This window comes from Fringilla coelebs, assembly GCF_963513975.1.
Source record: "Fringilla coelebs genome assembly, chromosome: 3".
Lineage (NCBI taxonomy): Eukaryota > Metazoa > Chordata > Aves > Passeriformes > Fringillidae > Fringilla > Fringilla coelebs.
In genome coordinates, this window is record NC_140030.1 from 52,414,500 (window position 1) to 52,541,963 (window position 127,464).

General features: G+C 40.3%; 1 protein-coding gene across 1 annotated transcript; it reads left to right on the forward strand.

The window, feature by feature from the left end:
* Window positions 1–50,866: 50,866 nt before the first annotated feature.
* Window positions 50,867–115,123, forward strand: RNF217 (ring finger protein 217). Its single transcript, XM_084203349.1, has 6 exons — window positions 50,867–51,754; window positions 82,676–82,909; window positions 89,483–89,647; window positions 96,839–97,040; window positions 103,352–103,423; window positions 105,513–115,123. The coding sequence occupies exons 1-6, from the start codon at window positions 51,119–51,121 to the stop codon at window positions 105,584–105,586; spliced, it is 1,383 nt and encodes a 460-aa protein (XP_084059475.1). The 5' UTR covers window positions 50,867–51,118; the 3' UTR covers window positions 105,587–115,123.
* Window positions 115,124–127,464: the final 12,341 nt, after the last annotated feature.

Below are 127,464 nucleotides of genomic sequence, written 5' to 3' on the forward strand. Positions count from 1 at the left end.
CCTGTACAAGCCAGTGCCCTTTGCTGTGTCTGCATGGATGTACAGTGTCACAAGCAGCAACTCTGGACAATGACAGAGGAACAGGCATTCACCAGTGAAAACAAGATACAGGACATGTTCAGCAACTATACCTACATCGATTCAGTGAGATTTATATAGATATAGATAGATATATATATATGTAAGTGTGTGAAGGTGTGTGTATGTCTATGTATATAAAATACACAGGACTAAATATTTTTGGGGGCTGCATCACCCAGGAAGATTCTGATGCAGTGGACCAAGGATTCCCATCTCAGATACTCCTGGGAATTTCGTGCATGAAACATGAATGTCCCCTAGGCCTGATCCTGGAAAGCATTCATTGCTGATTTGGATCTCAAATTTAAATTTTCATTCTTGAGTACCTGAAAATATGAGTTCCTGCTGGGTAGAGATGCTTTTCACCCTCTGGAAACCCCATGCAACTTCCAAGTGACAGGCTGAAATTTCCCATAACTTGCAAAACTAAAAAAGTTTCTACATTTACGTAGTATTAAATATAGCAGATGTACAGTATTAAACACAATGAAGAGGTTTAAATGGGATGAAAATGTCATAACAGGTTATTTTATCTTTCCCTGTATACCAGTTAATCAAAAGGATATTTCTATAAAAATCATTTTTTAACATGAAAAGAAACCAGTTTAGGCACCTAAGCAGCAATCCAATTTTCAGAAGACAATTTTTCATACCTTTCAGTGATTTCCCATGGAACAGCGGCTACTGGTAGTTAGCAATTTTAGGAGTCAGACAATTTAATGAAGTGTTTACACGTAGCTTATAGGCCTGATTTTAAATTAGAAAATTTTGGCCTTAATTTCTCTGTGTCTTAGTCTTCCCATCCATAATACGGGAATAATATGTGCCTCACAGGCTTTTTGTGAGGTCTGAATTGTTAATGTTTGTAAAATGCTTAGGAAATAGGAAGCACATCTAACTACTATGGATTGCAATATAAATGTGTATTCGTATATTACATATAGAGTAGATACACACACTCACATACACACAGTATATATATATATATATATATATATATATACACACATGCATACCTATGTGAAGTTGGTATTCATAACCCTGCTTAAGTTGCAGCTAGAGCACCACCATTAAAAAAAATAGGACTGTTGACTACTCAACTAAATGATTAGTGGACAGATCTCTTCTGGAAGCAGTTTAGAGCACAGTAATGTGAGAATATCTGGATGGCATTTTTGATTTGTACAGCTGTATCCTCCTCAAAATCCAGTAAAGAATGTTATTTTTCTAGGCTGGGCTTTTGTTATAAACTAAAATATTCAGAAGGCAAGAGATACAATCCAAATGTGTCTTTTTTTCTTTTCTTTTTGGCATTTGTTAATTCTGAATGTATTTTTAACAAAAGTGATTTTTTTGACTTACTAGTGTAATTTGCATTTTAAAAAAAATAAATGGAAAAAATATAGGTTTCCAAGCTATTCATGGCCCCCTGCTGCTATTCAGAATGTACAGGAAACTCAGAATTACTCTTCCCAGCTGAGCAACAATGCAGGATAAAGAATCCTATTACATTTACATGATGACAATCCCGATCTGTGCAGTGCATGGATGTGACAGCACTGAATAAAAATTGCCGGGTCATGACACCATTTTAACGCTGTCATATGTACCAGGTACTTTCATTATCACTGACACTAAAAGGTTTCTTTTACAAGGCTGACTGTAACACACTCTTTACTTAGAAAACAGGGCTGGTTTTGCCCACTCATCAGGAATTTTAAGCTCATGATAGGTATAGAGTTGCCAATAGTGTTAAGTATTGCAAAAATAATACTTGTTAAGAAGGAGCTGTGTAACGTGGATATTTCCTCTGCTTTCTTATTCTTTTATATGCTATTTATTTTCCCTACACTGAAATGATGGAATCCTGTCTTAGGCAAAATGTTTATAGAGCTCACATATACTGACAGCTTGCCTGAGGTCATTTAATAAAGATGGAGCAGAATGATATACATTTTGAGATACTCGGTCATGCTCTCTTAGGAGGACTCCTTAGAAAGAGAGTTCTTTCATTAGGACTTTTTAGGTCTTCTAAGTAGCACAAGTGATACTTTTCAGTCAGGTAAGGAGAAATGGTTTGTGCTCCACTTGCTTAATCTAAGTACTGTTTACAATACTCCACTGCTGCGCAGCATTTTGACAAAGTCTGGCACAGTGATGTATTGATAGCTGGATGTCTCCAGATAGGAATGGCCATTAGCTCAGTGTCTGAAGCCTTTCATCACTTGCATGCTCACCTTCCATTTGAGCACATTGATAGCAGACAAAGCAAAACTCCACACTCCATTAATCACTCCACCTTGCAATATTTTCATTTCCAGTCCTCTGTTTTATTTTCAAAGTCACATACTAAGAGGAGGATGGAAAGCCCCATTAATAGTCTATGTGTATGTATTGCTTGCTGACTGTCTACTGATGAGTAGCTGAGATGAAAGTGATGGACTTCGTGAGTTTGTTTTCTAGCTATTCCAAATCTGGCTTCTTCCCAGTACATGTGGATTGACAGCAGACACTAAAGGTAAGCCAGGTGTTGTTGAAGAACCAGCACACAGCAATACTGCAGACAGCACTGTGTCCACTGCTCCTTGGAGAAAGATGAAGACAGTTATTAAGCTAATTGGTCTGCTTCAAGCTATGTGCAGTATTAAATGCATGAAAGAAACTGCCCTTTAGACTGCAATCACTCATTCACATACAGAAGTGGCACAGCACAGTATCAATCAGTAAAAGGGATTTTCCTCCTGTAGTCACCAATATGCTTCATCTCCTGACATGGATTGGAGAAATCAGCTCTGTTTGATCTCATGTCCTGACAAGTCCCTCTGTTCAGACCTTCAACATGAGAAGCAATTACAGCTAGTTAAAGTTGAGACCTCGGCATAGCTGAGTGGTTTAGGAAGGTGCTGTACCAAATGTGAAGTTCTAAGTAGCACCATACATACATTTGTTGCACATCTCTCTCCATATGTACAAAAGAAGGGTCTTTTAAAAATGCACTTTTCCTTTATCTCTCAGAAACCAATTGAAACAGATAATGTCTTTTACAAGTGTCTTCCAAAATCCTGCCAAGATCACAAAAGACATTTTTTAATAAAAAATCCAATAAAACCACCAATTTTTCTGCTCTCTGTTGAGTAGAAGACAGTTCTTGGGACTTCCAAATGCCTTGGGATTATTATTTTGGATAGATAGAAGCACTATGAAACATGAGAATTAAAAAATAAATAATGTTTGTGGTCATCTCTGATTCAAAATTAAATCTCTACAAAAGCCATGCTTCTCCATCCATCAATGGAAAAAGTCTTTATTGCCATCTAGTACCTTATCATTTCCCCAGCTTTGTCTTTGTCCTGATGAGAAATAGGTTATGGGGAGCTTAAGGTGAAGAAGCATGTTCACATCCAGCATGTGCTCTCCAACAGCCCCCAGTTCTGCCACACAGATGTTTCACACCCAGTTAATTTCTCTCTCTCTGTCACCATCTTCTTGTGCCATTCTCACTGTCTCTCTTCCTGAACACAACCCCAAATACCCCCTCAAAATTACATACTGCTCTTTGTCACGCCCATTGCTTCCAACTCACACAAAGGTGGCGATGGCAGTCGAGGAGAAGTGTCACTGAGGATGTGTGCAAAACAACAAGAAGAGGAAGCACAAGGTTATGTACCCCCAGACAGGGAGACATTTAACAGAATGGTAAAGGTTGGCAGCATTACAGAAGCCATGAGACACAGCAAGCCCTGGTAGGAATCATTAGCACATGTGCAATTCCATTTACTGAAGTTATAGCTCACTGAGTACACAGAAAGTCATAAATATCCAGAGCTACAACAGGCACAGGTGAATCAGAAAAAATTAATAAAAAATGTTTGTGAACACATTTACTGAATTAGATTCACGTTTCCTCTTCTTCAAGAATTTTCTCAGGATTGCCTTTTTCCCCCTTGCAAACATTTAGATAGTTGATTTCTATGCATGCAGGTGAATATTTTGTTCCTAGGAGAGCATGCAAGTATGTGCAATTGCTTTAATTTGCATAGGATTCTCCATATTGATGCATCTGTGTGCATTTGTGCTAAATGTTGGCTCAGTTCACTCAGTCACATGTACATGCACACGTACACACACCTGCTATGTGGCTATATTTTATGGTGGAGATACATAACCACACACAGTCTCTCACCTTTTCTGCTTAGCTTTTCCTATCCCTCCTCTCAAGACATTCAAAGTCCTAAGTGTTTATTTTCTAGACAGGTATTTGATCCACAAAAAATTATTATTTCTGATAATTGCTGGATGCACAAGCATGATGCAATCAATGAATAGAGTAAATAAGACAACCCTTTCTACAAAGGGTTTATGTGATAAATAAAGATAATGACAACATTTCAATTAGGAAAAAAAAAGAAAAATATGATCTCACAGACCCACCCTGCTGTTAAATTTCAGTTAGTCGAAGAAATGGGTAAAAAAAAAATTCAGAAAAAAGAGAAGGTGATATGGTTATTTACAGCATTACGTATAAGAATTAAGTAAAAGAATCAGCCAATTATATCTTACAAGGATATCCAATTAATTTATGGTAGCTCCATATGGACATATTATATCTTATCTTACATTTTAAAGGCATTTAAAACAGTAGCTATGGAAGAACAAACATCAAAGGAATTGCATATTGATGTAATCACAAAAGGTTGATGGATTGATTCAATTAATCAGTGACTCATTTCTAAGAGTTCTGCAGGGATTTATTTACCAAACACTTACATTGTTTATTTTGCTCTCTGGACGGTTTGTATACTGTCATTTTTCTTCATTATTCTTCTTGTTTCATTCATCAATTTCTGACAAATGTTTTCATGCTGATATGTGGCATGTTAGGCATGTAAATTGTCCACACTTACTGATTTAAAGCAGTACACTCCAAACTCTCAGGAGCTGAGAACTTTTGTTTATTTCCCTCAGGTGCTGAGAAACACTAGCCATCTATAATTAATACAAAGATGTGTTTTCCATTTAATCTTTGCTTTTAGTGTCTGCACAACATGGCAAAGATGTAAGTTCTTGTCTAGCTTAACCTCCTGCTTAAACTTTAGACAGAAACTTACTAGGAGAAACATTTTGAACATTCTTGACAGTAAATAGAATAACTGTTCCTTCTTTGATTTTTCCTTATATGTTGTAGTTCAAATCCAGGAAAACAATGCAAGAATGTTTTAAGGAGGTCAGCAGTTTCACAATGCTTTCCATAAGTTTAGATAAGTTTTTACAAGAGCAAGAAGTGATAGGACAAGGGGGAATGGCTTTAAAACTGAAAGAGGGCAGCTCAGGTTAGATATCAGGAAAAAATGCATTCCTTTGAGGATGGTGAGGCACTGGAACAAGTTGCCTGGAGAAGTGATGGATTCCCCATTCCTGAAAGTGTTCAAGACCAGGTTGAATAGTGAGCGAATTGGCACATACAGGAAACCAAAGGCAACCATCAAACCACAGCTGCAATGCAAAGACTGCATTTATTTCATTGCCCTGCTTACAATGCCAAGCAGCAGAGACACACAGGGACACGGGCTCCATCCTCCTTAGTTCCTCCCAGCAGGTAGCAGCAATCCGCTCTAGTGAAAAGCCTCCCTGTTCATGGCAGGGGTTTTGGAACTGGATGATCTTTAAGGTCCCTTCAAACTCAAATCATTCCATGATTCTATGATCTTCTGTTTTAATACTGTCCCAGTATGTGCTTCAAAGTCAATACATAGAAATGGACAAATTAGGACAAGTCACAGATTTCAAAATGGCAGATACTGGGCACAACAGAAGTCTGTGAAAGATGAAGAACTGAAACCAAAAGGAAACCATTATTTGAAAGTGTTGAGTCTCATTTGGGCAAATATTTTTATTTTAGACTCTCAGGAACACTGAACAGTTTTTGTTTTTTTTTTTTAATTGACATATTCATTGCAGGCATACATGCAGCATGGGTGTGATTTTCAGACATCTTCAGCAGCGGTCAAATTCTTACTTCACTTTTAGGTGAACAACTTCTCAGGAAAAGTGAACAATCACAGACCCAGTGACAAGAGCCCTGGCAGTCTGCATCATGTGACAGCCTTCCCCAGTGGATTTCAAAAACTCCACCCTACCTCTTGAACCTACTATAACAGACAGATGGAGACAGACACCTCTCAGTGATAGCAGGTGGCACACAGAAACACAGGACATTCCTCTGAACATCACCAAACTCTTTCTTACTGTCAGAGTCACCGAGCACCAGCACAGATTGCCCAGGGTGCTTGTGGGGTCTCCATTCTTGGAGGCTGTCAAATCTTGACTGGGCTTGGTCCTGGGCCCCATTCTGTAGGTGGCCTTGCATGAGTAGGGTTGTTGGACCCAACAGTCACCAGATTCACCTTCCAGCCTCAACCAATCTCTGATTCTGTGATTCGCCTCTCATTCAAGCTATATTTTTTCCCCTGTTGGAAATACTCCTAGCGTCTCAAAAGGATACAAAAATCTTCCTTTTTGGTCTGAGGTAGTCTCAGAATTAACCTTTGGAGTGAAAATAACAGGTCTGCACATTAAGAGAGAAAAAAACCCCATCAGTTTCTAAAACGCATTGATTATTATTTTTCCCTTGAGTCTCCTGTAGTTGGCCAGTTGGATGAAATCCCAGCTCCATTAAGGCCAGTGGGAATCTTGCTGATTGTTTCAATGCGATTTCAAGATCTCATACTTTGTGATTAAGATGCCTGAATATTTGCTTTCCTTGAAAAACAAAAACCCACCACCATTATCTTGAATAATTTTTAAATGCTCTACAAAAATTGCTCTTTTTTTCCCTTTTCATGCCCAGCATTTGTGAAATACATGGTCTGGTGATATAAAAATTTTATCTGTACTCATTTGTGCTGACCCATATAACTTGCTCATTGCCACATTTGTGCCAGTAAAATCTTTCCATCATTCCCACTCCTCTGTGTATTTCATTTCATGTGAATGAATATCACCCAGGGTATTAACACCCTGGGAGGCTTTCTGCAAAACATGAGCATTAGGGAGAAATCAAAAGACATTTGCATTGCTATTTGGCCAATGTGATAGTAGGAATCTGCTATATAACCTCTTTTCCCTTTATAAACACAAGTTAAATATTGGTTGGAACCCAGAATTCTCAGTGTAAGTATTTCACATTCTTCTAGCTTCTTGCTCAGTTGCACAGAGCTCTTCAGACTTGATAAGATTTCCACTGAGCAAACTAATTCAGCAGCAGGGAAATTTTTGCACATAAACAGAAAGATAAAGCACCGCCTTAAAAGATGGTCTAATAATATCTAGTGCTTCTAGAAATCCAATACTTTTGCCAAAGGCATTTCTCAGTCTAGAGTTTCTCCTGTGCAAAAACTCTTCTTGTTCATTAACTTACAGCCTGAAATGAAGCTCCTGACAAAACTCTGTCTGGGTGAGACTCCCACCCTGACAGCCACTGATGCGTACAACCCATATTCTGCTCTGTGAAAGAATATAGATGAGAAGCTAGCACTGCTCCTTCAGGCTTGTCCTTCTCACACCTGAGCACTTGAGACTGTTGCCCCCCAACAGTCTCAGTTGTCACAGGCACGTGGAGTTTTTGAGCTGAACCACTGCTGAATGCCAATTAAAATTAAGCAGGGTCTCCACATCCTTAGTGGAAAAGCATCCAGTGCGCCAGTGGGGCTGTGCCACCGAGCAGGGACAGATCTAGGCAAAAATGGAGTAGAGAACCCTTCAAGCAGGGGCAACCAGGAAGGGCAGCAACATCTATGTCCCTGCTCCCAGCTTCTGCCAGAGCCCCAAAATCTCCCACTCCCGGTGTTGGCTCCATCACCAGTGGAATACCAGAGCTGGCCAATGGTATCATCCAAGAGGTCCCATCCTCCTGGCACCAGTAGCAAGAGCAAGTCTGAATCTGTAGGAATCACTTCCAAAGTCTCTGTTTTTACTCAAGTCATATCTTTCTTGTAAGAGAAGAAATCAGACTTTTGTATTTTGAGGTGGCAAATTAGACTTTTTATATTTGAGATGGCAAAGCCCTGCCTTGCTTCACTTTGCACTTGGTAAAGAGTAAGTTCAATTAGAAGAGGTCATTTTGGCAAGCAGGGACAATGCTCCAATTTTTTTTTTTGCATTAGGAAAGCTATAGTTCACATATACTTCTGAAAAATAAACTATAGGTAAAAAAAGATAATTCACTGTTTGAACTTGAACATATTCAAGCCTTCTTTATCAATGTGAAGACACCCTGAGTCATGTGCATGGTTATTTAGTGTCATTACTTTTATGAATGCTTATTGATTATATTAAAATTCATACATATTGCATGCAGAAAAATCAAAGGAAATAGCAGGAAAAATTGGCATGAAAGTATTCTACAACACCAGCAGACTGTTAAGTTAACCATCAGGATCAATCTCAAAAACTATCCCCAAGCTCAGGCCTATAAACCACTTACACTACAGAAAAAGCTCCTCAGTCCTGGAAGTCATACAGTTATGGCCAGAAGCTCTGTTAATCTCAGGCTGTTAAATTATACTTAAATGAGTGACTGGTCACTGTCCCAGATCATCTCACAGTCCTATAGCCTTTACTCTCATTTGCACTCATAAGGGCCCCAGCTTTGTGAAATGGAAGTTCATAGCTCAATCTTTGTCCCTGAATTATTTGCTTTTCATTTGTAAAGTCCATAACAGAACCTGGAAAAAGAGACCAGGCAGATTCCTAGAAGGACTTGCAGGCATGTATAACAAAAAGACTTTCAGAGGAAATACTGATGGCAAAAGGCTCCTCAGGCTGGGCCTTCTCAAAACATTTTGGGGCTGCTTGCAGTTGTAAAGAACTGGAGCCCAAGACATTCCATCAGCCAATTCATTTCTGAGGAGAGTTTGTGAGGAGAGTTACCCTCAAATCAGACCCCCAGTTTCACTGAAAGTCAGCAGATCTTAAACTCTTCTTGGTTATTTAAGGCTTCTTGGGCCTTTTTGAATGTTCACTAATGTTTATTTTTATTTTCAAATTCCTCTGAAGTGCAATAAAAGGACCTTTGAAAATCAGTGCCTTGTGATTAGACTTTGTGGACAGGTACATTTTGCTCATCAGGCTAAATAAATTCAGTAATTTGATTCAGCCCTTGAGTTTCAGGTCTCCACATGTATTACAGTCTGCTAATTTCCCTGTGATTTTTCACAGCTTTTAGAACAAAGAAATATAAATTTCATCCACATCTGCTCCGATACTGAGTTCCTGATATAACGGATGCATGTCAGTAATAACAAAAATAGCTGATCTGTGAAAGCCCACGCTCTGTGACAGTTTGTACAATAATTTTTTACCCTCAAACTCCATCACTTCAGAATCCCTTCCTCTCCCATCTGTCCTAAACAAGTGGGAGAGGCTTTTTGCTAGAAAATGTACTTTTTTAAGTACCTCTCTGGAGGAGAGCATAACAACTCTGCCTTAAGAAAAATGCTGTTAGTCCTTCCCGTGTGTCAGAATGGAAGCTGCTACTAATTATAACTAAGATCCTGTCAGTTGTCTGAATTCACTGGCAATTCTCATAAGATCCTGAAGAAAGTGAGTAAACACATTAACAGGAATGTGCCAGCAGCAAGTCACCATAATTCCCTTCCCAGCTCTCTAAAACCTACTGCGGGCTCACGGCGGCAGCAGCAGCTCTGTGCCGCAGCCCACGGAACACCTGGGGCCAGTGCAGGCAGCCTGACCCAGGCTAGCAGCTGTCTCCAAACAGCCACATCCATAGCAGGAGAGCAATGCAAGAGCTGAAAATCTTCTTGACAGGTCTGGAATATACTGGAGATTTGGACAACAGTGGGGAAAATCTGTCACTCAGGCTCTTTTACCTGAGGAGCTAAGGGGGAAGAAAAGCCCTTAAGTAAAAAAGGGTGTGCATTAAAATGTGGCACCATCCTCCCTGGTAGTTTGGGCATACTGGGTTATGCCATGTTCTTTGTTGAATCCAAAGGAACAGCAATCTTTCTGCTGAAAGACCAGATGCTGTTAATATTTCCATAGAGCCAAGTCTTCCCCAGGGACCATTCCCGCAACCCTCGGCATGCAGGACACATGTACAAACCAGAAAGGACTGGTTCTCGTTAAATAATAACCACCTTTGCTACTGGGACCCTCTTGTGCCTCTCTGGAATGCAAATAGCCCTTCACAGGAGCAACTGTAAAACACACCCATCTGAAGATTCCTGCTCTTGCTAAAGGAGTGCAAAGGCGGCTTAGGGAAAACAAGAACCCGATCCAATTCTCGGTAGAAGAGCAGGTTAAGTATCCCCCTTCTTTGGGGTTTTTTATTATTATTCATAAGTAACAACAGGTGCAGTAGCTGATTTCTTTTTTCCAAAATACACAGCAATGCCTTTTTGGAGAGGGTTTGAAAGATGGGATTTTTCAAGCCAAATGCAACCATGGAACCACTGCTGTCACTGCTGGGTGACAGAGCAGAGCAGCTCCCTTACCCTTTCTGTGGTTTGATACAATTCACATTCCTTCACAGAGGGCAAGAGAAGAGGAGGAGAGGGAGAAGAATAGACAAGATTACTAGACACTGAAGAATGCAGTATATTCAGTAAAACCTTAATGAGATAATCCCATGGTAACCGTCAGGTTTTGGCTTTTGTGCACAGCTATCTGCAGAAATGCTACCAGCACATGGTTTGTTTGCTGCTGACACTTTCTGTTAAAGAGGGAAAAATCAGTGAGGAGGACTGGATTACCCACAGGCTTGGCAATAGGACGTAAATCTAGGGGCATGATGTGTGCATGGTACTCTGGTGGCCTGGAGAAGATGGTTTCAAGGTATCTGGTAGTAGGTGTTGCAGCTGTAGCATGGTATGGGGAGTTAAAATTTAAAATAGGGAGCCTAAACTGATTTTACAAAAATAGGATTTTTTTTCTTTCTCAAAGAAGACCTGACAGCTTTTGCAGAGTCAAAATTTAAATAAGCAACTTCAGAATCCTTCAACATTTTTTTACAGCATTTACAGCATTTTTTTTCCCCAAGGAGCAGGTACCATTTAATATCAGGTACCAAGTCATTTAATATCTGTCTGAGTGAAAATTCTAGACTCTTTTCTCTTTTATTTCTCATCCTGAACAGCCTAACTTCATTTTAACTTCCATCCAGATTAGTGTCAGGCTTTAGTCTTAACTGCTCTGAATGTAATGAAAATCAACAGTGTTGCATAGGAACAAATTACTCACCCATGCAATGACAGACTCAGAACAAAGGTCCTCTTCCTATTTCTCTTGGCTGTGACAGCTGACAGTGCTGTCCTACTGCACTGGCATCTGGAACAAGTGATCTAGGATCAGATTAGCCTGAAAAAAGTTCGACAGGATTTCAAATTAATGAAAACTTAAGAAACCTTCTTTTAATAGGAACGCAGGCTTGGCACATGCTGATAGTGACCAAGAAGCATTACTTAAGGGTTACTCACAGTTCTTCTCTTGAAAAAGTAGTGTTACAGATATGAAATGTCTGGCATTGCTGCAATACAACTGCACTCTGGCACATGAGGTCTGCAGATGCCAGCCCTGACATTGCTGTAGGTGAACTCCATTGGCACATATTAGTTGGAGAGTCTTAATGCAGCACAGGGGACTTTGGGGCATTCTCTCCCTGAGGAATTTACAGTCTTCACACATCCATGGTGGGTCTGCAGGTCTGAGTCACACCAGTGAGTCATGCTGTCAGCTGGTAATCCAGTATCAGAGTCAGTACAGCACTCAGCTTCCAGGCCATCCATGCCTGTCCCCACTGCTTGATCCCTGCGTTTGGCTGAGAGCAGGGGCTATTTCTAGCCACCAGCTTGGTAGCCCTTGTTACCTGCTTGGATTGGTCAGCAGAGAAATGTCCTAGCTACAATCAGCATCTTCCAGGAGCCTTTCAAAACCTCAAGAGGAAAATGGTTAATATTTATGAGGCCAGCCTGAAATAACTTCTGAAATGGAAGAAAACTTCACGAGGAGACATTTTCCCTAAACTGACGGAAAAAAGTCAGGGAACTACTTATTGGCTTTGAAACTCAGTACAAAGAAATGAAATGATAGCACACCTTAAAACTGCTTAATGTGCTGACTGAGTCTGGGCTGTGTTGTTTGGTTTGCTCAGCTGGCAAAGCTGACATGACAGTTTCACACTCATCAGAATTAGGGCCTAATTCCTTAGGCAGATCACCTCTCTTGGGTGTTGTCTTTCCAAATAAGACTGTAAGCTGATGTAAAAAAATCTGCCACCGTGCCTTTTTATTTGCAAATGATCCCTTGGACTGGAAGTGAACTGTTCTTTCATCCCATCATTTGCAATTTTGATACTTAATCTAAAATAGTGATAGCAGCCCTGAAGTTTCTTGTCAGTGAAAGGCTGTTTGTCACAATATTGGCCTCTGATATGTAAAGGTATTTCAGAAACCAAATGAGAAACAGCCCTGGACAACCTGCTCAGCGTCCCTGCTCAGCCATACGTTGGAACAGCCCACCTCCAGAGATGCCTTCCGACCTCAGGCATTCTGTAACTCAGGCAAATGTGGCTTCTTGCTGAGCTGCAGCAGCCATCCTTGTCAGCCAGTGAACAGAACTTTTCACATAAGGCAAGCACGGCCCTTCTTACAAACTCAGTGTCTCTATACTTCTCTGTTACATAAGACTAAGCGTACAAAATTGAAAAACATGCTGTTCCAGAATCACAGCTTGTAGAATACTTAAATCAGCATGCGGCTCAGTACCTGCCTTGAATGCATAAATGGCAATGGGAAACAATTCAAGATGTAGGACAGTAAGGTGTCTGGAATAGGGAGTACCCCAAATGCTGCCTGTGAGAGTTGGAGAACCTTATCACAGTGAATCTCTAGATGTTGAGCTCCTGTGTAGGATGAATTCTCCTAAACACCCTGAGGAGGGGGTTGGTGCTGTTTTACTTCTTTCTTATGAAGGGTACCACAGGAATCCTTAGACAGGAAGGCAAGTACTGGGAACGAGACGTATGCATGGCAGAGGAAGAGCCCCAAAGAGTGAGGGATCACCTTTAGATCAGGTGGAGACACAGGTGAGAATATTTCATATCAAGAAAAATACCGGTCAGTTTTTACAAGATCGAACCACAAGTTAGTTCCCCCAGATGCAGGTGGGCACAGCTTCCATTTGAGTCTGTGTAACAATGCAGTTCACTCCTTCCATGGGGAATACAAGCCCAGGCATGGGACAAGCATTTAGGAAGTTTGCTGTGTAGAATAAATGTCTTATGTTGTGAGTGAATGCATCTTTGGGGGTCTCTGACTGGAAGCTCTGTATATATGTTTCCATGGGGAAGATGAAGCTCAAGGAAACCACAGGATCTGAATCAGGATAAGGATGCTAGGAATTAATATGGTTAAGCCAAGGGGGGGAGACACCTCAGCAGATGCTGAGTCCCCTAATTTTTAAGTCTGGATTTTTCCCACACCTGTATCATGGTCTGTTCTACACATTCTTGTATATAGCCTCTAGGTTAAACAAGGCTGTGACCTGTGTTTCTTGTTTTCTCCCAGAGGTAGATGGTTTGATGGGAATCACCTTCCCCACACATCACAGCCTGTGTGGTCAACACCCATCATACTCATAGAGACACAAGTGGGTCTTAAGCCTCTGTGATTTCACACAGGGGGGAGCGCCTCCTTTGGCTCAGAAACATCCAGCCTATGGTGTTCAGTTATCTCACTGGAGTGGCACTGTTTCTTAAAATCCTCTTTTGGAAGGAATTTTGTATACTGGCACTTTTATCACCAGTAGTATTCCTACTTTTTTCCCTCTGTTCACTCAGCTGTTTTATTTCACCCTGGTGTGAGGTTTTAGGAAAGAAAACACAAGCTTTTCACAGGGGTTACAGCTTTGCACTTTCTGCTTGCCTGTGAAGACGAAATGTTTGACTCCAGAAGTTTGGTTTAGCAGCTTAATAAAACAAAAGAGGTAGCCCTCTTGACCACCTTAAACAGTATCAGAATCTGCTGGCAGAGTTGTGTGCCCTTCAGCCAGCCCCAGGGAGGGTGAGCCGAGCCAGTGGCTGCCTCTGCCTTTCTTGGTCTGTGTGTGCCTGCATGTAAACCAAACAGCAGCGCTTGGAAATTTTTCAAATATACCCTGTGGTTCATTGTGTGAAGTGAGGTTGTTATTGCTGCTTTAGCTCATTAACATCGCCTTTGTGTCACCCAGTCCAGAGATCATCAGTATATTGTCTAGTGGAGCTGCCTCAAACACATTTTTGTCATAATAATCAGGCAAAGGATATCCTCTAAATCAGATATCCATTGCTCCTGGGCTCTCTAAAGTACATCATCTGTTAGTATAAGAGCCTCTGCTTCTGCCTCTAGCAGTTTTCATAATGGAAGTATCTATTAATTCACTAATGCAGATCAACTTATTCAAATGTTTCAGATGCTGTTATACACATATTATTGCCATATGAAAAAAAAAATCTACAAATCATCAGCAGTCCTAACCATGTCTTGTCTTTCATGCACATTTGAAACTGGTGATGTCTGATCCTCAGACTTTCCATAACATCATTGTCTGATCCATAAATCTTTGTAGATGCCTGGAAGGACCTTTCTTCAGTGTCACTGCTTTCTTTACATTCATTTTCAAGCTTAACTTTGTTTTTTCACACTCCTGAGGTCCTGATAGGACAGGAGAACTTGGTTTTGGACAAGCCATCCTGACCTATTCCTTTATAAGATTCATCATATTAATGTTCTCTATTTTTCTTTAGCATTTCTGCAGCTGGTTTTTGGGGGTTTGGTTGGGTTTTTTTTTTTTTTTTTTTATGTTTTTTGGTTTTTGGTTTGGTGGGGGTTTTTTTTGCGTTTTTTTTTGTTTTGGTTTGGGTTTTTTTGCAGACACCAGCTCATGTTGCAACAGGAATTTCTCTTCTGGGCTTGTGCTTCACTTTGAAGTCATGCCTTTGTAGGTTTATGATCATGTGCAAAGTCTAGATGGTTCAGAAGCTTAAGATTTGTCAAAAATATCCCCTAAGGTTTGTAATCTATTTCAGCTATACTTCTCAGTATGTACTGACATCCAGTGACAGTGGTAAATTCTTTTCTATTTGAGTATAATTTTCCTGTGATAGTTCTATGCTCTCAATCCTTATGCCCCCAAAGTCTCCTGTAAAATACCATTTTGTCCATTATTTATGGCTTATCTACCTTTTCAGTGTTGTGACCTGAATTTCTAGGAAAATACCCTGGAACACATCCAGTGAGTTTCTTGCTGCCATTTTTTGTAGCTTAAAAATGATGCAGCCTCTGTGTTCTCAAAGTTCTCATCAGATTTTCCCAATAAGATGTGCTTTCTATTTTGGGCTTCCTAATAAGGATTTGTATAAATCTGTTAATGGGTAAGCCATCATGTTTATTATGGATTCTAATTTTCAAGCAAGAAGTTAGAGATTTGAGAATGCTTTATTGTCTTCATGTTCTTTGAACAGGTCCAGAGATATTTTTTCCTAAGTTTTGTCCAAAGTAACTCACACAACACCTACTTTTATTCTGCTGTGATTCAGTTTTAGATGGCACTCCATCATATGAGTCGGGCCATTAGGTTTTGGTTGAGTGTCTCTATATACTAGCTTGTCAACAGCAAGGACTTCTATTCCACTTAATATTTCACTGTACCTTTTCTGAACTTGTGAGCGTAGGAGAAGGTATATTCTAGAAGAGTTGTCTTCCAGACAGACAAAAGTGTGCGCTTCAATTCCTGCTTCAGATTGTCCAATCCGACCTGGTGTCCCAAAGCAGACTTTGATTGCTGAAGTGGGCACGTAAGTGATGTCCTTTAGGCTGGTTAGACTGTAGCTGGGCTGTAAGGAAGAAGAAAGGAGAAGTGAGACATTTGCCCCGAGGATAAGGCCCTGTATAATCACAGAATCTAGCAGGAAAAGGGAGAAGTCTGGGGGTGCACAGTAGCTCAGGCTCAGCAGAGACCCTTAGTTCTGATACTTGATTTTGGTAGCTACAGAAGGCTCGTATTCCTTTATCTCACACCAGTGTTGGATATCCCAGCTGCTGAGGTTCCCCCTTTTTCCCTTATGCTCAGCCATATGCTGCTGCTGTCCCCTGTCACACGGCATTTAGAAGTATCTGAATCCCTGCAGTCTCGGAGGCATCAGGCACCCCTTAAAAACATCAAGAAAAGGTTCCTAAATCTTTTCTGCTGGAAGGCAAATTCTCAGGCATCCCATAGACTCTAAAATTGTTATCATTCTTCCTGAAGCTAAGACAAATATTCTTAGGAATGGCTCTGTTGTCACAGCTATCACACAGGCATCAAGACTTGTCCGAATGCTTACATCTAAACCTGCATTTCCCAGTAGGCCTTTATGACATTATCAACCTTGCTGACAAAAGCTATATGGACGTTGTGGCTTAGATTCAACATTCTGAGTTGTTCTGCCCATTCTGGCAGGGCAGTTCAGGTAACAACCATGAGGCTTATGTACATTTTCTCATACTGCATTGCAGCAAAAGTGAAAGTGGCTGCACTGTTGCTAAATCTTCCATCCCCTCCTGCAAGGACCTGAACTGTGTTTTTCTCTCAGCCTATTCTGTGCAGAAGTCCTTGCTCTTGCTATATTCATTAATATCCTTATCCAACACCAGACACTACATGCTTCCTGTGATTGTGCTCTGCCATATGCTTTCCTTCAACTGTTTTTTGTACCTTGCTGTTGTTTCCATACTCTTTCTTTTTCTTTCTTTCTTTCTTTCTTTCTTTCTTTCTTTCTTTCTTTCTTTCTTTCTTTCTTTCTTTCTTTCTTTCTTTCTTTCTTTCTTTCTTTCTTTCTTTCTTTCTTTCTCTTTCTCTTCTTCCTTCCTTCTTCTTCCTTCCTTCCTTCCTTCCTTCCTTCCTTCCTTCCTTCCTTCCTTCCTTCCTTCCTTCCTTCCTTCCTTCCTTCCTTCCTTCCTTCCTTCCTTCCTTCCTTCCTTCCTTCCTTCCTTCCTTCCTTCCTTCCTTCCTTCCTTCCTTCCTTCCTTCCTTCCTTCCTTCCTTCCTTCCTTCCTTCCTTCTTCCTTCCTTCCTTCCTTCCTTCCTTCCTTCCTTCCTTCCTTCCTTCCTTCCTTCCTTCCTTCCTTCCTTCCTTCCTTCCTTCCTTCCTTTTTATTTATTTCTGGCCATATGGTTTTCCATCACATATATATCATGAATGATTCTTTTGACCCAGGAAGTAATTTTTGGCTGCTTTCCTGTCTTTGTTCACCCTTATTGTGTCCTCCCCTGTCTGAAATTGCTCTCATTTTTCTCTTAGAGGTCTCATCTGACTACTGCAGCTGCTGTCATTTTGTTCCTTCTATTTATATTTCTCGATTTAAATTCATCTGATGCCCAAGAACCATTTATTTTGCATATTTCTTTGTGTCTGTCTCTAAAATTGTTCGATTAAGTCCCTTTGCATCACTTTCAGATTGTTTCCTATTTCCTATAGAAAACATCACCTTGCCTGTGTCTGAGAAACATTTTGTCTCTTTTCCCACAGTTCAATTCTGCTCATCTTGATGAACTCTAATTAGACTTTTCTCTAAGTAGCACCTCTCTACTTTCTTCCATACTAACCTTCAAGCTTTGCATGGACAGCTGCAAACTTAGCATCAAGTAATTTATTTTCTTCTACCAAATCCTGAAATACTTTTGTCCTAATCCTGAAGGACTAGTCATGCATCACTAATTAGCTTCTTCTTCCTATTTTAGGGAAAAGAATTCTCCTTGGCTGTACTGCATTTCATTTGTGCCAAGTTTAGTGTTTGCACTCTTTCAAAATATTCCTGTAAGGAAGCAGTATGGTTTGAATTGGCAAATTATGAAAAAATAAAAACAACCTACTTGTGTGCACATGACATTTCCAAAACAACACAATTTAGTGAAATGAAGATGTCATTTAAGCAGCATTAAGTAAGTCAGTTCTCTTTTAACAGGACTCATGGTTCCTTAAAAATTTCAGTTGTTAAAATAAGTGTAAATGCAGCTGAAACTTAATCTCAAAACCAGTTGTCCCCAGTAAACTTATCACAGCTACACTGACAATCTATCACTAGTGATTAAGGAGCAGCTTTTTTTTCCAGAGAGATGGATGAGACAAATTCCAAATCCTCTCAATGTAGCTTATTTAGGAAACATGAAAATGTGAGCTGAGCAACTTCATTTTTGAGTATATGATGCTTGCTGCTAAGATGATGTAATAGCAGGAAAATAGCTTAGATTTCCCTGTAGCTGTAGTAGTACAGCCTGTACAGCTGATTTCCAGGTTGTCAACTTTAATGAAGTTGAAAACATGCTGACAATTCAGCAATGTTTTCTTTTCAGCTGTGCAAATGCTGCGGCAACAGATTACAGCAGGATTGTAAGTACTTAATACGAGCATTACAAAAGAAAGTAATAATTGGGATGAGAGATAAAAAGACAAAAAACGTGGAAATAAATTAATGTAATGAAAAAAATAACTTTCATTACTCTAAGATTTATAAGTACAATAACAGAAAAAGTAGCCTATGATGTATTCCTCTTAGTGTTTTATGTACCAGTTTTAAAGCTATCTTTCTGCATTTTTTTAATTAGGAAATAAAAAGAAGCCAAGAAATGAACTTCTGCTAATTGTAACTGTTAAACAGAATGACATACCAAACATTTCACTGAATGCATTTTGGATAAATGCCATTATTCTGAGTTCCAGCATAGCCCATAGTATGCTAATTTTGTGGGAATGATGTATGCCTTGGAGATCTACAAGTCTGTCTTGAGGTCAGAAATTATCATCAACCAAGCACAAATCTCAGCACTAATTTGCTGTAGAAATTTTAAAACAAAATTTACTTAAATCTGTTTCTGTTTCATGGAGGTATTTTCATCTCAGAAGGCTGAATAAAGTTCAGAGCAGGATTCAAAGAATAACATCTACACACAGATTTTGGAAATAGCTTCAGAAATTGAATTTGTGTTTGTTTGTGCATGTGTATGTATGTTCTGGGAGAGAGTTAATTCATGAAAGTACTGCAGATGACCTGCCTATCAAGAGCACAACTCATGTCTCACCTCAGTGCTGTCAATATCATTCAAATGTACAGATCTTTTGAAGGTTGGCAAAATGAAAAAATTTATCCTGAGCATGGATATAGATCCAGTGTCTCTCTTCTAGCTCCTGGAATAATAAGTAAAGTAGATTTTGTCTATAGGAAGCTTAGGATATCTACACCAGTTTATCCACACCTGCTTTCTTGGTCCCTTGATGATGCCACTGACCAGGTAGCAAGGACAGATACCTTCTCTCAGACCTTCCTAGACTACCTCTACCATTGCAAATCTGATTTGAAGATTGAAAGCATGTTTGTAGAGTTGTTCTACAAAGAACATGTGGCATTATTTTCCACATGCAAAAGACATCTTTCATTCCAATGCCACCACGCCATCAGCCTCTGGAGGAGCAGCTCCCCTAATCTCTGCTCTCCCATAATGTCTGCAGCAGCCCATGGTCCGGAGCTGAGCTCCAGTGAGGAACATCTACAACCTCCATTGCGCCCACTGTCACCTCACAATCATCCTTAATCACCCAGTCTCCCTTCTTCCCTTGGTGAAAGGGAAGATTCTTTGGGCAAGAGTACAGAGGCAAGTTCAGACTTAGTCTGCTGGATTTACAGCGCAACGCCACATTTACTCTGGCCTGTGCATCTGCAAGTTACACTACAATTGGAAGAACATAATTGTTCTTTTAGGAGTAATCTAAGAGCCTTCTTACAAATGCATCATGTTCAGATATTCTGAAACTAGTACCTCCTGATTTTCTGCCCTTTAACACATTTTCAAACAATGGCTCGTCACTATTTTATACACTATTATTCTACAGCTTATAGATCCTTTGGAGAACTTGGTTTTTAAAGGGCTTAGGCATACCTCAGTAGGAAAGAGCTGCCATGTCATGCTGCAGCTCAGGTTAAGTAACACAAATCAGTCAGGTCTCTGACCAAGCAGACCTCTGTCATACTCCTTGGCTCTGCATGAGTTCTGAATTTTTAGTGCATTTTGAAGGTATTCACAAAAAAACTCTGTCCATGCGGCAAACTGAACAAAGACTATACAGTTGTGATCTACTTGTACTTGTCCCTTCTCATGAAAACTTCTGAATTTATTTGAAATAAACTGGCCAGTGGGAAGAGATCACAGGTCTACTTGGTTCCTGCCAAGTAGATAGGCGGGGTTTGGGTTGGGGGCATTTCTAGATAGCTGAGCAGGCTCGAAAAGAAATGGAGGGAGTAGCTAATGCCACCCTTCAATTTGGCATCTGCAGTGAAGACAGACACTAAGAGAGCAATGATCAACTCCCTGGGTGTCTGAGACACTAGACATTATGCAGTGCCTGAAAGATACAGCTGGAGACTATGGCAGATCTCTGTATCTGGACACTGTATTGTGATAAACACAAGAGTGGTAAGCACTCGTTGCAAAATCCATTATGAAAGTTTTTTATATTTCCAAAGTTTGCACATTTATTTCAATAAAATATTATTGAGGACATTGTTTCCCAGTGATGATTTGATTCTTCATTGTTTCCCAGTGATGATTTGATTCCTCATTGTTTCCCAGTGATGATTTGATTCCTCACAGCAATAGCATGACAAAATGCTTACAGAAGCCCTCAGATCAGTACAGTTTTGCTGTCTGCCATCATCCATTGTTCTCTTTCAGCTGTAGTGTTTCTGTGTTCCTCTGTTCCAGTGAACATGCATCTTTAATTGCACCCAGCCACTTCCTCAGTGTCTTATTCTGAATTCTACTCTGTTGTTTGCCTAACCTGATCCAACAAAGGATAATAGAAAAAAGAAAAAGAAAAAAACTAAACAAATGTACATACTCCCTGTGGGTACCTCCTTTATTTTTTCTGAGATTTGAGGTCAGGTTGTTATTATTGTTTGTCGTTTTCCTTTGTCTTCCTAGGTATTTACATTTATTCCCAGTACCTACATATCTCAACAGTATTTATACTATCAATGTTACCCATTGCTGCATGGAAGATAAAAAACTCCCCTGGTGCTTCAATTTGTGAAGCACAGAAGTTGTTTTCCAGCCCAAATCAACAGTTCAGGCTGTGTATCAACCTCATGTTTTAGGGACTCTGTTCCAGTCCTGAGTTTCAGCCAAGAGACAATTACAACCTTTGCTTCTCACTTTAGATTATTCACTAAATTGTTAAATTATATCAGTCTGCAGAATCACCACGAGCCTTTGGGTCTGAATGAGGTACATCCATATTTACTATCACCCTTTGATTATGGCATTGCACTCAGCTTTCAATCTGCATGACAAGTTTCCCTTTTCAACTCAATTTGAATTAATTTTGAGATTACAATTTGGTGCGACACTGTAATTAAAGGTGTGAGTGCAATCCAAACACAGACATCTACAGATTTTCCTTCACTCATGAATGTCGAAATTCTATTTTTAAAAGCAGTTAATGACTGTGTCAGAGTGTATTCCTTCCAAACTAAGGTTGCTTGTAGCTTATCTCTTTTTTATAAAAGAAGAAGGGAGGAGCCAGACCCAGCAAGTATGAGCAAAAGACATTGAGAGTGCCTTGCAAAATAGTCTAATCGGACCTTTGTGTATTGGGCACAAATAAAAGGATCTGCTCCTGTTGGTGTTCGTGTACCTTCTTTGGGGGTTTTGATATATTTAATCTTGACTCCATCAAAGAATCTTAATCCTGGTCCCAAACGTTCCTTTTACAAGAGCTAAAAGTACCTTATCAGCTCTCCCCTTGCTTTTCTCTAACAATCAGTTACAAAGGGAAGGAGACATGCAGCAGAGGGATTAACTACTTTGACCTGAGGGGAAAAGCTGAAGCATTACAGGTGAGATTGTAATACCTGTCTCTTCTCAAAAGAGATATCATGTCTGCTCACCTTCCTGATTGCATGTGATAGCTTCACATTATTCACAGGATCAGTAATTCCTGGGATTCTCCCACTGTCACCTTTTCCTTTCCCCACCTCATTCTTCATAAGGTATATTCCCATACACACTATTAAACTAGAAAATGTATCCTGTCAATAGCCTCAATCAAGGTTTCCTTTTCAGCTCAGAATAGTGCTAAAGAGCTTGATCTGAAATTATGGTTATAAACATAATCAAGGCAAATCATGATTGGATTCGAGTTTTCACAGAGAAAATTGACATTGCAGGCCATATTTAAAATTTTAATTAAAGAATCTTAATGTCTACTATTACTGAGGCTCTTTGTCAGATCTACCAGCTTCTTGTTGTATCATTCATTCTTTATAACTAAGAAAATTTTGAAAGAGTGGTAGAATCTGTGAAAATGTGATCTTAAGACATAAAAAGTGCATAGCACTGAGTACAGAAACAGTCTACTCTGATCAAAAATGCCATAAACAGCCGTGGTTCTTGCTAACAGCTGAGTGCCATCTACTGCCGAGACAGTAGAAGCTGAAGGCATTTCTTGCAAAATGAATACTTGCAATGACCTTCAGCTGGCCAGCACAGGAGAGAGAAACCACTGCAGAGCCTCTGTGGCACTTCTGCTGAGCTTGGGCTTTATGTCTGTCCCTCTTCCTGCACTCTGAAGATTTCTTGGGAGATGCAAGAGGCAGGAGCTGTCATTGTGCTCAATGAATGCCTTTGTTTAGGCACATTCTCCACTCGATCTCTGGTAGCAGTTCTCCCTTATACTCAGTGTCAGTAGGGAATGGAGGGGCTCCCCAGGATCCATGTCAGATGGCAGGAGGCTTTCCTCACCGCACACTGGAAAGACCTGTAGCCATTTAGCTGTGCCTAATTTCTCTCCCAATATTCTCACAGCCAGAAAAGACACTTATGGGTATGAATCAGTTCCTGAAAACAGGAACTGATTTAAACCTCTGCATGTGAGCTGGCTTTCAGTGGAATTTACGGGTTCAGTACTTTTATTGAAATGCTCAAGTGCAAGAGTCAAGGAATACAACCAGAATGTCCTACTGGCCTCCAGTTTTTCTTCCAGGAGGGCATGGGCCTCTGCAGCTATGTTATATTTGCCAAACCATTGAGGGCATCTCAAGTGACATGAGATTCCTCTGATCAGACAGCTGAATCAAGGCACTAGATAATATCATGCATGGAGATTTTGGTTGACTTTTTTCCCCAAACAAGACACCTGTCTTTGTTCTGTTCAATGACATCCAAAATAACTCTAACAGTGAAAGTCTAGGCACCAAGCTCATGTGATACTGAATTGAGATGCCTTCTTCAGGAGCTGAGCCATAGCTCACATGTCTGAATACCATCCAGTCACTCAATGTAATGCCACCTGTTCAACACTTCCATTTAATTCTTTCCTTGACACCTCAATGTGATTGCTGACCTGTCTCTGATAAGAAACAATGAAAACCTGCAAGAAATTGTTAAAGTTTCCCATCTGAAAGATTTTATTTACCTAGTAACAAGAAAGAAAATAAAAGGTTTGCAAAAATAAACATAAAGGCTGTGGAATTTCTGGTTTACATTTGTAAAACGGGGTTAGGAGCTACTCAATTCAAACCTCTTCTATTCTGTCTCCATCACGTTGCAGGACCAGTTTACTGTTGCTGGAGGTAGTCATTGGCATCAGAAGGCTATAGACAGGTAAGCAGTCATGGTTTGATCTAAGTGAAGAGGTCAAGGAACTTGTCAGGATTTTAAATTATAAATTTCAGAGCAAAGAGACAGTTTTGCTATTATTTAAGGCAGCATTCAGGGACTCAATGCTTTGGAAAGTGTCAGTTGTAAACTGGGAGTGAATGTGCATGACTCTGTTGCTCTAATGTCTGTGCTTTTGTGCATAGCTTTTCTTTCTGAAGCAAAGCTATTGCTCCCAGAGTGTTGTAGGCATGTCAAATAAGTGAGACCTCTCAGGTAACCACAGAGGCACAGGAGGCAGCAGTTCAGGGCAGGATCTGAGAGAGCAGTGCAAGTCTCCTGTGAGAGAAAGATAGTGATAGACATTGAACAGGGAATGCAGTCTGAGAGACCAAGAAAGATCAGAAGAACAGCTTAACCTTCCCACTGCAGTATCTAAATCCATGTAGAAAATCAGCATGGAAGCAGGAGAAACAAGGCAAGGGCACAGTCGGCTAAAACTCTGCAAGAGCTAAACCAAGCATCCTCAGAGCAGGAACAGCGGAGCAGATGAACTCTCCTCGTCCTTCAACAACCCAAGTGATAAAAAAAAAACCTGGTCAGATTGTGTTGCTGCCAAAACATGCTGTCCATGAACCTTTTCTCTCACATAGCTAGACCTTTTCTGCTAATTGAAAACCGTAATCTATTCATGGCTTCTTTATTCCCACACAACCTGATTGTGTGCAGTGATAAAATACAAATGATACTTCTTTTCTGAGCTTTTACCCCTGCTTCTGTCTTTGAATCACATTAGAGACTCTCAGCAGGTATGAGAGTCCTGTTGAGACAGACACCCCACTGGGACCATACATAACAAAACCCAAGGTATAGTGTTGTGCTGCACACAACATTATATATTTTCTCAGGCCAGGGTCAAAATGAGCAGTTGCCAAAGAAGAATTAATCCTGCTAATGAGGCTTTCATTCCAGGAAAATAAGTGAAAGTGATTCCTCATATCCCCCTTCCCCTATAATAGCTACTTTTGTGTAATGATGGGAGTAGGGTAAAATGTTGTTAGTGATTCAGAAAAACAAAGTAATAAAAGGACTTGAGTAGCTTGGAGGGTAGAGAATACATTGAACTTTGAAAAATACTTAATGCATCCATAAATTAGCTAAGAAAATGTGCAGAGTCTAGTGGACTCTCATTAGGAGCACTAAGAAGAAGACAGTAATGACTCGTAAGAAAATAAAAAAAAAAAAGAGGGATAAAAATACATATTTGGTCTACCCTTCCTCCTCTCCCAATCTCATAAATATCAGGAGGAGGTACTAGAATTTTTACCCTCCACAAAAACCCTGCAGTACTTATTTGGCAAATGAAATAGTCTTTAAGATGTTGCTAATGCTACATTCCATTGTTATGCAATTTTTGAATATGATGATTTTTAATTAATTCCATTAAATAAAAAAATTATCGTGTATAAAAATATAATTTTCTTTATATACCTCAATTAGTAGTTAAAATGGTTAGAAACATTTAAATGATACTGCAAATTTTGAGTTTACAATGTTTTTTCTCCCAATAAGGGATATTTAAAAGTAATATTTTAACAACTCCAGCCTCCCAAAGTCCCATGCCTTCACTAAAACTGAAATTTGTCTCCTATCTACTTTTTCTTGAAAATGAGAAGAAAACATTGGGGAAAGAAGGGAAGGAAAACCATAAGAAATATTATAGGAATTGATATTGACAGAGGAATCTCTGAGTTCCTATCCTTCCTCTCAGCCTCCCCTACTCATGTCATTCATACCTGTATGTTACACAGAATGAAGGCAGTGAGCAGCCCTTGGAGCCAAGAAGGGAAAACATCGAGTTATCCCAGCTATTCAGCTACAAGAGTGGTGTCTTTATTTTCTGATTCCTGTGAAGCACTTTTTATTTCATGGGAAACAGAGTAATTTCAGCAGGAAGTATTTAGATTGTTATCACCATTATGCTACCACTCCACAACCTGGGCCAGATGTTGATAGATGAGATGGGAAATTAAAAACTCCATTCCCGGAAACCCAAGAGTTCATGTCAAGTTTTTGCTTAAAAACTATTCGTTTAAATCACGTTTTCCAAAACAATTTTTTACTCCAAATACTAACCAGAACATCTCAGAGCTCCAGACAGGATTCTCAGGGTGCATGGTACAGAATAGGGCTGGGTCCTGGCAGGGAGCAGTAGGAGGATCCCTGTCTGGCAGCCTTGTGGCTGGCAGACTGACCAGCTACTCAGCAAAACTGAGTTTGGGGACACTTCCACTGTGGCAAGCGGGCAGCAGAAGTGTCAGGTCACCTATCACAGCAACAGCTTCCAGTCACAGCAGCTTGCTCTTGGCAGCCAGCACTGGCTATGAGGATCAAATTAGCTTTCATTTCAAATCAACCATTCAATTTGATCGTCACCATTGGCACTCAGGACAATGCATGGGTCAGCAGCAGTGATAAACCAGTTACCAGCAAGAGGCAGTACATGACAGCTTCTTCCTGACCTCTACATCAGGGCTTCCTGAAAGGTCCCTTTGCAGCTTTTCATATAGATCCACATGTGCTAATCATGGAGTCACTGTTGGGGCGTCCTACACTCAGGCTTGATGCAGGTTAAGACCTCCCTCATTCAAAGCATGACATTCCCTTCTTTGCAGTCACATGTGATGTTGCAGCCTCAGCAGAATGGCACTGCTCTACTCCAGGAACCAAAAAAAAGAAGGGAAATTGTGACAGCAGGGGTAGACAAGGTGCTGATTCTGGTTGGAGTTCATTTTCTTCATAGTGGCTACTATGGGGCCATGGTGTGGACTTGCGCTGGAAACAGTGTTAATAACACTGTTTTAATGGTCTAGTTACTGCTGAGCAGGGCTTTCCCAGAGATAAGGCCTTTTCTGCTCCTCACCCCATCCCACCATGAAGGAGGTGGACAAGATGGGAAGGGCCACAGCCAGGATAGCTGACACCAGCTGACCAAAGGGATATTCCACACCATCTGGAATCATGCTCAGCAAAAAGCTAGTGGGAAGGTTGGGCAGGGGGTCACTCCTGGGAACTTGGTGGGCATTAGTCGGTTGGTGGTGAGAAATTGTTTTTGTTTGCACGACTTATCTTTCTTTGGTTTTATTTTACTTTCTTTTTCATTATTAACCTCATTTTAGCTAAACTCACAGATTTTCTCCCTTTTATCTTTTCTTTATCCCCCACCTTGCTGTGGGCTGGGGCAGGGGAGTGCATGAGCAGCTGTGTGGTGACTGAAATTAAACCATGACAGTTCTTCTGGTGCCCAACATAAGACTCAAAGAGTTTGAGATAATAGCAGATCACCAGAGTGTATTAGAAAGGATTTCTATCTATTAGCAATTGCAGGTCACAACATTGATTCATATGTTCTCAATATTAGTTTATCAGATTTGTGCCATGCAATTTTTTGCTGTAGATATTAAAGCTTGGAGTTGGCTTTTTCAGTTTGCTGTGCTCTGTAGTGAGTAGTGATATTTTGACTGGGAGGTTTCTTTTATTAAAACACTGACCTTGAGTTTAATCTGTTACTTTGGGCCCTGTAATGAAGTCATTACTGTACTTTGGGTACCATCTCCTGGAGACAATGAACAATTATATTTCTTCCTCTATGAGGCTTTTGTGAAGGAAATACAGAGTGGCACCTTCCCTACCTTCTTCTGTGGTGTTTTCTCCTTCATTACAACAAATTTCCAGTGTCTTGAACACCACTGGATAGTTAAAATAGTTCTGCTGGTATTTCCTGGGAATATTGCTTTGGTTTTGTCTAAGATTAATGAGCAGTTTAGGAGTATGACTCAGTCTCCATGAGAGTATGATCACGGGGTGTGGAGCATGTGGAAGAATATGGGCAGGTATCTAGAGAATTTCTCACCCCCAATGGTCTGGAACTTCACTCCCAAACAATGACAGGATGCTGATGAATTGATAGAATTTTGAAAAACAACTGTTGTGGCTATTCCATAGTGGCACAATTGATGACACTGTGCTGGGCCCTGGCCAGGATCTGCAAAACTCTGCTTGATATCTGCAGCATCCTCAGGAAAAAGAAAGGAAAAACAAACAAACAAAGAAACAAACATTATAGCAAGCAGTTGGCAGTGACAATTTGTTTATGGGTATTAAAAATGTCTTTATAACTATCGAGACAGTACTGATGCTTACAGCTCAGGTGAAGACAGGTCTCAACATAGTATCTTTGATAATTTGTGTGAAAATTTCCTTCAAACTTGGTCAAATTATAAGACCATCACAAACTCACAAGTACAGCAAAGACTGTTTTTAACCAAACAATTTGAATATTCTACCTGCAGCAGTTATGTCATATCTTCTTGTGGCTTCTCCCTACTTACCATATTTTATATGCTATGTCCTCAGAACGGAAAACTTTTTTTCCATTTTGGGCTATGGCAACGGAATTATATTTTCTTTGCAGTTTCTTTGCAGTCCCTCTGCAAGGATTTTATGATACATAAGAAAAGATAAAAGACGTTATTTCACCTCTATTTTCCATATACTTTCTTTTACATTTGTTCTTCCACTCTTTTATTTCCTCAGAGTTCAGTGTAAGGGATGGTGCTGCGAGGGGTAGTGGCACCCTTGCTATGAGGAGTGTATGTAACAATAGGTTGGAAGTCTATCAGCCTGTTTTGGGCTGAGTCATACTGAGCAGTCCTAAGCAAAGCTGATGCTACCAAGCTAAGAGTTAAAGCAGTGCTGTAGTAGTAGCAAATACTGTTAGTTCTAACAGTTGTCTGCAAGCTGAGACAGCTCCAGACCTGAGAAGGCACATGGCACCAGCCCTGGTGTATCTATCTGTGTGTCACACACACGTATCTCATAAAAGCAACGGGACAATCAGTAGTGTAGCACACTGGAATGAAACGTGCACGTAAGAAAAGCCTCATCCAGGGAACAGAAGACTCCACTGGTTATTGGCTGGCCAGGAGTTTGCCATGGTTGTGCTGCTTATTGCACTGCCTGGGTGAAGGAAGCCACAGTGTCCATATGTGACAGAGAGGGCAGAGGTGGCTTTTGAGGAAGAGACATCAGTACAGTAAATGCAACCATTTCAGTTTCAGTTTTTACCTAAAGAATGATAGCTTCATTATTAAATCCCTGGTTTAATATCTAGTTCTACTAGGAAAGTTCTGAATAACCTTGGAGCGAAACTGAGGAATTAAACCCTGATCTCAGCTATTTTAATATTGCCACCACAGCATAGACATTCAGCTCTTCTCCAAGCAGACTTTCAAGGTGTTCAGAAGCCCCAGGGTGAATGCTGGCATTTGGTAGACAGACAAATAAGCATAAACAGGTTCTAATAAACTTCCTTTGAAAATTAAGTACTTAACTTGCTCAGGCATTTTGGAATAACACAGCAGGTGATGATCTATATCGTTGTAAGTATACATTCACTACTAGCTGTAAACTGTTCAAACTAGAAATACTGAGGATACTTTTAAGTCCCTGCACAAATATGCAAGAAACAAATGTTATAGGGCTGACCAAATTACTGAATTTGTTGCACTGATGATAAATGCACAGGAGAGGGGGCTGTAGGACTAGACTGATTTTCACTAAAGGAGACTTGCAAAGCTGAACACAGGATGATGACTGAAGGATTATAGAAATGATGAGAAAATAGCTTTAATGTCAGTTCTTTTTTTAAATGTCTCTAAATATTTTTGTAGCTAGCCCTATAGCCCTCCAACATCAATGGATGCTCTTAATCTTACCTGTATATTCCAACTGCAGAAATATGTCTGACAAAGATTCTTGACTGCTTTGTGTAACATAAACACCTTAGTGTTAGTCCATGCAGAAGAGGAAGAGGTGGAAAACAGGCTCCTGGAACTAATGAGATAGGTCAGCTTGAAAACTGGGAATTGGAGAGCAATCGGGATAATTTTACGTTTGTTCAGTAGAAGCATGGACTTTAGAGGTATATAAAGAAAAATAGACTTCCTGCCTTAGTATGTCCTTGTCCCTTTATTGTGTGCACAAGGTCTTTTCCAGGTTTCTTCTCTTTAGACTTTTTACAACTTTATTTGCAAGTGGGATAACAGTAGTTGGCTGCATTCCTCAGAAGTTATAACTTTTTTAACTTTATCCCCATCTTTGCATTATCCCCAGACTTTGCACCATTAGATAATTTTCTGAAAGATATTCTAAAAACTGAACCAAAAAGATTACTTCAGCAGATGTAAACACAAGAATCCACCATAAAGTCTTCCTTGAGTATAAAAGAAAGTTCTCAACAATGTTTACCTGGAGTACTTATCATGTCTTTACAGTTTTCCAAAACCATAACATACGTGCTGATATTTTGTTTCCCACATGCAGGGTACTTCATCTAGCTCAGACAGCTTGTTTTCTTAAACTGAGCTTTGGGAGCTATGTCTTCTGCAGTGCACAACTTAGAGACAAATGCAGCTATGGCAGAGCATTTCAGATATCTGATGCCATTACCAGAGTTAAACCCCATACTATAGATCCCTTTTGTCAATACTTATGATGTGTTTGGACCAGCCCACTCCAAGCAAAGACACTCTGTCTTTTAAATCAGAAAAGAAAGGAATGTATATGTCTTTTTCCCCAGGAAACCAACCCCACTGAATTGTATTTTTTTTTTTTGCAGGTTTTATCACTTTATCTTATATGGCAATGAGAAACTGGTGCTTTAGATTGAAGCAGCTGGCCAACAGCTAATTCATGGAAGTATTTTAGATTTTTGTTCTACCTCAGAGGGAATACTTGATGGGTTTTTTTACTTTTTTTCTTAGAGAACAGTAATGACTTATGGTTGCTTTTTAGCTGACCAATACATTTTTCAGCCTGTGCATACTTATAACACACAATGCATAATTGTGAGAGTGTGAATAATGAATATTTAGCACCAGTGAAATTCTGTGCAAGGCAAGGTAAACCTGGACTTCCTGCAGAGACCCACAGAAGTGAAGAAAAGTGAGCTCCTCCTACCCAATCCCTAAAAATGGACTTAGATGAGAGGGAATGACTTGCTTTTCTGTTGCAAGGTACTTTCTCCATTGCTTGAAAGAAGGTCAGAACCAGACCAGACGCCTCTCTTTTAGGTGACCAATGCTAGAAGAAATTAAATCCCTGGTCAAGGCTAAATTAAACCTTGTTTGGATTGAAAAATTCCCTACATATTGTTCCAGTAACCTAGGTACATTTTGGCTCTTATTTTCTTCCCAGGCCCCATTATGAAATGAGACAAGCTATGCCCCTGAAAGCCTGACTAAAGCAGATGTCACAGTTATTTTCATTAAAAAATACAGTGGAAGGAGGAACTATATCCAGGTTTTACACAGTAGGTGACTTATTAGATAGCTCACTCAGGATGTGGGAGATCCACATCAAAGCAATTCAGCAGAAAAGCAGGCAGGCAAAGCTGCCACCCCTGACAGTGTGATGACTGTGAGTACAGCTCTCTTATGCTGCAGTTTCAATGAGGCCGAGTGATCACAGAGCAAGATCGAGACAATTGACCACAGCACAATAGGATACACACACAAAGATACAGACCTTTTATCATTTTTTGGTCTTGGACATAACTGAGGACTTTGGTGCCATCATGAGCTGTGTCTTTCTACATCATGGTAAGTAAATTTTAGGTAAGTGATTCTTCCCTGTCAGCATTCCTCAGTTTGCAAAGTGGTTTTACAAGTATGGCACCATCCTGGCTACACTTACACCACTTGAAAGAGCAAACTTCAGACAAATGAAGACATGACAAGCTGTGGCTCTTGCCACATTTCATCCTCACTTCCTAAGACAGCCAGCAGCACTGCTCATCCCAGGGGGCTCCTAAAGGCACATCCTAGCTGTCCTGAGCCTGAGCTGGACAGGTCTCTGTCTGAAGGGAAGTCTTCATAATCTATGACTGGCTATTGTATGTACCAACATTTTTATTGTCAGTTACTCATCTTGGGTTCCCTATTCTTTATTTTAATGAAGTCCCTATCAAAAAGTCCCAATGTCTACTGTGCACAAAAACATGTTTGCAAAAAAATCTAAATAGCCTTGCAGTATCCAAAAATGGTGCAGAAATCTCTGCCACCTCATCTGTGAGATCCCTAACAGATAGTAGCAAGTTAAGTGAGGCATGAGCTCCTGTATCAGGCCAGCTGGTAGTGCTACAGCAAACAAGGGAGCACAGAAGCCTTTCTTCCCACCTCAGAGGACAGCTCCTGATTCAGGGTAAAGAAAGGCCTGCGTGTCCCAGTCAGAGGCATCTGTCCCTTCCCGGGGCACAGGCTGTGTGCCCAAGGCCACAGCACCTGCGCACCAGCACTGCCCGATGGCTTTTGCTGATGTGTCAGCCAGCCTAACTACAGCCATTATTTCTTCTTCAAATATTGCTGCATCTACACCCTTAAACCATCACAATTACATCAGTGTTTCCATTTGTATAGAATAAAACCTTAAATCATTCCACTGACAGGGATTTGTTCTCTGTCTTGGGCATCTTTTGTCTCTCAGTGAAGGCAACCCTGTTTCTTGCCTGCATCTGTATCCAATGGATGCTAAGAGAGCATCATGAGAAATTAGAAAGTTTCCTTTTGGAAACACCTGGGTTTGTTCTCCTCCCCCTGCAAATAGCAGCTGCTGAAAATTTTAAAGGTCTGTTTAACCATCAGCATTTTTACATAATTCCTGCATTAGGGAGAGGAGGATAGTAGGGAGGTAGGAAGGCAGGAAGGAACAGTAAGCACTATGCTACATATGCTCATGGTTTATTTTGTGTAATGTATGCTGTGTAAGAGTCCATCTAGCCCATTGTGCTCTTGCCAAAAGTAGCCATAAAAAAATGCTCAGCAAAGAGTAAGAACAGAACAAGTATATGCAATGTACACATTTAAAGCTCTTCCAGATATCAATTATTTCCAGCTTGGGGACTTTCAGGGCTAGATATACTTTCTTTGCAATCTTCTATCAACTTGCTCCAGCTCCTCTTTTAACATCTACCTCCTTTGATTGAGAAGCTGGGTTCATGTCTCACAGTGGAAAGAATCACCTTCATACTTTACACATACCTAGTCTGAATTTCATCTGCCTTTCTGCTGCCAGCTCAGCTGCCCCTATGAATTCTTCCTGCAACCCACAATTAGTCCTACTTCCTTAAACAAATTAGGGTCATCTTCAGTCTTTGACATTGTCTTAATTATGGTTGTTTATGAATATGTTAAACAGAACAGATATCTGGATGGATCTGAACTACATTGGTCAAGTCTTTTTGCCTTAAGGACTGGAAATTTATGTTTCCTACTCCTAAACAAGATTTCAACATCTTCATTTCTATGGTTGCTACTTAATTACTGTATTTTAGACATCTGGTCTGCTGCTAAACCAGATTATATATGGTGGTCAAAGTAAAAGCAAATAGTCTGCAAGCAGGTTTGGAAGCATGAGAGCAAGATGTGATGACAAGGTTAATATGATTTCCTAGGCTGTCTCTCCCACTGCTTTCTGCAGAAGAGTAACTTTTGCAACTTCTGACTGCATCTAACCAGAGTCAGAGAAAGAACATTCTACCTTGATTACTGGGGGGAAAAACCCCATGGGGCACCTGTCTGTCCACCTACTGAGGTGCTCTGCACACTCTCTAGGTTTAAGGAGACGTAGAAAGCCCAGGTCTGTTGAAGGATCCATAAAGCAACACAGCCGGACCAGCACTCGCACTGCTCACACATGTTCTGAGCTGCTGACACTCTCAGTGCACCCAGCAGAGTCCCAGCTCTCTGCCACATGCAGCTGCAGGAGGATAGCTGTGCAAAGATGCCCTGCTGAGCCAACATGCTCTTCTCACCAGGGACAGGCTATGGCCAGAATCAAAATGTGCCTGCCCCCCCCACTCTGGCAGTGACCTTCCTGGATAGCGTGGTTGCAATGGCTGGACTCTCCCGTGGCTTCTTGCCTCACACTTACAGCATCTCCCCTCCATTCTCCATCCAGAGCTCTTCTCTATTACTGGTGATTATCAGCTGACAAAATCTCTCGGGCAGCCAGTTTTAGCAGAACTGGAAAAGCTCTAGATAATAACATCATGCCTCACTGGCTGGCATCCCACAAGTGAGTGTGTCTGATTCTAATCTTGCTCCCAGGCAGCTCCTTGTTTTCCTTTCCTTCCCACCCCCAGTCTGAAAGAAAACAAAAGTCATTGAAACTTATTCTAGGCCAGCTGGTCACTGTAAACAGACCCCAGCTCTGCTCATAGTCCAGATGCATGAATACTTACACATGGACAAGCCTAACCTCCTTGTATTTTCTCTGGATAGAAAATACTGTGTTCTATCTGCCCCACTGCTCCACTCTACTGCAACCAGGGATAAGTGCCACCTACTACCAAATGCTCTCTCCTCATCCTCAGCACTTTCCTCTTCCTCCGTTGGACTTTGGCACAGATCCTAGTCATGATAAAGTCCTCCTTTTCTGGGCCAACCACTGGACTGGAGAAGGGAGTCCTCTCAAGAAGTCTTCCGAAGTGCAAGGACGTAAAGAAGATACATAGAGAATATGGGGGTTGCAGGGGAGCATTTGGAATATGCTCAGTTGGAAGGGACCTATCAGGATCATCAAGTCCAACTCCTGGTCCTGCACAGGACACCCCAAGAACCATACCATATGCTTGAGATCATTGTTCATGCACTTCTTGAATTCTGTCAGACTTAGTGCTGTGATTTCCCTGGAGGGTCTGTTCCAGTGCAAAACTTTTTCCTGATATCCAATCTAAGCCTCCCCTAACTCATGCCATTTCCTCAAGTCCTGTCACTGGTCATGAGAGTGAAGAGATTGGCACTTGCCCGTCTGCTTCCCCTCATGAGAAAGCTGAAGCCATAATGAGGTCACCCCTCAGTCTGCTGTTCTCCAGGCTGAACAGACAAAGTTCAGTCTTCATAAGGCTTCCCCTCAAGGCCCTTCACCATCCTCATGGCCCTCCTTTGGACACTCTCTAATAGCTTAATGTCTTTTTTATGTTGTGGCACCCAAAACTGGCCCCAGCACACGAGGTGAGGCCACCCCAGTGCAGAGCAGAGCAGGACAATCCCCTCCCTTGCCCAGCTGCAATGCTGTGCCTGATGCACCCCAGGAAAAGTTTGGCCCCTGGCTTCCAGGGCACTGCTGACTCGTGTTCAACTTGCCATCGACTGTTGAGGATTTTCTGCAGGTTGAGGAGTTTTTACAAGACAATGGCCATATTCAGCCAATGCACAACCCAGCCTGCTTGTAATAGTGGACAATGGACATGTTCACAAGCAATGGATAATGGACATATTCAGAAATGGCATCAGTATATCCTTGAGAAAGATACAAGAAGGAGTCATCAAGACTCAGCAAGTTTGTCAGCAAGCTTGAGAAAGTGAGAAAAAAGAGAAGCCATGGGTGGGCCAGAAGACCCCAGCAAGACGGGTGAAAAATTAATGATCCAATCAGCATTCTGTTTTAGACGTGTGAACAGCTAGGATTATTAACCAATCATATATTAGCTAGGGACACATGGACAGTAGAAACTTATTATAAATATAGTCCTTTTAGGGATAATATATTTGGCTTCACTTGACCATATTGGTTATGGTGTGATGTCCCTGAACCTCTGCACCCCACAATCGACCAGGACCAATAGGCCCCTTTCCATGGGGCTGCTCTGCAGCCTCTCATTCCCCAGTCTATAAACATACCCCGGGTTGCCCTGTGCACAATCCAGCACTAGCCCTTGTCAAACTTCATGCAGTTGGTGACTGTCCATCTCTAATTTGTTGGGATCTCTCCAAAAAGCCACCCTGCCCTTGAGGGGGTCAACAGCTCCTTCCAATTTCAAATTGTGTCATCAGCAAACTTACTTCGCTTTTTTTTTTTACTTCCATAACCACTGCTGAAACAGAGAGCAGAACCCTTGCCTTGGTATCCCTCTAAACACTCTGTGCAACTGAGGGTTTAAAACTCCTTCTGGAGCAGAATAAAGACACAGCAGGTTGAGGAGGTCCTTAAGGAGGCGTAAGCAGTGCTGGTTTTGTTAGCAGACCCTGTGGTGCTGCTGGAGGCAGCTGAGGGGGGCAGATGCCAAGGCAGAGCTCACCCACACCTTGGGGTGGCTGGGTGAGTTGGAGCAGAGGATCGCACTGTCCCTGCAGCTGAATGAGGCTTCTTTGGGGGCCCAACCCCATAAACAGTGCTAAGCCTAAGGCCTGCTCTATTTTCTTGTGAAATTACCTGCTTCAGGCTATTCAAGAGTTACTCAGGAGCTCTTTTGTCAAAAGCAGCTGCTATGACTTCTGCACGGCTCTGGGGCACAGAGCCTGCAGGGAGGCTCCTCTCTGCAGCACTGGGGACATCTTCACCTCAGCCTCTGTGGGAGAAAAGAAAAAGTTCATCTTGGGAACTGAGTAACAACAACAGGGAGAGAGTGAGTGGCTGTGTAGTGCTTAGTTGCTGGCTGGGGTTAAACCAGGCAGTCTCTTATCAGAAATAGTGCACAGCATTTGTCCCCTGACAGGCTTCTTGAGAAGAGGACTTGTGCTCAGAATCCCAGCCATCCTATGCTTACCCTCCCCATAAACCCAAGGGAGGTGTTCACTGCCATGTTCCTGGCTCTGGTCAGTTCTGCTGGCCCAGGAAATTACATACTTTTAGGTGTGGTACAAGGGGGTCTCACTGGGAAACAAGAGAAGGACACCACGGTTCTCTGATCCTGGTTTTGATGGGGACAGCTTGGCATGCAAAGCAAGCACTCACCATGTGGGAGCACAAACAAGTCCTGAGAAAAATCCTGAGACCCCAAGTTGCTTCTACCAGTGCCACGACAAGCGGGTACTGAGAGAGGACAAGCAGAGCCAGTTCTGTAAGTGGCACACTCAGGTATGGGCTGCTTTCAGTGCAGACAAGTGTCTCCTGGTGCCAACAGGGATATTTTTAACCAGGTAGCCACAACAGCACTGCGATTCCAACTGGATGTTTTAAGGCAGCATAACGATTGTAGGACAGACATGGATGCTTGTGCCCAGACAGACATGTGACATGGATTACTCCATTTGCCTAAATTCATTAAACAATTTGGGATTTATTGAGAGTGATTACATTCAAAGTCTTGGCAAAACTTTGAATTACAAAGCTATTTTTTATTAATTTTTAAATAAAATGGTAGCATAGCTTAGCAAAAATTATCTGGGGCATTGGAACTAGTGTTGTTCAGATATTTGTACTACTGGTACAAATTGAAACATGGCATAACTACCTCTTGGACTCAATTGATAAGTTAAGCTCTTTCAAATGCTTAAGTAATATAATAAAGAACTGTACTATTATATCTCTTCCTTTCCAGGTTTTAAGACAACAAATCAGGACATATCTACTGGCTAGCAAAGAAAAATGAAATTAAACTATGTTCTTTCCTTCCTTTCTTTCCTTCCAGTGATGTAGCAATAAATTAAAAAATAATTTAAAAGACACACTAGTTATTTGGTAAATAAAAACTTAGGCAAACATTCTTATCTGATAGATAGCAAGAAAGAAATAATTTCTCTATTGTTCTGCAGAGTAGATAAAATCCATTTACCCATGTTTCTCCTTGACAACCCCATGGGTCTCCATCTTGGCCTTATATTCAAAATATATTCAGGCATATTTACTATCAACCTTTTTTTTTTTCTTATTCTATGGGTAGAACTACACCATTCCTGAGTTAAAGATCTTCACTGAATTTCACAGGGAATGGAAAAACTGACAGAATACACAGATTATTCACTGCTAAGTCTCTTCCAAATAATTTTGCAAGTGTTCAACAATTCTGTCATCAAATGAACACAGAAGACAAATGTTTTGAAGTATCAGTCACTCGGGGCTCCACTGATGTTAACATTTCTGGAAAGTCATTTGGCTAGCTCTGTTAAACTGGTTGTCTTCTTTGTCCCTGAATGGAGCTTCTCCTTTAAATAAAACAGTAAACAATAATCATCATTACAGTTCTGTATAAAATCTTCTAAAATGAAATATTAAGGTTTTACTCTCTTGTATACTTTTGGGGATGTTTTGCTGGATGTACAAAGTGGGAAATTCCCCAGAGGGCAGAAAACATATCAGGGCTAAAGGAATCCTGAGGATAAAGGACTGAAAATCATCCACCTAACTTCATTGTAAAATGCACTTAAAAAATGGAAACCACCCCCTCTTTCCAGATCTGTAGAAACTCAGGGAAAACCCTTTTTAATTTTACCTGCAGCAGGAAAAATAAGGTGCAGTACTTATTGCCTGTGTCACATGAGCAGGAATTCAGGAGTGGGTTTACCAGGGAGGCTCGAGACCGTCCACTATACAGGCACACAGCAGAGCCTGTGGTGCCGATGGAATATCATCCATTACATAGTAGAGGGAGCTGGTAGAGCCTTGCCCTGCTTCCCCTTTAGATCCTGGCTCTCTCTGCCCCTCCCTGTACCAGGGAGGCTGGTGCCTGCCAAAAGGAATGACCTGGAGGCTGACTCTTCAAAGCAGGAAGATGGAGAAGTCCCCAGTTAAAAAAAATATCGAAGCGAATATAGAGTTGAAGAAAATGTTGAAGTTCCATTGAAAGCAAAAGGAAAGGAATGAGGAAGATTTTTAAACCCCATTAGCTTCAATAAGACTTAAATATGTGATTAAAGGTAAGTGCATACTTTTATGAATAAGAATTCTTTAATGACCCTTAAATCTACAGCTGTCTCATTGACATTATCTAGAGTGGAACCAGAAATTGTTTCTGGTAATCTGAGGCTAAATTACTTGAAAATGAAATTCTATGATGAGCAAGGCACAATGATTCATCTTAGAAATCTACAGTTCCCTTTCTTTCTGTCAGTCAACTTTAAACCTAAACCTTCACCTCACATACACAAAATTCTTACGGGTTTTTATTATTGCCCATCTTTATTATTTTATTTGTAGTTTCTATTTTCTTCTTAAAACTAGACAGGAGCTATCTAACAACTATGCTTCCCCAGATCAAGACTTCATAAAACCCTCTTAAAAATTGATGGCCTCATAAAGTAGCAGTCAAACATGCTGAAGCTGCATTTGAGCAAATCTGTACAAGAAATCCTACTTCCCTTTCAAACATCAGCAGCACACGCTGTCAGCTCCCATCCCACTGCAGGTAGGTGGTGTATCCTGCAGTGCCCCTTGCCCAGAGCAGGGCCAGGGCAGACACTGCTGTCCCACAGCACTGCTGAGCCAGCTGAGGGCCACATGTGGGGCAGGTGCCACACAGACAAGGCGGCTGCTCAGCCCTGGTTCCGTGCCCCTGGGGCATGTGAAAAGCCTCTCCAAATCACAGGCCCAATAGCTGAGGCACTTTTGGTCTTTATGAGCAGCCCAGGTGAACTTTTTCATAGTGCCACCTTCTCATTTGTCTCAAGCCTTTTAGGGATGATCACCATTCCCTACACTCTTGTTGAAAGAAAATTGCAAGGGGGAAAACCCTGATCTTATAAAAGTTGAAACTTGATATTTCATCATTATACTGGTGTTTTATGCCCTTTAAAAATCTAAGGCAGCACTAGAACTGTATCTTTTGTCTTTTTAAATTGTCTCATCATCTCCAGGGTTCCTTCACCTTCTGAGATAGAGATCTGTTAATAAAAAATTGCAACAGGAATTTCAATTTATTGAGTGTTTTGTTGTGATTTTTTTCCCAATAAAGTAGGGAAAACCCAAAGAATATTTATACATTTAATATTTCTTGCCTTCTTCCTTGTACTCCACTTCTAAATTTTTTTACATTGCACTCTGAAGAAGAGAGGTGAAAGAGCTGGACTTCAGAATGAGAGGTCTTTATATTTTTGCTCTTCCTAATCTGAGTAGTGCAATGCTTTTATTATTTTTATGGAAAATACTGCTTTTTCTCCTAAAGTGTTAGTTATATTCTACAGCTTTCTAATCCAAGAGTTGTATACTTCTGTACTGTGGGAGTCTGACTTGGTTGTTGCCTGGCAGTGTTGTCCTAGTAGTTCTTCCCTTAAACACAAGATGTCAGGTTTTCAACCCAAATATCTCTAAGCAAGTGAAAACTGTTCTTGGCATTGGATAAATTCCAATATCACTGGAAAGAAGAAAAACACTAAAAAAAAATAAGCAATGGCTGCACAGTTACTTTAACTGGTATGACAAGACCATTTGTTCCTTGTGTATCTAAATTAGTGCCATGCTGGAGATGCCAGACTAGGAAATGATCCAGACTTGGATCTTATATTCCATATTATGAGACTGGCAAAAGGCAAAATATAGTATCATCATTTGATCTTGGTAAATTTTATTTGATCACTGAAGGCCTACTCTTCTATGTCCTTCTGAAAGACAGGAGACAGACCAAAATAAGAATTATGGGGTAGGAATAAAACATTAAAGTCTTCCTGTTTAGAAAATCTCCTCTTTGAAATCAGATATTTTTTAAAATAGTCTATGGTCTGTTGAACAAAAGTAGCAGTCGTTCTAGGCATGAAGCAGGGAACATCTGGGTCCAGATCCAAATGTTCCCAAAGCTTTTTTTTTTTAAGTTCCATTAAAGCTTTTAATGGACAGTACTGTGGATCAAAACTAATGCTACCACAGGAAAGTGTTTTTGTTCTTAATCTCTGATCAGATCCAGCACACACACAGGACGTGGCTGCCAGCTAAAGGTATGGTCAGCCCTTGAAGGAGCATGTTCCTGGTCTGAAATGGCAGAATGACACTCACATCCATCATGCTCTCTTAACAATCACTCTTTAGCCTTTAGTGCCTCATGCATCTAATAAAATTGCTTTTTTGCATATGCTCCATGCTAATTTTACACCAGGTTCTACATTCATAAAAGGTTAATTTTCTAGTCAGTTGATGCATTTCACTGTTGTTTTGATTGCAGGTCTCAAAGTCAGTATGAAATGGAATTCAGCTTTGGTGAAGTTAGCCTAGGTGAAGGAAAGTTCTCACACCAAGTTTTCTTATATTGTTTATAATATAATCCAGAAAATACTAACTCTAGAACTCCATATGTAATAAATGCATTTTAAAATAAAAACCCTTAATGTAAAAACCCTTGATTTCCTCTAGGATACAGCTAAAGCTGTTTGAATGCTTCAGGATTTGAAACTGCAATATCCTCCTGTACATAGTGAAGCCTTTTTTCCCCTAACCCAGAAGAGACCAGAATTAAAGGACTTACAGTGGTCCCTTACTTTGAGCAGAGCTTTAGAGACAATTAGTGGAGGAACAATAAAAATTCAATTACTAAAAGCAAAATCTGCAAAGCAATAATCCATAGCAGATAACACCAAAATCACTTAACATATGGCAAGATATCAGGGAGGAGAATAATGTCCTGGAAACATCCATGTACAAAAATGGAGGAAGCAAACTGAGAAAACAGAGATCTGTGCTGATAAAGTCACAGAAGTGGCTTTTCAGGAAGTAAACCTGTAGAGGAGTGGAGGCAGGACGTAAAAAAAAAAAAAAAAAAAAACCAAAAAACTTAAAAAAAAAAAAAAAAAAAAACAAAAAAAAACCAAACCACCAGAAAAAACCCAAAACCAAAACAAACCAAAAAAACCTGGCAACCTACTTGTTTCCCCTCCTGAATTCTCTGCAACAGGATTTCCTCATCACATCATGTGGAGCCATGTAAATATGCCCCCTTTGGCTACGTGACAGGAATCATTTCCTCCACCCTGCTTGCAGGGAAGGAAAGCAAAAAAGAAAGGTCAGGATCTTGGGGATTTGTATTAGCAGAAAGCACTTAGTCAGGAAAAGGATAAAGATTACAGGGGAAGTAGTGCAATTCATCTGTAATCCTTTTCTGTTGCACACGCTTTATATATTAATAATAAAAAATATGTGGAAAAAATTAGGCTTTACTAATCTGCACTTTCAATTCTTCATTGGTATTTTATGAAGGTATAAAGATTTCAAAATGTCCTAGAAGAAACTCATCAGCTGAAATTTTACTAGCATCCACAAATGTGAAAGCAAACATTTTTCCCTGGTATAACTCTCCGGGAAAAAAGATTGTACTGCAAGTGAAGTTATTAACAAGGAAAAAGCTTCCTTCATTGTTTGTTTGCAGGAATTGTTGTGTTTGTTCCCAGTCAGCCTTCTGTGTGTTCCAGTGCTCCAGCAGGACTGGGACCCTAACTCATGCTTAACACATCTGCACAGAAAAAGCCCAGACTCCTGCAGCAGCACTATGCCTAAACACTCAGGTGACAATACACAGCTGCTTTTACCAGCTCTGATCAATGTGCAGGAGTTTTGCTATTAACAAACAGATTCATAAAAATTAATAAAAAGGACTTTTCTAGTAGATTTTAGTCTCATTTTCTACTTATTCAGTATATGCAGAGTACAGTTAATATATCTTTGATGGAAAGATAATTTCTAGAAAAGCATCTATTCTTGAAGACTTTAGGCACTATAAAGTCTGTTACAAACTAGATTTGTATGTTGAAACAGTAGTTTATTTTTAATTATATTAAGACCTTTTATTGAAACAAGACTAACACAGTCAAGTCAAACTCCTTTGTAAAACTGTGATTTTATTTACTGTTACTCACTAGCTTTTAGTCATGCTATATATTTTCTCTCTGCTTATGAAATAATTGAGCAATGCCAGGACTCACACAAATCCCCATTGAACTCTACTGGAAACAGCCCCACCTGATGATCTTTCCCTACTGATAGTTACTTCTTGAGTTAATTTACCACTTTTTTCATCTATATTTTACATTTATACTACTTCTGTTGCAATTTAATGTGCTTTAAACAATAATATTACTCAACATTAAGATAAATGCTTTACCCATTTTTCAATATGTGCATTCTTAGCCAATTTTAGACCAATTTATTGTACTGTTGATGTGACTAAAGAAACTAAAACAATATCTAGAAGTACATTATGTTAACATACACTGCTAACTGATTTATTTAAATAAACACATCTTGTTTTGGACATTTTTTCATTGGCATTGGTGCAAGCTCAACCAGTTTACCTTGACTACTTCTGAATTGCACCCTTTTAATTTCACTGATCTAAAACCATGCTGTTAGTGCTATGCTCAGATCAATTCTTAGCTGAAAAAAATATTCCATTTACTTTATAGCTGCATCCCAAAGGAACAACAGATAAATGTTTTTACTGAAAAATAAGAAGGAGTCAATAGATGCACTTCATTAGTATCCACATTATAAAGCAAGCCTACAACTGTTTCACATATTATTACTTAACCAGTAGACTTCTAGCATTAGACTTTTTCACATGCCAAAAAGTTTCTAGGCAAAAAAAACCCAAACTTTAAAGACAAATCTGATTGCAACTAATCAGTCGTCCTCCTCTTTATTTTTAGGCTCTCTCTTATAAGCAGATCAAATCACTCCAAGTAGCCGGTGAGATCACGCTACATCAAGCAATCATAAGTAGCCAGATACCTCCTGATCTAATTAATAGAAAGAGCACTGTTGCAATTCTATTTACTATTTCTTTATAAAACCTGCCAGTGTTCATATGAAAGTGAAACTTATGACTGGCACTGAAGAACATGATGGTGAGAGTTTTCTCCACTAATCTGCTTCAAGTTTGTCTGAGGTTTAAAGTGAAATCTACGCTTTTTATCTTAGCGCTCTGCAGCTGCATCAAATAAGTTCGGCTTGGTTCTTGTCCTCACAAACTCATGTAACAAGAGCCCATCACAGCAGCTGATTTCCCAGCAGACAGCCACGTGAGTGGCTCCTTGGGAAGACTCCTGTGATAGCTTGGCATTTCTGACTTTTAATGTTGCTGATAAGCATACCAGAACCACAAAACAAAGTGCAAGGCTTTCACCGCAGCTTTGGCTTGCCAGCAGTCTCAGATTTCACTCTGACAATATAAGGATTTTGTTTTCTGCCCAGACAGTATCTTCAAATGTTACATTTTTTTCCCCCAAGTCAGGCTTCCCTAGGATAAGAAATTTACTGATGCCCTTTTATTACACAGGGATTGTTCTGACATTTCCATCCAGGACTTAATCTGTAAACCACACAGCTGACCTTGTTGTTAGGGCATGATGTACCAACGTTGTGTCTAAAATGGCTACTAAGAAACAGCTTCGGAAGGGAGAGTACAAACCATTTTTCACTTATATTCATCCGGTTTCTAGCTGAACTTTTCTTTCAAAACAGCTTTCCATTGCAGCCCGTAGATTGTTCTAGCTAGCCAGCACTTTCTAATAGTATCATTGGGGCCTGTTTTAAAACCAGACATGTTAGATAAGAGAATATAGGAAAAGACTTCTAGGAACAGTTTTTTCAACGTTGCTGAGTACTATGTGCAAAAAGATTCATGAAGTTGTGTATAGACTCATTACTCATGCATGTACAAGAGTGGGGTCTTCAGCTGTATACAGCAATTCCTAAGGTAAAATACATGACTTTTACCAACAACTTTTTCAATGTATGCAATGAAGGCTTTAAGAATCAACCTTTCAATTAAAGTGTGGACAAGCCAAGAATGCTCCATAAAAACAAACAGTCCACAGAAAAAATATTGAAATTACTTTTCAAGGAAATAATTTAACTGATTTCCTGTTAATTGCTGTGTCTGAGCAGCAATTCAGAAAAGACATGGCTCCTGACATTATGGCTCCTGACGTTGTGTCACACGCTGGATCTGTGTAGCAGCAAGTTGAGTATTCAGTTTTGTTAAGGCAATTTGCTGTCTTGCCTGTTTCCATTTTTGATGCTTCTCAATCCCCACTGCAGTCAAGCTATCTATAGAATAATCAATTGAGCGTATAATCAATATATCACCACTTTAATTTTGCAGAGTCATAATTCAGACTCCTATTTTCCATCTAGCTGAGAAGATTTTCTTATCATGGCACCTCCACAGTGAAGCCAGCTTTACAGGCTGGAAAGCCCAGAGACTTGCAAATTAGGGACAAAATCATAAAATAAATCTATATTTTGACCTGTGATGTTATGAAACCAGCATCATCTCGCTCTGCAGAATGACTTACTGAGTGTAATCAGACATTACTTCTTGTGGCAGTAACAAAAATGAATTTGTGGAGAGAAATTACAGTATTTCAATCCTGCTAGTGAATTAGGTTTTATTCTGGCCTTTCTTTCCTTGGTGTAATTGTCATGCATACCCTACTAAATACCTGTTTTGGTATACTGGATAAAATCCCACTGGAAATCTGGACACATGATCTGAGTAAGGGAAAAATGTCGAGATCCCTGCATTCTTACACAAGGAGAGCATGAGGCTGAAAGTGGGTTAAGTTCCTGGTGTTAGCTAATGCAAATAAAACCTCACAGCACACACAGTGCTATTCAGTAATGACTACAGCCCAGCAGAAATATCCTTGTGAATGCGGTGTTGCACAGTCAAATGAGTTAAATTTAGAAAGAAGTATCTGAACATATGTAATTTTACTTTTAACTATAAAATGTGCTATTAATGAGCTGATTTCACGTGGCACTCTGGATGAGGAAATGACTGTGTTTTGTCTGTGATACAGTAGTAGTGCCTCGAGCATCAGCCAAGACCAGGGGATTCACTGGGTCACGCAGTGCTGCAGCTGCCAACGCTCCTTGTCACACACAGCTTGCAGTCTAAATAATGGAGACAGGCAAAGGGTAAAAGGGGAAACAGAGATATAGGAGTATCTCATCCAAGGTCACACGACTGGTCAGCAACAGAGCAGAGATTAGAAAAGGGGCCCCCCAGGTCCCCACCCCCAGTGCCCTCACCACAAGACCTCACTGCCATCCCTGCCTGGCTGGCGAAAGCAGCTCCACTTGTTACAGCAGCTTCCTGTGCAGACGTGGTGAGTCTCCATGGAGTCACAGAGCGTGTAATGGGAGTCTCTGCTGATAACAGTGGGGGTTGTTGAATTACAGAGATGAACTTAAGGAAGTATTCAAAAGCATTCTGAAATTTGGCTTTAAGAAGCAAAGCAGCATAATTTAAAAATAGCTAATTTGAATAGCTCTATGTATCTCCAATGTCTGATCACGTTAATTACTTAATTTCACTTCTTTTTCCTGAAATCCTTTTAAATTATTTGCATTGCAAAAAAAAACCCTCTAGTACAAAATGAGAAAAGCACAATTTGATAATCCAGTAATAAGGGTAGACAATTGTTTTAACAAATGTTCAACTGCTTTTCAGGCCTGAAGCTAAGAAGGAAAAGATAGCAATTTGCACAACAGAGAATGACTCACAATATTTTCAAAAACGTAGCTGCTAAGTCTTTATTTTACAAAACATTCTATTTGTGTTTTATTCTGCATAGTTAATCAAAGCAATAATAGCTATAAAATATACTTGGCCTTCAGCAGAATTTACTCTCACTGTGGTGTTGTCAGGTAATCCTGTGGCCAACTATTACTACAAAAATAAATTCAAAGAAATGCTAATAAAAAGAATGCAGTGATGAAGGATTCTTTCTTTGGGAAAGTCTTAAAATGCTGATGTAATTTAGCATGGTCTCATGGCTGTACTGCTGCTGATGGTGGTAAATAACTCCTGCTTCCCCAAAATGACTGCATTGCACCCAGGCTGTGCATCGAGGCACTTCATTCCAGATTAATGCTGATAAATGATCTGGGCGTTGCCTGTTGTTAAGGAAAAAACCAGTGATTGTGGGGTACATGGAGTGTTGCTTGAGTCCAGTGCACCTCTGGGACTAACAGTGAAAAAGTTCACCTGGGGATGCAAGCCATGGTCATGAGTTTCCTAGCTCAGTTCCTCAGTTTTAACCTCAAGAATTTGAAAATATATACTCCTGTTCTATGAAAAGTAAGTTTCTTGCTTTACTCAAGTGGTTCTTTGCATTTGTTGAAGATGAAAGTGATTCCTAATTTAAGAACACAGGTAACATAACGGATATAATGTGGTCAGAAAATCTTGGAAGAATAAAAGATTTGAGTGATGAAGAGAGGGAAGTAATTTCCATCAGCTAAAGTTTCTGGTTGATCTAGCCTTCAGTGGGAAACTGGATTCAGCAATATCCAGAACACAAAGGCAGGCATGAGTCTCTCTACAAAGCTGTAGGCTAAATACAGATCTTTGTGACAATTTTAGGAAGTGATGTGATAGGAAAAAGGATAAACATACTAAAAATTAGTGATGCAGGCAGAAAAACAAGAAAATAAAAACAGTGTTGCAAGTGTAAAAAAGGAGTTTGAAGAAGTGTGTAGAATTAATAATTCCAAAACAAGAGCAGAAATTAAGGTTCTAAGTGCCCTTTAAAATACAACTTGAGACATTAATAAGATCTGTTTGGAAAGATCCATAAATTCTAGAAAAGCATTTTCTCTCCTTAGCCCAGATGTGGGCAGTAAATATCATAGGTAGTACAAAGGGGTTTGATCTGTTTAAGCAATGTGTAAGATACACAGTTATGTTTTGAAGGTTGTTTCCATAGTGCTAGATAAAAATAATGGCACAGACTGTTTTCCAAATAAATACTGTAACAATTAAACTAGGCACACAGTCATTCTTCCTGATCTAATTAGGATGCTCATAAGAAATTATTCTAGTGCATGCCTTTTTCTAACCTACACTTTCTGTAAAATATATGTGAATCTTCCACCTCACAAGATGAACAGGAGCCCAAGAATCCCCCTCCAAAAATAAGTTCTGCACCCAGTGACTCAGTACCATACTGCCAGTTACTTACTTACTACATAGAAAAAGAAGGCTTCACATTTCCTCAGAGGCTATCAGCATAAGCCCAGAAGAATGAATGTTAATTACCTATCCTAAAAACATTAATTATTTTTAGTAAAAGTAATTTTCAAGAAGTCTCAGGAATCACAGCCCTTGGAAATGAAATCCTTCTTTCACATTTAAGTATACACACAGATAGATATATGGCACAAACAGCTCAAACTGCTTTAGCTCTGTTGAATTGCTGAAAGTATCTAATCAGTTTTGTAATTCTTTATAGAACTGCTTTTGTGACTGTGTGTAGCAATGAGTTCTGCAGTTTGCCTATATGCTGCATAGCCCAGTACTTTCTATTGCTGAAATTTTACATAAGCTTGTGCTCTTTGATTAAAGGAAAAAAGGAAGGTAGGAAAGAAAGAGAGAAAATAAAGAGAAAACAAGGGTGGAGATTCTCAGGCATTACTCTGGAAAATTTTACAAATTTGGAAAAATGCAATTAATTGATGGAAGAGCCATCACAACCTCTTTGTTCAGTGTGAATAGTTAATAACAATAATAACAAAAAAGCCAAAGCAATCCCAAATTTGGGCATTACTAGAACCCTGGTTCTAAGCTGTGGAACTTTAAAATCAGGCACGAGTAAAAGGACCAGCCATAAACATACCTATTCAAACCAAACCTTTCAATTTTATTCAACAGAGAAGAAAAGTATTATGGAATTTGCTATGTTTCCAAAGATAAGCAAATCTAGGTTCTGGTGGACAACACTGGATAGAGCTTTCCAAAACCAGGGATGTCTCACAAATAATTAATGCCCTGCCAGCTGCTTCTTCATACTTCATTTGCAGAGTTCAAATGTGTGAATCTCTGTGGAGTTTGACTTGGCAGTACATCACAGGGAGAAAAGTGATTTTTTGAGCAACTAGGCTCAGTTCTTCACAACTGTGCTCAAACATAATGAAGTTCTTGTGAACCAAACAGTTTGGTGATAAAAAGGTTTATCTCTGTAGGAAAATTTATTTTAATCTGTTATCTTATGCAAATCCAGCAGTGCTGCTATCTTTCTAATATCTTCCATAAGGCTAGGCATGCTCTATAGGGAGTGTAAAATGTGTGGATCTAAAATTAGATTCTAAACCAAGAAAGTTTTAGCAACAGACTCATCCTGGATGCAAATCTGACTTGTGGTTTCTCAAAACCTGGGCAACAGGCAGCCTAAGACACATCAGGCAGCCTGTCAGCAGCAGTGCAGCCTCTTTGGGATCCACGCATTCATCCCTGTATCGACTCGTGCCCCGTGCACCCAGGCACCCACCAGCAGTGCAACAGAACCAGCACCTCTCACCAGCTCTCTTGCAGAACAAGCAAGGGCCATGCAACACAAAATCCTATTTTGTCAGATTGTTGGGGGCTGGTGGGAGGCTGGGGTGGTCTTTTTGTGAAAATTCTCCCTTAATGGCATTCAAATATGAGCCCATGTAAAGGCACAGCGGGAAAGGCCATCAGTACATACTAGGCAGGTCACGTTATGTTTACCTCAAGCCTGTATTTTTTTCTTTCTACTACTGTATAATTTCATACTTTTTCAATACACCTGAGAGAATATGTACAGAATATGGAACAGACTTGTTGCAAAGACTTGGTTGATATGTTTATCAAAGAGTGGGAGAGTCCCCTTGGGAGCTGCTCACCAGACAAGGCCAGGGCAAATCTCACAATCCCGAACAGAATGGAGGACCCTGGGAACAGCTGGGCTGGCACATCTGCTCACTCTTCACAGCCAGGACCAGCAGGACCCATGGCTGGGCACAGGCCACTGAACTACCCATCCTTAGACCATCAGCTAGTAGGGCACAGGCAATTCTGTAACTCCTATTTGCTTCATGCTTCCCCTCAGCTAAGTATGGTTAACATTGCCATCCTGAATTCCTCAAGGACCCTGTTCCCCTGCTGTGCTTTAGCACACACATTTCCAAAATAACAGTGGAGCAATATTCTGGCTCTTGCAATGATGCTATCTTTCTAGTTTTCACTTGAAGTTCCAAGTTCTTAAGTGGTAGGCCTGTAGGAAATTCTCATGTTTATTCAATATTAGAAGCTCTACACTGAGTATTTTCAAAGTAAGCTTTGGGATCATAATCCCTAAAGGCTCAACTAAGAAAAGTTACACATATTGTTTAAAAGAAATAATTCCCCTACATTGTTTTCCTGGAAGGGTAACTATAGTCTGACATTGCACAAATTCATACCCACTGCTTTCACGTCTAATCGGGTCTGCAAGAAACACAGCATTTTCAAGGCAAAGAGCCCCCCCAAGACAGCAGCTGTTGCCAGTTGCTACACAGAGCCTGCAATACCTCCATTGTCAGCCTTTCACAGCCACCCTGTGCGGCTTTCTGGGAGGCCAGAGCGCACATGTACTTCAGTGCCACACAGGAACCAAAAGCGTGTCCTCAATGCCCTGCACTCTGGGGCACTGCAGCTGAGCAGCTGCACTGCTGAGCTCAAACACAGAGCCAGGGAAATGCACGGAGCTGCTCCCTGCATGAGCCTGAGATCATGAGCTCACTGGGGTTGAGGGTGCAACATGCAGACAGCCATGATGTCCCTGTCTGTCATCTCCTCACTTGCAGATCTCCTCCTCTCACTCTAGTTAAGCCGAACACCATGTCCTCTCAAGCAGAGCATCTAATTGACCTCTGAGGAACACAAAGTTTGGGATGGAAACTGCACAATCCATGTTAAGGTACTCAGTTGCTGCAGCATCAGTTCCATGACATCTTCCCTATGTGATGATGTAAATGATGACATCAAGGCTTGGAGATAACATCTTCAAGCAGAAGCACTGGCATACTGACCAACTCTGGAGCAGAATGTCCACACATCCCCCTAATCCCCATCAGTACTCGAAGAAGCAAATACTGTTTTGGACCTGTGAGGATACTCCTGTTGCTAACAGTTTCAATTATTTTTATAAATGTGACTCTATTGCCTTGATGATAGTTCGTGGCTCTCACATGGAGTCGATGATGCTCGCCACAATTTTTTTCCTTCGGGGCTGATTTTTAATCGGACGCTCAGCATTTACTCAGAGGACATTACTTTGTGGCCGGGCCGCAGGTACGGCACACGTCGGAGGGAACCTGGGGCCCAGGACAACGCCTCGCGGTGCCGATGCCGGGCGCTGCCGTGCGGGCAGCCACGCAGTGTTTACGGCTGAATGAGGGGCGCAGCCGAGGAGCTGCGTCAGCGCGGGCGGGGGCGGGCCGGGGCGGGGGAGGCGGGCGCGCCCGGCGGGGCGGCCGCCGCGGGCGGGGGGCGGTGACGCGCGGGGCGGGCCGGGGCGGCTGCGGGGCGCGGCCGGGCGCGCTGCCCCGCGGCACCAGGGGAGGCTGCCCGCGTCCTCCCCGGCATGGGGGTCGGGCTGGGGCCGGCACCCCGCGGGCGGCGCTGACCGGAGCGGCGCCCGCCGCTGCCGCCGCTCCCTCCGCCGTGCCCGCAGCCCCTCGGCGGGGAGACCGGGCGGCGGCGGCCAGCTCCCGCAGGCGGGCAGCGCGGGGTTCGGCGCAGCGGGGCTCGGGACCCGGAAGCAGAAGCGGGGCCGGGAGGCGGCTGGATGGGAAGGAGCGGCGGCGGGCGGCGATGGGGGAGCAGCAGAGCTCGCTGAGCACCCCGCGGGCGGCCGCCGCGCCGCCGAGCCCGGTCGGGGACCCGCGGGAACCCGGCCCGGACGAGCCGCCTTCGCCGCGAGAGGCGGTGCCGGGCGGCGGGGCGGCCGGGCCGGGGCGAGGCGGAGAGCTGCCGCCGGCCGCCGCCGGCCCGGAGCGGCGAGGAGCCGAAGAGGAGGCGGAGGCGGCGGCCGGGCCGGAGCAGCCGCCGGGCTCGGGGGAGCCGGCGGCCCCGGCGGAGGAGGGGCCGGAGGGAGGCAGCGGCCGCCGCCGCCCCCCCCGGCGGCACGTGTACTGCACCGTCTACTGCGTGGAGAATGACCGGCCGGTGGCGGCCCCCGGCTCCCCCCGCGGCGGCCCGGGCGTGGGGCAGCCCCCCGCGAGGCGCGGGGTGGTGTCGGGCGACGACCCGCTGTCGTCCGGCGGTAGCATCGAGGTGGTGGACTTGTACCTGCTGCCCGAACCCTTCTCCGGGCTGATCTCGGGCGAGTTCGGGCCGCTGCTGGTGCTGAGCTGTCGCGTGTGCCTGGAGGAGAAGCCCATCAAGCCCCTGTCCTGCTGCAAGAAGGCGGTGTGCGAGGAGTGCCTCCGGCGGTACCTCAGCTCCCAGGTACTTCCCAGCGGGCGCAGCCGGGGTGTGCCGGGGGGCTGTGGCAGCAGCATGCTCGGGCAGCCCGGCGAGCGGGGCTGGGCCGAGAGGTGCGGAGGGAGAGCGAGCCTTTCCCGTCCCCTACGGAACGCGTTCGGCCGCCACCTGCGTGCGAGCTGCGGATTCAGTGACCTCCCGTTCCCGAAGCGCTGGTCGGCGCGTTCGTATGCGGCTGGCCGCTAACGCGTTTTTAGGGTCTTGCCCTCTTTATAAGAATTTTCGCTTTGAAATCTCAAACTCTTGCTGTTACCTGACCGGCGGCACCAGTTTTCTTTTAAGAGGCAGCCAAGGAGTCATAAGGAGCGGAGTTTGGGAGCACTGGCAGCCGCCTCCGAAGCGGCTCCTGGAGCCGGGGGTTTTCCCCGCTGCCGCTTGGTGTTCGGGCCCCTGGTGCAGCCGCTCGGCCTGCTCCTCGCAGGACACATCGCCTTTGGTGTTGCGCCAGTTATGCTAGCTTAAAATAGTGTGTGTGTGTGTGTAGCTGTTGGTGGACAATTGCAGTTAACGACAGTAAACAATAACTTCTTTGGAGAAAAAAATTTGAAAACACAACTTTTCCATCCTAGGCAGGCAACTGCTCATCCTGGCAGATAGCTGGCATATAGGGTGCTTACATGCTCATCACTGTTTTGTCAGTCAGAACTGCTGTTTCAGACTGAAATCAGCAGCTTGGTAACTAAGCTCTGTCTTCGCTAATGTTTTGTGTAGTTAGTTTAGCACCGCTGAATATTTGTGTGTTTCTGCTGCTAGTGTAGTCATACCCTAAACATGAAGAACAATGGGAGAAGTATGGTGTATGCAGGAAAAACAAAATCAACTAAACCCTTTGCTTACCACCTTGATGCTTTCATTCCGCAGCAGCTTTTAGGATGTGCCTGGTGGAAATGTGCTAGTTTGTTGGTGGAATTAATTTTTTCACCAATTTGGGGCAGTCTGTGCTCGTGTTGGGCTGTACATGTAGGATGATTACAGTTACCCCTGCAATCCATAAATAGTTGACAGGCCTCTTCTGGCCAGAGTACATTTCATTGCTTGGAAATTGCACATGAAGTGCAAGTTGCTCCTCTCTGGGCCCTGGTAGCCTATGTAGCATTTGCTGGTGCTGGTAGCATTTGTTTTGGCTAATAGTAAACTCAGTAGCATTTTTATGATCTTCTTTGGATATGTTTAGATAATAGCGAAGGGCTTTACTTGGGAGCTGATGGATTGGATGGTCAGAGTTAATGTTTTGTGTGTTTCCTGTAACGCTGAAACTCAGGAACACTTAATAAGCCTTCTTGAGACTTCATGCACAGAATGATTTGATTTGTAGATAAGTGGTAGACTGCAAACTCTCACTAAGTTTTAGATTATACTGTTAGTGCACATTTGTGCTGCTTTGATATCTGCCACTGAGGTCACATGTCAGAGTATTGACTTTCATTTAAGCTGGAAATTGACAAGTGTTGTGATGTCAGGGTGATCTTCCCCATGTCCTGCAGGTGCGTGCAGTTTACAGTGATGTAATGGAACTTGCATGATCTGGTATCTAAAGCCATATTGAAGAACTCTTCTGCCTGGTTTAGGCTGAACTCTTGGAGAAGGAAGCAGCAGCTTGGTGGCTGAAATAGCTGGCTGGCCTAGAAAGCAGGTGTATGTGCTATGGAGTGGGTTTAGCATTGGCCAGGTGTTGGATGTGTATGCAGGGATGCCCTGCGAGGAAGCCACTACTATTGCTAAGCACCTGCAAAGCTGGTCCCAGCAGCTGGTGAAAGGAAGGTATAGCCATATGGGTACTTAACTGCTGTACTTTAAAGGTGGGGCAAGGATACTGATCTTGAGGAGTGAGATTCACAGAGCACTTCTCTGGACATGTTGTTACAGATGCTTTTATGAACAGGCAGAATTTTAACTGCTTGATAAATTTGTTAGGGAAAAGTGAAACAAAATGCAACAAATAACAGTCCAATGTGTTCTTCCCTTATCTTCCTTTTTGAAAAGGACAAGAAAGTGATATTTCTTCAAGAAGAACAAGAAGTGATCTCTCTTTCCTTTGTGCTGTGGAAGGACCTTGTGAGTCATCCTGGGGAGAGGGAAAGGCATCTCCGTGTCAGTTATGTTAGAAGAATTTCTGGGAAGGATGAGTGAAAAGCCAGTATAGGTTAGAAATCAAGTTACATTTCATCTTTGTGACTTTGCATTTTTTTGTAGGAAATGAGAAAGAAAATTTATGAGAAGCTCAAAAGGTATAAATGCTGAAAAGCTATTTTTGTTTGAAAATTTTAAAAGATCTTACTTTTGGATATGATCAGCATGATTTAAGAGTGTACCTAAAACTGAAAACAAACAAAAACAATTGGGGAAAAAAAAAGGCAAGCAGCATTGTGAATAGTTTAGATCTGATTTTCTTGTCAGAGAAATAGTAATCTCTGCCCTGGCTGACTCCACATCTTTGGAGGAGTGGTCTCTCATGCTGAAAATGTGGAATATGTTGGCAGAAGTATAGCACTTAAAATAATTTGTGTAGCCTTTGATGTCTGTGTGTGTTCTCTCACTGAAGAAAGCTGTATTCTTCATGATAGCTTCATTGTGATTCCTAAAATGATGTTTAATGGAGTAGCAAAGTAAAAACTCTGTTAATGCACCCTGCTTTCTTTTATGCAAATATATAACAGCATCAGAACTTCTACCTTCAAGCCCTTTATAGATAAGGAAATCAACCAAAGTTTTAGGCATTCTTAAAAGGAATGCCAGATGAAAATACTCCGGCTGCAGAGTTGTTGCTCATCATGCTGGAAAATGAGGGTAACATCTGAAGGTCCTTGGAGGTCAAGTCCAGTCTTATCACTGGCACCTTGCTGCATAATCCCTTTCAAAGATTTAGTGGCTGGAGCAGAAGCTTAGCAGGCAAGCCTGGAATGCCCAGGCTGATCTGGAGCCCGACTTAAGGAAATATGTGATGTTACTTCTGCCTCAATTTAGCTATTCTGTCTCACATCCTAATAGTCGCAGAGCACTTGGGGCCTTTTGGGGTCTGAGTATGACCAGTTGATCTACAATTCACAAAAAAATTCTGTGACCATTTGTTTGGACTCAAAGAAATTGATGATGTGGTAATTGATGGGTATGGGTAATGGGTTGTCCTGAAAGAGGTTGTGTGGAGCTCAGGATCTGTTGTGGATCCCACAGAGTCTGAGTCAGGTTCCAGCAAGCCCTGTCCCCAGGAACTGATGCAGCCTAGAGCTGTTGTTTGTTATGCTTAATGGGTGAGGTTGAAGAGTGTGATTGTCTGAAAGGCCATGTTCTCCTTCCATAGACTCTCAGATATGTGTTGAGTGAGGCGGGGATCAAAAGTGTGGAAGAACCATTTCCCACTCAGCTGGAAGCTGTGGGTTTCTGCACTCTGTCATCCAGGATACAAACTTGGGATAGGGAAGAAAGAACCAGGACACTTAATCTCACAGGTGTAATATTACATCTGTATCTCCTTCACCTCATTCACTTCCCATCTTTCTCTTCATTAAACATGGCACCAAACCCAAATTATTTCAGAAACTGTGCATATCAGGGTTTCCTAAAAAAGTTGTTCACTGCCTAACCACTCTGAGCTGCTTGTATTTTTATGTAAGAGGGAGCATTTCACTTTTCCTATAAAATGGCTGCAAAAGTTTTATAGAAACCTCAGTGCCTGCTTTTTCTACATGCAAATAGGGAAACTTGATAATCCAGTTTTGATGCTGTGCTCATTAGTGAGGCTTTATTTTGTAAATCTTGTAACACTGTTGGAGTAGTCATTCTTACAGTAAAAGACTTTGGGTGAGTTAATTTAACACCATACTGTATTCTTCATCAGATTTTATGGTGCTTTAATTATAGGAACTCTAATGAGATTAGCAGCCATGAGTAAATCAGAAGGGATGTTTGGGGGTGGGGTGGGCCTGCATCTGACAGCGTTTTGTGCATGGTTAGCTTTGGTGGGACAAGAATCTTTCTTTCTTCTGAGCATGAAATGTGGAGATCATCTTCCCTCTGCTCAGGACCTCAGTCTTTCTCTCTCTGTGACCTGAGATTTTTCTTGACCCCTCTCTTTTCTGTGCATGATTTCTTCCTGAAAGAGCTGGAGAAAAAAGCTGCTGACTGTTACAGTCAGGATTTTTGTGGGGAATGTGATTATAAGGCTGCATAGTGAAGAGGAAAATTGAAGAGCAGTCTACATCACATAAAACTAGTACTGGCTTGGAGCTGGAGGGCCTTGACACCTGTGTCTCATCAGGTGTCTGATGGTATCATATAAATGATACATCTTCAAAGCTGTAGTCTGCTGATGAAAACCAGCCAGCAGAAATGTAGGCACCAAGTGCTGAATCATCTGATGGTTAATGAGCTGCTTGTGCCCTGAGTCAAACCAGAGCTCAGAAAGGCCACTGTCATTCAGTGCAGAAGCAGCTCTGTGTTTGCAAGAGTAATTAATCTAAAACCTTGCTCTGACACCAGCTACTGAGTTGCTGGGACAGCTGCACACTGCCTGCCAGGAGGTGATGGCAGGGTGAGCGACCACCCCTCCAGCTGACATTGCAAGAATGCAGAAGTTTCCAAAGGAGGAGGAGAGGTGCAGGAGGAGAAAAGAACCTGCTGGTTTCCAGGCTTTCTAAACCAAATCAGCAGCCTCAGCCACTGTAAGCCGGCTGTGCTCCCGAGGAGAAGGCAGATAGACTTGGTCCATCAGATGTAAGCAGACTATGAGCTGCAGGAGCACCTAAACTACTCCTCTGTCATTTTCAGCAAGCAGCTTCTGAAAGTCTGTCGTGTTCTCCTGATGTGTTGTCTACACTACCAGTGTAAAATGCTGCTGCATAGGCAGATGTCACAGTTCAGGATGCTACCCAGGTACCTCTAAGACTGTGAGAGTTAGTCTTTCAAGTTGACAAGATACATGGCAGACTTTAAGTCCATCTTGAATGCTTCTTGGTGAATCAAGTCTGTGCCAAAACTTTAATTTGGAACAGTTTACAAAATCCAGCATTACTGGAAATGCTTTGAAAATAATTTTAAAGAAAACTGTTTTTGAGCAATGTTCTTGAATGATAATACTGCCTAGTTATCCCACTGTGTGTAGGCCTAGGTACGCTGTCAGCATATGAGCACTGCACATGGTATGTTTGTTCCCTGTGCAGGCATAGCTTCAAGCTTACTCTGTGTGGCTAGCTATGACTTCCTCTTGTTTGGATAAGTCTTTGGCAGGTATAGAGCTGGAATTGTGGCTGTCATTTCTTAGCCATGCTGTTATGAAGTGAAGCAGAAGAGAGTGGCTGTTCTTACAGCTAAGAACATTTTCAGTAAAACTGGCATCTGAGATACTGAGAATAGAAAAGGTGGTGTCATGTTTGAACAGTTGCGGGAAGGGTTTTGCTGATGAAAAAAGCCTGAGTTCCTGAAGGAAGGATAAATGTCATCATGAAATTGTTGATGTTGGTACAAGTGATAAAGGTAAATAGTGGGTGCTATGGTGATACAGTGAGTTGGCTGATGTTGATAGTAAAGTTGATTGAGGTGTAAAATTTTCCTATGAATGGGAAATTGCAGTGGGAGATGGAGAACCAGTTCTGTTTTAGTTGGGGCTGAGACCTAATTATGAAAATGTGTTATTTCTATGAAGCAGAAGCCCTCCTTGTCAGCTGTCTCTCACAGCCAGTGTGTTGCACCTCGCTGGTCTGTGGGTGGTGTTGGCTTTGGGGACTGCAGACAGGCTGAGCCATCAGGAGATCTTCTGCTGCATGCCCTCCCTCCCACTGCTCCCACTAGCTGTTCACAGGAGCTACCAGGCACAGGTATGGAATCAGTCCAGGGAATGGAAAATTAAATGAGTTGAAAACCGAACTGTTGGTGTTTTGTTGCCCAAACAAAAAGAAATGAAGGAGTTAAATGAGGGTTGGGAAGGCCTACAGCTCACCTCTGCCCCATAACTGCTTCTCCACCCAGAGCAACTGTTCTTCCAACTGCTCTGGGGCCTCTTGGCCCTCCATTCCTCTTTTCTTCTTATACAAATATCTTGCTTCCTGCTGTCTAAACCAGCCAAGCTCGAGGAAAGTATGTATTTTAAATGGCCAGGATGTCAGTACATTGTCAAAATGATTAAGAGGTGTAAGGGATGTAATTTCTTTAAAAGAATTCAAACCGGAGGCTTCCCCCTGAAAAAGTACATTACTTAGCCAACCAGGTTTATCTGTCTTTCTATATGCTTTATCTGCTCATGCTTATGTTTCTCTTGCTCCTTTTTTTAAAGTGCTTTCTTGATGAATTATATTTTAAAAGTAAAAAAGTCCTTGACTATAGGATTTTGTTAGCCAAATACTACTTTTTCTATACTAGAAAAAGTGACAAATTTGCCTTGTTGTGAAAGGGCTATTTAATTTTTTAATCCCTTTTTAAGTACTTGAAAAATTTTTGGTAAGGCAAAGAAATTAATTTTACTTGGAAGTTAAAAATTAGGGTGAAAAATTCAAGACTTTACTCAGAAGAGAATTTTATGGATTTCAGTGTGGAAGGTCAGAAGTTTAACAGTAGTTAAGGCCAGATTTGGAATTAAACCTGAAGTGGTTTAGGTTCCTTGTTCAAGTCCACATTTACCTTAGATGCTGCCTCACTGTTTCGATTTGAGATTGATGTATATTTTTATTGATGGCATTGTTGAGATGTGCTGTTGCTCTCATTTACTTATTTAATTGTGAGAAAGGCTGTGCAGTTTCTGGATTAGAAGTCCATGAAAAGGTAAAGAAATTTCCAAGTCTATCACACTTCCATTTGCTTACGAGTTTGCTAAGTAGACCGCAGAGCACTCATTTTCCCCAGTGGTGTTTTTATTAAGTACAGCACAAATAATATAAGATTTTGTACTGGAAAATAGAAGGGGCAAAGTTTTATTTTCTCAAGCTTAGTCATCCTCATGCTGTTGTGTATTGTTTTCTACCACTAACATGATATGGATGGCAGCAAAGGCAGATGCCTCTCTGATTTACTTGATTTGGCTTCCTGATCCTGTAGGAATGGTGGTGTATCAGCTTGGGGGTGTGGGATGGGGATCTGAGTGACTGTCCCTTTAGCTTGTAGGAAAGGAAGTCCTATCCAAACTGTTTCAGCTGTGATGTGGCTCTGTGGGGTTGCTCACACAATACAAGGAAGGAAGAAAAGGGAGAAGAAGATTGCTGGGATGGGAAGGGCATGATGATCGTGTAGGAATTGGTTTGCTCCAGAAGGTGGACTTGCTCAGGGTAAGCTTTCATAAAACAAAAGGGAATTGTGAAGGTTGGTGGCCTCCATTTAGGGTGGATCCTTGGCCTCTATTTAAAGCTGCAGCTGAATACTGGCCAGTTATTCTGGTAAATGGTGGCCAGAAAGTGAAATGGGACTCACTCTTTTTCTGGTTTCCTGTTGGATGGAGGTAGGCAGGAAATAAATCTAGCCTTAAAAAAGAAAAAAAAATAGCAAGGATTCTAAACACAGTTTAAAGTATAGAACTTCCAGGAAAATAATGGGTTGGTGTTGTACTGAGCTGCTGAAAGACTTCTATACCCCACTGGCAGCAGCGTGGGTGGAGTAGGTAGGTCAAGCATCCCATCCGTGACATGATTACAGAGTGCCTGTGAGGTGCCACTTCCCTGCAGAAGCAAAAAGAATATCATGTCCTTCACCATAGTCAGTACTGTTGCTGCTGTAGGGGGGCAAAGAAATGTGGGGAAGGACTTCTTAACCTTTCAGCCATTTTAATGTTGCTCACTATGAGAGTGTTAGCTGGGGAGTGGACATCTTAAGCCTTTCCATTCCAGTGCACCTGTGCAGTGCTGGGTAAAATTTGTCCCCTTAGAAGCCTCACAGGAGCAAGCATCTAAATTGCTCAGTGCTTTTTTACATGCATGTGCAGTTCGGTTGTGAAATAGCTTGGAAACTGTTTAGTTAACTTTATGGCATTAGCATGCAGGTTAAAAATGGGAAAGAATGTGCAACTATGGACTTTTTTGGAATGGATGGATCTGCAAAAGAGCAATGATAGCCCAGAGTATTTAGATGCCTAGTGTTGCATACCAACTACAAAGTGTACATATTAGTATGTTTTTTTGGTGATTAACGTATCTATATGGAGGTTAGAAAAGGAGTTGTGAAACACTGGAGTTCAGTGTAAGTGTTGTTTCTCTTAGACATTTATGCATATTGACATATACAGGTGCACCTAGGCCTCAAAGTGGCCAAAATGAAATACAGTATTAAAATCTGGATATTTCCAAAAATCTGGATATGCACATATCTGGTGACCCCCATTTGTCTTACATAAGGGAAGTGGAAATCAAGCAGACCCAGAAATTTACGCTAATTTGTATAATGGAAATTAAATTCAACCTTGCTTTTGTTGTATTTCTCAGTAACGTTTAAAGAGTAATTTTCAAACTTCTGAAGATCTCAATTCTTTCAAGACATTGTTTGGAGTTCTTACTTTATTTTAAATTACTAGCATCTTCCAGGTCAGTAAGATATAAATCTTCCTTGCAGTGAGGTGCAGCTGTTACTGATGGACATCGCTGAGTGCTTTTGTCTCAGCAAAGTAGGTATTTCATGTCAAGGCTTGATTTGTTGTTCTTTCAGTGAAAGCAACTCATCAAATCCTTCCTGAATTATCCCAGAGTGTAATGCTTCATGAGAGCCTCACCCAAGCCATGACAGGTAGTCAGACAAGGCCACGCTATCACTTCTGGTAAATTAAGGATCTAAAATGAGTTCTGGTTCTCATTCTATTTTCTCTCCATGTCAAGAAAAGGAAACTTGTCTAAAGCTGATGGTTTACAGTGATTTTAGCTAGCAGTGCTGCTTACCAGCTAGGTACCAGTGTGCTGCTTGTTCCCTACTATTTGTGCATCATCAGAAAAAAAGATCTGGTTTAAAAAGTAACCTTTCACAGTCATTTTTTTGCTTCTTTTATTACCTAGTTTCTAATTATGTTATGCACAATATACAAATGTTTATTTCACCATGAGATGGTACTGAATATAGTGCTAAGCCAGGCAGTTTATTTTGGCAGCTGTGGCTGCCTGTCAAACCACAACATTTGAAAATGACATGTTCACAAAGGTGGCAGATGAGGGTTTTCGTTTGAGCCCGATGAAATCAAAACTGCAGTTTGGTCCTTTTGCTACATCATTTCCTCTTTCACAATCCAGACGGAAGTTACAGCTTATCCAGTGCCTGAAGGTGCATCTGCACCCACAGCTCTTGGACAGGCAGGGTCCAGGGAGTTACTCAAGCTGCTCACAGCTCTGAGGTGCCCAGTCAAGCCCAGGCTGGTACCCACTGGTCCTGTCTCCACTGCCTGTGGCATCATTACATATGAGCTTTCAACTAGCTGAATTCTAAAGCATCCTCATATGTTTTGTAATGTAGGCTATTCTGAAGATAGTCTTACAAGGGAAGTTTTTCATGTGAATATTGGTGCAGATAAGGAACCTCTCTTGAACTTGCTTGTTTCAACAGCTTTAGTTTGCTGCAGCCAAGCAATGCCAAGTATGGTTATTTTCTTGAGAGAAATTTTTTTCTGCACCACAGAGCTCTCAAAGGAAGTCTCTTGTTGTTCCTAATCTGTTTGAATAACAAGTGAAAAGATGCAGAACTTAAAATTATAGGAGAATGTGGGGGTTTTAGTGTGTGGGTGATGTTGTGTTTTGTTGGGGTTTTTTTTGGTGGATGGGGATAGGGGGTGTTAGGTTTTTTGGTGTTTTGTTTGGGTTTTTTTTCCCTGAAAAAACACAAAATGCACATTGGTATTGAATATAACATTTAAAAATGTACATCAGAGCAAGGCATGGCACTGTCATGGAAGAACTGGTATGTGTGATTAGATTTCAATAGTGAAGGTTCTTTTGAGCTTGGTCATACAGTCTCTTGGTGTAAGTAAAAAACCTAACATTTCTGTTGGAGAAGACATCCAAAATAATGACAATTCCAGCATATTCTTTTCCACTCTAATTGATTTTTTATGTTTCTCCAGGTGTACTGCTTTTGACCTGTAAAAATTTTAAGCCTCCTTTTAAAATCTAGATTTTTAGAAAAGTTCTAGCATGTGCACTGGGCTGTGACTACAGCTTTCACAGGCTAGAAGTATGTTTTTTAGTGAACAGTTTTGAGATGTTTGGAGAAAGGAGAGGAGAGCAGAAGAGTCCCATGTCATTGCATCAGTAATGAACTGGCTCCAGACAATAAGTTTTACGATACTAGTTTATCATTTTGGTTCTGTACCGAGTTTCCATGTAGGAGAATTTTATCTATCCTTAGGTGAAAAGGAGCAAGGAAGAGGTCTTTGATTATTTTTATTTTTCAAGTATGAGCTTGTCCAGCTGTTGGAATGTTAGTAAGAGACAGCAGATCTGGGTGAATGATGGCAGATGATGTAAACGGCTGATAATGATGAAACCACTAAAACCTGAATGCAATTTGAAGTTCTAGTGCAGAGAGGAGAGCAGTGAGGCACTTGTCTCTGGTGAGGCTTCCTTTGGAGCCTTGGGTGTAGTTGGTTGATGCTGACCAGATGCCAGACACCCACCAAAGCCTCTCTCTGTCTCTCCTCTGCAGCTGGACAAGAGAGGGAAAATACTTGGGGTTCATGGGTTGGGATAAGGACAGAGAGAGATCATTCATCAAATACCATCATGGGAAAACTGGAATCAAATTAGAGATATTAATTAAATTTATTGCTAACAAAATCAGAGCAGGATAATAGGTAAAATAAACCCTTAAAACACCATCTCCCCACACCTCCCTCCTTCCCAGCTCTACCTTCTACCCCAGGGAGCTAGGAGACTGGAAATGGGGATCATGGTCAGTTCATCATATCAGGAGTTTGTCCACCTGCTCAGGGAGAAGAGCCCTTCCCCTGCTGCACCGTGGTCTCCCTCCCACAGGAGACAGTTCTCTGCAAACTTCTTCAGCCTGACTCCATCTCACAGGCAACAGTCCTCCTCAAACTGCTGCAGCATGGGTCACACTTCCATGGGGTGCAGTCCCCCAAAGACAAGCTGCTGCAGTGTGGGCCCCTCTCTCCATGGGTCTCCCACCAGGTCACAGCCTCCTCTCAGGCATCCACCTGCTCCAGCATGGATCTCCTCTGTGGGCTGCAGAGAAATCCCTGCTCTGGTGCCTGGGGCACCTCCTGCCCCTCCTTCTGCACTGACCTTGGTGTCTGCAGGGCTGTTGCTCCCACATATTCTCACTCTGTTATTCGCTGGTCACAATTACATCTGCACAACAAATTCTTTTCCTCTTGTTTAAACTGTTACCGCAGAGGTGTTACCACCATTTCTGATGGGCTCAGCCTTGGCAAGCGGCACATCCGTCTTTAGAGCCACCAGGGACTGGCTCTGCCGGACATGGAGCAAGCTTCTGGCAGCTTCTTACAGAGGCCACCCTTGTAATCCATCGCCCCCCCACTACCCCCCAAAAACCAGGCAATGTAAACTAAACAAATCAGGTTCAAGAAAAATGGAACCAAGGAGGACTGCAAGGAAAAAAAGAGCTGTTGTGCAGATGCAGAACTCTTTACTTGAGCATAAGCAGAACTGGGAGAAGAAATAACTGTTCTGTCTAAATGCAAGAGGTTGTCATTTGGGTAGGCACTTGTAAAGAATTTTTGGCACAACACAAAACTTCAAAAATTGCAATGAATTGCTGGATATCAGTACGAGCCTCTGTCAGAGAGAGTGATTTGGGAGCATCTTTCCAGTCCCTGAGATTGGGAAGAAAGGTGCAGTATCAGAGCAGTTGTTCGCAAAGCCAGCACCCTCAGTACTCTCAAAAGGCGGCTTTCCGTGTGGCCCCACTGTGTGCTGAATTTGGCCCAGTTAGATGGTAAGGCTGCCTGGGCTTCTCAGTGCTCTTTGTTGAGAAGCTGGAGTCCAGTGAGGAAACGGTAGAAGAGTTTTATTGTCTGGGATTACTTTCTTCTTGACCATTGAAAACAGTAAAATACTTTGTACAATACCCCTTGTAATGCCCAATGGGTACCTGCTTGCAGCATGCTTCAAACAGTGCTCTGTATCTGGCATTGTTTTGTTTGTATGGAAGGTGAAGTCAAGCATCTCGCAGTGGTTTTATGAGAAACAGCTCTCAAATAAATTTCAAACCTGAGTTTTTGAGGCAGTTTCTGATGAGACTGTTCTGGCTGAATCAGAGCAATTTTCAAGCAGTTCCTTCCCTCTGCTGGCAAAGGAGAGACTGCATTGGTGTTACCCGAGTTGACCTAGGCTATAGAGGATGCCTTTGTGAAATAACTCTCCAAGGAATGCATGCAGGCTGTTGTATAAAGAACCTTGTGAGAGAGAGCGTTTAGCAAAGACCAGTGATTGTTTTAGTTTCCACTGATTGCTTTTACTTTAAAACAATGAACAGAACAGATGGCTAAGGTGGAGGAGCTATGTAACATTGAAAAACAATCTCTGAAATCATGTGACTTGGGCGTGGGGTCTGTTTTGAAAAAGATTTTTTTTGGTGAAACTAACTGTTACCACCTGGGCAAATTTGCTGTAAATTACTGGAAGGCAGTAGCTAGCTGTTGAAAGTCCTTGTCTGTTAGTTAGCTGTGTGCTTCAGTTGACAGGCTGCAGCATTATCATTCTGGATTTATCTCCTGATATCTCACTCTAAGTTGTTGCTTTCTCTTTTACTCTTTTTTTCTTCTTCTAGTTTTATATACCAATATCTGTCAAGTTTGGTGGAAAGATTTTGTCGTTCTTGGAGTACTTATCTTGGGTGCCAGGTAGTCCGGTGGAAGCTCAGTGTGCTGGCAAGGTGGTTTATTGGGGATTATGGTGACATCCGTCCTGGCTGCGTGCCTGACCTGGTGTGTACATAGGGAGGGCTTTGCTGCTGAGATGCAGTAAACGTTGAGTTTCTGTACTTGTCATGAAGTACATCTGCAAGCTGTCTAGATGAGCTTGTTGAAGCTGTTGTGCTGTTTATAGCTGCTTTTTGTAGAAGCTAGATCCACAGGGAAAATCAATAAATATTGCATAGAGGCTTGGTAGCCATGCATACATGCCTTATGTTTTTAATGTTCTGTATGTGTTTGCACCTTTGAAGACTGTACAACATGAAAGATTTTTGATTTTTTTATTCAGTTCTTGTTAAGTTAGGTTTATATGAGACTAAACTGGTCTCCTGCAGGGTTATATCACTTCACGTCTCCAAGTTCACCAGTCAAGTCTGTCTAGAAAAACAAATTTAATGGAAGCACTGATAGATGCAAATTTTGGCTCTGCAATCAGTACGAGCACCAGTTGGATCACAGCAAGCCTACTTCTGGATTTCAGCAAACCTTGCACAACCATGAAAACTGACATGGTTGTGACACCATGCTGACACCAACATTCAGGTGTTGAAACATTGAAAATATTTCTGATAGTTGTGTAGTTTTAATGGATTTCTTCATATATGTCAGCCATGGTGGAAAAACTGATGGGAACTTTCTCTGGAATATATCAGATAATAGTGTATCTTGTGTACTGATCTCTTGAAACACCTAAAAAATGCAATGCTACTGCCCAAGTAATAAGATGGATTAAAAGAAATAAATGGCTGCTGGTACGTATTTTGAGTGGGTTATAAAACCTTTATTTATGGCAGGAAGTTGAGCTTCTTCAAAAGATACATGCTTATCTAGTAAGTGCTGTAAAGATCCTGGAGAGTGACCTCTGTTCTCACCAGCTTCCAACTTTTGCTCTCTTTCCTCTTCCCTTTCCTGGATAAGTTTCCTTTCCCTTGTCAGGAGTTTTTTGAAATGCAGTTTTGTTTTCACAGCGATCCTTTTGCATATGGTGTTTGTAGTAGCACTCTGAAAAGTTTTACAGAATTGAAGAAAAGCTTGGTCACATTATAGATAGTTCATCAGTGCCATTCAAGTGAAAATTACTCAATTGTGAACTTTTCTTATTTCTGTTGTCTTGAAGTCTTTGTCTTGTTTTTCTTTCTGGCAATGTTTAATTGCCCAGGAGAGAGACTTCCTTGCAGGAGGATCATCGTAATTATATGTCACATCCTTTTGTCTGATGAAAGCTTTAGAGCAGGTAGTGGATTTCTGTGAGAGCAGTCCCTGCTTTGCGCTGCTATCGTCACTCTGTTGTGTTCACAAGGTTGAACCTTCATGACACATCATGTACAGCTGGCTTCTCTGTCCCTTGCTATGGTGGACACTGCTGGAGAGGGGACTGAACTATGTTCAAAGCAGTCATGGTCATGGGAAGTGTTGTTCCTTGTGGCTTGCAGAAGTTCTGGGCTAGCCTGTGTTACTCTGTTACTCAGCTGTGATTCCAGCGCACTGGTTTTGAAGACGGAGCTCAATAGCTTTGTGCTTCTATTGTACAAATAGTTTTGGTTGCAAAGTGTAATGATTGTGAAATTTGGAAGCATAAAAGCATGTAGTGTTATCTTGCTGTTGCACTGGTTTTTACCAAAGGTTTTGGAAGACACCCACCCATCTCCTTGAAGTAGTAGCTGTCTCCTGGAAGAGATAGATTTTGTTCTCCCTTTTCTTACCTGTCAGGCTATTCCATTCTATAAGAGAATGGAATAACTGTGAGATTAAGACTTCATTTATCTGCTTTTCCTTCCTTTTTTCCTCCTCCTCTCTTTCTCTTTGAACAGAATTTGGTTGGGGTGGGAGGGCATTGGGAAAAAGATCTAATCTTTCTGAAGCAGTAGAGTTCCTGTGTGTGATGTCACAAGAGACAGTTTTACTCAATTGCAGCTTTAACCTGTGTTATACTGTGTTAGATGGACTAAGAGGTGTTTTGATGCCATGTAGGTGTCCAAATGTCCTTGTGCAGGAAGTGACTAATACAGCTCGGCAGGTAGGGCTGCACTAATGAGATCAGAAAAAAAAAGGCTTTTTTTAATAACAGAGAAGCTCTCACTGTCCAACTTACAGAACACATCACATGGCATCAAGAAATTCAGTGTTGTTTTCGCATACTGTTGTTTTCACTACTTATTCACATTTTAGAATTTTTTTTTGGGGGGGGGTGTACGTTTTAGAGAAATTATCTGCATATTTTACATCTTGGGTTGTATAACAGATAAATTAGTTGTTCTAATACTACATGGTGCAAACCCAAGCAAACAAGTAATGGCTCCTGGATTTCTGTTTGTTTTTTTTTAACTGGAAAAACAGAATTAGGAGTGCAGTTCAGTCCTACTTGTCCTATGGTGGCCACAGTGAAAAATCCTTGGAATCATGCCTAATTGTTGATCCAGTTCATACTAGTTTAAAAACCAGTTTTGCCATAACTCTTTGGGAAAAACATGTTGCTTTTTGGTATTGTTTCATGTGAAACTAGCTGCAAACTTGTAAAATTCCAATCTTTCTTTTTTCCCCCACAAAAGCTGTGTATTTGGGGAACTGGTACCTGATTGTTGACATTTCCTTGAACCACTAAACAGTGTATTGAATTGCACTGATTATGGTAATAATATGAACATGATGACAATTAACTTTCATACTAAAGTTAAATTACAGCTCATCTAATAAAAGTGGAAATATATACATTTTGCATAACTTCCTTTCTCCTTTCATGTTCTCTTTTGTATTTTTGTGTTTGAACTCCTGCTGTTAGGTCCTTTCTGCTCTCTGAATTTGCACACCTCAGTAAATGTAAAGTTCCTGGAATACAGGCAGAATTGGGGGTGCCCCCATCTTTAGTGGGGTCTCAATAAAAGTTCTAGTCCACTCTTGTGGACTTTTTTTGTTACTTTTCGTTCCACTTTTCTCATTCTAGCTCAAGCAGTTTTTGCAGGTTGGCCAGATTTTCTTTGCTGTATTGCATTCAAATTTACAGTTTAATGGGTCTTTCCAAGGGTCTCTTAAAAGTACTTCTGTTGTGTGGTATTCAGTACTGCATATATGCAGTTTGTCTAGTCTCATGTAGGATGAATCCAAGATCTTCCATTTTAAGATATTTGTCTGCTGTCATAGCTAAGGAGGAAAATCATGTGAAGTCCCTTGAAAATTCAGCAAGTGTATTTTTAATTTACTAAAATTATAGTTTTTTTCATCACAGGTGCAATTTAGTGTCTGCTGTTTGAATTGAAGTGTCCTAACACAGACTTTTAGATTTTCTTGGTTTCTTCCAGATGGAAATGTTCCATCCTATTTGAATCTATGGGGGAAATCTGAGTGAACAGTTAGTTTGAAGAATTCTGAGCATGAACTTTGGAGAAACCCACTTACTTGGTTGCTCCCGTGGTTGAAAAAACAAACCAACAAAATAAACAAAACCCAATTAAAAAAAAAAAAAAAAACCAAAAAAAAAAAGGAAAATGCCCCACTCAACTCTGACTACAAGAAGTCACACTTAGGTTTTTTTACTGAAAATCTTTAGTGTTTCAGTGATTGAGTGAGGAACTCAGTATTGCAGGATGTCTGTCTTCATATTTACAAGTACTGTCCACAGAGAATGAAATATTTAACTGCAGTTTTTCACCATGCATTAGCTGCAGATTTTTTCATTAGGTTGTTTAACTCACTAATTCTTAGAGCACTGAGGTGTCCTGGTCCTGTGGGACTTAAGCTAGATGCACTTTTTGTTCATGCTGGCAATTCTAGACCCCTGTAGTATGCTGTGGTGGATTAAATTGCGTGGGACAGGGCTCCTTGTTTCTGGATGCTGTGCCACAGCAGAGTCCTGAGGGCAGCCTGCGCTCCAGTGGACATCCAGTAAGGCTTCTGATGCAGGGGATGAAAGCTGACTGTGTGTCCTGGTGAGGAGTGAGACCAGTGTGGTGTGTGGGAATCCTGGTGCAGAGACCAGAAGAGATGCAGGGGAGAGGAGAGGCTGGGTGCTTGCAGGCTGCAGATGAGGCTGCGGGGCTCTGCTTGCTCCCTTCGTTTGCTCTGCCTGGGGCGTGCTCTCTCCTAGCACATATCTTCCTCGCAGCTGATCAGCATGAGGTAACTGCCTGCTACTCCTCGTAGCTATTCCCTTTGATCAAGGGTTATGATTTTTTTCCTCTGTATGTGATGGATTGATTTCCACCTTGCTGAAAAAAGTGTAGAAGCTGACAGTCTCACATAGAAATGTTTTTGAGGTGTAGAGGATTGTTACAACTTTTATGAGTCTAGGAGCAATGAGATGAGAGAGAATAATGTAATAGCAAAGGTAGAAGAACTGTGTTGTCAGTTTTTCCCCTTCCTGGTACTATTAGAGCCCTCCAGGATGATCCCAGCTAAGTCCCTGGGGACTTCTCAGGGATGGCCACTTACTGCAGTGGCTCAGTTTGTGAACTCACCTTTGGCACTCAAAATCACTAGGAGCTGTGCTGTGAGGTCAATCAAGCTGGTGTTAGAAAAAATACATTCTTACTTGCCAGACATTTATGTTCTATTATGAGAAATGAATAATTTACTTTAGAGGTTTGGTGTGCAGAAATTGCTGAAGGAGCACATTAAAAAAGGCTTTCATGATTTGTTTTATCTTTCTTTGTGTAGACTTGCTAGCCTGTTCTTTCTTACTGATTACAGTTTTGCAAATGAGAAATCAAACAGAACTGTAATTTGCACTTTTAAGCGTAACGGTTTGTACTTTAGAGAGACAAAATGTTGCAAGTGTATGGAAATTAGCACTGGTATGGAGTTTCATTTTTTTCCTAATTTTAATAATGTTTATTCTTTCTTGAGTTACATAGTTTTGTCAGACTTTTTCATATGTATAAAGTTGGTTATTGTGCAAAATTTGCATAATTATTCTGCATATGAAAACATGATATGTAAGTGATCATTTGGGGGAATCATTGATCACTTGAAAGGCTCGGGTAGTTTTTATTCCCCTTGAACTATATGTGACTGTTTTCTTCAGTCTTCTATAATTCTTACCATAGTTACGTTAAAATATTTTACTAGACAGGTATTTCAGTACAGGTTGAAAGAAGACTCCAAAGACCTCATTATTTAAAATGGCTTTATAATTAGGTTACCCTATGCATAAGAATGCAGCTGATTATTACTTTAGTCACAAATACAAATATTCCTGCCTTTATTTTGCGCAGAAAGTCAGTGTCCTTTGGGACAGCAGTTTCCTGCATAGCAACAGCAGCAGCTTTTAGTGGCAGCTTCTGCTGTTTGATGCTTGCTAGAAAGAGACTTGACAAGTGCAGAGGCATCACTGGATGAAAATGTAGAGCAACTGGAACAATTCAGAGGTGAGCCAGCCTGTGTGTGTATTATTAAATTCAGGAAAAGTAGGTGGATTCAGAAAATTTTGAAGACTAGACTTTTTTCTCCCATGAGTGTCAGGCAAGAGGACATTATTTTCCAGGGGAAAACTGCAGGAGAGAAAAGATGCAAGTTATGGGAAAGACAAGATTTCCTAGGAAAGGCTGGTATGGGTCCCTCTTCTTTTTCCTGAATTTTCTGTTGTTCTCTTCTTCCTCTCCCCAAACAAGCTATCAAAGCTGCAACTTCTTTCCCCTTTCTGAGGTGAATCGCTGCAGCTAATCAGGACTCTAGAGGAGCTTGTTTGTGGTAAATGGTGGTCAATGATTGCTTAACCATAGAGAATAATCACAGTGGGCAGATCTAGAAGAACTATTGGGTTATTTTTCTAAAAAACAATAGTTTATCCCATTAAAAATCTGAAACAAAACTAGTATTTTGGCTAGACAGGTCAGTGTTTGACATTATGTGGGATGTTTCCATTTCAATGAAAATATCAAGGAAATGTAAATTGGATCATTTTGAAAAGTTTTCTCCTCCTTGCTAACAATCATTCTGTTTATCTGCTTGTCTCTTTGTCACGAAATCTCTTGATCCTTTCATTTTGGTCTGGCAAAATATGGAATTGGAGATGTATGTCCTTGTGTACAAACCCTCTTGTATTCTGTTACTGTGCCTTGTAACTTCTACTCCTGTGCTGCTTTAGTTCCTACTTAGTAGCTTGTCTCCTACTGAGGACTATATAAATTCTTTGGAAATAATTAATGAAACTAGAATTTCCTCAACTGGTATTGAATTCAATTACTACTAGAGTCTGTGGCTTCAGAAGTGGAGATGCATATAGTTGACTTGATACCTTCTTCACCTGCCCATCTCCTGCTCCCCAGTCCTTTCTGGTAGTGGTTTGAAAACTGTTACCTTCTGGTACTGCGAAAATGCTTCTATAAAAATTCAGTATGACAAACCAGTTTCTGCAGCCCCACAAAAGTTTAACACTGGCAGAAGTGGAGTATCCAGGTGTCTAATGACCTGTTCATCATTTTTTAAACCTTTGCACTCAATAATCCTTGATTATTCTGGTTTTGGGTTTTGGTTTATTGCAGGGGGTGATGTTGAGACAAGTTTGAATTTTACTTTTGTTTGTAAAGAGATAGGCAGTACCTACAGAAATAAAAAGTAGTGGTTTTCTTCTGATTGAAAGGAGTTTCTCCTACCATAACCATTTTTAACTTGGAGTCTCCAAAGGTAACATATTTTCAGTTGGAATAGAGAAATGAAACGTATTTAGTAAAAACATTTTGCAATGTATGTCAAGTTAATGAGATGTTCTGTTCATAGTATATCTTTTAATAATCATTGTATTCTTCTTATGGTCAGCTGCTTCATGATGTTTTGTACCATATGTGACAGTTGTTGGTGGTCCAAAGTTGCTTAGGTTACCTGTTAACTTCAGTTGTTTCGTTACAAGTCATGCATTTCTTCATCTTGAAAAAACTACTTACTTCATAACAACTCTTTTGCTCTGCCTTTACAGATGACTCTTGTATCCTTCAGGGAGACAGTTGAGAGGAGAGCAGGAGTTGTGCCTACGGAAGTGGAAAGCATGAAGACCATCTGAAGGGCTGTGGGGTGGGTGTTAGGGCAGATGCTGGGCTGAGACCTGAAGCTCAGTGAAGGATTTTTGTGCATGTTGCTGAGCATTTTAAGCACTTGTGCAGAATGGGAAAATATACTTTAGTACTCATAAACCTATTAATCACCTAGCTATAACTAGATACAGGCTGCTTTCTGAAGAAGAGAAATTCTGACACCTGTGCAGAAAAATCTGCTGCTTAGACTCGCATGGAGGCCGTGATCAAGTGCACTCCTCCACCCCTGGTGCTGTAGTTACCATTTAGCTTTTCTTTTTTACTGAGACAAGCTGCTGAGCATGTTTTGGGCTTGTAGCTTCCTAAAAGTAAACACAGTTAACATGAGATGCGCTTGGTACTTGATCTGAAGGTGTAGATTGACGTGACAGGTAAGACAACTGGTGGCCTGCTACATCTGCAAGAGTCTCTCCTTGTCTGTGTGCTTCCCATTTTTCTCTTTGGTTGTGAACTAGTGATCATGTGTCACAGGGGGAATTAATTCAGCTGCTTCATCAATTAGAAAACTTAATTTAAAAACACTTGAGTCTCCTGTGTTAGCTAACTGAAACTTCTCTCCTTGCAGCCTTGCAATTGCTCTCTAAAGGAGAGAGGAAGAAGGGAAAGCTACATTGACTTGTTCCATAAATTTTTATCCATTAGTCATAGTGGAGTCTGAGATAATGTCAGTCTTGGCTGACTGTGACCTGATGGAGTGGCTGAAGGGGTCTGAGACCAGGGGAGGGATACTGGGAACAGCTGGTATGGAAGAGGTCTGTCTGGACCTGCATCCCAAACCTTTCAGGTCCATACAGGTGTTGGATCACTTAACTGGAGCCATTGGGTTAAACTGGCATACCATCCAGAAAGACAAGTCTCTGTGGGTAGGAGTCCTCTTTTTCCTTTCTATTCCAGGTCATTCTCTCTAACCAGCCAGAAAGGATGATTGCAGTGATCTGAATTCAGTGATAACAGTTATCCACCTTTCCATATTCCCCCTCTGTCTGGGACTGCTGTTATTCTCAAAGTGATTAAAAACTTAAGGCAGGGGAAGGAAACTTCTTTTTGTGGTGTTTCTGTTGTTTTGGTTTTGTTTTGTTTTGTTCCTGCATGCAAGTATTTCCACAGCCTTATCTGATCACAATGGCACAAATCAAATCTCCTCCTCGCTATTAACACTGAGATTTTAACCCTGAGTCTCCCAGGGCACTTTACTTACTCTACCTTTGTTCATTTTTGCCTCATCACAAAAGCAGGCTGTCCAAGCAGGACACTACCTGCAACATCTTTGTCAAATACTTATCAATGTTTTGAAATAGTGAAAGGTTTATAGTAAAAGTCATGTGATACTTTTCTGTTAAACATAGATTTAAATATATAAACAGCAGATGAGGTAAGTAGTAGTGGGTTTGGTTTGTTTTATCTTTATAAAGAGAATTTGTAAAAAATAGGAAGCTGCAGTTACTCCTCCTGCTGTAAACCTGATGAAAAATGAGTACGCTAATAGCCTTGTCAGCTGATAGTACTGCCTTTTGGAATTTAAATGAACTTGCTTCATGTTTTCTCTGCTTTGGGAGAAAGTGTAAGTTTAATATATTGTTCTAAACACAGTTACAGTTTGATTTTCCTAGTGTACAACACCTGTATTGTCTGCTTCCGCCCTTGTTTTGCTGTTTCTAATGGGTTTATGATGTAAAGATTCTAGCTGCTTTGACAAAGAAGGTCTGCAGCAATCAATACACAAACTGTCCTTTAATCAATCTGAAGTTCCAGCTTCAGTGGGGACCCTATTCTGTCAGATTGTTGAGTAGACTGACTTGACCCAGTAACAACCCCAGAATTACAGCCAGAGTTTGATTATCAGGAGAATTAACTCTCACAGTTTGGCTGGTTTTTTAAGCTGTTTAAAAATTACTGTGCACCAGATGAGTGCAGCACTCTACAGGATTAGATCAATTATAGGACAGAATTGTACTTTCAACTTTCATACGATGATTTTTTTCTTCCGTGCTATAGGTTTCTGCTGAGGTGTCTTAGGTAACAGTTTAACTCTTTGGTGATGGGTAATTTGCTCCCAGCTGGGGTGACACTTCAGTTCTGCTTCTCCAAGTATGGATCAGAATCACTGTTTAAGCTTTTGCCTCAGCTCCCTGGAGAAGGCTGTACTGTTTGCACTTGTTTATCCTTCATCTTTGCTCCCTGTGGTGGCTGTATCCGTCAGTGCACTAAATGTGAATCGAAATATGGTTTCAGCTTAAAATGCACTGTGAGAAATAACTTGATGAAGTACTGTGACACTGGAGTTACTGCACAGTATCTACAGTTTGTCCAAGTGATGGCATATGGGGAGAAGCTTTAAAGCTTGTTCTGCGTTAGCCTTTCCTAGATTTATTCCTGAAAATGGGTCAGCATACACATCCATCACTGAAGCCATGTAAAAGTTACCAGTTTCTGTCACTTCATGGTACCTTTTATTAACATAGCTTTTCATCAAAACCAGCTGTGTTGTGGGTTGGCACTGGTGCAGTGAGATGGGTTACTTTTCAAAAAGGCAGAGCAAAATAATTATTTATAAATCAAAATTTAGCTCTTTTGTAACAGCTTGATCATATAAAGAAATTTATTCAGGTTACCTTGTTTGTAGGGGAAGACAAGTGATGGTATTTTAACATCTTACATTATACCTTGAACCTAAGAAATGTCTACTATTACTCCTGACAATGGCCTGCCAGTTAGAAAATCCTTTTCAGGCTTTCTTCTGCTTTTGCTTGTACCTATGCAACTCTGCTGTTTCTTTATTAAATTCATCATGTAAAGAGGGCACAATTTGGCTTCATGTCTGATAGTCAAGCATGAAAATACAGATTATTAATACATGCAGAAGGAAACTCAGAAACTCAAAACTAGCAAAGGCATTGAAACTAGTTGTAGGTATCTTTCTGATACCTGCAGGACAGTTTAGGAACAGCTATAAAATGTATGTGCTTTTTAACATTGGCAGGGGAATGTAGATGATTGGTGAAGAGAATTGTTGAGACACTTGTGCTAAAAGTTCTTGCTATTTTTAAGTATTTGCTCACATCCATGCCAACTCCGTCAGGTTTTGTAGTTGTCTTTTGGGATGTAATAGTGAGATAAGCAAGAGTAAACTTCTCTTACCTCCTTTGCTTGATTATGAGAGCTTTTCTTATTTTATGCCAAGTACCACTTTCTGTTGGAAGAATATCAAGCATCGTGAAGTGTTTCTGTAGGTACAACAGTAAAACATAACAGCAGCTGATGTTGGAGAAACCAAGGCTTGATTAATTATTGCTGATGATATCAGTTTGGCTTATCTGTATTAGAAGTTCAGTAATATAGGCTAGTGAATAGGTTGTGCAAATATGCAGTGATTTGCCCTGTTTTATTTGAAATAAATAAAATACTGCTTGGCAAATGGGAGCTCAGGAGCCTATTCCAGGTTTCATGTCTGGTGGGGAACCTGACTACTACATAGCAGAATAGTAAAAGAATGAACTTTTGATCTTATCTTTTTCAGCATAAATAGCTGTAGGATAAATTGTCACTGGATTTTTCAATGGATTTTTCTTGTCTCCAGCTGAAGACCAAAGTGGTGATTCCAAGTGAAGGTTGAGACCCTGTTATTTCACTGTTCTATAACAGCTTATCATAGAATGGTTTGGATTGAGAGAGACATTAAAGATCATCCAATCCCTCTGCTGTGAGCAAGGATGCCACCCACTAGATCAGTTTGCCCAGGACCTCGTCCAACTTGGCCTTCAACACTTCCAGGGATGGAGCACCAAAAACTTCTCTGGGCAAGCTGGGCCAGTATCTCCCACCCTCTCACTAAAGAATTTCCTCCTAATATCTGATCTAAACCTACCTCCTTTCTGTTTTAAGGAAAATTACCCCTTGTTCTATAATTCCATGCAGTTGTAGGAAATTTCCAGCTCTCTTATAGGCCCTTTTGAGGAACTGTTAGGCTGCTCTAGGGTTTCCCTGGAGCCTTCTGTTCTGCAGGCTGAGCAACTTCCTCAGCCTGTCTTTATCAGAGAGATGCTCCAGCCTTCTGATCATCTTATGGATGTTAACATTCTGTCCATCTTTAAGAAAGGGATGGGAAATGTTTTTATACCTATGCTGAAAGCCTAACAAACCACCGCCATTGCAATGAAGGTGGTGCTTCTTTGCTACTTTTTAGTCCTATTTGCTTCTTTTTAGGTGTTGCTTCTTTGCTACTTTGCAGTAGTATTTCCAAATGCTACTGAGACCCTCCAAGCAGGGCTCACTCCTGAGATGCCCATTTATTTAAATTTATCATGGTACATGGATGGTCTTCTGGGCCATCTTGCCTCTTTTCTGAATTCCCTTCCTGCACCTGCTCAGTTTTGATATGGGGTCTTTTGTTCTCTCAGGCAGGAGCAACTGCCTCTCTTTTCCAGCTGAGAAAGGGCAGGTATTTGGTTTGTTCTCCTGTCCTCAAAGCTCTTCTTTCAAGAGCATCTTTGGATCTTTTGAGAAAAGTGAATTTGTGTTCTAAGGAATAGAAAAATCAGCACAAGCATATTTACATTGGTAATATGCACACCTGGGCAAAATCAGAAAGCTTTTGTGCTTTTCTTTCTTCCCTTAATGAATGCTGAGAGGGCTGCGGGTTTAGGTTAGATTCCTCCCAGGTTTGCAGTTTCTGCCCTTATTGTTCCCAGGTTAACTTCCTTCACTGGGATTTCCCCCTCCCTCTGCCCTCACACATGTGTGGGGAAGAGAGGTGAAAGATAACTTTCACAACCTCTGGGAGCCCTGGAGAGTGCAGATGAAGCATTCTGCTAGTCAGTCTCTAACTAGTCAGTTAGTCTAACTCTGGCATGCCTCTTTGCCAGAAAGTGACCTGGCTCAATGAGCAGCCATGCCAGGTGTACCAGCCTTGGTTTTGTCCAGGCATGGGACTAAGCTTTACCTCTGCTCTGGGTTTCAGCTCGTTGTGGATTTCAGAACACCAGAACAGAAAGCAGATAACCTCCATACTTGCTGGTGGCATGCACTAGGACTGATGAGTAGTAGCAGGCAGAGGCATGATTTAATGCAATGCAGTTTTTCTGAATGCATTGCTGAGATAAAATTGTTTCCTTTTTTAATTCACCCAGTGAAGTAACAGGAGATGAAAGGACAAAGGGAGAGCTCTCCATGTTGATAGTTGTTCACTTCTTGCAAAGGAGAATTTCAGTATTAGTTTGTTTTTCTATAAGTAATTTTCTGTAAATCCTGTTCCTGTGTGGTGAGGACAAGTAAAATCTGAATGTTTCTCTTGATATCAGATCCATGTGAGCAGGTAACATCTAGTTCTGTGGAAGAAAAATGGAGTAGAACTATGTATGTGTCACCATGTCATCAAATGAGAAAGCAAATTAAGAGGCATTTAAGAAATAGGTTTAGTGGCGTTTAGGTGCATTCTGAAGAATGTCTTTCTAGTTTATCCTCAGAGGTTTTGTAGGAGAGTCATAGATGTGACTGTGGAGTCAAAAAGAAGTTTGAATGGGAAACAAACAAAATGGTGTGGGGTTTTGCTCCAGGCAGCCTAAGACAGTTTTGCCAGTTAAAGTTTTGGGTCGTTTCTGGGGCTAAAGCCACTCTGGTCTCTTCCCACACAGGTGGTGCTGGCTGTGACCCTCGCTGGTGTGTAGCTGCACCATTCCACAGTGCTCCTGGGGACATGGATGTGTGTAAGTGTGCTCCTGACAGTGGTCCTCAGAGTTATGAATGAGAAGCTGCAATCTCGGCCTCTGGCTAAAGTTCTAAAAACTAGATGACCTTTGAGAATTAAAGTTGATGCTATACTTAAATATGCTTTGTAAAGCATTCAGAAGACTTCCTTTGGAGCAGAACAGTCAAACCTTGTACTGGTGGTGGTTGGATGCAGCTATGTACACTTAGATTCTCTCCCAGCTTCTTGCTTTTGAGTGCCTTTCACCTGAAGAATGAGGGACTAGCAGGTACTTCAAAGGCCCTGAGACTTTGCTTCTTTTTCTGTCTTTTTTAGTGTTGACAGTGTAGTAATTGATGCAAAACCCATTGAGACCAAATAGTTGTCAAAACTAGAAGAGGTGGTGTCTGCTTAAGCCTGCAGTGTTTGTGCAGTGTTAGTGTGTTAGTGACTCTCTCTGAATGTTCCGTGGAGCAGGAGTCACCGTGTCATTGTCGTGGCTGCATCCGCAAGTGTGGCGCTTGTGAAAGGAGAACAATGTGAAGGGGAGCATCCTCACAAACCCGAGGTGGTGACACTATAGAAAAGACTCTGGTTCAGCTTTTATTAATAGTAAATAGCCTTTAGATGATCTTAATGACAGATGAAATATATTATTTTGAATGCCTTCTGGGTACTCTTGAGGACAGTGATACATGCACTGATAAAGGCTAGTGAAGCTTTTCCCTCCTGAGGAGAGGAGTGATGACTCTTGGGTGATGTTACAGATGGTTGTCAGAGAAGATGGTGGAGCAACTGAATGAGACAGGCATTCAGGAAGTGATTTATTGCAAGTCTGTTGAGAAATGAATTAAAGAGGGAGTAAAAGTGAAACACCCTATGGAGTATGGTTTGTGAAGCAATGAACAACGGGCAAGAAGTTGTGTGAAAATGTTCTGTGGAGGAGGTGACACACACAACACAGAAGATGTTTTTACTGTTTGGTAGTGATAGAACCTAAGTCTAAGTAGCTGCTGACCTAAGTTCTAGTTGTTTATTCTTGCTTGTCTTGCAGCACCACTGGGGATCTGTACCATTTGAGAGCAAGGAGGGAGGCTGAATGAACTGAAAAAGAGAATGTATTTCACAGGATTTTTTTTTTAAAGAATTTTGATGGAGAATGCCAGGATATCACTGGCACAAATCAGGGATCCAGACTGATGAACTTCGTACTAAAACCACAGAAATGCCTTAAAGGCAGGTGCAAAATGTGTAGTAAAAGTTTGAACTGGCTTTGGTTTGTACTTCTTGAATCCTGTCTACTTGGATTTCATTCGGTTGGCACCTGCCACTGTGGAGTTCTGAATTGTGGTGATTCCTTCAAGTATTTTCCACAAACTACTACCGTTCTTTTAAAGAAAATAAATTGAAAATGTCACACTTTCCAAATGTACAAGAAAAGTAATTCTTCACTGCTTTGTAACTTACCAAAGAAAATGAAAGAAATGTTTCCAGTGAACTAGAAAGGAATAGGATTTTGCTTATAAGTAAAGGGAATTTTAATCACCTGTTTCTTTACCTAGACTATGAAGTCTTCTAAAGTCCTCTAGACTATACTGTCCCTTCCCTTGCATCTGCACATTTCCAGAATATTTTTTTTAATGCATAACTTCCTTGGTAATTTACAAGGAACAATGTGGCACACTGGTAGAAGTTAAATTTCTCTACAGAAGTGTGTATTTGGCATGGCCGTGTTCACTTTCTGCTTTAAGAAGTAAGAGCAGTTAAGCATGAGCATCTCTGAACTAAGAGTGAAGTTTCAGTTAGAAAATGCTTGTTTGTACATATATGTTATAAAATAGAATGGCCTCTTATTTAAGGAATATAGCTGCAATACAGCAGCACAAGTACAGCCTGCAAATGTCACATTACATCCAGCCTGGGACAGGCCAAATGACAGGTATAAATCAGTGCATTCTGGTCTAGTTTGAACTTTGCTTTCTGTGCAAAAGCTGAAACAAAGGTTTCCTTTAAAAGGAGGCTCAGGGTGTGGAAATTATTTTCTGATTTAAAGTGGTATTACTGCTTTCTTGGGCAGTAAGTAAATCAGGGTAGACTCCATGTGTGTATCCTGTCTCTGTTCCCCCCACCTTTTCTCCTCCCTACCACCGGCCAATAAAAACACTTTTAAAATAAAATGTCAGGAATTGGTAGGAGGAGGCACATACTGTTCTCCTGATAATTTAAATGTTGCCTTTCTCTAGGATGAAAGAAGCTGGAGTCTGCTTTCTCCTTCTGAATTGTAAGCAGAGTGTCCCCTCCTGAGATGCTTTACAGAAGTGAAGCACAACTGAGTATAAGAGCTGGATGCTGCCTGACATTTAACACTGCTGCAGCTCAGCTGCTCTTAGACATATGAGTCCTTCCTTATGCTATGAAAGTACACCATGCTGTTCTGTATACTAAAGTTCTTAAGGGTTCTAAAGTTCTTAATACACAGTGGTTTTCTTAAAACTTGGGGGTCTGACATTGTGAGAAGCTGATATGGAAGGGATAAGGCTCTGCAAAACAAAAAGAAAATGAAGGAAAATAATAAAACTAGTTATTTGTACCAGTGTCATAACAGATTGTTTTATTTAGTTTTTGCTTTCTCATTCTGTAGCATGTCCTGAGTCCATGGCAGCAGGTAGCCTAACAGGCTTACCTCTAAAGCTATACTTCCATCAATTGCTGATGTTAGTGCACAAAGATGGACTGTTTTGGTAGGACAAGGCTCCATTGAAGTTACTGCTAATAAGCAAGCCAGCTCTGTTCACTTCAGTACCATTCAAAACACAGGAAAAGGCTCAGTCTTTGCCAAACTTGAAAATCTGAAACTATTACAGAGGTTAAAAATTATTTATTTCAAGTGGGTGTAAAACATATTTTCAAAATAAACACGGAAACCACACCTAACTCTTACCACATATATTAATCATATTCTGTGTGGGCATGAAGTACAGAAAATGTTGAGCTTTGTATTCCTTGGTTTTATAAATGCAGGTTTGGTCTAACTAGCATTTAATATAAGCAGTGCCTTAGTACTGTCAGATACAATGCATCTTCTCATTATTAGTGCTACTCCATTGTAGCTTAGTTTACTCCTGGCAAAAACATACGGTTCTTTTAATACCTCCCCAATGCTTAACTTTTTTTTTTTTAGTGATGTAGTCATAGGTGGGATTAATTTGATTCTTCGATTCTAAAGTGTACCTATACTTGTCTAAACAAAAGCTGATGCTGATCCTAGTACAATCACTTTTTGTGTTTCTGTAGCAAATGTTCCCTTAGTTCAGCATGCTTGTGTTCTGTAGTGCTGTACTGATTGTCATCTGCTTTTTAAGTACAGCTCCCTGATGCACTGGATGATTCCTCTGAGAACAGTCCAGTGGTCCCTGCTTGGTTTCAGTTTTACGTGCTGCTGCAGGTGAATCAGTGTCCTACAGGTATAAAAGGCTGGCAGTCCCCAGGATGTAGTATGTGAGGTTTGGGGGATTTTTTGTTGTGTGTATTTTTAATGTCTTTGAGTACATACTCTTCCTGTAGATGTCTGTGTAAAAGCCAGACTGAGCCTCCTAAAATGGGTGCTTTACTGGGGAGCTGCCTCATAGTGCAGACAGATTTCCCTCCATCCTGACCTGCCTGTGCCATGAGCCAAGGCTGCTCAGGCACCAAGGCTTGCTGAGGTGTTCTCCACCTTGCTCTGCTCTGAGACTCGCTGCCACCATCCACACCCTGCATTTCTATTTCTAACATGTACCTAATGTCTTTGCTCTCCTGAGTTTTAGCTACATTGCTGAGAGAACAGAGGTGGTGCAGTAGGATTTTTTTTTCAATCAGTATAAACCTTGGGTTTGATACCATGTTGTTATGACTTCTAATCCTCTGGTTACTGACTGAATTGTCATTCAGTAGAGTTCATGTTGCTCAATTGCTGAAGGAACAATGACAGGGTTGTGTTGTGTTGCTTTTTAGGGTTTTGCCCTCTTTTTTTAGCTCAAATACTGTATTAGTGGAGTCCTTGTGTCTTCTGGTACCACTGTGCAGCAACGAGATCTGCATCCAAATCTGAGGCGTATCTGTCTTATTTAGTGTGCTGTTCAGCAGGTTTCTCTAATTGCAGATGTTAAAGAATAAGCAGTGTGGGGAAATCAAACCTGCCAACCTTCAAATAGTAATTCCTGGAAAGAGATTCTGGTTGCACCCTTTGTTTCTTCATGGAGATAATCAATAAGGAAGGTGGTCAGCTGCACTTGTGCAGTCAAAACTCACCCATTCCAGATCACTCGGGGCAGACACAAACATGCTCTAGCTGGGTCATTGCAGACTCTCAAGATCCAACAGGGTTTATTAACTCGGGCTCACTGCCAAGCAAATGCAACTGTGGTTCTCCCAGACCAAGTAGGATCTGCTGTTTTGGCATGGAGTCCGAGCAGTCAAAGCCTGCCAAGCGTGAAGGGTGCAGACCTGGGTCCAGCACGGTTCTTGGGTCCAGGAGCTATAGAAACACGTTGTGGATTTCTGAACATTTGGATCAGCTTGGGACCATCAGGACTCATTAGATCAGCAGCAGTTTCTGCCCTGTTAACCTCAAGCTTGTTTGTTTGTCTGGCTTTAGTTTGGTTTTATTGTTTTTTAATGCTGTTGGGATGTATGTTTTTTAAAACTTTAAACTCATGAGTTCTGGGGAAATGTGTTCGCTTGATCAGCCCAGGTGCAACTAAAACTTTCTGCATGTGCAGTTATGGCATGTAAGGAGCGTCTTGAAAGCAGACTGCAAAGGCACTGAGTATACTGAACAGGAACCAGCTCAGGGTTCTGGAGTCAGAGATGCTGATCCCAAACTGACTTTTAATTTCTCTGTGCTGTGATTCCCAGGTCATTTTGTCAGTGAAACAGTATGTTTCACAGTATGCAAATGTTTCCATTGTCTGCTTTCTCACAGCCTTTGTGAGCCAGGACTCTTATGCACTCACCATTACACCCAAAGTATGGAGTAGACATCGTTCGTTAGGACTTGTGTTTGGTTTTGTGGTGTATGTAGCCATGGTGCATACACTGAGAGAATATGTTTAATAATTGCACTTGTCAGGGTAATTAGCTTTTCTGTTTGGATTTGAAAATGCTCTCTGGAAAAATTGCAGTGTGCTTGGTGTAACTCCACCAAGGACAAATTAAATAATTTGAAGACGGTATGCTTGGTAGTGTCTGAATTGTTACAGTATTTGAAGTTAATTTTCCTCCCAAAATTCACCAATGCTTAACTTTTCCAGGCAAAAGGTCATGCATCTTTTTTTTTTTTTTTTTTTACTATGTAGGTGCAGCTGGGACAAGCGGATATAAAATGCCCCATCACAGAGTGCAGCGAACACCTGGATGAAACAACTGTCCTCTATAACCTGCCCCATGATGACATCATCAAGTATAAATACTTCCTGGAACTCAGCCGCATTGACTCCAGCACCAAGCCATGCCCTCAGTGCAAGCACTTTACAACCTTCCGGAGGAGAGGCCACATTCCTACCCCTGCCAAATTGGAGAACAAATACAAAGTGAGCATGCTTGCCGGGGCTGTGGGTTAGATGGCACTGCAAAAGTAGGACAGCATTTGGTGAGCATTAAATCAACTTTTTTGTTTCACTGGAGCTGTGTGCAAGCTGTGATTAGGAATGTAAACCTGTAGTACAACACTGATTAAATACCTAATTGACTTTTAACAGTTCAAGCAGCCAAACTCTTCAGTCTGTACTTTTTTTTGGTAGGTGGCATAATTTTGTCCTGACATACATTTTAATTTTAGGGGTGTTTTCTTTCTGACATGCAAACAATATGGTCACAGTCAGAAGAGGCTGGGAATGGGGAGTTACCACTGCAACTGATAATTTTAGACACTCAACTTTTAAGTTTTCCCTGAAACTCTGGGTGAATTCTGGGCATCTATGATATTAGCCTGTTGGCTTTGCTTCTTCCTTAATAATAGAGCTGTTGTTTGTCCTCCTTGTTGATTCTGATTTCTTCACTTCCTTACCAGAGATTATACATTACTGTAGTCTCATCAGTCACAATGCAGAATTTGGAGTAATAGGGTGGCGCATTTCTGCCGCATTTCTTTTCATGGAAGAGTTGCTTATACTGTGATTTTAATCAAAGATAAAAAGCAAGAAATTGGAATAAGCTTTGAGCTGCTTAACGTCCATCTGAGTTCCAGAAGACAACAGTAGTCTGCAGCACCATGTTCTGTGATAGTTTTCCATCCGGTTATTAGATTTGTTGTGGTTAATTTCATGATTGAGCTGGCCTTTCCTGGACAAACCAGTTCTCCTCAGTAGGAGTTTAGATGACTGTTTAGATAGCCCTAATTACACAGCATAAGATTCAGCCCAGTATGAAGATTAAAAGGTGGAAGGTTGTGTATTCATTGGAGTTGAAAAGTTGGTAAAGCTAATTCTAGGTTATGAGCTAGTTGTGCATTTCTGTGTAGGGCACGAATTACATGCCACACTCGGTTGGATTCAGTGTTTTCAAATTTTTGTCATCTTACATTGAGGTGAAAAAAATCTTAAACTGCAAGTAAAATTCCTTCTGCCCAAAGCTATTCTCATTCACCCATCTGCTTCATCATCAGTACACATTAGATGTAACCCAGGGTAGGTCAGAGCTTGTGGTGCTTTGGCAGCCTCCTCTCTTAAGGTGTCAGAGGCTGTTAGTGTCCCACAAGTATGGGTCATTTGCAGTGCAGCTGTTGTATCACAGGCCTGCCAGATCTGAGAAATTCCTCAGGGTGCAGCCAGTGCTCTTTTATAAGTTAAGATGTTCCCAACTGCTCTACAAACCACAATGGGAAAGAATGGGAGACTGTGTGATACGTAGTGCAAGCCGGGAGCAGTTCACTGGTCATGTGGTGGTTCAGTATGTATACTTGTGATCTTCAGAGCTGAAATCTCCTGGCAACAGACTCAGGCAAAATGTGTCCTTTGAGATGAGCCCAGGTGTTGTGTGCAAGAATGTCTACTTGATGCTACTCAGAAATATAATTGGGAAAATGCTGGCAAGCAGTATGGATGATCGTGGTCTACAGAGCTTCAGCATACTTCTTGAACCTCAGCTGTTTTCTGATATAGGCACAGTTTTAGTGATTTGTTTTGAGCTTAGCACAAAGAGAAGTTTTGTTGCAGGGAGAAGGTTTAAAATGATGATTGTATATGACAAGGAGTATATGTGAATAATTTACATACACACGTAGCTGTGGACCAATATTACCTGTTTTCTTAGGTTCTCATGTGATTACATGTACACATTGTGTCTTGTATTTTAGGCTGTTTGGAGATGAAGACACATTTTCTTTTGCCAGTAGCATAGGAGACATCTGTCTGGAGGCTTTTGAGGCTGCCCTGTTCATATGCAAGTAATATAAACAGCAGTTGTACCAGATGAATTCTGCACCAGCACTGCAAGTGTTGGCTTCAAGAGAACTGAGTTGTGTGGGGAACACGTATGCACAAGCCTACTGGTAGGGTCATAGCACAGCCAGTGCACTCACTCTTTTATACACTGCAAGGGGAGAGCGCTCTAAAATCCAGGACTTTATTGAACTGATGCTTTAAAAATGTTTATGCCTTTTCTAAAATTTTACACAGTATTTAAAATAATAATAAGTAACATGGAAATTTAAAGCGACAGCAAAGTTATAAATTAGTTTTTCTTATTATAGCTGATTTGTGTCAGCTAAGCTGATCTAGGTCCAGCAGTTCTATTGGCTGAGATTCAAGTCTTGGTGTACTAAGCCTAGAAAGTTAGCATGTATGTTGAGGAAGGAGGAGGGGAAGAAAAGGAGACCTTGCTTATCCAAACCTTTCTTTTACTATTAGTGCCACTTAGGGCCACACAGAACAACAACAGAACTATTGAATTTTCTATATAAAATATTTTTATCACAAATGGATCTAGCATTAACTCTGAAAATTTCCTTGCCTCGTCTCATAGTCCTGAATTGAGAGTGTAATGTGGTTGCAGACAAGACCCTAACAAACCTTTGTTCTGAGCTGTTATGCAAAAGAGCAATGAAATTGGGCAAAAATTGAAAAATTGCTTATTGAGTTCCTGTGCATGGAACAGGTAAAGGTTTCACAAGAGTGAGCAAGCTCTAGCTTTTGCCTGTTAGTTATTTTTTTGACCTGCCACTTGCCATGGAGAAGCAATACTCTGCTCTGTGAGATTGATAATGAAGTTTTCTTGTTCACTTCTGTCAAGAGATACATGTCACATAAAAAGAGGACTTGAGTGCTTGGGTTTGGAAATGTAAATGGTTTTTCAATGCAGTTGTTACACAAACTGTCTTTTTTTGAACTACTAGAGAGTTTCTGAAAGTTCTTCTAGAACTAGCAGGAATTTGTAGCAGCAGAGATGCTTTGATCTGTTAGCTCCCCTCCTCTGGGTCAGATGTTAACTTTAAGTAGCAGATATCTTCATGGCTATACATGGCTTCAATCTGCCTTGAGCCTCAGCTGCTACAGGTATGGTTTTGCTGTGCTCTCCCTCCTTCTCTCAGCAGTTTATTCCTGCCAGCCTGCTTTTGCTTATGTTGATGTTTTGGTGTCACACTGGGAGCTAGATCAAATATCATCCCTAATGGGGTACAAAATTTGTTTGTTTTGTCGTTGATTATTTTCAGCTGTTTCAGGAGAGGGGAGGGGATGGGTTGATGATGAGGAGAAGGAATGTTTTGGCTGGAGCCCATATTTATTTTCAAATAAAGTGACACTGACTGCAGCTAGAGACTGTAATTCATGTAATCAGCTAATTGCATGATTAATTTGGCCATCCTGTTATATAACTACTGTTCCACTAAGCAGCAGAAAATCCCACTAAGCTTTTTGTACCTTCAGGTTGTAGGAATATTTTTATGAGCAGTCAGTTTTGCTATCATCAGGTCACATTGTGTTTTGTGTTGAAATTATCTATCAACTTTGAAAAGTCTTTTCCTATGAGGTGAAGAAACTGGTAGATAAAGTAGCTTGCAGTAAAGAGGCTTGCTAAGAAAGTGGAAAATGTTAGCCTCAAAGGTCAGTGTTTCAGAAAGCTGAGAACCAAAAGAGTTAGAACACAAAATTGTGTAATCTCTATTTCAAGGGAGGCTGATGTCCAGGTGGCATAGAAGTTTGTGTATGTATCCATTCTCTCAATTTTAATCAACAGAAATAGAAATCATAAAATAAGTGGGAAAATGTTTGTTTGTGTGAGAAAAAATGTAATTGAAAAAACACAAGGTTAATGCTTTCTTTTGCAGATATAGTTCTTCTGCTTTGCTGGGCTATAGTATATTTTACTGGTTTAAAATCATATGTAGATAGCATTTCTGCATCCTTTCTATGGTGATTTCATGCATCACTACTAAAGCATGAATCAAATAACATTTGACTTTCCTTTCAGAAAAGCAGAGAAAAAGGGGAATAAGAATGTGAAAGCCTGCTTTAATTGCCCTGTTCTGTTTGTTTCTTATGCACAGGGGCATCACATTGCATCCAAGTTTGAATGGTTCTAGGGGTTTTTTGCAGCTACTAGTTCCAAGAAAAATAAGGCTCATAAGTACTTAAGGTGCATAGTTTTCTTTGCCTGTTTCAGTTACGCTCAGGAAGCATTGAACCCACAGAGAAGTGAAATAGCCCATTCAAAATATAAAAACTATTTACAAGTTCAGTTTTGAGGAAGGTGCTGTCAGGGTGACAGGTGGAAGAGGAAACTGGTAATGAAACATAGAGTTCTCACTAGTTCAGTTAGGGCCATTTGTGGTAAGAAATGTTATTTTGAGTTCCTGTGGTTATAGCCTCATCCTGTATTTCAGTACTTTCTGATTAATGTATTTGGAAACACCTGATGTCAATGTGTGTGTGTAAGTTTAAATACATATCCTGGTGGCTGCTGCATTGCTTTCGCTTATGTACATGCTATAATAGAAAGATAGAGTATGCAATTAATTTGTCACATATAAATCAAAAAACAAACAAACAAAAACAAACCAACCCACAGAACTTGTGGTTTAAATTATGTTGCCTTTTTTTTTAAGGAAGAAGCTTTAACTTCCTGACCTGTTGCTTTGCGTTTGTGCTTGTTAGCCACTGTGTTCTCTCTCAAATGTCTGAATACTGCAACTGATAAAGTTTTCAGGTTGTAAAACATTGACTTGTGGCTACAAGCTCCATCTTTGGTTGAGACGTAACAAATACTGAGCCCTTCAATATGATGATATAATCTGTCTTCCCAGCAGTAGGACATCGACTTGTGTTATTGAAAGACAAATTCAATGCAGGGAGGAAATGGAGGACAAAAAGAAAAAAAAGAGAGAGAGATATGGGTTAGGATAGGTTAGATGACTGTCTTGTGCATATTGGATTTTAATGTTTTGTGTAAACATTTATCAGTGCTCTGTGTTAGTTTGGTTAGTAGAAATGTATATGTATCATTCTTTAGTTTCTTAGAGCAGGAAATTTCCTTTTTGTTAAGCTGGTTTTATTAGGAGAATTCTTCTGGGAAGCAGAGATGCAAGTTAGTATATTTTCGTTGATTCAGCATATTGGCCACTGGCTCATTAGGTTTTGAGAAAGGCCGCTGCTTTGTGTTGCTTTTGTTTAATACCTTATCATGGCCTTGGACAAGTTTTCAGGTAAAAACTAACAGTGTTTGTAATCCACATGTTTCAGTCCTAATGTGTTGTTCTCTTTAAACAAGATGTAGTGATTGCATGTGTAAATAATTTTGGCTAGCCCCAGCAAAACATGTAAGGGAGATCAGAGCATTTGCTTTGGACTCTTAATTGTAGTAAAAGAAGCATAACACCACTTGTCATGACTCAACAGGAGGGCACAGCAGCTGGTGGGAGTGAGAACTTGAGAAATATGTTTTGGGGACTTTACATGTGACTAGGATGTAGTTTCCTGAGAAGCACCCCCGCACCATGCATGGTCAGCACAGATGTTGCTGTGCTTTGGTGCTGTGCTTTGGTGGTGAGCCAAGTGTGGACACAGATGTAACCAAAAACGCTTGCTTTGGCTGGTTGAAGTCCTCGGTCCCATCCATCAGCTGGGTACAAAGCCAGGGCAGTGCCAGACATGCACTGCAGCTGGAGATGGTGCACAGGGCTCAGCAGTCGCTTGAGTGGCTGGGATGTTTTGCTGCTGAACACAGCAGAAGTGAACATGTTGCAGGATGTGTCTGAGTCTAAGGTGTCTTCTAGGTTGTGCTGTCCTAAGTCATGTCCAGGTTGGAGGCCTGTCATATAAGCAGCTGCAATGTGCCTCTGTTTATTACTCCTGCAAACACAGCAGCTGCCTTAGCTTTTCATTAAAAAAAAAAAAAAAGCAGGCTGTGGAAGAAGACGTGATGACGATGGTACCTGTTTGACACAATGATTTAAAACTGAGGGAGTGGAAAGAATAGATCCTTTCTCAGTTTGGGTATGGCTTGTGGGTTTTGCCATTAGGTGTGGTCGGTAGAAGTGGGCTGTTTGGCACAGGCTCAGCTTGCCTTGACGCAATCAAGAGCAAAAGGAGGTGCCTGACTTCCCGTTGGTAGTTGTGGCTCTTGGATGAGAGCCTTGCTCATGACTCCTTTTCCCAGGACCATTCCTAATGTAAGCTTCAGAACCCGTATGAAGCCGAGCTCTGTGGTGCCCCTTCAGAAGACCAAGTACTTTCTGTAATAGCCTTGGCAATGCAGTTTATTCCTAGAGAGAGACAGATACACTGCTCTGAAAACTGTCAGCTAATTTTCAGATGTTCTCACAAATGTATTGGAGGCAATTGAATAAGCTTTCTGGATTCTGCCTTTTGGTCAATTGACCCACACAATAACTTTGAGAAGTAGTGCCTGTGATTAAGCCAAGCTACTTGTGCTTCATTTGATTGTGGCCTTTCCCAGCTTTAGCAATTACTTCTGTATTTTCTCTTTTTTGCAAAGGAAAAGAACAAGCTAGCTTCCACAACTTGTGTTTTTGAAACAGAGCCTCCAAAAGATGTTAGGTCTTTGCTGGGCAGCTGCTCTCGTAATTGAGGAGCAGTGGTTTTAAAACAGGCTTTCTAGTTGTATCAGCACCCAGTTTGCAAATGTGTGGTGTTTTCTCATTTATACAGATCCAGTGTCCATCTTGCCAATTTGTCTGGTGTTTCAAGTGCCACTCTCCCTGGCATGAAGGCGTTAACTGCAAAGAATACAAGAAGGGAGACAAGCTGTTACGCCACTGGGCCAACGAAATCGAACACGGGCAGAGGAATGCCCAGAAGTGTCCAAAATGCAAGGTGAGCTGCTCTCCTTTGGCTTGCAGGTGGTGGCTTCAAACTGTTCAAATATACATTTAAATATACCTAAATACTGGTAGCTTCTGCTCAGCGTTGCAAATGAAATTCACACTTGCTGTGCAGTTTCTTGTTAATGACCCATTGAGAAAAAGAGGTCAGATTTTTTTGCTGATTCCTGCACTGATTCTGCAGAGTGTCTGCATGTAAAGAAACATTATGGAAATTATTAAGAGGGGGCTTTGATGAATCATAGAAATGTTTGAGTCAATTAATTACAAAATAAATGATTCCTAAAATAAAGCTTTAAAGAAATGGAAAGCCTTAGGGAAATTGTGCCCTTTGTCAGGTTTTCCAGAGAGTTTGAGTGTATTCAGTGTCTGAGTAAGGCTGGAAATACTCTGTCAACAAGTTAACTAAGGGAAACTAAGACTTGGCAAAACTGTAAGTTTTGTAGGATTGAATGTTACTACTTCACAAGCTGTACCTCGAGGTGGGACTTCACAGCCCACACCTTGAGTGCTATGTCCAGTTCTGGGTCCTTCACTTCTAGAAGGACATTGGAAGTTCTGGAGTGAATCCAGAGGAGGGCAACAGAGCTGGTGAAGAGTCTGGAGCACAAGTCCTGTGAGGAGTGGCTGAGGTCCCCCTGAGCCTCCTTTTTAACCTGGAGAAAAGGAAGCTCGGGGGGCACCTCTTCATTATCTACAACTGCCTGAAAGGAGGAGGTAGGCGGGTGGGGCTTAGCCTCTTCTCCCAGGACAGAGGGCATAGCATCAAACTGCAGGGGAGGTTCAGACTGCACACTGGGAGGAATTTCCTTGCAGAAGGGATTGTTAAACATTGGAATGGGTTGCCAGGGAGGTGGTGTGGTCACCAGTCCTGGAGGTGTTCAAGAAATGGTCAGGTGACAAGGTGGTGATTGAAGGTTGGAGTTGATGATCTCAGAGGGCTTTTCCAGCGTGGATGCTTCTCTGAAGTCTTTCTCAGTATTAATTTTCAACACTGAAATGCAGTTCCACACCTGAAAATGTCATTGATCCCTTCAGAGATGAGAAGTATTTCCCACTACTCAGATGAGATACAACAGCCCTGCACACCCCTGCTCCAGTTGCCCTTAATGAAGGCCACTCTTAAAATTTTTCACAATGTTTTTCGCAGCTACCAACAGAGTAGTAAGTCAAAGCTGGGCTGTTTTGTAGAAAATTAATATTGAATGGGAAGATTTACTTATAAGCATACAAAGTATATGTAACACTTTGAGCCTTAACTGTGCAAATAAGGAAATGTTCATCGGTTTACTAAGTATCATATTTTGGTCTTGGAGAAAGAAATGCCTGTGATGTCATAGCTTGAAATTGAAAGATTTCAAAACACTGAGCAAAACTGTCAAGCTCTGAAATCAGCAGCTGGTTGTTTACCCTTCATCCTGCACACGTGTGACCTTTTAACAGAGTTTTTGCAGCTTGCTTTTTGGTAAGGGTTGATAGATTTGAGTCAGTTCCAAAAATGTTCACTTTCTGGGAAGTCTTAAAGTAAAATACTTTGTTCATTTCAGAGTGGGAAGAATTATCTGTTTTGATTTTAATTATTCGACTTGTGTCAGATTTTATGACAATGGGAATGATGTAACTTAAATAAATTATCCAAAAGATTAAGAAAGTGGACCAAGTAAAAAAATATGAATGTGGAAAACCAGGAGTGGTAAGAAGGCTGATAGCTGGAAAGAGAAAGGAACCAAAACTGCTAAGTCTAACGTTCAGTATGAATAAGTTAAAATTTAAAATGCTGTGTTTAAATATTCAACTCTTTTCACCATCTTCCAAAGAAAAGGTTGGACACTTTAAACTTACATGGCTCGTTACTAATTCTGAAGCATGAAGTTGCATGAGTTTGGCTGCTAATTTAAAAAATACTTGAGGTTTCTTTTCTTAATCAAAGGAAAATAAAACCTCCTACATGGTGGGAGGCAGTATGGAAACTTATGAAACTAGCACAGAAAAAGAACCTCTGTTAAGTCCTTCCTGGTAATGTGGCACTGTAAGTGAATATTGAAGAGGGAATTCAACCTTTTATTAAACTATGTTGCTACCCCAACTCGTGATACTTTTTTCTTCAGGAAAAAAGTTCTTCCTGCCTACAATGTCCAAAACGTTTCTCAACACAACTGTTTATTTTTAAATCAAATCTATAACCTGCAAGTAATCAAAAGTACTACTTAGCTGGAAGTTAGTTAAAAAAATACTCTTTGGGTAGTTAAAAAATACATCTTAAGCAGTATTCTTCTTCAAATCTTTAGTAGGTGTTTGGGCACATAGGGATAAGTATTCTGACAGTTAACAATTTGCAGTCAGGGGAATTAGATCTATTACTTCTCTGCCTCTCTCTCCCATCCATCCCTCCCTCCAAAACCTGTAAATAAAATAACATTCAATCAGATGAGAATCCTTTTTCCAAATAAAATAAAAGAGCGACAAAGAAAATAATTTGTAACACACAATTTGATTTATCTATTCTAGGATTTATCCATTCTAGGTCCACAGAGGCCATGTTTCTGGTGAAAACATACTTTATTTTTAATCTCTTTCATATTTTGGTTGAAAATTTGCAGCAGCCAAAATTGGCAAACTGATTGAGGGAAAGTCAGTATTAAATTGTGTCTAAAGGTATTAGTATTTCATCTCTACACTAAAACTGAAATGAGTGGAAATTAAAGGTAGCAACTTAAGTAAAGGTAGTTTCTTTACTGAAGTAATATGTCAAATTACTGGTAGCTTCCACAGTGTGATACTGATGACAGTGTAAACTGTGACCATATTTTGCAGATAGCTTCTGGAGATAATTATTTATACCTACAGATACATACACACACTGACTCTTTTTAGCTGTACCATGGAGAACTCGAATGCATTATGTTCTCTGGGCATGCAGGTGAGAAAATCAAAACACATTTGGGGGGATGTGTGCATACAGAGGCAGATCCTCAGGCAAATATGAGTATTTCAGTGGTTTGGGTAAGTGATTTTAAAGAACATAATCCTTTGTAATGTCAGTATAGCAGGGACTGTTAGATAAGCTTAAACTTGATTACTTTTTCCTGTAGTAGGATACAGCTTTTAGCACATCTAATAGGAATTGCTTATATTTACCTGGTCTCTCAAAGATGTAAGATGAAATGAAAATGTTACACACAATCCAAATACTTAATTGTAGATTCGTATTTTGACTCTGTGTCAGTATGGAAATATGGAAAAGTGCCACTTTTTTTAACTGTATCTTAAATTTATTTTGACTTTTTTTTCTTAATACAGCCTTTTCCAAATTTACTATACACTATTTTGAGAGTCAGTATAGACCATTTTTCTCAACAAGACTTGTCCAAAAAGTGCTGTTCCTGTTCTAGAATAAGTTGGCTAATAAGTGCAAATTTGCTACGTTATTAGATATCATTTGCCAAAATGTATAACATTATTTGTCTTTCCCCAGTTTTAAGGGGTTGTTTTTTACGATTTCTTGGTATGTTTGCAACAAAATGCTTTTGTTTGCACAAGTGTTTTTACAGTACAGCAAACCAAGGAAATACTCCATGTTGGTGTTATCTTAACACAGATTTCGAAAGCAGCACTATCCGAGGAAACACCACACAGCAGCTCTAGCTTAGAAGCCTTTGAACAGCACTGGAAATTTAAGAACAAGCATGTCAATGCAAATAAAGGGGTGTATTTCTTATCTGTTCTGATTCATATAAGCATTATCAAATAATTCAGGGCATAGTTTTTGGAAGAGCTCTGCAAATTAATTCTCATCTTCTGGAGGGAGGAGAGTCCTTATTTGTATACAAAGTGATAAAGCTGTGCAGGTTTTCTTCGGAGGTGGAGGAGACATGGCCACTCATCCTCAGAACTCTTGGCAGTGATTTCCCCAGAAGATTTCTTTGAGAGGGCATGCAACATGCAGAGGGGGTAAAGGAGGGTCTGAAATAGCCACTGTGCTACTTCCAGTTCGTAGTCTTAATTACACAACTGATGTGTTTGCCCTTGGTGTGTAGCTTTCACCCCTGTTGTTCTGGCAGCTGTTTTGGGTTTCTGAATGGCTAACCTTCCCCTGTAAGGTGAGTGTACGTCTTTGGTTTTGAACAAGCCGTGGGTGCAGGATGGAGCCTGTAGCTTTGACTGAATGCCTGGAGGCAGAAACTGGGCTTGCAGTGGCCAGGCTGCAGGGAGCCTGCAGTCACACAGCACCGCGCCCCGCACGGCCACTTCCCACAGCCAGCGGCATTCCCGGCCCCGTGCGTTCCCCTGGCTGCCTCCTGTGCCGTGGGGCTGCCAGTGGGGCAGGAGCACTGGTGATACCCGAGCCATGGCGATGGCTTTCCCAGCCTCTAGGTTTGTAATCCATCGCTGTCACTGGATTATCTGGAGGGCGCGGAGGCATGGCCGTGTGAACTGGAGAGGAAGTTGATCTGGTGAGATGTCATGTCCTAGGCTTGAAAGCAGCCTGACCAAATGATACAAAGTTCACCTGGCATTGTCACTCTGCAAAGCATGTGATAAGGAGTTCAAGCCCTGCATCTGAGCTTCGTGGGGTTTTTAACTTCATTTCTTATAATCAAGTCTTTACTCACTGGAAAAAAGGAAATTTTTTGCAATAAAAAGGTATAGGCAAGTACAGCTGGTTGTTCCAGATTAGCAGCATTTGAAGACAGTTGCATGTGAAGATGAGTATTGACTAAAATATTTTTATGGTTTGCTTTTTGAAGAAGCAAATATGAAGTGCATGTAGTTGCAGTATTTATCTGTAAGATAATAAATCCTTATCAACTTACTTCATGTTTCAAGAGGACGGTATGTCTGGAGAATTTAGGGTAGGAACAAGTAGATGGACAAATGATTCAGGAGTAATACAGGACTAACTGGAGCTGGGAGGCTTCTAGGAAAGCATCGGTAGAAGAATGGCAGGCAGTTTCTAAAAGGTGGATATTTCTGATATGAATGGTAAAACGTAAAAGCCTATTCCTAGCTCCTTGAAGTTCTTACTACCAATAAAAATTGCCTTATTTTTGGAATGTGAAGTAATTTTGATTTGCATCTAGGATTTTTATAGGTTCCACAATTCTACAGAATTAGAATGAGGATGAATGATAACTTAATTGGGTTGGTAAATTAGAGAAGAGAGAGGAGAATTCAACAGTCTTGATTCAAAAAGAAAATAAAGCAACCAATTAATTCTCATTAGTCACAAAATCTAGTTCCCTCATTTTCATTTTCAAGATAGAATCAGCAGATGAGGAAAATAATCCTTTAAATTACAAAAGTTTCTATAGTTGCTGTCTGAGTTGGTCCCCTGAAAAAATAATTTTAATTAAATTTAAGTTAATTTGTCAAAATACTCTAAGTCACTATTAAAATACCTTCATTTCAGTTCAAGCTAATCTGAGGAATTACGGTAAATATACTGTGGCTCCAGAACTGGAGTCAACATCTTTTTTCACATGTAACCTGAGAAATAAGAATTTGAACTGACAATGTAATGTCACTTTTAGGAAAAAAAGTGTTTATCTTCTTAAGATTCGCTTAAGTTGATATTATATTGGGTAGAGTTCTCCTGCTTTGTCTACTGTCAGTGCTTAACTGTCAAAGTTTTAAAGTCAAGTGGCTTTTAAAGCTCATCAGCAATGGTGTTTTTTCAGATGCTTCTGGAAAACAGGGTACCTGTAATACAGCAGAATTCCTTGGGGTAAAGGGGGATGATTGCTTGGTCTGACAAATTTTAAGGGTACTAGAATATTTGCCCACTAGAAAGCTTTTTTATTTTTAATAGCCCAGTTCTCTCTTTTGTGAACATTTCCCCCTCTTCTGTATAAAAGCAGCATTTGAAAGTATAGAAAAGCCAATCCTGAGATCACTACTGTGGCACAGGGAGGCTGGCAGGGGTATCTGGAGCTACTGTTACCCTTGTAACTCTTTGGTACATGGATAGAGTGCCAGTTTCAGTAGATGCTTGGGCGAGCAAGGTGAGAGCCCACATCACCCCTGATAAACACCAAAGAACAAATGCATTTGACCCCCAAGATACCCCAGGAGTCACGAGCCTCTCTGGAGCTCGCTGAGCTTTCAGTGTCTCTGGTGCTTGCAGAGCCGCTGAGTGGTCATGCCATGTCTTTGCCTGTACCTCCCTGCAAAATAAATACATGTAGGTAAGTATAGGAGGTTTCAGGAGGCATTGATGGATCTGTTGCGAGTTTCAACAGGTGAAATTCAAATTGGATGTAATGGAAAAAAGTACTCCCAGGGAGGATGGTGAAGCATGATATAGATTGCTCAAAGAGGCTGTGACATACCCATGCTTGGAAATTTTTTAAATCTAATGGGATGAGATCTGGAGCAATGTGATCCGTCTGGAGATATCCCAGCTTGGAGTTGAGGGTTAAAATAGATGACCTCTGAGCATCGCTTTCAACCTCAATTATTAGGCTATCTACATTTCCACTGTGCAACAGTGGTCTTGGAATGCAGGATGGGGAACTATTTAGCAGGCAGTCAGTAGAAAGATGGCTGTAGAACAAGGGCAACCCTGTTTCATGCTGTGCTGTGGGTATCGTGAAAGCTTGGTGTAAGTTTTTATTCCACATATAGTTTGTGGAATTTTTTTTGTTTGTTTTCTTAAGAAGGAGAAAGCGTCCATACTTCTCAAATAATGTACTGTAACAGTAGTGTCTTTCTGGTGTTTATTACAAAATGCCAAATCAATTTGTGATGGAAAAGGGAGTTGGAGCCACAGGTGGCCTAAGAGAGAAACCTATCCGGGGAGGGGTCAAACAGAGTTCATAACTATATTCACTGTGTTGCTTTTATTTTTAATAAAGTTTGGTGCTAGCATATCTCCTTCAGCAATAAAACCAAAATTTCAGTAAGGGCAAGAATTCTCATCTGATATGAAGATCATTTGAACAAAAAAGGAGGATTATGTAGGAAGTGGGAATCTGGAACAATAGAACTCACATTTAGTGCTCTGAAACATGCCTCAGAAAACCATTATTGTCTTAAGCCAGCTGCAGTATTAATTAATGCACTGACTTTGCAGGGGGTTGCTTGCAGCTTCTTTTCATCTGGCACGTGAACTGCTCCGGGTAGCTCCTGCTTTCCTGGGCTTAGGAAGGGGGGAAAAATAATATTTCTTCTTCTGCTCATACAGATCCACATCCAGAGAACCGAAGGGTGTGACCACATGACCTGTTCACAGTGTAACACTAATTTCTGTTACCGTTGTGGGGAGAGATACCGCCAGCTCCGCTTCTTTGGAGACCACACGTCAAACCTCAGTATCTTTGGATGCAAATACCGCTACCTCCCCGAGAGACCACATCTGAGGAGATTAGTGCGAGGCTCTGTCTGTGGTGAGTGCACCAATGCTCCTTGTGGAGAGCTGCGCTATGTTGTAGTTAAATTAAAACTAGTGGTTTAAAGGATTGGATGGACAGCTTGTTTTTCAGTTATTCAAAAGCTAGCTTATCAAATATATTTAAATATATGGTGCTTGCCCTCCCTTTTTAGATGGACTGTGTATAATTATTTTGTCTGCTTCTGATAGCTTGTTTCCTAATTTTTTTTAAATAATACTTAAGCAAACTGTAAAAGTGCTGTCAGTATGCATGTCACTGGCTGTGTTCATTATTCTCAAGGTATATTGGAGACATGGGTCAGAGGAGAAACCTTATTTAAATTAACCTTGGTGTAAGTCTGAATATAGTGCTCTTTGGATTTGAACCTGATCTGAGTAGAAAAACTCAGGGTTTTCCCATATAAATAGGAGGACACGATTTTAACTGTTATCTTTAGTTCAGATAAAACCAATTTGAAGCAAAATACAATTTATATACATTAATTTTGCTCACAAAAGTATGATGCTGAAAATGTCTTTTTATTAAACCAAAAGGCACTCATAGTTTGCTTTTGAGCCAGATAGATATCTGTCTCAACCTATAGAATCACAATGATAAAGTCGGCTCTTATATTATGTGTCATCTTTCATATATGTGAACATCAGTCATTGTAGTGAGTTTACAGCATGTAAGGTGACCTATAATGTTACAAGAAATGGATGTATTAACTGTCAAAAAACAGATACTTGACAAGGAAAATAAAACTTTCTATACTTTGAACTAAGGTATAAAATTTGGAGATGATTTGTAGTTTACCTAGGATGAGGAAATGCTTTGAGCTTGATTGTAGAGGTAAAGGCAAGAGACAGAACATGTGGGAAACAGCAAACCTGAGGTGAAAGCATTACTCCTGAGCCAGATGTGTTCCAATAAGAAAACTAGATGTTTTCCAGAGCAGCATAAGAATTGACACACAAACTCGTACACCTGGTAATGAAAATGCCAGTCTTGCTGCTCTGCATTGTGGGGGATTTGCAAACCTGGAATGCTTGTTTTAAAAAAGTGGCAATATGTCATCCAAGCCTGTTAGTTTGACCTTAGGAGCTTGCAAGGCTTTGGTAACTAACTTTGAGAGAAGTGCTTTAAAGATACAGAAATAACTAGAAAGGAGATAAGAACTGAAGGTGATTGGAGGTGCCTACTCTGAAACATTTTGTAGAGATGAGTTGTAATACACCAAAAGACTTAGTCTACGTGAAAGACAGTGCTGGCATTAGGGCACATGAATATGAACATTGATTAAAAATTTAGGCTTAAACTTCAAAAACTGTTTCAAAGCACTTAGTAAGATTTCAGAAGAGCTTTCAGTATTAGCCACAACGGCAAACAATGTAAGCTTTTTTTAAATAGATCTTTTTATTTTGGTGTAATTAGTGAGCTGTAGCAATAGATTGTACTCTGAGACATTACCAAGTCAGTGCTGCTCACGTGCAGAATCATGGGTAACCTTATTAAAATTATAGAATATTTGGGGCTGAGAGGGACCTTTAAAGGCCACCTGCAATGAGCAGGGGCATCTTCAGCTAAATCAGGTTGCTCAGAGCCCTATTCAGCCTGGTCTTGGATATTAAAGCTCCATGGTAAATATGTGTATGCTCATATTTACAGGATCACACATAGATAAGGTATAAGATACTTTTATTTTCATCTCCTATTTGCAAGTGTACTTGTTGTTTGCATTAATTAATAAACCAAGAAAGATTAGCAAAGCTCAAAGCCTCAGATTACATTTCACAAAGGGTTTTCTGTTAAAAATGTCTCTCCAAAACTCTGTCATATGATGTGATTTCTCAGAAGAAGGGTCATCATCTGAAGATAGACTGAGGTACCTGAATCTGTCAGCACATGTAGTAAGTGCCCACATTTTTATGATAGCTTGTTAACACTCAAACTGACAAGAATTCAGAAAATTCTTCATTGGTACTTATGACCTTAAATCTCTGTCATTTCTACAGCTCTAGATTTGAATATTGATCTGATACACTTTAGGAGTAACTACTAAAATACTCCAGAGACCTAACAGAACTCATACATGAAAATAAAAATTTAAAATCTTCAGAAATTTGCATCTGATTTGAATTTGGGAATTGAGCTCACAGCTCTTCTTCCTTTGCAGTAGATTTTGGCTGTGACTTGCATGTGTAAGCCAGTCTAGGCTTTTGTACTCTTTTCCACACGAGTGTGCGTGTGGGTTTTCACATTGATTTTTAAAAATGTGTTATATTGCTGTAAGGTTATGCCTCCTGACTTTTTGAAGACGGTATAATCCCAAACTGTGATACAGTTTGTGGATTATGGCATTTTCAATGCTGGAAATTGGCTAGGATCATCTCTCTTTGTAAAACAGAATTCAATAGAATCGATCTGTGGCTGTTAATTGGGCTTGTATAAAAGTCTGCCTAATGAGTCTGTCCCCAGCAGTGGCCAATTAGCAATAAGATCTCACTCCCTGTTTGTTTCCAGTAATCATTGCTTTAGACACTTTCTTAGTTAAGGTTTGTATCTGAACTTTTGCTTTGTAACCCTCAGTGGATGGATCCTTCACTAATTTTAACAGTTCTTAAATTTTCGCTTCCACAACATTTCTGGTAGAGGCTCTAGAATTTCACTATGTGTCAGGTGGAGAAAGTCCTGGGGTTTTTTTATTGATTCCTGATCATTTCATTGGCTAATTTTGTTATCATGAAATTGAGTAAATAATAATAACTTGTTGGCCTTTTCATGTCATTTTTTAATGGCCTTTCCATTAGATTCTACTTTGTCATGATTCTGGATTTTTTTGTTTTGTTTTGTCTGTGTTTTATGTGCTGAGCTGAAGCTTACTAGTCTTAATCACTTAAGATCAAATTTAAAACCCAAAAATGTTGAATTCCCGTTGGGGATCACACCCAGGCTCAGAGAGGTTCCAGTAGCTAGAACTGAAAATATAAATATATATATACTTTATCAGGCAAATGAGGAACATTATCATCAGTAGGTGTTACTGCAGAAGCCTGGGTTTTGGTTCTGTTCTGAAAGTCAGCAGAAGAAGAGATGGTAGCAGAGATGCCATTAAAAGCATAGACTCGGCATTTTAGTAACATCTACTGAGAAACAGAGGGTGGATTTCCTGTAGAAAAATGCCTCTGCTAGTTAGCTAAGTAGTGGAAACTAAAGGAATGTTATCTTGGCTATCTGGGAGATTGGTGAGGTGTTGCTAGATATGTGGGGGTTTTGTATGACTTTTTACTTTATTGCTATGGAGAAGAAATACTTTAATAAATGTGATTTTGTAGTCATGTGAAGTTTTTTTGGGTTGTTCCTAAAATGTGACCGGGTGGAGTGTGTAGAAGATCACCGCACGGCAGGCTGGCATGCTGGCATGATTTCTGTAGAGGAGCAAGTGTGTGCACTCACCAACTGCTCTGCAGTAAAAATAAGGGAAAAGGATTTCTGGCAGCATAATTTTAAACATGCTTTTCTTCATCAACCAGCTGTTATGTAAAGGTGATAGTAATCACAGGGAGAAGAAAACCTGAGAGCAGAAGTGATCTCTGACATTTCTTTCCCTTCTTTAGCCAGCATGGTTTTTAGAGAAATGTCCTATGACAGTACAGTGGATATTTTACCCTAAAACCTAACTAAACCCAAAGTTATGCAAGGGAAAAGTATTCCCTCATGTTTCCTGAAATACTTTGTTATTTTGCAGAAGAATGTGGTTCTCTGTATCACAAATAAGAATCCCTCTGAGACACCTGCAAATACAGTTGTTGTATTACCACAAATGCCTGCATCTTCATGCTGGGCCGCCCAGTAGAGAAATTTTTTGCAATTAATTTGAGTGCAATTGTAAAAAGGTTCTGTTTCAATTGTTTTTTGTGAAGTTACCTTTAAAAACTAGCTTTGGACAACAGCAAACTGGCTGTCATAGCCTACTGCTGATATGACCACATGGGCTAATGGCCCAAGATTTTACTCAGCTCTGAGACAGGCATTGCATTTACTCTCTGTGCTCTCAGTCTTTGAACTAACAGACACAGGACAGTTTAGTGCCTGCAGCAAACAGCCTGAGTCTCAGTGACATTCCTTGGTGTGTCATGATTCCCTCTATGATAAAGAGCCTCATAATCTTTTGCACTATGACAAACAATGTCTATCAAGCTGGAATTGGATATAAAGTAGTTTTCAATTCTGACATGTAAAACTGAGCATTTTGTAATTGTTTTATAGAATGCAGATAAAAACCGTTGGAACAAATAGTACATACCCACTGCTTTGCCAGTGATTGCTGCTGTTTGCACTCTTCCTGATGGCAACATTTTCAGGCCTTGTTAATTTTAGTTTACAAAGGTAGAGAAATATTAAGGATTTGACTGTGACAGAGATATAAGTAGAAATAGTATATGTTTTGAAATATAGTCTTCAGAAATAATGCGTTGCTAACCAAAGGAAGATATGGTCTCACAATGATGAAGTCATTTAATTCTATAAGGTAAATTATAAAAGATAAGTACACAGTACTCATAACTTCATATTCACAGGCAGAAGGAAAGACACTATTCATGCTTTATTTCAGCTCTGAGTTGGTCAAATATAAGTGAAGATGTTCTTGAATTAGCTCAGGAACTGTTCTTTGTGTCTAAAAAGAAGTTATTCCAATTGAAGGCTAGCTTAGCCCTTCCCGCAGACTCTGTTTCTGCATATTTCGTCACCAGCTCAGTGATTTAAGTTTTTAATAATTTTGGTACCAAACATCATAATTTTCTAGCATTCTAATTACATGGCTATTAATGAAGTAAGGAGTTCATACTGTAAGCCTCTAATCTTTTACAAACTTTATTTGAAATTGTTGAAGACTCTGATGTTTTAAAATGCTTTTAATCTCTTTTTTTTTGGACCTTTCTTGAGGTTTTCCATCACATTACATTCATTCTTCTGTCTACACTTGAATAATGTACTTGACAAGTTCTGTGTGTATAGAACACAGTTCAGTGGAGTCTCAGGAAGGTATGCCATAAGGATGCCTAGCAACTAGAGTAATACAAATATTTGCCAATTTTTTTTCTTCTAGGAATTAGTGTTTCCCACCCACTGCTCTCCCATGAAATTTAAAAGCTATCAAAACAGAGCAAGAAAAAGACCAGTTCATTTAACTGCTGTAAATATTTCCAAAATATCTCATTTTTCCTTCAGACTGCTCAAATTAGTGTCTCAGGTTATGGAAAGGTTTACATCATTATTGAATGTAGTAATCCACTTACTGAAATCTGATATGAGTGACTTGAGGGAGGGAAGAGAGAGGTAGCAAACTCAAATTTTCTGCCATTCTAGAGGTGACCTTTCAAACACATACCTAACTTAGAGAATTGCAGAATGTCAAGTCCTTGCTCAGACTGCTGGTGTATCAGTAAAAATGCCTGCTCTCCTGTGTTTTCAGATAGTTCAGTTAAGGGATGTCTTTGACAACTGCTCAGCCAACAGAGCCAGGGAGATTCATCCACTGAAAGTGTGCAGTGCAAGGAAGATAGCTTGGGTTCTGGTTCAGTTTCAAATTCACTTTTTCAGCAAGATCCCTGCCTTCACTGTGTGAACTTCTACAAATCACGAGCTCATCAGAAAGTAAAGAACATGAACATGCTTTATTTGTTCTTGGTCTTATGCTCTAGCAAGTATGCTGCTCAACATCACTGCCCTACTCATGTGAGAGCCACAACATATCCTTATAAATGTAGATCCAAAATAGACTTGGCTGTGGTTTGACTTAAACCTAAATCACAGCTGTACATGAGCACTTCACTGTAACCTTTTAAAGTGAGCAGAAATGTATTTAAAGGTGATGGTCTCATCACCTTGAGCTAACCTAAACTTTCCAAGATGCTAGTTTGCTTGGCATCTCTCCAGGCTGGTTGCTGTGCAGTAGGATTCCAGAGAAGCCAAATTATAGTAGCTTTATAGCTATCACGTTCCTGTCGATGCTTGAGGGACTTCAGAATGGAAACAGAAATAAATGCAAGCTGTTAATGTATGAAATAAGCTGTGCTCTGAGAGTTGTGGTGGGTGAAGAGGGCAAAGAGAAATGTGTACAGGGAACTGACTGCATGGTGATAGCTCCTGGCTGAATTTGTAGGATGAAATGACAAATAGGAATCCTATTTTTGAGGTAAAGAATATTTTTTTTTAAATATAGGAATAGATTAAAATATTTTCTGATATTGAAATATTTATGAACTGTTGGAAAGGAAAAAGTAAAACCTTCTTTGAACTGTTTAATGAATTTTGCATTTCAGCTGGAAAACTACTCATTACGCCCCTAATATTGGTTCTGGGACTAGCACTGGGAGCCGTAGCTGTTGTAATAGGTAAGAGTTACATATGTGAATGAAACTAATCCTGATTATGCAGTGACTTTCTCTATATGACATCTCAAAGACATGGAGACATAGTACAGATTTCACAGATGCTGTTTTAGTATTAAGCACATTATTTTTTCTAAAAAAATTGGGTTTTAAAATTTATGCTTACTAGCCTTATTTTTGTTCCCATTTATTTCACTTTCCAAATGTCTTTGAACTTTTTGCTAGTTTACCTACAGCAGTTAGAGTAATTTAAACATAATCCTGGAGTGCTGACTGACTTGGACCCAGCCTTATAATCACCCCATTGAATCACAATTTTATAATCTTGGTCATTTGTATGACAAGATTTTTAGGGAACTAAGAGCTCACCAGCTTGAAGATGCAACAGCAACAAAGCAGCAAATTGGGATGAGTCAGTCTCAAAACATGATCCAGTGCGAAGGCTGCCAAATTGTATTCCATCACAAAAACTGGTACTCTGAACTCGATTACAGTATCAAAGCTCTGTTAATGTGGTTGCATTAGCGTGGACAGATATTTTAGCAAAGCTGCTCTTTGCCTGGCTTAGCTGAGTTTTCCCACAGAAAGGAGATTAGCTGTGACAACAAGGCATAATTTTGCTCATGTGAGTGCATATCCACTCTTTATATTGGCAGCAATATGTCATTGAGGGATCATGCTGCTTCATGGCTTTTCATCAAACTGCTTATTCCACTGAGAATTTGCAGTGCATGCCCAGCCCTGAGGTGTATTGGGGTGTGGCTCCTTTATTTTGATATAATAAAGCCAAAATACATTATTAATAAGGTCGGAAGTAACCAGTCAGCCTATAACTGAAATACTGTTACAGCTTTTCTAGACTACATCTGGCCAAATAAGGAATATTGCTGTTACTTCTGTATTTAGGCCAACCATCTTCAGTGAAGAGAGCGAATGGTGCTTATCTTAAATATTTATTCTATTTAATAGCATTTTTATGCCAAAATTTTAAAAAATAAAGGCTTCTTAGTGCCAGTAAATCTTATTTTGGTCTGCAATCTGGTATGATCTATGGTGGGGGGAAAATACCCCACTTTTTTATTTACTAAAAATCAAGAGGGTTTTGCAGTAATATAGTAACAATATTTGCAATAATAATCAGAATGCAATAATCAGAAGTCTCATCCTAGACTTGGCTGGATAAGATATGATCAAGGCAAGCAGTATGAGCAGCTCCAAAAACATTGGTTATTTATAGAAAAGTTTTGGTTTTGAGGTAATTAGAGCAATATTTGCTGCCAACCACTATTAGAATAATTTTAGTTACATAGCTGAAAATCATACTGCACCATTTACAAGGCTATTGAGCAAAACAACAACCCTGTGATTGTAGTAGTCTTTTGTTCTAGGTTGTTATTGTAGTGGTATTTGAAAAGAAAATCTTCGGCCATTTCAGTCAGCTGGTGGCAAGAGAAAGAGGAAGATGCTTCTCATTTGGTTTGAAAGAGTACAGACTATTTGACAAATTATTTTTCACCTGAATGATTGTGATGTATTTATTTATTTTTGTTTTTACAGCTTTCTTTCTCTCAAAAGACTTAAGAATAAATAGTTCCCTGTCCAGGCAAGCATAAACACTTGATATTATTAAAGATAAACATTTGGTATTGCTTCATAGTAGATGAGGATGCTTGTAAAAATAAATAAAAAGTAAAACTGTAACATGCTGTCTCTATTGCATGTGAATCTAATTGAAAACTAGCTTAGTTACATCAGCTTTGAATTTAGATCTAAGAACTTCCAGAGTGCTTTCGAAAGTTTTGTTTCTATCATATACCAAATAGTATGATTCAGAAATTAATTTGTCAGAGTTGAGTGTAGGGTTAGCAGGAATTTGTTGTAACAGAAAAGAGTAAGTGTAATTTTAATCATTATCAAAGACACTGGTTGTGGCAGGCGAGTTTTTTTTTTTTCTGCTTGTCCAAATGCCTGGTCTAAATTCTCCTGAGACATGAAAAGCTCCATCTGAATACATACATCTAAAGAACATAACACATGCACAAAGGATTGCATTTAATGATGTGGTTTTTTTTATGTTTCCTTCTTTTGGCAGGTTTATTTGTGTTTCCTATCTATTGCCTTTGTAAAAAGCAGAGGAAAAGGTCACGGACAGGTATGCCCTGGTGAGGACGGACATTACTCGCCTGAACTGAGCTGGTCCTGCAAGGGCTATCCGTGTTTTGTGCAACAGAGCAATACAGTGCTGGTTACAGCATCAAAGCCACCGCCCTGGAAGAAGGATGGGGGCTCTCCTGCCATCTTCCCTCAGCTGAAAACACTACTGCAGACCAGAAAGCCTCTTTGCTCTGGTGCACTCTCAACAAGATGGGCCCCCTGACTGCTGCTTTTTAAATGTTTTTTGGTTTTGTTTTTTTTTTTAGTTATTACTTTGGAGGGGGTTTTTTGAGTCTAAGTTTCTGAACCAGACAATCCAAGTCTGTATTGTAGCCACAACTCAACTACCGATTTGGCCTGTGAAGAAAGCATTTAACTGCTAACATGTGCTCGTTTAACTTCAGTGTCGGCCTTTAAGGTGGAAATGCTTAGAAGTGTTTGGACTCTTACTGTGTACTGAGCATACTGCTTTTGGTATTAAAAACTACTTCTGTAAATAACTTCCATCACACAGCATTCTGTTCAGCATACCAAAACCCCATCACATGCCAGAGCACGACAGCTGGTTATCTTCTGAGCCCTCCTGCCAGGGGAGTGCACATTGCCACCGCCAAACTGCAGTGCCTCAGAGGGAAATACCCTTCGTACTGGAGCGCCGTGATACTTAAGAATGTGGTGATTGGTTTCACTTCAGTAATTTATTTATGAGTCTGTTAATATTAATGGCAGAGGGTGTGACAAGGTTTCTTACAGCAGGACTTAATTTTTAAATTCTGACAGTAGAGAAAAAATCTGAAGGGTTTAGATAACAAGATGTGTTAGTGGCGTAATGTGTCCAAGATATCCCTGAAATGTGTCTTCAGGGAAGCTGGAAACCAGCTCTTTTTATTCTGACTTGGAATATGATACACATGCTACACACTACCTTTGTGAGGATTGACTTGATGAAATTTTATAGCCTAAATAGCACATTTTGTTTGTTTATTCCCTTGAGTAGGCTACTACTACATTAGTCTTGGAGTATCCACTGATGTCTTATGAGGAAAATCTGTGAATCCAGGGTAAGGGAAGCGATCATAAATTCTTAGGAGACCACTTCATTCTTACTTTCTGCTTCCAGTGCTTCTCTTCCTGGCACATGACAGTTCTGAAGAGAACAGCTATCTTTGCTCTTTTTTCCCTAAGTTCTACTGTTTGCTACCAAACCTCTTTCTCAGTGCATCGCAACAAAATCAATGTAATTCAGCATAAGGAGTCAATTACTAAGAATTTTTACACTTTTAATTTTAATCCAAATCTATCATACAAATATAACTTAAAAAAACTAGAATATATTTGTTTAGACAGAACACTGAAACAATTAAGAAAGGAACCGAATAAAAAATATCTACTTCATACTGTAAAAATACAAGCTAATCTTAAAGAAAATAAGATTGGATTTGTACTGTGAAGGTACTTCTTTTCAGTTTGTGTGTTTGAAGATACACATATATTTATATATATATATGTTTGTGTATATATGGGGAAAGGGGAAGCAGGAAGATGGGAAATGTCCTTAAGAGTCTAGTGACTTCAAAATTTAGGCTTGCAAAAAACGTATCATTTAAGAGGATGTACTTTGTACCACTTTCTTTGAAAATTGTTGTTAAATCTGAATCCAGTTGTCATTTTAAGCAAATAGTGTTCTGCCCCACCAACATAATACTGTTGCAAGATACTTTGACTTTGAAGCCTCAGTGGAAGAAGCTGATAACTTTTGTTTATCTGGAAACACAAATATCAGTTTACCATAGTTGGCTAGTATGCTTGTTTTCTGTCAGCTTCTGGTTTTGTTTTCATGTGGTTTTTTTTTAATCTTCAAGCCCACCATAGTAGTCAATAACTATTTAATAATTTCTATTTGAATTTAAGGGCATGTTTACCCTGTTATCCTAACAGTAGAAATAGTACCTTTCAAAGATGTGCAAATTAAGAAGGGAAGCAATGATGTTTAGAAATAAAATTCAAAGCCTATTGTCAATGCAAATTCACCTGTTATTTAGACTTACTTTCTTCTGAGACACATCAGTTTTCTATTTGTGTTCTGTCTGAAGTTGGAAGCTGCCTTAAAATTGGTCTTGCTTTTGAGTGTGTTTTCTGAGGCTATACATATCAGTTGTCTTTGGCTTACTCAGGGATTTTTATTCCTCTCTTTAAATGTCAAATAATGAAGATATTTTTGTATTATTTAGAAAAACCTTCAGACCTCAGAGAGCGAGATATATATAGATAGATTTGGGTTTGCAATGCAGTCTATAACTTGGTGTCAAACTATTCCACTTGAGAATATTTTAGTACTTGAGATTATCTGTACTTAACTACACAGTGGATTAATTTCCTTTCTTTTCCTGGTTCTGTATAAATGTGAGAGATATTCTTACAGTCTTTGTAGCTGTTTTCACTCTGCCATGTTTGCCTTTTTCAGTTTTTAACTAGACTTCAGTAAGATCTGAAACTAAGATACTAGAATAAAGAACATAAAAGGGAAGATAATAGATCTGTGCTTCTATTCAGAAAGTATGTCCTTGTGGATGGAGAAAAGGAACATACAACTCAGCTCCTACATTATCATTTCATCTAGGCCATTGTGATTTTATCAGAACAGATTAAATCAAGGGGAAATGGTTCTTCATTTTCTATACAGAATGGAAAGAGACATCTTTGACCTTGTAAAGATCAATGAGTCTGATTGTGCTTTTTCTGCAGAGAAAAAAAAGGAATTGCAATTATTTTTGCAGTTAATAGTTTTGCAATTGCAAGGAATTACAATAATTTGTTCTGTAGAGCAGGATAAGTGTTCAAGAACCAGGCAGAATAGGGGTATGGAAGTCTTTTCCCATCTGTGTAAAAATAGTCCCACTTGAAAAGTACATGAATACAATTTTTATCAATATTCTTTAATATAACCTACTACAGCATGAGAAGTAGCTCAGTACAAAGCTTCATTTGGTTAAACATTAGCTTTTAAGCAACTCATCACAGCAAACTTTATATGCATCGAAGCCATGTCATTTGTTTTAAAAACATTAATTTATTCTTTTGAAAGAAACAGAATGAACTTTATAAGGAAATTATGTAAGTGTATTGTGTTTTTTGTAACTACTCTGAAGAAGCCACTGGGCTGTTCTACTCCATGTTTATTAGCAGAAAGCTTCATTGGGCAGCTATATTAACCTGCTAAGGCAGATTCCACACTACTGTATGCTGATCATCATGGTCATTGTGTTTGCTTTCGCAACAGTTGATATTTAAGATTATTTATCTTTGTGCAAAGATATTGCTCATCAGTGCCTATGTTCAGACTAGGAAATGCATAAATCTATTCTACACTAGCCTTCTGGTCCAAGCTTGCTGGGGCTGGATTTGCCTGTGCACTCAGTCCTGCGTGCAGGCGCGCAGTCAGAGCTGGGGCTCTCCCCATGCTGTGCCATGGCTGTGTGTTCCCCATCCTTTACCATGGCTCTGTGCTCCCCATCCTGCTCCTGCTGGGATTGCTGGCTGGACACACTACTCTCCAGGAGCTGCTCTCCCTTTCTTCACTATGCAGAATTTAGTTGTATTTCAGTAGTGGGGTCAAGTCCCAGGGCTACTCAGCTGTATCAGCAGCTGATCATTTCCTGTCCCATGGCATCTCAGAGCATAGTTAGGTATATGTAGAGAGTTTATCCAGGAGCTTGTGACTAAAAATAATTGTGCTTTTCCTTATGTAAGTCTATTAGCCAGTGAGAGTAGTAAGCTGAGTAGGAGTACAAGCAAGAAGCAGAAAAACAATTCCAAGTAGCTTTGTGCTGAGCTCACCCATCAGGCTTAGGTCTGTACAAAAGTCAGTGAGTCTTCAGTTCTCACCACCTCTGTAATAAACAGCATATTCCTACCTGTTCAGTGTCATTTAAGTACAGTGCACTTTGAGTGATCTATTATCTTCCTTTGAGGCAGTGCAAATGTGTAAGGGAAGATTTTGTTTGGTTTTGATGCTCCTAATGCTGACTTCTGAACTCTTCCTGGTGTGTTAAGGGTTTTTGTTAATTTACACCTATTTATTCATTATCAAAGTTTTACTTTATTAAAAGTATTAATTTGTAGGGACTACTGCCAATTTTAACTAGAAAGCATTTTGGATCACCGTCAGGTATTCTTTTTAGCCAAGAGGCTTTTTGCTCTTCCAAAGACTGTCACAGTTTGTGTGATGTTAAATGGTGTGTAGGTGGGGCAGTAATTCTCCCAGAGAATACAAATTCACCAGTGATGGAATGGTTTCTTACGCCAGTTAGATTTGAGAAGCTGTTTAATATTCAGTGGCCAAACAGATTGCCATGCACATTCTCGGTTGGTTTGTTAGTTTTTGGGTTTTTTTTTTTTAATTAAGTCTTATTTTGTTTCTTGAGCAAACTTTACATCATAATTTTTGGTATGCTAATTGTGCAGGTTCATGTTGTGGATAAGAACCACAGATTGCTGTTACTGTTATAATCTATATTAGATCTCTGCTGATGGAAAGAATCCTACATGAGGAAATGATTAAATAATTTCTTACTTTCTTTTCATTTTTAGGCCTTATGGTTGCAGTGAGTGAGCTTCATTCCTGACATCAGTCATGGCCCCATTAAACGAGAGAAAACTATTTTTATGCCAGTGTGGAATTTGGTCAGAAATACTTTTATAAAAATATCTGGAAGCATGTTGATAGCCATGGAAAACCTGGCTCACTTCTTCAGAAGTGCAAACTACTATGGAGCCACTCCTCTCATTGCAGAATGATGCCAATGTGTTTAGTAAGCACAGGAGAGGGAAGGAGTTGGGAAGAATTTCCAAATAACATTCTCATTAGAGCAGATTGTCAGGAGAGGGGATACTAGCTTTTAATATAATAAAGAAACCTTAATGCTTTGAGTCACTAGTAAAATTAGAAACAACACCCAAAGACAGTGTTAAGTAACATTTCTTCAAATTCTGCTTTCTTCAATGTAACAAATAGCAGCACACTATAAGAAATGGAATTGCAGCTGTTCAGTATTTTTAGGACTTAACACACAAACTTGAGGGTGCACAACATCTAAAAAGTTAAGTTGCTGATCTATTCTGTAGTTTATCTTGCTACTGTAACATAAAAAACCAGCTGAGCCTTGATTCAATTGAAAGACAGTGTTTTCACTGTTGTTACAGCTTGAGTACTTAACACTCCAAAACATTTTTGTAACAAATGCAGTTGCTTGCAGACTGAAGCCTCCTTGCTGATTCTTCCTTACCGTTCTGTGCATAAGAGTTCAGAAACCATATGTTCTCTCTGCAGTAAGGAACAGACTGCACATATTAGGCAATTAATTACTGATGCTTCTCTTCTCTTGGCCTAATAGTGAAATGCCATAAAGTAGGGAAATGAAAACTGATCTTAGAGTGCATGCTCTGAATTCAAAGTTAAAAATGTGTAATAAGTTTTAATTGCTCCATAGCAAAAAATACATACATTTTGAAACATAATTCCAGCTGTTAATTTATAAATCTGTCTGTATAACATAATAGTTATAATAGTGATGCATTTATTAAAATATGCATATTGTGCAAAAGAAAACCTTTTTTGGTGCTTATTTGGCTTATCAAAACATGAAAAATTAATCTGAAGTGTTTGGATAGATTAAAGGCAGAAGAGAAGCCTATTGTGTAAAAATATTTGTTTAGCATTAATGTGAATTTTGCACATATCTTAAACACAATTGCATGCCAACCCCATTCACTGTTCACCTTGTTGAAAATTTGTCAGACTGAAGACAGTATTTTTGAAATTTTTAACTTACTGTCACAAAGCATGATGTTACTAACACAATGCCACATTTACCTCATTTTTAGAAGGAAATATATTTACAGAATTCAGAGAAGCTGTTCTGGTGTTTCAAACCCGTCCTGTAAAACTATGATGCAGTCAAAAACATCTTCATGCCTTATGCAAGCTCTGGGTGAGCAGATGGATTCAGTCTTTAGTCATGGACTATGTTTTTGCATAAAAAATGCACTCTTAAGAGTTTTTCATATCAATTTGCATCCTACTGCTTTGTGTCCAGAAATTGCAAGGACAGGGATAGATTTACATTTCACTGTTTACCATCTCATAATAAATTGTTTACCATGTTTCCATTCTTATACACTTTGTTTGTATGTGCTCCTTCTCATTCTAAATCTCATCATTTGAAACTGACTTGTGAAAATGGCTGATGATCAAATTGCGCCTATAAAATGTGATCTCATAAGAAGTTGCATCATTAATGCTTTGCTGAGATATAAGTAAAATATTAATTTTGATGTATTTACATTACTTAAAAGCAAGATGCTGAAATCTATTTTTCTTCAGGGCTTTTAATTTTGAATTTTTTAAATGTTTCTTTAACAGCACAGTCATCTTTGTTACATAACTAACCATCTGAGTACAAAATAACATTTTCAGGTCTCTGTTAGTTCTTGTCACTATGGTAGAGATGAGAATAGTGCTGAAAAAAAGAAAAAATTATCTCCGAGGAGTACAAGCTGAATTTAACCATGACAGTTCAATGAGAAGTCTTCCCTTGTCCCCATCTCTTGTTTTATGTATTTTAGGGTGAAGGGTTATCTTTAAAATAGGTTTAATTTGAATGGCAAGGGGTGAGGGTAGTGAGATAATAAATCACACCCTTTTTAGTGTACAGGCTTCTGGCACAATTAGGGTGCTGGCCAAACACTGTGGATTCATGAAAAAAGCAATTTCTAGTTCTACATTTGGGCAGTATACGTGCTAGATGCATCAGTGATGGGAACTTTTTGTAGTATATTTATGGGCTGACTAGTAACTCGTAAAAACTGGAGGAAGGCAATGCCCATGAAAGCAACACTTGAATTCCAGTATTTAGTGTTTTGTATAATGAGGGATTATAAATGTGTAAGTGCCTTATTGCGTGAAACAAATGAAAGGTGTTCATACCCCTCAGCAAAGCAATGTGGGAATTCCTGTTCTGTGGACTCCTACAGTTACATTAAGCTAAAGTAATGAGTTCTGGTTTGCTGAGAAAGTTGACAAATGTTACATTAGGGAAGAAGTTAGCCTATCATAAAAGCCTATCATTAATCATAAAAGCCTATCATTAATCTGGCATGTTTATTTTAATTCTGGTGATCTCATTTTTGTAGGTTTTTTTAACTTGCTCTTTGCCCCCATCCCTCCCATCTTCCTTCAGACTTCTGCAGAAATGTATCTTAAGTTGGTAGAGTAAGCCTGGCTCCTCCAACATAAGAAGCCATGAGTTCTCAACCACTGAAAGAAACGCAGCTTGTTGAAGAGGAGACTTGAGCACAGCCTGTTGTGGCTGCACCTGCCAGCTCGGGGACTCACTCGTGCCTTGTTTGCCCTCATTGTTGGAGGTGGAAGCACCAAGGGATCTGGCACATGGAGGTGCACTGCAGCTAGGCTGGGAATTAAAGCAGGTTGAGAGCGTTCCAGTGTTATCCAACTGGAGCTAACCCATCCTGTCAGTACAAGTTGGTAACTCCTGTGGGGTGGATATCTCGGTGGACAAAACCATCAGTCAAGATGGTGGCACAGCTCTGGGATCTCTGCCCAGCCCTTCACTGCAGGGTGGGAGGTGTGATCTGGAAATTATTACTCATTTTGCCATCTTCTGATAACTTCAAAATGGGTGTTGTGGGGTTTATTTCTTCTTACTTCGTTTTCCAGAAGACAGTGGAATTTTAGGTTCTAAACTTACTAAAGGACCTGTTCTTACTAATATTGATGCCACTTTGTCCATCTACTATTGAAGTCAAGAATAAGCTACTTTTCTAAAACTACCTTGAATTTCATGAGCTTATGGTAGCAATTATCTGCCCAAAAAAATTGAAGTATAAAAGGTAATTATCGGAAGGAAATTGAGTTAATGGGGGGTAAGAAGAAAAATGATGCTTAGGAGGTTTTATTTTTTTATAGATTCATGATCACACGATGGTTTTATTATGTTCAATTTCCTCCACTGAGAATTTGTAAAGGAAAGCAGGAGAAATTAAGATGAGTGTCCCTTTAAACCTTTTATTTTCCTGAAACTCATGAGTTTTTCATAACTGTAGGAGGGGCTTTTTTTCCACCCTGGAGTTACTAATTGGTAATACAGTTTTCACATACTGTGAACACTACTGTGACTGTTTAGTCAGGATTCAGCTTGCATATCTAAAGGTTTTGGTGATAGGGAATTTGACTTAGAGCCATACTGCAATAAAATTATAAGTGAATTATTACATATCTTAATGACTTCTATTTCAGCATTATCTCAGAATTTTAAAATTTGATCCTTCTATAATCTATTAAGTAGAAGATGCCATATGTCAAAATACTCCTTCAACCTTAAGAGTTACTGTTTATTTTTACTAGTTATTTCCTTAAATGAATTTTTTTTCTGTCCTAGAACCAGCATTCACACAACCAAAATGCTGATAAGATTTCCCCGTTATCTTTGTCTTGCCTTTATCTAAAACTATATTTTTTGTTGCCTAATATTGCAACAATGGTCTTTATGCTGTAATAACTTGGTAAAATATTCAGTAGTGTTGGGCGATATTTTACAAATCATTCATCTTCAAGTTGGTATTTTAAATGTATACCAATAATCACTGTTCAGTGTGCTACCTGTGTGGCTGCTTTAGTTCATGTCAATGTTTTGTAAGGATTATTTACCCTCTTCCTACCCACTTCAGAGTGCCTTTTCATTTAGGAGGTCTAGAAAGATGGTTCATTGAAGTCTTCTGTTGAATCTACCATAGTAATGTCTGATGTTTAAACTTGTCCTGATGAATGTATAACTAAAATCTTGTTCTCTAAAAAGCTATAGTAGACACAGGTTGTATATGCACATGTACATGCATGGATACAAGGGAAGGTATTCTGCCAATGTTTGTCCTGCTGGACAGGACCTTTCAAAAGTAAGTGAATTTTTTAACAGTTTTATTTTCAAAATGTTACCTCACTAGTATTCAGTAGTAGATATGTCTCTGTATTGCTTCACTTTGCTAAATACAATCACGGTAGGCAGTTTAATTTTTAAAAGACTCTGCAATGAATCTGGTGTTCGTATGAGACTGAATTTCGTAAGACAAAACTTACGGTACTTTGTTTCCTTTGAAGGCATTCCTTTCGCTTACACTGACATCCCAAGCCCCTGTTAGTAACAGACTGAAAAAGTGCTTCCCCAGGATGAAATGGAAGAATGTAAAGTAGCATTTGAATGCACTCCACCCATCTTAGAATCAATATTCAGAAATGGGGGCGGGGGGCAGTGGGTTTGATTAACTGTGGGGAGACAAACATTGTAGAGTTCGTTCACTTGCACACAAGGGGTTTTACAATGTCATCTAGTAATGTCTACCTAATAAAGTTTTGAAAAAGAAAAATTGCCTGAATGTTTAACTCTTTCTTTAAGCAATTCTATGCATTGACAATCTCCAAGGAGTCTTGGTTAAATTTGTAATACTTTTTATGATATTTATGTAATCTTTTTTAAAAGTCACACTAAATAATGTAAACTTCAGAATCTTTGTGTTCTCAAACTCTGTATTAGAGTCACTTCGCTCTTTAGCTGCTGTAACACTGAAAATGAAAGCAGAGGTAAAAAGCCGGTTTATTGTGGTGTATATTTTTTTATACAAAATACTCCCTGTCATGTGGTGTCATCTCTGGCTACCGCTTTCACTTTTAAAAGCATCCTAATATGCAACACAGAATTTTACCTTTTCATGAAATGTTAAAATGTTAGCATAAAATAACTGAACACAAAATGAGGACGATTGCTGGAATCCAATTTTCCCATTCCCTTTTTATGACTACTTCGTAAAGATTTATCACTTCCAAAGGGTTTCAGAGAAAGCAGTCGTAGCTGTAAACTTGAAATTGGTAACTCATCGATTGAAGCAGTTGCCTCTTTTCTCTGGAAAGGAACTGTGTTCGGTTTCCTTACTAGGTGATGGAGTGTGTTTTCTGATGTGTTGGGGATTTTTGCACATTCATGAACAGGCGCACAAGGTATCACCACTACCTACAGTTTGTTTCTGTAGGAAATAAAGCTGAAAACCAATTCCCTGCCGAGAAATGCTCAGGAAAAATCTTGAGGCCGATGCTTTGTCCCGCTGGTGGAGAAAAAGCCTTTCAGCCCTCTTCCCCAGGCCCCTCCAAAACAGTCAAGATTTGCAACAAAATGTCAAGGACATCATGGCAGAGGCTCCTTATCTGCAGGAATTCTAGCGTGCAGTGTGCAGCAATGGAAGGATAGTCCGCAGGCCAAAGAAATCGACAGCCCTAGAGCTGACACTGAAGTTTAACTAACTTCTCACTTGCAATCTCAAACTGTTTGACAAAAGACAGCAGACTTTGATTATAAGCATGGTATTTCCCCAAGTAAATAGGACTAACGTGCTCCGCAGAGATTACAGATACAGAATTGTAATCTCTAGATGCTCCCCTTCAGCTGATTGACATTTGGTGCTTTTGAGGGTTTTCATGATTTGCTTAGTAGTTTGGCTTGAGCAGTGAAATGAATCACTGTAGGGTATGTGAAATACTGAATTAGAATTAGCAACCATGTAAACCTGTTATGCTTCTAAAAGCTCAATGTAGCTTTTATGAGGGAGTCCTGTCTTACCAGCCACAAAGTTTATTGGCAGGTCAGCAAGCTCTGTAATTCCTTGCAAGAGTCTCAAATTAAACCTAGACATGGGCTGAGAAGCAGGATCTCGCATGGACAAGGTGGGTGTAATATGGTCAGAACATGGAAATTGATTGCAGTAAATAGCTTGTGCCATGAAGGGAGGATGCTAATTGAATTCTGCAGAGATTTGTGTTTGGCTTTACTCTTGACCATATTTGCAAATGATCTAAAGAAAAAGTTAAGCAATGAGGTAATAAAAAATGTTGAGTTACTTGGGAGTGAAGAGATGAGAGTTACTGTAATCAAATAAATGGGGTTTGGACAACAACAAAATAGAGGTAGGTAGGTTCTTTGCATTAAATGATATGACTGATGGATATTGGTTGTTGTGCTTGTACCAAAGGTCTCTAAGTGATACAGAAAACAGTCATCAGATGGGATCTATAACAAAAAAGAAGAGCGAATCTTAATGAAACAGTGACGGGTGAAGTCTTCTGCCAAAGGATATTGTAGGTGCTGAGAGCATTTACAGGAAAATTGGAGCAATTACAGGAGAGAAAGTGGTGGCAAGTCACTTAATGTATAGAATACCCATTTTGGCTCAGAAAGTCTTTTGAGTCAAAAATCTTTGGAAGCCTGAACAGTAGTAGATGGTAGTATTTGTTTGCAGTATTTTGCATTCTCCCCCAGATACCTGGTTTTATTTACTGTCAGAGAGACTATTGGGTTCCCTGAAGCATTGCTCTGTCCCAGTATTTTTAGGTAATTTTCTCTTAATTAGAATTCCCTAGGTAGGGGTAATGTAGTGGATCCCAGCAGTGATCCAATGAGAATGGGAGGGATATGGCCTCTTCCATCCTACTTGACCATGGAAAACACTCTACCATGGGGGAGATGCTGATGGGTAATATAGGGGTTTGCAAAGGTGTGAAGTGGTGCAAATGTGCCCTCTTTGTGTACTGTTCTCACCGCCAGCTAATTCTTTTCCACCTGTTCTGAGCAACGTTCTTGCTTCAATCTAATTTCCACCTGGCTTGTCCTCTTACAATCTCTAGGATGGTTTCAGAATCATCTCATCCTTTCTCAGGCTGTTTTCCTCTTCCTTAATACTTCCCTTACTGGAATACTGAAATAATCTGAAGCTAAGATTTGTTTTTGTGATCATTTACGAGTGTGGTATGCATCCAAATCTGTGTTCTATGCTGACCCAGACCTTGACTCCTTGCCAATTTGGATATAAATAAATGGCACTACTTCTCTAGAAATATTTTTAAATGACATGCCATTTTAGGTGTCCCTTACCCACTTTTGTCTGCCTTCTATTTTATCAATCCCATTTTATTTTGTAAATTATATTTCTCATTTGTTCTCTTTATGTTGAAGAACTGTTGGACAGTCTCTCAAAACTCCAAGTAGGTAAGAGAAAAAGAGCAGCAAATCAAAATAAAATTACAACAGCAGAAAAGCAGCACTCTGTGATTAAATGGGACTCTGCAGAGATTCCCCTGCCTGATAATTGTACACTCCTCATTTTGTACAACTCTGATGATTTAAAGTTAAGTTTGCTAGGTAATTTTTCACTTGATTTTTATTTTTTATTTTTTGTTTAGCATGTGCATGATGCATCTAAAACGTTACCTGTGAGTCTGTTTTGGGTGTTTGGTTTGGGTTTTGGTTTTTCTTCCTTTTTGTGGGATGAGGGGACCATGGGGTGGGTTTTTGTTTGGTTTTTGGGAAGGAATCTGTACGCACCTACTGGCTGATGGGGAATTGCCCTTCCCTGAGGCTGAAGCCAGCTGAGGGAGTTTTGATGATCCTGGTGATGCACAGCTTCCCAAGTCAGGCTCCCAATAGCAGAGTCTGATGGATAAAGCATCATTCCAGTGCCTGGGCCTGGCTCCCTTCGCTGCCTTCATCCCCTGGGGCTGGAACGTGGCCGGTTCATGTCCCTGACCTCCAGCCCTTTCCTGCCTAAGAACCGCCTTGTAGATTCTCTTCTTTTAACTCATACCTTGTCGAGTAACAGTAATGGCAGGCTCCAGTCATTGGTACATCACCCCAGAACCCTTCAGGGAGCAGGAGATGGTGTGTGGGAGGAGTGGTGGGAAGGACACATGCTTGCAGCAGGAGCACAGTGTGGCACATCTGCCCCAGCCTGCCCCAGGCATCTCTCCACAGCTCTCCCTGCTTCTTAATTTTAACTTTTTTTATTTTCAAACCATGTCTATTTTTACCTTTAATTTGATCATATGTTTGTTATTTATTAAAAAATACTTTCTAATAGATGGCTTCATTTTAATTTCATTTGACTTTTATGAGGTGATGGACAAGTCAGAGCTAGTAATAAATGGCTTAATGACAAACCTTTGCCAAATCAAACAAATTTTAATTCAACAGAGCTTTCCAATAACGCCTTCAGTGTTTCAGACCTTCTGTGTCTGTTGTTGCCTTTTTTTCAAATTCCTTTACGACAAGCACTCTATGTCACCACTCCCCTGCTGATACTGATGCACCACTCCCCAAGCAGATTACTTCGATTTCAGGCAACATCGAGCCTCCATTTAGCTATCATTTTTTTATGTATTGTAATCTTGAGTTCACTCTTTTATGACTTTGAACCTTAGAGATGATTGTAGCGATGTTATCTCCCCCGTAGCAGTGAAAGGAGACAAGATAGACAAAGTCTGACTTTTCCTCTCCCACAAAAGAGCATTCTAGGACCAAACACGGCTATCAGAATTATACTTCATAAAAATCAACCTTTGTGGGACCCCTTGTCAGCCCGATGGGGGATAAATGGAGCAGCTGTCTCTGTTCATTCACCTGACAGCCCGTCAGATGAGTTCTCCTCAGAAACAAGCGGCTGAATGGGAGCTGTGGTTGTTGCTTTGCTGGCAGCCTGTCCTGAGCTGCCATTTTCTCCAATCTTTGCATAGGGGTGTGTGCATGGGGACTTCAGCAGGTCCCAGGGCCCTGGATTTGCTGTGTAGGGTGCTGGCTCTCCTGAGCCACAGGTCCAGCCAAGTCATAACAGCCCTGAGCATCCCAGTCCTGCTACTGGAAGACATTACGGAACGTCCTGTCAATGTGCATAAAGGTAACTTGTTACTAAGTATAACTTTTTTAACTAGCATCTTTTCATAGACCTATCAACATCCTTCAGCACAGAGTTCCTCTGCCTGCTGTAAATTCAGGCAACAAATATTTCCTATGTTAAGACACAGAATTTAAAAAAATATCTTTTACATGTTTCAGTTTATTATGTGTATGCATATGGTATGAAAGCTTTTGCTCTCTTACTTTTTTTTTATGTATGTAATATGTAACAATTTATATTATAATGCAATAATATATAAAATTATATATTAAATATATAATATTATATATTATTGCATTATAATATATATATTGCAATATAATATATATTAAATATATAAAATTTTTATATATATATACATATATATATACATATATATATATATATATATATATATTGAACCATCTGAAATTCAACAATGATGAATGCAGGGTCCTGCCCCTGGGGAGGAATAACCCCCGACCACCAGTATAGGCTGGGGGCTGATTTGATGGGAAAGAAAGACCTGGGAATGCTGGTGGACAATAAGCTGCCCATGAGCCAGCACTGTTCCCATGTGGTCAGCGGTGTCCTGGGGTGCATCACACAGAGCATTCCCAGCAGGTTGAGGGAGATGATACTCCCCCTCTCTTCAGCCCTGGTGAGGCCACTGTGTGCAGTTCTGGCCTCCTCAGCACAAGCTGAGGATCTGGAGCTCCTGCAGCAGGTCAAGTGGAGGGCTGCAAAGGGGATGAAGGGACTGGAGCATCTCTCTTATAAGGACAGGCTGAGGGAACTGGGCCTGCTCAGCCTCGAGAGGAGAGAACTGAGAAGAGGGGACCTCATCCATGTCTGTCAGTATCTGAAGGGAGCATGCCAAGAGAATGGAACCAAGCTCTTAGTGGTGCCCAGTGATGGGACAAGAGGTAATGGGCAAAAACAGATTCGTAGGAAGTTCCACTTGAATATGAGGAAGAATTTCTTCGCTGTGCAGGTGGCTGTGCACTGGAACAGGTTGGCCAGAGAGGTTGTGGAGCCTCCCCCACTGGAGATGTTCAAGAACCATCAGGACACGATCCTGTGCTGTGTGTGCTAGGATGACCCTGCTTTAGGAGAGAGGCTGGACCCGATGATCCATTGTGGTCCCTTCCAGTCTGACCCATTCTGTTATTCTGTGATATCTTCTCATCTATGGGTAGATAATAACAGCAAACCAACAGCATTGTTCATTCCTTGCTGGTTAGTCATGCTGCATAACAAAAGAACTGCAGTAAAATAATTTACCTGCCTGTTTTATTGTTCATGTACACCTCTAGGGCTTTTTTATTATTACTCTTTTGCTAATTTGCTTATCTCGATGGCATTCTTTGGCACTGAATTATCTACATTCCAATGTGCAAATGTATTTGTTTGCTTTAGTAATTGCTTTTTTATGTAATGATTGTCTACCTCCTTCAAGATAAGAACAAGGTCCTAGAATATGGTTGTTGATTTGAATTTGTATGTATTAAAAAGTGAAACGAGAACTAAAAAAAGTTTTCTCAGTTATAAAGAGGATAGCAAAATAGGATTGCCAGATGGAGAAAAACTGCTGGCATGAAGGCACTTCTGATGAGAAATGTGCATTGCTTAGGTTAGAGACTGACCACATTAGCCTGATGTACCCAAAAACTTTTATACAACTCAGTGATTAAAAGCAGAGTCCTGTCATTGTTTCTGCTGGCTACTGAGCTTATTAGGCATACCATATTTAAAATTAGCTGTTCCATGAATGGGAAAACTAAAAGTCTGTTTCCTTGTGAATTTATTTCATGTGTTCCTCTATAACAACCTGTCTTCACCTGGTACAGCCTCTATGAACCTACCTCTCCCTGTTAAATGTCACTGGTTGTGCCCAGTGTTCCCTAAAATCTCTCACAGTGCCTTCTCCCCATCTCTGTCTAAGCAAGAATTATCACAAGCTCTACCTTTTCCCAAAGGACATAGCTGCCAGTTGATCATCTACCAGAACTGTGATGGTTGCCAGACCAATTTTCAGGAGCTGTCAGGCAGGCTGGCTGCCCATCAGGAAGTGGTGACTCTTCACTCTTTTTCCCAACTGAAGCACTCCTACTTCAGTTGCCTTTGTCCAGGTGCTGATCGTCAAAAATCCTATTTGAGCGTAGTTACTCTTGGCCATCACACAATGTAGTGCTCTAAGCTTCATTTCTTTAGAATCCCAGGAAAAAATTGAGATATTTTTTATATGCAGATGTAAGATTTTCCCTTTGTCAGTGTGAGGTTTCATTTTTTGAACATTAGTATTAAAGCACAGCAAAGGTAATTAGATCATGGAAAATGAGCGAGCTGTATGTTGGATAACGCTACTTGCAGTGGGTATGAAAAAGATGACAAGAGGTACATGGACAAACACAGAACAAATTCTGGAGATAGGAATAGAAATTTAAAAATACTGATAGAGATACTGATACTGATATTTTGACCAGATATTTCCTGGATATGGAGACTATTTATTTCTTCAAGTTTTGAGTCTGAATCTACAATGAATCTCCAGCAAAAACTTCCTGTAACTGGAATTTTCAAATCTTCTGGTGCTGTGTGTGCCACCAGCCAAACAATTGCCAGGGAAGGATACTGAAAACTGCTAATAAAAATAAATAAAATTTGTTTTCATTTTTTATTCAATTAAATAAATTTTCTTTGTTTTTGCATTTTAAGAAATGTGACATTTATATAACAAGTGAAAAATTACCTAGCAAACTTAACTTTAAATCATCAGCATTGTGCAAAATAAAAAAGCCATGGATCTGCTTTATTAATTACAGATTTATTCTGTAAATGGTCTAGCCTGAACTATTTCAGAGTTGTGATGTTTTGGATATTTTTTAATAGTAAAAAAGCTCTTTTAAAAGGATGTCAGATTCTAAGAACTTGTTAAAATAGTTTCAAGTTTCTGCATGTTTGCTAAGCTTGACTGTGTGTTTTTATCATTCAGTTTATCATTTTGTTTAGGCCATGCAATTCATCAAAGTCTGTCTCCTTACCTAGATAGATAAAGCCAGTTAGGGAAGAGTTCATTTCCTGTACCTTTTTCTGTACCTTTTCTGTACATAGGTACATTATTCTATATATTCCATATAAATATACTCTTATTATATAGTCCATATATATTACTTTGATATAAACTAAATGTGGGAAAAGCTTTCTTATTCAGTCTGGTTATATTGGCAAATATATAAAAACTTAGGAGACAAAGCACTTCATTTTGCTAAATCTCTCACATTCATACCTGCTTATTTTATTGACAGCCCAACCATGCCAGAAAAGGGACTTTATCAACTGGGTTAAGAGACGTGGCATTACATTTATTGTCTGTCAGTGGTTTGCATCACATTTAAGGAATATTGTAGGACATGGTCTGGGACCAGGCATTTAAGGAATTTGGGCAGGAGTTAACAAAAGTTAAAAATTACCTTGGAGAAGAACAGTGCATCAAGCATATTCATTATTATAAATCAAATTAAGGCATTTTTACGAGATGCCTTTCATGTAAGGAAAAGGAAAACATGCAGTGATTTCACTGAAGAATATTGTTGGACTGAGTTGGACTACACATGATGGCTAGAGTGCTGTTCAGAAGGCCATTGAAATGGGGTGGGGTCACAATATGGATGACCTCAGTGGATTTCCAGAAATGCCTTGATGGATGCAAGGTATTTCTGGAAAAATGCCGTGTACTTGGGAGCCTAGCATCAGCCTTAGGTGTTTGATGGATGCTGCCCAAACTTCTGTATTAAAGGGCAAGGAAGTGCTTGAAAGTGGATGGTAGAAGCACACATCTTTGAAAGATTTTTGCAAAATAATGGGCTATACTTACATTTTCAAAATAGAGTTTAGCCTGATGCATACTCTCCATTTTATTGTTCATGAGTTCAAAGGTAGTTGAAGTTAGCATTACCTCTCATGGAATGTAAATGAGTCCCAATCCAATTCACCCTGAATAGTCAGGATCTTTCTAGAGGGACTACTAGGAGCCAGGAAAGGTTTTAAGATAGGAATTGTGTAGCACCAACTTGGAATAAACAAGCATAAGAGTCAAGGCCAGCCGAAAATGGCCCAGAACTTTTAAAAGGTAAGAAAGCAAATTACATAGCAATCTATTCTGAAAAATTGTCTTGGCAGACAGTTTTTTTTAAGACTGATATGTTCAGATATTATGTCTAAAATTATATTTTTAGGTAAATGATACTCCTCACAAAGAGCAATCTTTGTGTGTCGTGCTTTATCAATCTAACTAGTTAGAACAAATTTAGTTGAAACATTGCTGTAGGTATTGCAGAGGCTGAGACCAATGTTCCATACTCAAAAATTGAAGTTTTAGCATGTCTGGACATACTGCTTTCAGCAAGAAGGAGACAGCAGTTTGATGTTGACTTTGTGGAATGTTATCAGACACTGAGTGTGCAAATTTCTATCTAAATGTATTTTTAATCACTTTCATATAGTTTTTAGGATAATTACTAGATTGACCTAGGAGACAATAAGGCAGATGGCTGACTTCTAGTATGGAAACATTCAGCTAATGAGGTGAATGAAACTTTCACCATAAAACACTAAATATTTTCTTCTAGGCACCATGATCTCAAGCTGGCAACTTCCATTTGAAACTAAAGCAAAAGGAGTGTGGTTTTCAGCAGAAAAGTATTCAGCATTAAAAAAAAAGAGTATATTAATAGCCAGACTGAGATTGTAGATGATAAATAATTTTTACAGTCTCACAAATGCATTTTTTCATTATCTCTCTCTCCCACACTCACAATTTGACAGACCACTTACATTTTAGTAAACTGATCTTTCCACTGATCATAAATATCCTCTGTTTTGCTACCAGAGGGCAACATCTTTGCTTCCAATTCTTGGTCTCTAGCATGTCATTTTTCTAACAGATTTTCAGTCCCTTTCTACCTTCCAGTTGGAAGTGTCAAACATTTCACACCCGACTGTGAACGTTAGGACAGCACAAAGAGAACAGTGTGGGAACAGCCACTCTGAGGCAGATTTCTGATCCCCCAGACACTGTAATGTTCTCCTAGAGTTCACAACAGTGTTCCTGAACCAATACCTGGTCCTTGGGAACTTGTGACAGCAGCTGTGCTAGATCAGACAAAATCTGGTAACACACAACTTGAATATTGTCAGGGCTTTTTAAACACTCTTGGAGGCTCTGCAGGATCTGCTGGGGAAGAAGTGGTAGTTTTTGTGTTTTGTTGGCCTTGCAGGTATTTTTAAATTAAATTTCCCAATAACTTTTAAACAAATGCAGATTTTTATTAATCACAATATGCCACAACGAGGGAGGAGCTAAGTTAGCACACATTACCTGAATCAGTATTTTTTTTTTAATTTGGAATTGCCACTAGAATCCAATATGCACTGTATAGGAAGAGACAGTGATCTGTCAGCCCCTGCCTACTCCCTCCATGTTGTGAGACTTATGTGCCCCTGCTCTATATACCATTATGTAAAATTCTCCCTGTTCTCCATCACCCAACATCTCTTTCCCAAGCTAAAGAGCCTTAGCCTGTGAGCTGCTCACACAGCAGAAATGCTCCCAATACTTTGACTGTTCTCGCTGTTATTGTCTGGTCCTTTTCCAGTTCTACTTTTTTTTGAGATAGGTGGTACAGAACAGAACGTAGATGAGACACACACAACTTCCTGAATATCTGGGAAATTATGAACTCTTAAAATGGCTTTTTCATTTTCATGCATGATTGGCTTTTTTGACTACTAAGTAAGGAAGTGAAAGTTCTTTGAAAGTCCCACTCAAACACCAAGGTCTCATTCCTGAGTCCTAGTTAGTCTGTACTGAATTGAGATCTGAATAGGTTGCCAGGCAGGGTGAAGGGACTCTAGAATCTAGAAATTGTTTCAATTTCTTCCTGATTAACTTTTTTCTTCCTTCTGGAAAATAAATTTAGTTCTGATGCAATTTTCTGTCTTCTTTTTTTTTAGATTATTTATTACTCCATGTTTCCTCAAATATAGATTTTCTTTCACTTTATAAGCCTATATATAGATATGTCCTGTCTCCTCAATATAATAATCTGAGGAATAGCTCTAATTATAGCAGTTACTCTTTCTATTTTAGTCTACCATCTCCAGCAGTGAAGAGCCCTCTTGATTATTGCTTCCAAAAGAGTTGCAAGAAACTATGCACGAGGCAGAAGCTAAATATTCTGGTAAAACAATTTTCCCTCTAAATACCAAGTAAACTGCTAATATATGCCCAGCTGAGAAAGGGATTGGGTCCTTCCCAGGCCTTTTTCACAGTTCTGGAATTCTTCTCCATTCAACCAGTTTTCAAACCTCACTTGTTAAATGACTCAAAATGTTCCACTTTCACCCATTCACTGACTTCTTATGCACCTTGAGAACTAAAGGGCAGACTTTTTTCCACAAGGAAAATTCCTTGCCTGTCATTTTCTCCACCCACACTAGTAAGTTAACTCATCAGAAAAAAATTCAGCCTGCTTCTTGACATTGTGGACATATATGTATAGCTAAGCTTTTAGACTGAGTGGTTTGTTTCACTTGGATGGTTATGTAAAACAGTAAAATAATCAAATACTGCTCTTTTTCCCTCTAGCTTATATATATATATACACACAGAAACACATGTTCATTATTACTTATCATATTAAAGTATATGTTGCTATGTACACTTTATATATGTATATGTATAATTTGAATCCTGTTAAGTATTACCAATTTTTAATCATGTTCATCTGATTGCAGTAGGCTCATGCATTAATTCTCACACTCACTTAAGCAGCAGCACTGGCAACAATACTGTATTGAACTGTGTGTGCAGCTGAGGTTTGGCAATGTGTGCTAATAAATCCTTCCCACCATAGGTGACTGAAGATTAGGACACATCTGTTTATTAGCCGGGAATGCACGTTTACATGTCAGGGCGTGTCAGGAGAGCTAGGCTGAAGCCAGGAGCCCATCCCAGCTAAACAGGAGGGTGCTAAAAGTGAGAATTGGAAAGAGGAGCAGTAACAGTTGAGGTCTTGCCACAGAACAGACAGAAACGCTCTCTCAATAGAATAGTGTGAATTGAACTTTTAATTACTATGCGCTCTTTTCAGCACAACAGATGAAAAACTGGAACTGAGCAGCTGGAAGCATGAACTGTTTTCCAGGAAAAACCTGCCTTGAAAAGTGCTTTGTGAGCATGTTGGAGCTGGAGAGGCAGATGTGTGATTTCACAATTTGATTCTAATTGTGCTCTAACAAGCTTGTGTATTCAAGTTCTTAGGTTGGAGCACTGGCTGAGGACAGGTGCTGTTTAATGTGATTCAATTAGACTTTTGTGAATCAATTTAAAAATACAAAAGTAGCAGATAGATGCCATGCATAATAGTAATGAGAGTATTATGGAAACACCTTTTGCAAATACTCTAAAAATTGTAGAAGTTTTTAGCATTTTTGAACATAGCTTCTGACACCAGCATCTCACTCTGATCAGAAGCTAATCAGGACATCAGAAATTAAGCAGGAGTGAAGATGATTGCAGAGACATGGCTGAGACACTTCTACTATAGCACAGATGACAGAAAGTGTAGCTAAATCCCTTTGCCTGACTGCAGTAAGTCACATGGCATCTTTCACAGGACTGGGAGTAATTGCCCAAGTGCATGGAATGGTGCCCACTCAACACCTCAGCTTGCACTTGGGTGTAACTCTCTTGCAGCTAAACGGCTTCCTAACATCTTCAAGGTGTCCTTGAGACAGCTGCTTTCTGCAGTTTCCCTCCTCACACTTTTTCATTCTGCATTTATCATTCTTTTCAGTTTCCCTTTGCAAATCTATATTGATGCACAATTTTCTCCCTCTTTCACACTCTCAGAAGGAACCCACAGACCTTCTTAAGCATATAGCCCCCATAAGCATGCAGTCCATCCCTGTGGGCTGTGAAGGAGACCTGCACAAAATGCTTGCTGCAACTTCATAATTAACTTCATTTCTCTTAGGGAAATTAGTATTCGAGAGGAGTTTGTAAATGTACAGCATGTTGTTCATGTCCATCCTGAAGCAGAGCAAGCCAGTGGAGATCTTTC

Bases quoted from the DNA above. Each gene is read 5' to 3' on its own strand.
- RNF217 (XM_084203349.1), top strand. From the start codon at position 51,119: ATGGGGGAGCAGCAGAGCTCGCTGAGCACCCCGCGGGCGGCCGCCGCG. The intron at 82,910-89,482 runs GTGAGCATGCTT...TCATTTATACAG, and splicing joins AATTGGAGAACAAATACAAA to ATCCAGTGTCCATCTTGCCA. The intron at 103,424-105,512 runs GTAAGAGTTACA...TTCTTTTGGCAG, and splicing joins AGCCGTAGCTGTTGTAATAG to GTTTATTTGTGTTTCCTATC.